General features: G+C 38.6%; 4 protein-coding genes and 1 non-coding gene across 5 annotated transcripts; 2 read left to right on the plus strand and 3 right to left on the minus strand.

Moving 5' to 3' along the window:
* Positions 1–2,953: 2,953 nt before the first annotated feature.
* Positions 2,954–24,556, plus strand: pxdc1b (PX domain containing 1b). The gene is made up of 5 exons (XM_066676857.1): positions 2,954–3,683; positions 15,302–15,393; positions 16,102–16,219; positions 16,455–16,566; positions 19,834–24,556. The coding sequence occupies exons 1-5, from the start codon at positions 3,428–3,430 to the stop codon at positions 19,958–19,960; spliced, it is 705 nt and encodes a 234-aa protein (XP_066532954.1). The 5' UTR covers positions 2,954–3,427; the 3' UTR covers positions 19,961–24,556.
* On the minus strand, positions 19,215–19,346 carry LOC136670773 (U8 small nucleolar RNA). Its single transcript, XR_010795654.1, has one exon. It is a non-coding gene; the product is annotated as a U8 small nucleolar RNA (small nucleolar RNA).
* Positions 24,557–26,720: 2,164 nt separating the features above from the next.
* On the plus strand, positions 26,721–90,626 carry acad11 (acyl-CoA dehydrogenase family, member 11). Its single transcript, XM_066678065.1, has 20 exons — positions 26,721–26,847; positions 26,974–27,073; positions 29,614–29,739; positions 30,358–30,519; positions 32,221–32,385; positions 33,029–33,170; positions 33,750–33,871; positions 34,312–34,418; positions 35,384–35,498; positions 36,686–36,763; positions 37,957–38,095; positions 40,083–40,190; positions 42,270–42,368; positions 80,865–80,934; positions 83,771–83,856; positions 84,590–84,661; positions 85,110–85,264; positions 87,450–87,566; positions 88,816–88,925; positions 89,966–90,626. Exons 1-20 carry the CDS (start codon positions 26,723–26,725, stop codon positions 90,078–90,080), a joined length of 2,313 nt encoding a protein of 770 aa, XP_066534162.1. The 5' UTR covers positions 26,721–26,722; the 3' UTR covers positions 90,081–90,626.
* Positions 58,243–70,971, minus strand: ackr4b (atypical chemokine receptor 4b). Its single transcript, XM_066677865.1, has 2 exons — positions 70,830–70,971; positions 58,243–60,937 (listed from the first exon to the last, which is right to left on the minus strand). Exon 2 carries the CDS (start codon positions 60,929–60,931, stop codon positions 59,774–59,776), a length of 1,158 nt encoding a protein of 385 aa, XP_066533962.1. The 5' UTR covers positions 60,932–60,937; positions 70,830–70,971; the 3' UTR covers positions 58,243–59,773.
* A 2,151-nt stretch (positions 90,627–92,777) lies between the features above and the next one.
* si:dkey-12l12.1 (uncharacterized) lies at positions 92,778–101,178 on the minus strand. The gene is made up of 6 exons (XM_066644315.1): positions 101,062–101,178; positions 99,577–99,695; positions 97,097–97,207; positions 95,986–96,096; positions 95,054–95,110; positions 92,778–93,738 (listed from the first exon to the last, which is right to left on the minus strand). The coding sequence occupies exons 2-6, from the start codon at positions 99,691–99,693 to the stop codon at positions 93,670–93,672; spliced, it is 465 nt and encodes a 154-aa protein (XP_066500412.1). The 5' UTR covers positions 99,694–99,695; positions 101,062–101,178; the 3' UTR covers positions 92,778–93,669.
* Positions 101,179–124,605: the final 23,427 nt, after the last annotated feature.

Below are 124,605 nucleotides of genomic sequence, written 5' to 3' on the forward strand. Positions count from 1 at the left end.
TTTGTTTGGGTTTTTCACAGTTATATTTGAGCTTTTCTCCCTTTGATATCCAGAAAACTACCTGGTTTCTTGAAAATTGTTTAGTCTTGACCTTAGATACAGGAATGCTATCTCAATATAGGGCTGGATAATTCAGTATCAATATATTACAATAGAAATTTTTTAATAACAATGATATGAGTTCCATACACATTTTCCATATGTTAATATATATTATTTACAGCATCTGTCACTGACTGACAGTCATTACAGGGTGCTGTCATCAGTTCAGCGCACTCAGTTTTAAACTTAGTTTAAAAATATTAATATCGACAAAGCCAAGAGGTTTTTGTTTGATGGTGATGCCTTGTTGCAGTTGCAGTTCTTGGCAGTTGTTCTGTAATTTTTTATTATTGTTTATATTGATATCTGAATTATATTGTATTGCACATGAGCCTAAGGACACTGTGCCCAGAGTCAAACATGGGTGTAAAGTTGGGTTAATGTTAATGTGCAGTAGTCATCATATCAGAAGAAACATCTGATGTCCATCCATTTCTGTAAATGTGATTCACTTTTTTAACTCATCAATTGAATGGACTTCTAGGATGATGCTGCTGTTTCATGCTTCGTACTGAGTCTCAGGGAAACTGGAAATCTGTAAATGTATAAGTTAGATGGGCATTTCCCTGGGGCTTTTAGAAAGCTACTTTCTGAATGTATTCAGTAATAGCTGTTGAGCCATGTAATGTGGAAACATAATCCTGTGGATGACACAGTCTTTGTAGCTTCTCCATTCTGATGTTTTCAGTTTTCAGATCAGCGCAACTGAAAGGCCTTGTTTACAAATGAAAATTCAAGTGAGGGGCTTCCCAACAACATGCTTCATTCTCATTTTAGTTTCTTTACTTTCATGCCGACCCCTCTCTACTGCATCAGAACTGGACCATGGTGTAATGGAAGAAGGTGGCCTGATCTAATGAATCATGTCTTACATCAGTTGGCTGTGTGGGTACAGTGGAGACCTACACAATAATACCTACACATTATTAGGCAGGTGGGTGTAGTGTTATGGCTATTTAATGTATAGTTTACAGCACATAGCAACAGATCTACTTTCTGCCAGTCCTAAAGAGCTCTTTTTATTTGAAAAGAAGCAGCTCAAACATCTGCAGAATCCGAGTGTATAATCTCTGTAGTGAATTTCTGAGCAGTGTGTCATAGAGACATACAGTGATGGCTATGAATAATGTTCACTTCCTGGCTCCCAGTGAACACTGCTCTATATTGTGCGCAGTTTTCACTCTGATCACTGGGAAAGGAGAACAGCATTCAGATCATATAATAATGATCTGATAATAATACTTATACTTAATAATTACTTATTATTAATGCAAAAATGGTATCCCTTACTTGTACAGTTAACAGCGACTGTGTCCAGTGATAAAGGACTAGATGATGACCAATGATGACAAAATGTCCAACAACAGATGAGGGCTGAACACCTGTGTAGTTGTGTCTAACAGTGGCCAGGGAGTGGGCACAAGGTGTAAAAACTCCAGCAGCACTGCTGTATCTGATCCACTCATCCCCACTAATGCCATCTGCATTAGAGTTTGTCACTTATATCCATGACCTACAATGTCTAGGACTGTTGTGGTCAGTTTAAAGCCCCTTGTGAATGACTGCATTCTGTAAGTATGAGCCTTGGCTTCTCGTCAGTCATTATTAACTATGACAGACTGCAATAAGATCTTCTGACAGTGACCATCCAAATGCTTTTGACTGGTAATAACAGCTTGAGGTCTCACTGGACAGTCCCAGTTCTTAGAATCTTCAAAACAAAGAGGTTTGTTCTAAAAGGACTGACATTTTTCTTTTAACCACTAGAAAACAAGACCCAGACACTTGTAGACACTTATTCAGTTACCTCAAGTTGACCTCAATGTTTTTTTGCATTTTATGTTGAAGCAGCAGTAACTTGGAAAGGGAAAAGTGGGGGTGTTTGGTTTAGCTGCAGTGATTTGATTTCCACCAGAAGGGTGTTTAAGGAGTTCCACTGAAATTTTCAAGTAACTATGTACTTAAATGGGAAATATTCTACGCCTTTTTCCACATTTAGCCTCTTAACATCAATGATCAATTTAACATCAATGACCAGTGTCATACCTGTTGAAAATGAGCCTCTGCTTACTTTCAAACATGAGTAGTTCAGGGGTTAGGCACGAGGAGCAGAAAAGCTGGCATTTAGTCACATTGTCTTTGCTCTATATCTCATTTTTCACCATATTTAATCAGTGAACTCATTGTTTGTTATGATATTTTTTTAAACCTGTTCTTTGCACTCTCACAGTACTGTGATTGGAGAGACACAGACAGGTCACACACACACTAAAAATAATTTTTCCCCTTTCACACTGTGGGTTGGTAAGCACTCAATTTAATTTGCTGTTTTATTAATGTGGTAAAGTAGAAACTATTTCTGGAGGGATTTTAAAATGTAAATGTGAAGATAATCTACACGCCTGTGAATATTCATGATTTACTATATAAATACAATCTCTACAATGTGGCAGTTCACAGCGGATGTGCGCTGCTCTTCGGGAGCTTTCACATTCCTAACATAGCGGTACAGGGGCGGGCGGAGTTTTGTTCACCCGTTTAGCGACAAGCCACGCCCACTGTGCTGTGATTCGCTGTAGGTACCGCCACCTGCCATACGATTGGCTGCTGGGTTAGATCATACAGTCAAGCAGTCTATAACTGTTCCTGAAGAGTTACGTATTTATTTATTTAAGACATTGTTTGTTGTTGTTGTTGCTTTTTTGTTTGTTATTACATTTCCTACCCCTATTGGAGTCTTGGCGAGTGCGTATTCAGAGCCAATTTCAGCGCAGGAGGCAGGGCTTGCCTGAATACGGGCGGATTTAAAAATAACGTCTCAGAGTTAGCGTTAACAGGGAGCGAGAAGACGCGAGAGGAGGGAGCAGATGAGTTTATACTGTGGTTTTATAAAACTGAAGAAAAGCTTCTGTCATTAATAGTCTGTCTGGTAACTAGAAGAATTTGAGCTACGACCCAAAGCAGCTACCGGAGCTGAAGAAGCCGAAGAAGCGCGACCACAGCTGGGGATTTAACTTTTCTTGACAGTTGTGTATCTTCGGAGGAATATTAAGCAGCTGACACTGTCTTTAAGCAAAAGACGGGGCGTTTTTAACTTTGAGAACAGGTTCCGACACTCACTGCCATTTATAAAACGGCTGTTCTAGCAGTAGCAGCACTTAATGTGTTACGCTCCCGGTTTTGACAGTCAACGCCTCGGCGAGTCTGTGAGGTTCTCTTCAGGCCTTCGGCGAGTAGAGACTAACGGCTTTTCCCCCTTCTCCCCGTCTCCTGACGGATAGTTCTGTGTGAGTCTGGAAACAATGCTGGACTGAGGGAATCCATTATGGCTTCGGCGGTGTTTGAAGGAACTTCTCTGGTGAACATGTTCGTGAAGGACTGCTGGGTGAACGGAGTCCGGAGACTCATCATCAGCGGCTCGGGAGATGAAGAGGAGTTCTTCGAGCTCAGGACGGAGTGGTCGGACAGAAATGTTTTGTACTTACACCGGAGCTACTCGGACCTAGGACGACTCTTTAAAAGACTGCTGGAGTGTTTTCCAGAAGACCGGCGAGATTTGTCCAAGTCGACTTTTCTAGAAGGTTTGTACGTTATAAACAAGCTGCGAGGAGTTGAACGATACCACTTTTTATTTCGCGATACTGATACTAGTATTGAAACATTTAGTATTGACCGACAGTAAGCCGATATTTTCTTTGTATAACTTTATTTGCCTTCAACCATCTGCAAGTATATTAACTTTACAAAAAAAAAAAAAAGTATATATATATATTCAAAATTAGTTATTTTAAATTTTAAGCGTTCACTGCTACTTCACCAAAATGTCTAAAATAATGTTTAAAACCCCCTCCTGTCATCTATTAAATCTTGTTTATTTCCCAGAACATTTTAAACATATTTCCCAGAAAAAAATCAAAAGCTTTAAAAGTGCTACCCTTATCCACCCACTCCTCTGCTGCTCGCCTGTAGCTCGAAAGCTGGGATTTGCTGTTTCTCTGAATTTGCCTTTTTGAGGCTGTATTTGGAACACTGCAGTTTCAAAACAAAAAGATCAGCCATGGTTTTGAATGTTTTTTTTCTTCTCATGATACATCATTTCACAGCACTACACAGGCAAGTATACAAGGTAAAAACCTGACTTCCACTGCAGGGGCCGTTATCAGTTTTGTGTGACTGCTGATTTTATCTTATGCTGGCCATGTTTACAGAATCTCAGTTCTTGTTTTGAAACAGCTTCATCAGCCACATTTTGAAGTCAGATGGAGTTTGGACAAGTTTATCAGAATCACTTCTGTGACACACATATGACTGTCCTTTTGTGGACCAAGGTTCAAGTGATTTGCTTAATAATTCACTGAGCTGTCCACGCTGACACATAGCAGCTATCGTGTAGCTTCCAGCCTTTTAAACTGGTGATTCATTGACTGTATTCTTGTGAAATAATGAGCCTTTTCTGGACAGCATTCTCATATTCAGACAGTTCCTCTGCTGCTTTTCCAGAGTTAGCTTAGGAAATGTAGGTATAGGACAACCTTAAATTGGCAGAGAATTAGAGGATTTTAATAAAAACTCAAGGCAAGTACTGGTAGTATAATTTTTGAAACATGCACTGTTGTGCACATTTGTAAATCCAGCTGAAGACCACAAGTGCATCAGTTGTGTATTTTCTAAGCTGTTGATTCAGAGTGACTTTTATAGAGTTTAGACTTCAACCAACTTCAAATTGCCCATTCAAAAATGGTAAAACATATACTATAAAAATATCACATTTGCATAGTGCTGCATAAATCTTATAGTAGTTGTACTTCTTGTCTGGATACTATTGATAGGATTTGGATACTATTGATAGGATATTGATTTGGAACAGGAAAAATATCTGATGACTAAGCATCACTAAGTATCAATACCAGATGTTTGGGATAAAGAAACCCAAATTGTTTCCCTCTGGTGCATGGTAGTGTACCCTCAGTGTTGTAGTAGGACCTGAGTGATGTAGTGCAGTGTTTTGCAGTTGGTTAGAGGCCTTCCTGTACTGCCCAGTTCAGTCCTATCATGCACAAATGTTTAACCTTCAGCCAGTAATGAGGCTTCTCAGCACTCAAGAGGATGTTAAACTTAGTCGTGCAAGGGATTCTCTGGGGCTGGACTTGGCAAATACCACTAACAGTTCCAGATGCTAAAGATAAAGACACACAATTTATACCATGACTTGTCTCTCATCTTCTATCACAGGGTGTTTTGGGTTCACCAGCTTTTCTGCTCCCATTAAAAACTGAAGTTCACACGTGCCCTCTACAGACAAAGCTAATAACACCCACATAATACACAGACATTTATGCTCAAGCCAGCAAATGAACATATACACATAATTAAATATATAGGGATAAAGCCTAACATTGGCCACAATATTTTTTAAACACATGTAACACATAATCTCTTAACCAAGTTCTACCTCCGTGTTATTGTAAAATATAGTCTATCTCTAACAGCTGGCCTCTAAATGACTACCTAAGAAATTGATAGCTCCAACTGCAGTAACCAACAGAATGGTCTCATGGCTGCAACGTTTACATTCACATAAAAGAAATCCCTGATCTTTTAGACAAACATTAAGCATGAAGTCACACTCACTGCAGTGCATTGTCAAACACTAATAATGTTAAATACATCATAAATCAGACTGTTGTCTTTTCTATAACCATTACTGCAACAAATAAATTTAAAAAATCATATGTATTGTGCAGGTTACAATCTTTACAGTGTAGTCAGAGCTAATCCCATCACACAGGTGATATTAGTTTTTCCCATGCATCTTATAACACACATGTACTTCATAACCACTGAATGAATAGCTGCGTGTATTGGAAGTAATAAAATACTGGCAGTGTGAGAGCCATCAGGGTTGTCAAATTTCTATTGGTGTCATGTAGCATTATGAACGCTACTCCATCTACGTTACCTATGAATACTAACAGTAAAGTAAACACAGAATGATGTGGTAGAAACAAATATTTCCGGAATTTGTTTTAAAAACATTTTAGCACAATTCCTGTTGAAGATTTTAAGACTCCATTTCTTCACAGCAGGCCTTTTTCGTTGCAAAGAGAAGGCGACTTTGGTGCGTGTCTGTGTAATTAAGCTGTATGAAACATCATGATTATACAGCTACTCTTCGTTGGGATGGTATACTTTCAGCCTCCTTACTGCTCCAGGCTGCCATCGTTGTGCCACCAGCCACCATCCAGACACCACAGTTTTGTCGTCAATGGATTGGTGTCTGGCATGCAGCTTGAGGATGGCAGGAAGCCCAACTCGTGCCACATTTATAATCAGCCCTCTCTCGCATTGCTACTTCTCGCTATTGTCTGTGGGCAATGAAGCAGAGCGTGTTGTGGAAACTATATTCCAAAACAGCCTTTCTGCTTGATCTTCATCTCTCCCACATGGGAATAAACATCCACGTTGTTTGAAAACCCTGCTGCTAAAACAATGCACGATGGAAAAAAAAAAAGAAAACACAAGTGGGATATTACTCTCTCCCACCCTTATTCATCTTCGCTCTTGTTATCTTTCACTCCCTCTGTATTTTCATTCATCATGTGGCTCTCTGGTGGAGGTTTAGAGATACGATTAGATTTTGAGCTCTTCAGAGAATGAATTGTGTGCTTTCTATACATGTCACCTCTGTTAAGTTTCCTGCTGTATTATATAAAAGTCTGTAAATATAATTTGCTTCTTGCCTCTTACCCCCACGTTTAATATCCTGCCCAGCTCAATATTTAGTTTGCACTTCTCTAATTGCCATTGAGATGCAAGCTGGCGCTTAAGTGTTTGGGCTCTAAATTTACCTCCCTGGCTCCAGCTTCTCTCCACTGCCCATTCCAAAGGGTTGTTTTGTTACTCAGAGTCACCAAGGCAACAAGAGATATGGGCAGTGCTACTCTGGCCTGTATCATTGTTGATGGAATAGTGAAATAAATAGGAAAAACTTTATGCTAAATTCAGCTCATCGTAGCCTTTTAGACCACCCCCAAGTCTCATACAATAAAGGGGGCCAGTGTTAGTGGCATGTGAGTGGGTTGACATGAGAAACATGAAAAGCCTTGGCGAACTAAAGCATTCTGAACACAGTATAGCCATGTTTAGGACTTTTTTTCTTCTGTATTTCTTAGAAATAGTAGATATATATGACATGGCCAGTTTTGCTAAGTGCTCTAACCACCATCAATAACAGACTTATTACTTTTATAGTTATTATCCTAAGGCTTACTATTCAATAACTACTATTAAATATTTACTACCTTCTACATACATTCCCATATTCAATTTTGCATGTTGTGGACACTCTCATCCAGAACAGCTTACAAATGTATTCATGATAATGAGATTGAAGAATGTAGTGTTAGGACCCTAACTGGTGTAGCAAAGAGTTAGACATTTTCTAATCAATATGAATCAATGAATTTTCCTAAATCCACAAAAGATGTGTCCTATAATCATATCAAGCATCTGCATAAAGGAATGATTGTCCTCAAAAACCCACATAGCCTGTTTAAATCTGTGATTCTCAACCTGTTCTCAGAAAAAAGTATATTCTAATATATCTTTGAGATGTACTCTTTCATAGATTAAAATCTGTGACTGATTTTACAGTAAGTGTAGCGGCTTAGCCAAACGATAAGACCAGCAGCTTGGTTCACTACCTATTAAACGTGAGGAGATTATGTGATACATGATAATGTGATTCCATTTGCTGCTGTATCAGCTCTTATTTTTCTGAAAAAGGCTTTGCACGTGATACTGAAACATTGCTTTGAACACAAACATTAGTAAAATCAGGTAATGTTGTGCATCACAAATGCCACTCCAGCTTCATTCATTGGTTGTCTGTAACCACTTATTCAGTTCAGGGTCGCGGTGGTATAAACCTTATGCACAGTTGAAAATATTTTAGCAATGAAGGGACTTGTATCAAAGTAGTAGTATCAAACACTCAGGAAGATGTGTCTAAAAACCTTTGGACATACACTATATTGCCAAATGTATTCACTCACCCGTTCAAATCATTGAATTCAGCTGTTCCAATAACTTCCTTGGCCACAGGTGTATACAACCAATCACCTAGGCTTGCAGACAGCTCCAACAAACATTTGTGGTGTCATCCTCAGGAGGTCAGTGAATTACACTGTGTACCGTTATAGGATGCCACCTGTGCTAATACAGTTGTGAAATTTCCTTGTTTCTTCATATTCCACAGTCAAATGTCAGTGGTGTTATAACAAAGTGGAAGAGATTGGGAATGACAGTAACAAACTGGTAGACCATGTAACATGACAGAGAGGGGTCAGCGGATACTGAGGCACATGGTGTATATATGTCTCCAACTTTCTGCAGAATCAATTGCTACAGATTCATACAGACTATAGCTCAGATTAGCTCAAGAACAGTGCGTAGAGAGCATCACAGAATGGGTTTCCATGGCGGAGTAGCTACATCACCAAACACAATGCAATAAGCCTTACATCACCAAACACAATGCAAAGTGTCGGATGCAGTGGTGTAAAGCATGCTGCCTCTAGACTCTAGAGCAGGGGTGTCCAACTCCAGTCCTGGAGGGCCGGTATCCAGCAAATGTTGGTTATACCTCTGCTCACACACACCTGAGTCAACTCATCTGTTAATTGCCAGGTTTAAGGGGTGTGTTTTAGCAGAGTAATCACCAAACTTTGCTGGATACCTGCCCTCCAGGACTGGAGTTGGGCACCCCTGCTCTAGAGCAATGGAGACGTGTTTTCTGGAGTGAGGAATCACGCTGCTCCATCTGGCAATCCAGTGGATGAATCTGGGTTTGGCAGTTGCCAGGAGAATGGTATTTGTCTGACTGCATTGTGCCAAGCGTAAAGCTTGGTGGAGGGGAGATTATGGTGTTGGGTTGTTTTTCAGGAGTTGAGCTCAGCCCCTTAGTTTAAGTGAAAGGAACTCTTAATGCTTCAGCATATCAAGACATTTTGGACAATTGCATGCTTCCAAGTTTGTGGTAGATGTTTGAGGATGGCTCTTTCCTTTTCCAACACGAGTGCACACCAGTGCACAAAGCAAGGTCCATAAATACTTGGAGTGGAAGAACTTGACCAGCCTGCATAGAGCCCTGAACTCAACCTGACAGAACACCTTTGAGAAATTAGAGTGGAGACTGCGAGCCAGGCCTTATTTTCGAAGATCAGTTATCACAACATCACAAATGTGATACCTGGAAGAACGGTCAAAATTCCCATAAACACACTCTGCAGAGGGTGAGCCGACATCATATTAAACTCTATAGATTAATAATGGGATGTTGCTCACGTTCATAAGTGAATACTTTTGGCAAAATACTGTATCTATGTGTACTTTTTACATACAGCCTTGTTTGTTATTTTGGACACTTCTGAGAAAAAAAAACAGTTAAGGCATTTTAAGATGGCTGTAGAGCTAGTTGTTGACTTGAATGTTTGTTTGGGATTGCTCAAGAGAGAAAAGATATTTACACTTGTCATGCAACACAGACAAAAACAGATATCCTGGATCAGGTGGCAGAGAGTCTTAGTGTAGGCCACATCATGATGAGACATATCATTTCAGCAATACTTTAACAGTGTTGTGAAAAAGCAGATTCTTATCAGTGCTGTCTGTTTTAGCATACTCCATTATCTGAGATGGTTATTGTCAAGTCATTTGACTGTTGATCTTGCACAGTGACTGGGTGAAATAGTAAACAGAGGTCATGTTAAACCCTGCAAGGGAATTGCATTTAGAGTCCCTTAATTTTTGACTTTGAAAACATACTCACACAGATGCATAAGCACTGCTTAAAGCCTTCTTACAAGGAAGGCCATAAGCCCACAGGAAGTGGACACAGGAAATCAACATTTCCACAGGACATCCTCTCAGGAAGTACATTGTTGGATGCCAGTGAGGAATGTAGCCCACAGCTGGACTATGTGGTATCAGTTGTCATTTTTATAAGCTTACTTTCAAACCTACATAAACTGCTTTAGCGTGAGTTCAGGTCACAAATGGAGAATGACTGACAGACACATCCTGTCATGATTTGCTGTGTTCTGTGTATATCCCAAACATTCAATGGAGGCATCATCTGTTTTGTGTAAACCAGTCCTAACCCTGCCTGGTTTATACTTCTGTGGAATTACATACTTTAAAGTAACATGAACATGTGCTTTAGGGGCAGCATCCAAACTGTATCCCGCATCTACAATGTATAAAATGGAGCAACAAAGAATAAAGTCTTGCACTCCATTGTACAGAATGAATGGAATGAGGAGAATACTTGCAAGAAAAAAAAAACAAGATATAATTCGTAACTGAGAACCACTTTTGGGAATATTACACCATTGGGATCAATCTTGTTTGGATCTCGTGATTGTGGATACCAGACACCCAATCAACATTTATTTTACACCCAGCTCAGAAAAGCTGCACAGTGCGTAGTTGAAGTTCTGGAGGGTTGCATGTCAGCATGTGTACGAGCCTCTGCATGCTTACACGTGATCCGTAGTTTAGCTGGATCTATGCAGAAATATAACTACACATAAAATAAATGTGAACTGTACACTGGAAAACGTATGGTAAAATACTGGCCTAAACTTTCACCGTAAATTATACAGTGGCAACGCTTTACCATAGGAAAAAAATATAGTTTTGCCATATAGTTAACATTCATTTATTCATTCATTCATTCATTATCTGTAACCGCTTATCCAGTTCAGGGTCACGGTGGGTCCAGAGCCATGAATACTGAAATACTATAACAAATGGAAAAATGAGGCACAGCCATATTGCAAATAACCATTTATACAGCCGTTAAAAGGGTGTAGCACAGAAAGAATGAAGATAAGAGGCAGTATTTGGGCTTACTGATGAGATTTGAGGGTGACACACTCCAGCACTCGAACACGGACGGTGAACTCCTCTGACCAACATACATCTTGTCACACAAAACACCAAACCTGAACACACACAAACACATATAGTAGTCCCCCTACAAGGCCACTCCACTACAAAAACACCCCAGACACAAAGAAAAAACTTAAACACCGAATAACAGAAAAGTGGGAGCTGCTAGCCATGCTGAGAGCTTCCCCCATGAGTCCCAGCTCTTCAGACTCCTTGATCTTTGGAACAGCACGTATTTTACTGTTATAGAAACTGCAGAATTTACAATCATAGTATGACAGGGTATTTTTTCACTGTAAAATTTACAGACAGGACAAGACAAGAGAAAAATTGGCCTTGGTGGTTAAGTTGGACCTCTTTATTTCCCATCACTCAGACAGAGCAAAGCTAGCCAATTAGCTAAAAAACAGAAACTTATTGAGCATAGGGTGACCAGACGTCCTCTTTTACTTGAACATGTCCTCTTTTTTAGACTTAAAAAAATGTCCGTGCGGAATTTCACAAACGTCCGGAATTTTGTTTTTTGTTCTTTACATAGAACTTCGAGAAGCTTTGTAAAGGACCTAAAAGCACACACAGGTTCAGCTAAGCATTCAACGGCAGCGTTCAGCTACGCATTCACCCCCCCCCCCCCCCCCAGGACGTGTCCTCTTTTTCTGCATCTCAGATCTGGTCACCCTAATTGAGCAGGAATACTAGTTTATTTACTAGTTGTAATTATAAGTATACTCTAAATATTACCCAGCTGCAGCATATGGTAAATATTAACTTAATGCAGAAAAATGTTAAGTCAGTTTAGCTTCATCTGCATATGGCCTAATTTATATTTTGCTTCAGTAAATATTGTAGTAAGATTAAATACAAAAATGTTGTAATTAGTGATTTCTAATCCTAGTAGCTATGCAGCGAAATGAATGAGGAATTGGAACATGAGCCTATACAGGATTTAAGTGGATGAGAACAGTAACATTTGCTCTCCATTCTTAGGACTTTTTTTTTTTTTTTTTAAACTCTTGACTGAAAACATCAGATTCAACTCGAGAGCTGGGTAATTAGTCAGGAGTTTCAGGTGTGCCCTAAGCAAAAACCACTACAGTGCTGTACACTGGCCCAGAGCTGGGACTGGAAAACACTTCAATTAAGGAGCTGCCTTTTGGTCTTCAATATCCCTCAGCATCTTGACCATAAGCCTCTGATTTACGCAGGCCCTCAGTGCTGAGAGCAGACAATACCCCAGTTGGACATTTCCTGTCAACTAGTTAAACTGTTCTGTGTTTGCGTAAAAAAATAAAAAAATAGAAAAACAAAAACGTTGCATTCTTGACAATAATCTTAAACTGGGGAGTTTTAAAATATTTACCACAATCCAGTCGGGGATGGAAGAATCCCCAAGAACCAGCAGTGATTTAACCAGCTAATCTTTGCTGCCTTGCGGGATGATGTCATCAGCTTGGGTCAGCAGTAATGAAGAGCTGTTACATCAGGGCCGAGCCTGGCGTGCTCTGACACAGTATGAAGAGGCGGCTGTGTGGTCTCTATTGTGTGTATGAGTTAATGTGAGTCTGACTTTGTCACTTTGGTCATTCACATCATCATCATCGTCGTCGTCATGGGAAGAATGAAGTGTGTCTGAGTGGGTGGAGTTCACCTGAATAGACTATAACATAATCTGGGGTTTTTTTCTGTCTGTATGATTTCCTGTGAGGTCCAGAGACTTCTCTACTTTTAGACCATGAGAAAACTATCTGGAATTAAAAAAAACCACCACCCCTTTCCTGTTAATGTCTTGAAATGTTCGTCTTAGCTGGCCCTTTTTCTTTTGGTCTTTGGCCCAGACCTTCAAGTTACAGGCCTCTTGTTTAGAGTTTGAATCTGCCAGAGTTTTAGTGTAGAGTTAGCTGCGTGCTTTGTGTTGTACAGATATAAAACCTTTCATAAAACTAATACAAATTAAAACAAACTTAATAAGTTTCATTTTATGAGTGAATGATCAATGAATTAGGAACACCTACATACATTTGTTCTCCAATTCATCATTTCCAGCAGCGATGCTGTGTCTGATCCACTCACACCAGCGCAACACACAATAACACACCACCACCATCACGTCAGTGTCACTGCAGTGCTGAGACTGACCCACCAGTAAAAGCATACCTGCCCTGTGGTGGTCCTGACCATTCAAGAGCAGGGTAAAATGGGGATAAAAAAGAACGCAGAGAAAGAGATGGACTACAAAGTGCTCCTGTATGGTCAGTGGACAGCTGAGTGTAGATAAAAAGTACGTGTTCCTAATCAGACATTCAGTCTTATTTACAAAACTGAAGTCCTGTAAGTGGTAAATTAATTGTTTGACGCATAGACGCTAAACACTTAACAGATTGTCAATTTGTAATCGTCCATCCATCCATTATCTGTAACCGCTTATCCAATTTAGGGTCGCGGGGGGTCCAGAGCCTACCTGGAATCATCGGGCGCAAGGCAGGAATACACCCTGGAGGGGACGCCAGTCCTTCACAGGGCAACACAGACACACACACACATTCACATTCACTCACACCTACGGACACTTTCGAGTCGCCAATCCACCTGCAACGTGTGTTTTTGGACTGTGGGAGGAAACCGGAGCACCCGGAGGAAACCCACGCGGACACGGGGAGAACACACCAACTCCTCACAGACAGTCACCCGGAGCGGGAATCGAACCCACAACCTCCAGGCCCCTGGAGCTGTGTGACACTACCTGCTGCGCCACCGTGCCGCCCCAATTTGTAATCGTCTTTTTTAAAATGCCATAGCGTAGGCCAAAGGGGATAAAGGCCACCAGTATTGGGCCTCTGTACATTTGGTATTAGTTGCAGCGATATATGAAATGTACTCATTCAGCATATTTACCTAACCCCACTTATGGATGTCAACTATCACATTTTTACATAAACATTCCAACATTTAGTCTAGAACCTTCTCAGAAGATTAGAAACTGTCACTGCTGCAAAAGGGGACAAACTAACATTTAATTCCTTAATTTTAGAAGGATTATTGTTGAGCAGGTGTCCACAAACTCCTTTATATGTAGCATGTAGTGTAACATATTTGTAACAGAAAAGTAGCTGTTACTGCAGCATTAGGAACATTTCTACAAATTTCATTCATCCTCTGTAAATGTTTCATCATGTTCAGGGTCACAGTGGGTCCCGAGCCTCCATAGAGCCATTGGTGAACAAAGTTCACCATCCCACACTCAAAAAGTTACTCCCACACTCACCTGTGGACAGTTTTTATAACCACTCAATTTTGCCTGTTTTTTGGATTGTCGGAGGAAACAGAACACACCAACACAGAACAGACAGTGACCCAAAGCATGCAGGCAGGGTACCCAACTAAAAATAGGTGCCAAGTTAACTGGCACTATGGCGACCCCTAATGGGAGCAGCCGAAAATAAAAATAACAGATTTGCTACAGATATTCAATCAGAGAGTAATTTATATATTCAAATAGTTCTTTGACTTGTTTTCAGAACATATAAATGGGAATAGCACTTCAGACAACATGTGAATAGCACTTGCTTGAGCTCCTCAAGGTCATCTGCAGTGCCTAGCTTCACTTAACACTGTTTTTGCCAAGTTTTTAGAACTACTGAATCATATATTATCTTGCTTCTGACACCCCTGTGTGCTGCAGAATGTCAGCTGGAGGATTTTTTTTTAAATGTGCACTGTTTTGAATAGAACACAGATAACGTTTACCATTGTTTGAATAGAAAGGTTAGCATTGTCAGCTGGTGGTCAGCTTTTTGCTAACATTTGAGCTAGCCTTTACTGCGACTACAGAGAATGTCTGGAGTCTGCCCAGTTGCTTTTGTATGTGTTTCTATGGGTGCTTAGATAAGACTGCTTTATGTGCAAAAAGGTCACAGCTATTTGTGAGGGTTTTCCAGAGATATGGTTAAAATAACCTAATGTAAAAAATGTGGTTGATATTATGCAGCCGGATCCATGAGTATGAGCTGCAGAAGGCGTTATAAAATTAGTCTAGACTCTGTGCATAATTTGTGAAACGGTACTTGGCCTGTGGAACTGTATAAGTAAATCCACATGTTATATTGTTCAATACTGAAGCCCTTGGTGTATGTTTGTGATAAATACACCCTGCTTAAAATCCTTGCTGACCATATCATGATGGAGATGTTGTTAAGTCTCAGGCTACTATGAGTTCTGTTATAATTGTTTTTCTCTACTACGTCCACAGGTCTTGTGAAGATTAAAGAAGCAAAAGACATAGAGGTCAAGTTAAACGAGGTGGAAAAGCTGCTAAAGAACACCATCAACATGCCATGGAAGGTGAGGGTTTACTACACCTGATGCCAATACTAATATGCTGTACACATTCACGGTTCAAAATACACTAAAATGCTGTGGACTCTGGCTTATAAATCAAGGGTAATTAGCGTTTCTCTACTTTTCTGAAAAGGCCTTACACAGGATGTGGGAACATTGCTGTAGGAGTTCAATGGCATTCAGCCATGAAAGCATTAGTCAGCTCAATTACTTATGTTATATGAATAACGAAAGCCACTCCAACTCATTGTAAGATGGTGATAAAGTTCTATTACTCAGAGAGTGCAGTTCAACTACTCAAGAGGCCAATGCTTAGGGGCTGTAAACTCCACTGGCCAACACTTGGTATTGATCATATGTCCTTTAATTTGTGTGCACCTGCTCATTTCTACTGACTCTTTTCTGTTGAGATTATACACACAGTGTATCTACAGATGTATGTCTGTGACCTCAACAGCTGCACTTTAAAACAGCGGAATTCACAAATGATAAATTAGAGGTGTCTACAAATGTTTGTTTATAAAATATATGTGCTGTATGTTCAATTGGAAAACACGTCATGTTCTGGGATTATTAGCACTTACTTGTTGACCCCAATTGTAGTCATAAGTAGCTGTAAGTAGCATATGTTTTATTTATTTATTTTTGCTTCCAGTAATATAAATTTGCCAGCTAGAAAATGCCTGTGGCTAATGCTAATATGCTGTTTAGTTTTCCAGGTCAGAAGTTGTCTTAACATTCTTTGAACGTTCACCACTTGATCAAGTGCTGAGAAATGACAACATCCACAAGATACAGCCATGTTTTCAGAGCCCAGTCAAGATTTCAGGTATGCACAGACTTTAGGTAACGCAGGGAGAGAGTGAACCTACAATTTATTTTATAGCCAGATACTTCAGCAATTCATCTGGAATTTTTTGTCAATTAGTTTTTTCTTTAAAGCTGTTCTGAAACAATGCATTCATTAATTAATGGTCCAAAAAGCATTTACACAATCAGTTAAGAACAAATGCTATAAGCTCATTACACTTGTTTATTTATTTATTTATGTTTTTTTTTTTCAGAGATAATGAGGTCTAATGGGTTCTGTCTGGCAAACACAGAGACCATTGTATTTGATGAGAATGTTCCACTGGATAAAGAGAGACCCTCCTCTACAGACTCAGCCGAGCATTCGTGAGTTCCTTTTTTAAAAGCTTGAGTTTAGTTTTAAAATGCGTATTCTATCAAAGCTGCATTCGCTTTGCTTTTTTTTGTGTGTTTTCAAAAGAGCGTTAGACTCTTAAAACATTAAGAAAAAAACAATTTCTGACACTGTTGCCAACGTGAGGATGTCCAATTAAAACCAGATTATTTTCAATTTTGCAGACATTTTTAAATACTCTAGAATACTAAGTGTTAGGTTTGGTCAATAACTTGGGGCACTACATTACAGAACGTAATGGGAACAAAACCCACACAACTCCATCATGGTTAAATTTCAAAAGCATATGAAATGAATATCAATCAATTTTTTTTATCATGTGTTAAATACTAAAACACAAAATAATACTGTTCTATGAGAAGAATGGATGAAAAATAAGAAAAATAAAAGGTAATCAACAAAAACAAAACAGCAAAGAATTCTGGGTATCTCCTACTCCTCCTCCTCAACACCACTAAAACACTTTGCTTTCTTTTTCTTGAATTTAATTAATGTATCTATTAAGTTGTGTCAGGAAATAAAATTTACCTTAATATAAAGGAAAATATAATTTAAATGTAAAGTATATACTGCATATAAAACATGTTTCTGTTAAAATGATAGGTAAGCTGAATCCACAACTTCTAGATTACGGTTTTCAGACACATACAGAAAACAAGAAAACTGAAAGATAAGGATCATGTAACAATATATATTTTTCCATCCAAGATTTGACCAAGAGGAAAATTCCTTGAAAAAAAGGTTCATCACACACAGGAAGTACCTTTGACCAGCACTTCCTTCCCTGGGTGTGAGAAGGAAACTCAGGAATGAAATTCAAAACCCACCCTCGCAGAGCCTTTTAATAATGACATTTCACACACAGACAGACCACACACAATGAGTGGGTTTTTTTTTTCACTAACATTAATCCATGTAAATTTCAGAAAGTCAGTGATAGTTATGCACAGTTAAGTTATTAATTCATTCAGGTGCTGCTTGTAATCTAGAAGACAATGATTAATTAAAGGGCCCTACAAATACACACATAGTACCATATACATTTTTCTATTAACAAAAATGTATTTCGGGTTTGGTTTGTTATCTGTCCTAAATAATAGCAATGTAAAATTCCACATAAAATGCAGCTTTTTATACATTGCTTCAAAGTTCATAACAAAATGAACAGACAAAACCAGTGAGATTTCTTGTTTCACTGATTCAGAATGTTATAAACTTTTCTTCCACATTCTCTCATGATCCATGTTCCTAGGGTGATTTGACCAGAATTACAGTCACAAAGTCCTTTCTTGGTCTCTTAAATCAAACCTGATAATTAAATATGCTATTATTTATTATATTATAAGAATGGGTTTACTTCATACTTGATATTGTATACAGAATCAGAAAGTCAGGGTAAACTACATATCCACAGTGTGTTTTGAAAATACCACCAACATTAAATTAGCTCAAACCTGGAACAACCTAAATATCAGTTTCATAAATGTAATAATTTTATTTGGGGTTTTCAAATATTAGCCCAAATAGACAAAAGGAAACACAGAACATACCCTTTGTTTTATTTCAGGATTCAGTATTGATAGTAGACTTCAGAACACAGTAAGAAAATCTGCTATGGCTTTCCTTAACTAAGAATTTTTGAGCAACCAAAAAGTTAAGTAGCATATAAACCTTCTTAAACACTTTTTTCACAGATCTGCATTTTTAAAAATGAAAACATTAAATTAAATCTCTTAAGACATCCATGGTAAGCAGTTAGTGGATCAATCTGTATGATAAAGAATCAGAGAGGATTCATCAAGGTACTATATTTCCCAGATAAATGTGAATCCTAATCACACAATCAGTGAATCCGATCATCATATTCTTCATTATTGATACCTCATTATTGTAGCATACACTTACTTCATCTGGATTTCACCCTGGAAGCTACTAAATGGTACATTTTACTTTGAATAAATTTGCATAAGCAGCAGAGTGTAGTATTTTGTTGAATGTTTAGAACTTCTTTGTTTGGCCAGCCTTTTATTTAGCACGGAAAACAAGCTTATGTCCTTAGTTTTTTTTTTTTTTTTTTTTTTTTTTTTTTTTTTTTTTTTTTTTTTTTTTTTTTTTTTTTAAATTATGTTATTCTAAGTGTTCTACTAAAAATCCATACAACTTCTAATCAATGCCTATTTCTCCTGTAGATAATTTTAATAATAACACAGACATTTTACTAGGACTGTTGCAAATATTTTATTTGGTATGGACATCACACAGCTTCAAAATGGCTACAGTGACAGTGAGTTTGTTTTAGTATGTGACAGGCAAGATGGTAAAAATATTCTTCTTAAACAAAATTAATTTAAAATGAACATTTATGTGTAGAATAAGATTAAATTATATTTCATAATGACAGCTGCTGAAAATCAGACACAAGTTAGAGTTATGTTTGTGATAAATCATCTTTAAAGGGTAATTAACTTCATGGAATATTCATGTGAATCCTTTTATTTTTAAATCTGAAAATTAACTCACACTGTTTTCATTTCAATGAGTATAAAAATTTTAAAGTTTTGTATAGCACTTGCAAGAACACTCTCAGCAATCATCTTTAAAAATACTTCATAAAAAAAAAATCAGAAAGGATTCATCAAAGTGTTGTTGTTCTTTGACAAATGCAGATGTAATCACACATTCATTGAACCTATTCATCATGTTCTGTAGCCTTATTTCTAAGGCAACAGGCAAGGATGTACCTCACTGATGTAACCCAATGCTCCTTCATTGTACAGATTTAACAAATGCACATGCATTTTGGATTATGGTAAAGTGAAAGAGATATATGTTAACAATGTGTTGAAAATGGCAACAATTATTATTGTATACACATCAAATTAATTGTAACTTGAAATTCCTAAGTGGTGAATTTTACAGATTAAATTGTGTCTTGGGGCTCTGCATATATTAACATAAATTAGCATAAAGATACAGAGCAATCCTATTGGTGGACTTCACACTTGTGTGAGACTTAATTAAAACAGATTTTTTTCGCATGGAGGATTTTACTAAACCTAGTGATATGTGAATCAATGGCAATTAATCAATAACAATTTCTCCAACAGATCTCATAGAAATGTATTGCCAATTAATCAATAACAATTTACAGAGCTAACACTGGAATGAGTGATTGTCATGGAAAAATCAAAATATTTCTTGCTCCTGTTCAACTAATCTTTTATTTTCTACCCCTACAGGTACGAGGACGATGGGAAGGAGTGTCTATCTGTGGAACAGGACCTCAGTGATGATGATACAGAGGCTTACGTGACCAATCTTTCCTACTACCACTTGGTGCCCTTTGAAACAGACATCTTGGAATGAAGGGAAACATTCCTCACATGTGTGCAGATGCTAACAGGAGATATTTAAACCTCCACTGGGGCTGATGGCTGGGCATGGAGACTTGTGAGCCTAGCTGCTAAAAATGGCTAATAGAGATAGCGGTGTTTAGACAGAGGTCTTCATTTAGTCAGTACAAGCTCAGCAGATTTCTGCTGTTTGTGGGTCGGCTATTCTCTCCCGTGCCTCTGGAGCTGATCTAACAGGTGCCTTGGTCCTAAGCCTGGACTTCATCAAGATATTATCTGCTAGGGCAAAGGAGACACAGTTATAAATGAACACATCAATTGTAATCATGAACAACAACAGGACCAGAGCAAACTCAGAAAAACTTTTATTTGAAATTTAATTAAATGTGAATCCACTGAATGGAATTTAAAATTCTGTGATATATTGCTGCACATTTGTTGGCTGATTTCAGCTAGCAATGTAGGATTTGCCGTTTAGAAATAGAATTTAAACAATGAACATTCAGATAGTTCTCAAAGTCCTTTGATATGAATATGTTTGTCAGTTGTAGAAAGAGCGGTTTTATGGGAGGCAACTTGTGAAGTTTCAGAAGTTAATAATCAGTAAAAATGAATGTGGTGATTTGCTAGGTCAAAACGTAACCTAAGACCTCAGTATTATAAATAATCAACAGGTAGCGTCGCAACAGGTAGCTGTCGCACAGCTCTAGGGTTCTGGGGTTGTGGGTTCAAGCCCTGCTCCAAGTGGCCGTCTGTGAGAAGCCTGGTGTATTCTCCCTACGTCCATGTAGGTTGCCTCTGGGTGCTCCGGCTTCCTCCCACGGTCCCAAAACAAAAGTAGGTAGATGAGTTGGCTATTCAAAAAGTGTCAATAGGTGCGAGTATGTCAGTGGATGTGTAAGTGTGTGTGTGTTGCCCTGCAACGGACTGCACCCCCACCCCATGCCTTGTGCCCAGTGATTCTGGGTAGGCTCCAGACACACCACAACCCTAAACTGGATAAGTGGATACAGACAATGAATTAATTGAATAAGACAAATACATGATGACACATTGTCACTGGGGAAAAAAAAAACTTGGAAGATGATGTGGGCACAATGGTGATAAATCACCATTCTCGTTTGGGGAAAGTTGTTTCAAGAGTTTAACAGCTTCTGTGTAGTTGTTTTCCCCTTTCAGTTTCAGCTAGAAAAAAATATGATGACATTTATCCATCTGGTGCTTGGTGAAAGGGCGGCCAATTGAACTAGTTCCCCTAGTTCCACATTTAAATGGTGCTGTATTTAAATATAATTTCAGAGCTCTTGGCTTGGACTTGTCGTAGCTTTTGAAAGGCCTGGCCTCTACTAGAGTAGGAGTTGAAGTTGAAGTCAGTGTTGAAAATCTATATTTAATCATATAGTCATTATTTTAAAGTGACTGCACTGTGCAGGGTGTCTTCTGCAAGGAAGCAGTTGGAGGTCATTACCGATGAAAAGCTGTCATCTGTTCCGTTTCCACAGATATGGGGGCTGGGAATCTTGACAAGAAGACCATTATCCAGACTGTTTACAATAGATTTTTTTCAAGCAACATCAGCATTATTACTTCAATGCTACGTTAGGTATTTGTTGTTTACAGAGCAAAACATCTGTCTAGATTTTGTCTACAGTGTATTGTACTTGTTTATAATCTTTATTGTTACCTAAATGTCGACAACCTTAATTTGGTTGGAGAAGGAAGGTAGTAATTTGAGTAAATGTAGGGCAACAAGGAGAGATGTAAGATACACTCTAGTTCAAAACATTTGAAATCACTTGGCAACTTAAAAGCTTTTATTATTTTATTCAGTGATAAACCTTATAGGCTGGTGGATCATAAACTGCATATTATATCCAATAGATTTACATGTTCTACTAGGGTGACCAGACGTCCTCTTTTACCCGGACATGTCCTCTCTTTTAGACTTAAAAAAATGTCCGGGCGGAATTTCACAAACGTCCGGGATTTTGTTTTTCTAGAACTTACATAGAACTTCGAGAAGCGTTTCTTTCACAAACTAGTCCCGCCCTCCCCTACTCCGATTGGTTCGCTTGAGTGAGAAGGGGCGTGGTAAAGTAGCCTAAAATCTTCTGATTGGACGGACTGACTGTAGCGCTACCGTTATTGGTCGATAACCTTCTCTGTAAACATTTAATTGGTTAGTCTGCACGTCAGTAGTCCTTGTTTACGTCAGGCAAAGCTCATGTACCCACCCTCATCTCGAGCAGCTATGCCGAAACGTAAATGTAAGTTCTCGGGTGAATTAAAAAAGAAATTCCCATGTTTTGTGTAGCAAATAAAGGTGTAAAGGACCTAAAAGCACACATAGGTTCAGCTAAGCATACAACGGCAGCAAGGGGCGACCCCCCCCACCGAGACGTGACCTCATTTTCCCCATCTCAGATCTGGTCACCATAGTTGTACATATTATTTGATGTACTGGGGAGTAGCAACAAAGTATTTAATAATACATTTTGGTGTCTTTTCAAGTATTATTTTTACTTTATCAAGTAAAAACAGTAGATCTACAGGTTGCTAAGTTTGGAATTGTATGTTAGATTTCATACTTCTACTAAATGTGTCAAATTTAATTGTACGCCACTCAAGACAAGACCATTTGCCAAATATTTAAATTAGATTAGATTTGTACAGTCTTTACAAGTTGTAGGACGATCCAGAATGTATTCTGACAAGAGTGATTGAAAAGAAGCTAAGCTTTTCCCCTGCTCACATGAATGGTAATGGCCTAAATATTCACTTGGCACAAGGCTCCTTGCTTCTACACAAACACACACTTGCCCCATCCTACTTCCAATCTATTTTGTAATGCAGTCATGCTCACACTGCCGGCCGTGAGAAAGTTCCGCTCTTTCACAGCCATGCTGTGAAACTATTTTTCTGCCTTTTTCTCAGCACTGTCTCCTTGTCAGAGTTGAAAGCATACAATTAAGGAATAACACGGGACACGTCCGTTTACACGAAGGAGTTTAATATTTGTATTTTTCTTTGGAATGTCAAAATGAGAACTCCATTTACCAACTGAATGGAAACTGACTTCCAAGGGTAGCCAATCGATGCTGGATCACATTGAATGGGCTTTTATCTCCACTGCTTTATTATTCATGATCCCAGCAGGCTCGGGCATCTGCTAATCATGTCTAGAAGGGAGCCAAACATTCCTATGTGGCTCTTGGGTCCTGTTCCAAGCCCCATAAACAGTGTGCTTTCTCATTTTCTTCCATTGCACAGCTGACACTGCAATTTGAGGGTGGAAAAAAAGAGCTTCCCTTAAACTGTATTTGCTTAAACTGAGTGATCAGCTGAAACAAAGACAAGAAAAGCACATTTTAGTACGGTGCTGGAGTTTGGCCACAGCAGTATTTAATCTAAGCACTCAAGTCAGATTAGAAAACCTTACTTGGACACTTTCTAGATTTAAGTACCCTCTGGAGGCTTTTGGGCCTAGATAAAACTTGCATTTTTGCTTCGGTCTGTCTAGCGCTTACTGACTACAGTGATAATAAGGAAAGGAGTTCGTTAAAGGGGATGTTCGTCATTAAAATCTGCAAAGTCACTCATGGTGCTTGTGAGCTGAACTGTTTTACTGTAAAGACATTTCTCTTTTTTGTGTGTGTGTGGTGGGTTTTGGAACTGAAAAGAGAACTCACATGCCTTCTGAGTTTATATATCGTCACTGTCCAAAGACAAAAACCTGTATGTCCAAAATAGTAACTTTATTGAAGAAAACAACCTTCTTAACTTTAAACGGAAGTCAAAGTAATTTTGGAGCCTTTCTGTTAAATACTTTACACAATGTGAAGGACAGCTGTTGGGTTCAAATGATGTAAAAAATGGAGATACATGTTCTTTTAACAGTGACCATGTATAATGTTGATTATGGTGTACAAGTTGTATATATAAAATATAAAAAAAGCACCTCTCACAGTACACAAAAAGCAGTGGCTGCATCTCATATGCCTTGCACTCCTCATGCTCATGCAAACGTGTGTGAAACAACCAGGATGTACAGTGTGTCTGCGTGCATGAACTCGTGGGAAAAATGTATGGTTGTCTGTGTGGGCCTTGGCCCGGTTTGCAGGCCCACCTGTGCCTATGCCTCTGGTGCAGCACTTTTACAGGCATTAAACTCTTAAGACGTCTGGTTCCGATCACCATCAATGTGAACACTTCTAATCCTTTCATATCAAATCATTCTGAATGAATCTGTGTATATCTTAATGATGTAATAATACAGATAGAGGGAAGAGTCTGTGAAATGCCTTTAATTAGAATTTTAAGAGAAGACCAAAGCTTTGAGATGATCATGTAGCGTTTTTATTCCATTTTTATTTAACATATTTATTTTTCTAAGTGTAATTATGAATAGGTTAAACATTGGCCATAATTATAATTCCATGCTGTGTGACTGGTTGTGAGCCTATGCAATTAGGAGCTGCAATGCAGTGCCTTTTTTTTTTTTTTTTTTTTTTTTTTGAGTGGATGTCCAAAAGCATAGGATTACAACTCATCAGTACTAATTATAATAATGCTTACTTACTTGTCTTATGCATTTAATGTTCAATTTGAATACCATGCCATTAAATCTTAAAAAAAAAGTCTTATTATTGTCTTATTTCTGATTATCATTACTAATTTAATGTAATTTCAGTTTCATGTAGGTTTTGTTCTTCCAGAACAAAAATAGCTTGATATCATATTTATTTAATGTAGAGCAAAAACCCTAGGTTCATGTCTACCGTGTTTCCCCGATAGTAAGACACCCCCGATAGTAAGACGCAGTGTGGGTTTTAGGGGGGTCGGCTAATGTAAGACGTACCCCGAAAGTAAGACATAGTAAACTGTACGTTGGAAAAATATAAGCCATAGTACCGGTACCTTTTGCTGCATTAACTGCGGGATGCGGAATGATCTGGAGCGGAATGAGCGGAGGGATGTGGAGGCCGCGGGAGCAGCAGTAATGTTTTCCGTGGTCCAACACCCAGCCTCAGTGCCCTCGTGCAGCCGCTGGTGGCCGCTCTGATTGGCATGGCCATGGAATAAATCTGTTTTATCTTCCAGTATAACATATTCAAACTGTTCGTTCTTACCGTTTTTCATTGTTTTACATGTTATACATGGAAATACCGTCATGATACAGTTGTAACAAGACATTCTTGGCACTTGCTTTTATAAAACTGTTTTATGGTGAATACCATACTGTTCAGGTTGTTAATAAATGTTAATTTTATGGTTAAAACAAAAATCGACATTTTTTACCAATATAAGACATACCCCGAAAGTAAGACATAGTGGGACTTTCGGGGGTAAAAAGAATGTAAGACACTGTCTTACTTTCGGGGAAACACGGTATTACTACTGTGTTTGGATCAGTAAAATATGTGCAACAGTCCCACCCTGTGGACATTATTGCCTATCACGCCACCAACAGCTTCACCGAAAGTAACCTTCATCCTGTTCATGACTGGGTCCAGAACCTACATGGAATCATTTAGCGCAAGGCAGGAACACACTCTGGACTAGGTGTTTGCATAGTCACTCCACCTACCAACATGTGTCTTTGGAGCTCAGACAAAGGGAAACACACCAAACTCCCCACAGACAGTGACCAGAGGCGAGAATTGATCACAAACCCCAGAACCCTGCAGCTGTGTAGCAGTGAACTACTTGCAGCCCCACTATGTTAAAGGAATACACTATGTTAAAGTATGTGTGTGTGGTGGGGGGGGGGGGGGACTGACCAATTAAATGTTTACACAGAAGGTTAGCGACCAATAACGGTAGCTGTACAGTCAGGCCGTCCAGTCAGAAGATTTTAGGCTACTTCACCACGCCCCCTTCTCACTCAAGTGAACCAATCGGAGTAGGGGAGGGCGGGACTAGTTCGTGAACGAAGCGCTTCTCGAATTTCTATGTAAGCTCTAGAAAAACAAAATCCCGGACGTTTGTGCAATTCCGGACATTTTTTTAAGTGTAAAATAGAGGACATGTCCGGGTAAAAGAGGACGTCTGGTCACTCTAGTTAAAGGAAGCCTACATAACATTTCCCCCTAATATTACAGCTTCAGAATTGTTGTGAGGCTTCACTGAACTCTGTCATTGTTACTCTGAGCCCCTCCACATAGATTTCAGTACAGTGCTGTATAAGGCGTAGGTTCAACACAGAAGTATAATAGGGAAGTCCCATGAAGCAAAAAAAAAAAAAAAAAAAAAAAAAAAAAAATTTCTAGTGTTTCTTTAATCCAAATACAATAAATGCATATAATAATGTTAACCAACATTAGTTTCAGCCCCATCCCAGCTACCAGTGGAAATAATATTGTAATTGTTGTAAAAATGATCTCTATAATTACAGAGTGTAGGGCCTCATACTGTAGCATGTACCTAGATGAACACAGTTACTGACACACTACTAAAAACCAATCTTTCCCATGTATGCCGTGTTGTGAGAGGCAGGGAATCTCATGCCTGCAGACTCTCCTCTGCCATATGGTGAGCCCCCAACAGTGTCACACCTCCCAACACATTGCTGTGTTTGATCCCCTGCTACTAGCGAAACACATTACCCAAATAATACCTGCTCTTGTTCTGGAAGTTGGTCCTGATCACAGGGGATAACCGAATATACAGAGCAACAGACGGACTACAGATCCGAGTGGGACTTTTAATTTGAAATATTTCCGCGTAGTCGTAGAACTCCTGCAGGAAAGTTCATTTCTTCATTGTGGTCGCAGCTATGGAGGAAGAGACCACTCCAGTTCGACAGCAGCATGCTTTTAACGTTCAGAAATTACAACAATATCTGACAAACAGACTCCGTAGTGTTTCACAAGACTCTGCCCTCTCCGTGCGCCAGTACAGGTAATGAGACTCATGAATATGCATGAGCTCTGTCGCCTTCTCATTGAAAAAGTTATTAAATTATTACACGCATTCCCGACTTTAAACTTTAACCTAAATCTGTTTTTTGCCTCACTGTTTTTGTAGTGCTGGACAGTCCAATCCCACCTTTTTCCTCCACACTGGTGATACGAGTTATGTGCTCAGGAAGCAACCCCCTGGCCCTTTACTGCCCGGAGCACACAAGGTTAACTGCTTTCACTGTTGTCATTTAGTTAACGTTAATGTTGTTTTTTTTTCGTTTAAAGATTTAAGGTTGTGGTACGGAGTTAAGCCTTGAGCAGCTCGGACTAAACCCCATTATGTGCTCTGTGTGACAGGCTAGTGTTTGGACTTTGGTACACAGCTGCACAGTTGTCAAACACTAGTATGTTGAAGTGCCACTAGAGGGCGCCGTCGTCTAAGACAACGTTTACTATTATAACCCATTATAAACGACATGCCCCGCCCCCATCCGGTCACCGGTCAACGGTCAAACCCCCAAACACTCATCACTGCTCATCAAAATCATTTAGAAATAATTTCGAAGAAAAGAATCTCCTAAATTATTAAAAGTGACCTAGAATTGACACATTCACATTTATTCAGTATGTCATTACTGTCCAAAGAATGAATTTATCTCTTACATAGTAACCTTAAAGGGAAAGAAGAACAATTTTTTAACATTCAGAGGAATTCAGTGTAAAAACATTTTTACTCAAAGTACCTTTGGAGCGTTTCTATTGGTCCATTCATCCTCACAATATGAAAGATAGCTGCTGTGTTCAAGTGATGTAGTAAATTACAGTCTGCAGAGATGTTTTGGACAGAGACAATATGCAGACACATTAATATTTTTCTCCACTAGTTGTTGATGCTTCTCTGTAATGTTCTGTTGTGTTTCTGCTTTGACCTATAATAATGTAATAGTATTATAATAATACAATATTCATGTATTCTGGATGGCTGATTTCATTCAGAATTAAATAACAAAAGGGTAAATAGGTGCTTACTGACGAACCACTTTATTATGATCTCAATTTTATTATAAGGTGGGGTCCTTTTAGCCTGCAGTTTTCATGCTGATATAATCACATCACGTCATTGGGTGAATCTGCAGTCACATGTTTATGCTTTACATCCCCCTTTATCAGAAGATTGGATTCGAATCTAATGAAAGTGGAGAATGTTGAATTACAGTGAACATGGATCTATTCTGAGATGTATATTATATGCTTTGTGACAAAATGCATTTTTATGGTGTAAGTGACTGTTAGAAAGTGAATAGATTGTGGCGTGCACCTGGACTACAACGCTGAGATAATCTCTGGCCTTCAACTGTAGCTCAGCTGGTGTTAAGAACCCAATGCGTGCCATGGAAGCATTCCACAACTTATTACTCCATCGTCACCCGTCTGAATCGTTAACACAAGGCAGGTTAGGTGGATCCAGACTGGGTGATGTATTTCATCATTAGACGTGGGCCTGTTTCCATTATAGCTTCAGGCGCCTTGGTTTCTTCGCTTATAGAAGTGAATCTTGGTCTTCCGCAGTTGCCTTTAGGTTGGTTACTTTTCTGAAAATTACTTTGTAAAAAGGGTTTTTCAGTAACCATGTTTGAACTAGTCTAGACATTGTCCTATGACCTCTATCATCTGGGTGATGTTTGTTCCTTGCAACATTCTGTGTAATATCTAGGAACACCAACATGATTAGCAGTGGACTCTACCCTGAATGCTCACTGGATTAGGAACACCTACCTTGCAGCTACACACACTGTCCATTTTATCGGCTCCACTGATCACACAGGAGCTCTTTGTAGTTCTACAGTTACAGACTGTATTCCACCTGTTTATCTGCATACTTTCTTATCACCATTTCACCCTTTTCTTTAATGTCAAGACCACCACAGAGCAGGTATGATTTAGGTCTCGGATCATTCCCAGTGCTGCAGTGACACCGACGTTGTGGTGGTGTGTGTGTATTATGCTAATATGAGTGGATCAGACACAGCAATGCTGCCAGAGTTTTTAAACACTACCTGTCCACTCTGTTTGACACACCTGCCTTCACAGCAAATTCACCCATGTTAAATCAACACTATTAGTGTAATAATTAAGTTAACACTAATAGTGTTGATTTAACACTGGATAATTTGCTGTGTTGTTGGTCAACCTTGTAGATGTAAAATCAGAGACAGTAGCTCATATATTGCTGCACATTTGTGTTGTTAATCACAGGATGCTGCCCACAGGGCACTGTTGGATGGATGTGTTTGTTTGGTGGACTATTCTCAGTCCCACAATGACCCTGAAGGCTTTAAAAACTCCAGCAGCACTGCTGTGTCTGATCCACTCGCACCAGCACAACAAACAATAACAACGGACCACCACGCCAGTTTCACTGCAGCGCAGAGAATGATCCAGCACCCAAATCATACCTGCTCTGTGCTGGTCCTGTGGAGGGTCCTGACCATTTAAAGAGCAGGGTGAAATGGGGATAAGAAAGTATGCAGAGAAACAGGTGGACTACAGTCTGTAATTGTAGACCTACAAAGTGCTCCTGTATGGTCAGTGGAGCTAATAAAATGGACAATGTGTGTAGATACAAGGTAAGTGTTCCTAATACAGTGAACATTCAGTGTAGATTACTGATATATAATATGGTATATAGGTCTAATAAATAGGCAAATACAAAATCGGTGCATCATAATACTGTTTATTTGTGTGTGTGTGTTTGTGTTAACAGGTGAATAGAGAATATACTGTACAGAAGGCCCTACACTCTTCAGGTTTCCCTGTTCCTCAGCCTCTGCTCTATTGCTCAGACACAGATGTCATTGGCACTGAGTTCTACATCATGGAGCATGTAAAGGTCAGAGCTGTAGGCCCTAAGATTATTATCCTGAAGTTTAATAGCAGACATGTTACAACAGTACTTCTCAGTGTAGTGCCTGTAGACCTTATGCTTTACACATTTTTCCTCACACAGAGTGGGTCCTAACACTTGTTCTGGAGTACACGTTTCTGTACATATAAAAATGTGTTTTTTTTCTGATTTTTCTGTATGTAAATCATCATTATAAAGATTAATAGAACACTATGTAATATTATGCCCCTAAAACTATAGCTTCACTGACCTGTAATAGGGAGAATAGAGCCTCTGTCATTGCTGTTCTGGGCTCAGCACAGCAGAAACTGCACTGTGTATCTTGCGGAGGAGGGTAGGAAACCAACAACCCAACTGATTTCAGTAGAGCGTTTGAAAAAATTTAATTACACTATGGAAAGCCCCAGGAGCAAAAAACAAAAAACAAAAACAACAACAACAACAACAACAAAAAAACGCAGTATCTTGCCGTGTTCCTTTAATGCATGTTGTCTGATTGGCTCTGCATATGTTTCTCAGTAGATTTATAAAAACCACACTGTTTTTCAAAACAAAATAGAAAATCACAGTTTGGGTGTGTGTGTTTGTGTTTGTTTAAAACAGGGGCGTATATTCCGGGACCCAAAGTTTCCAGGCCTGAGTGCATCAGAGCGAAGTGCTTTGTATGTGGCTGCAGTTGAGACGTTAGCCAGGCTTCATTCTGTCAACATCTCCACGCTCGGCCTCCTGGGATACGGTAGAGGAGCGGGCTACTCCAAGAGACAAGTGCGCAGACGGTTTATTTAGTGTAAAAAATCTTTCAGGAACTGAGTCAAGCCTCAGCTTTTACAAGCTGTCAGACAAACAGAGTGTGAAATTCCAATCCTGGGCTTTGTGAGCTCAGACATGGGATGTGATGATGTGCTTGACTGAATGTGCTTGTTCCTTAGAAACTCCAGTTAAGTATAAAGATGTGTTTTGTGTGTGGCAAAAACGTTACACGCAATACAAATAATCTTGCAAGGAAAACAGTCTGACTAGCAGATGTTTGGGCTTTCAACTTCCAGATTTTTCTCCTGATTGTAGGAGCATGGATTAGAAGGGTTAGTGGGTAATTGTTAAAACCCTAACCATGCGCCTGGAATCCAGCAGAAGGTTATTCAATGGTTTTTGTTCACGGACAAGATCACATGGCCCTAAGGGACAAATGTGATATTACAAATTAGTGGGGATTTCAGAGAAATATATATTTATATTAATTATTTTTAATTAGCCAGATAAATGATGTCAAGGCTTAAGTTATTCAACTTTACTGAGAAATCCTGTTTTTAAAACAACACTATGTCATATTTTATCTTAAATCTTAGACTGTTTGATGTAAATCATTCAGAGGAATTTGACCTCAGGTGTCAGAAGCTGAGAATTTAGATAAAGTTAGCAGTACTGATGTACACAAACATTGTAAGTTTTTTAAAGGCTAAGCACCAGCTATATGAAAGTGTCAAACAAATAAATACAGTATAATTTGAGTTCCTAACTTGTGTTTATTGATAGTCAGAAAACATGTTATTTCTTACTAATTTAAGGAATAAGGTTTAAAAGACCGTTGGCGCCCCCCCAACGGTGTTCGGAAACTCTAATAGGCGTCTTGCATGTGACGTAGATGGTGGACAACAACTCTAGAAGCTGCACTTAATTTAATGCAAAATGACGAAAAGGTGTGTTGTTTTTGGCTGCAATAATTCAATGTACAGTGGGACATCTGTGCACAAATGGCCCAAAGATCCAAAAATATCCAGAAAATGAACTAAATTTGTCAACTTTAAACGGGCACTTTGGAAAGGACCATCCGCTCACTCCGTTATCTGTAGCTCATTTCACTGGCGCTTTTCCAAAAATATGGGCATGTAAGGACACCAACGAAAGGTGTTCAAGAGCCTCTGTAACATGGAGGTAAACAGGGTAAGGACACTTACTCCGCCTGTTTTAGTCGGTGTTAGTTAACGTTAGCTTGACTTGCTAAACTCGGTGGCTCAGATTATACTAGGCTTCGGATGCTAGTTGCATTACGGAGGTTTATAGTGTCGGAATATCATCGGAATCTGAAGAATCAGCACTAGAAAATTCGCATTCCAAGTCAGTCATAACGGTGTTTTACCGCGGCGTTGTTCAGCTGTTGTCCACCAGTGACGTCACGGTTGCGTTCAAGAATTTCCGTAGCGAGCTCGGGTTTTTCCGTCAATTTAATAAAATTGTCAGTTTTAAAGCAAATTAAGCTTCTATTTTCATTTTAATTCATACTTATATATGTCAGTAACTAAAATAATGTAAAATATTCATTGAGGTTCATTAAGTGGTGCTTAGCCTTTAAAACCATTCTGATGCATGTGGCTTGGCCCCTGGTTCTTGTTTGAATAGCACTTTTTATTCAGAATAATTCTAAAATAAAAATAAGAATTTAAATATATTTTTTGTCCTTTTATTTAGGTGTCCACCTGGACAAAGCAGTACAGAGCCTCGGCTCACCGACGCATTCCAGCAATGGATGAGCTTTCTGATTGGTTGAGCAACAACCTGCCGTTAAACGATAATGAAGTGGCTCTTGTTCATGGTGATTTTCGAATTGACAACTTGATATTCCACCCAACAGAGGTAGTACACAGTGATGAAACTGCTGTATGTGGACAAGTTATAATCTATTATTTGCCTTTTAGTAACATGATTGTGATGTTTGCTTGTTTCAATACAGAGAGTATTCTATGGAGAAGTATAGTTATAAGGATCTATGAGGATGTGATTCAGATCATGTAAAGTTCTTAAATTCAAAGTTGAACAAGTCCAAAATATGGTGCTGTGTGTAATATTATTCTTTGTTTTATAGACTTTTCTGGTCTTCCTGTTTATTTAAAAATGTGTAATATATCTATTTAAATTTGGATACGATGCCTGTCCAGAAGTTTGAAGCAGTTGATCTAAATCAAAGAGTAAAAGTAGCTGTTGCTTTATTTATTCCAAACGTGCACTTGGTTCTTACAGCAGCATCACTGTGACTCCTGCAGATTTTTATGTTGAAAGACTAGGTGAAAGGCTTATTCCAGCAGGTTTCAGTTTCAATCAGAATGCCCCTTAAACCTCTGCACCAGTGTCTGGTTTTGATTCATTAGCTACAGTTACAGTGCGTTCGTGTTCGATTCATGTTCCCTCAACACACTGTTTCAATGTTATGCTCTATTTATTGTTGTTGTTGTGGTTATTATTTTTTTAGTTGTTTTTAGTATGTGTGTTGTTTGCGCAGGCACGAGTACTAGCTGTACTGGATTGGGAACTCTCTACAACAGGTCAGCCATTTGCGGACTTGGCTTATTTTCTCATGCCCCACCACTGCCCCTCCCATTTTGGAGTCATCAGCACTCTGGGGGGACTCACAGGGATAGAGGGTAACTCCTTTATAGTTCTGTTTATTTAACCTGTTTAAATCTATCTTTTAAAGTTTCATTATATATTTAGTGTATTATTTGCTCATAAACTAGTAGAAATTTACACTGATGTTTCAGATTTGTGACGCTTTTGAATGAATTCTGAAAAATAATGTAATGAGGAAAAAATTGGAAATTTTTTAATTGGAAAGTTCAGTCTGTTCTATAGAACAAAAATGTTGACAGTTTAATAAAAAGAGTAAATATGAAAGGAAATTTTGAAAAATTAGGACATTATTAGTTAAAAATACTATTTTTCATTATTATGATTTTATATCCAACACACCGTCCTCTATAACAGCAAACTTCTGATTAACTAAAGTGAATTCCATTAGCTAAAACAGCAGTTTCAATGATTTTTCTGATTTTTATTCCCACTAAAATGATTTATGTCTGTTGTGAGTAATTGCAAATCTTGTTAATTATTTTTTCAGATTTGTACAAAAGTGGCCTACATTTTGGTGCGTCCACGCTTCAGACCCTGGTTCAGGTGTCTGTTTTAGTGCCGTATACAATTCCTATTTGTGCATGTTTCTGCAGGCATCCCTCCTCCGGAAGACTTGATCTCTATCTACTGTCACTGCCGTGGGATCCCGCCTTCTCTTCCTCATCAGAATTTCTTTATTGCCCTTGCCATGTTTAAAATGGCCTGCATTGCACAGGTAATCACTCCAGATCCTATGGGTTGGCACTGATTATGCTCAGGGCATATTATCTCTATTAACAGCTGCTCTGGTTTCTGTCTGATAAAATCCAATGAAGGCACAAAAACACACACACAGATGCATGCACAAGCATGCGTGAGCACACACACACACACACACACACACACAAACTTACACACACAGAAAACATAAAAAACCACACATGATTGGCATCTCTGCCAGTATATTTCTTGGTGCATCCCTTTTCCGTAAACCTGTATTTGGAAAAGGATGCTGCAAATCAGAATTGTTTAGGGATGCGTTTTCCAAGACATCTTTAAAAAATGCCCAGATCTTTGTCACAAATGAGGCATTTAGCACTTCTTCTGAAAATCAGTGTTTAAGTTTTCTGAAATGCACTTCTGCTCAGTCTCTCTGCTCTCTGTTTGTTTTTGTAGGGGATCTATGCTAGGTTTTTGCTGGGGAACGCCAGTGCTCCGGATGCTGCTCAGTATGGAGAGATTGTTGAGCCTTTAGCCCAGCTGGCTTTAAAAATCGCTACAAGGTCACACTCAAAGGTTTTATCTTACACACGGAGGATATTTCACAAAGCAAAGTGTCTCTATGTTAGATCTGTTCAGTCATCGTTATTGGACAATGCTCACTTTGGGTTTAAAATTTTCCAGCTCCGAGGAGTAATCATGCATTGTGAAATATCTTCCAGCAGAGAGATAATATACCTGCAGCCCAAATATATTTCAAGATAGAAAGGCATTTTGTCTATCTTTGTTTCCTTTTTAATCATGCAACATTAGGGTGATCAGATCTGAGATGGTGAAAAAGAGGACACGTCTCGGGGGGTGATGAGCTCTCGCCCCTCGCTGCCGTTGTATGCTTAGCATACACCTTTATTTGCTACACAAAACATGGGAATTTCTTTTTTAATTCATCCGAGAACTTAGATTTACGTTTCGGCATAGCTGCTCCAGATGAGGGTAGGTACATGAGCTTTGCCTGACGTAAACAAGGACTACAGACGTGCAGACTGACCAATTAAATGTTTACAGAGAAGGTTATCGACCAATAACGGTAGCTCTACAGTCAGACCGTCCAATCAGAAGATTTTAGGCTACTTAACCACACCCCTTTCTCACTCAAGCGAACCAATCGGAGTAGGGGAGGGTGGGACTAGTTCGTGAATTAAACGCTTCTCGAAGTTCTATGTAAGCTCTAGAAAAACAACATCCCGGACGTTTGTGAAATTCCGCCCGGACATTTTTTTTTAACTCTAAAAAAGAGTACATATTCGGGTAAAAGAGGACGTCTGGTCACCCTATGCAACATGCTTTTTCCATTTTGTAGACAACCAATTTAGTGGTAGGAGAATTTATAGGAACAAATACAATGCTATGCACAAGGCACTCATAATCATATTCCTTTAATTATCACTCCCTTAGTCATGTTCATAAAGCATTCCTGATATGGAAATGCATCCTAAAAAACTCCTATGTATGTGTTTTTTTTATGCAGCTCTTCATTGGCCCTTTCAGTTCCAGACAGGTTGTTTCTTCAGTCACCTCAAGGTCATGTTGTGCTCCAGCAGGTAAAAGAGTTCATGAGAGACCACATCCTGCCCGCTCAACAGGTTAGTCCACGGGGCATCTCCATAGCAACTTGACATGCTGAAAGTATTGCAATCGTTACTGAAGCATTGCTGTTAAACTTGCATCACATAGAGAGAAAGACAGGACCTACAGTGTTGCGAATTCATATCAGTGCCAACCAACCCCCATTCCTCTCCACTCCACCTTGATTTTAGGAAAGTGCTGTAAAAGTGAATTCTTATCTCTCTTTATTTATTTAATTGTTTATTAATGTATTCATTTAATTTAAGGTTTAGTTACACATATAAAGCCCCATTCTAGGCACCAAAAGATGCTTTGCAATCAACACTGCACAGAACGCCACTTCATTCAACACAAAATCAGCATACACACACTGCGTGTATTGTTGTTTTAACCTCCATAAATAATAAAAATGGTTTAAAAGACCAGCCTGGTTAGGAAAATACAATGTAGAAAATGCAAACATTCAGACTCATTTTTTACAACATTATTAATTCCATGTTTGCCTTCAGTTAAATAAGAATAAAGTGGTAGTTTGACCAAAGTTCTCCCTGAAATAAATGCAGTTGTTTAACCAAGATGGAGGTGGACTGTCCAGATTGTTCAGTTCTTCACTGGAGCTTGTGGACTAATGCCTTTAATAAATACCATGGTGCTAATTAGTGGAAGTAACTTTTCTGTCAGCTACATTATCCTTGTAGCCCTTGATGTTTATCTGTATAAAAAAACAAAAGAAAAATGTTTAAATATGTTTAATATTATTTTGATATGTTAGATGTAAAAGACCCAACTTGTATTTGTCTTTTGTAATTCTATTCAGTGTAATTATACTGTTTATAATTTAGTGGTTTATATGATAGCTAGATTTGTGCAAAACTAAAGTAAGCAAGCTTCAGGCACTTAACATGTCTTGGTTAATTAACTACATTATTAAGTTGTGTAAGTAGTGCTGTTTTGTCAAATTCCATTTCATTCAGTCTGTGCACATTCTGGACAACTGAATCTCACCAGGCACTGTACCAAATTTGTTTTTTTATTCATTCGGATGTTTGAACTGCCTTCATTTTCCTTTGCCCCTGGCACAGTATACTTTGGCTTCCTGAATTACTATCCATTCAGGAAGGGCTTTGGCTATGGCTGTTTCCAGAATGCTGCAGTCTAGAGGCCTTACGGCTCAGTCACAAAGAATGTGCTCTCTTTGTTTCAGCAAATAAAGGAGTATTATGCTAAACACCCTGATGGCCCTCAGAGATGGCAGACACCTCCTGTGCTGGAACAGTTAAAGGTAAATGCGCACACAGACACATTTCTGTTAATACAGCCACAAAGTGTGTGTGTGTGTGTGTGTATATGGGTCAGTCACATTATTATGACCTCCTTGTTTCTACACTCATTGTCCATTTTATCAGCTCCAGTGCCTATACAGGAGCATGTTGTTTTCCATATGACTACCACAGATCAGGTATGATTAGCCTGGGGGATCTTTCTCAGTGCAGCAGTGACGTGGTGGTGCGGTGCTAAAGTGTGCTGGTACGAGTGGATCAGACACAGCATCATTAACTATAACTACATTGTCCAATTTGTAGATGTAAAATCAGAGTCAGTAGCTCATCTGTTGCTGCAGTTGGTCAGATTCTAGGTCTTGCTCTGTGTTGGTCCTAGGGTGTGTTGACTAGTGAAGAACAAGGTGAAAGGGGGCTAACCAGGTATGCAGAGCAAGAGACTGACTACAGCGTGTAACTGTTGAACCATAAAGTTCACCTGGGCGGCATGGGGGTGCAACAGGTAGTGTCACTGTCACACTGACTGTCTGTGAGGAGTTTGGTTTGTTCTTCCTGTGTCTTCGTGGGTTTCCTCCCACGATCCAAAAACACAAGTTGGTAGGTGGATAGGTGACTCAAAAAGAGTCCATAGGTGTGAATGTGTGAGTGTGTCACCCTGTGAAGGACTAGAGCCCCCTCCAGGGTGTGTTCATGCCTTGCACCCTGTGACTCCAGCAAGTATACAGTCTGTTTTTGAAGTTGATGTTGAAAGCATGAAAAAAGCATACAGATCTGGAAAATTTGACAAAGCACAAAGATGGTCATGATGGTTTGGTCTGATCTTCAACCAAACAACAGGACTTGTGCAGTATTCCTGGTATGCAGTGGTTAGTAGATCCTACCAAAGAAGGACAACCATTGACATGTGCATGGACGCCCAAGGCTATATGATGCCTGAGAGGAGAGACAGGCTCACCAGGTCTAATCCCAAAGAAATGTGGGATTACTTTGTAGCGCAAACAGTTAAAAGAATCAATGCAGGCTTTGAAATAATGTTCTTAGACCACACAGTGTGTTTTGGCATGGTGTGTATGTGGCTGTGTGTTTAGTTGGCACCTTAACCCTATACACAAATCAGTGAGACATGTGTGCCTATGAAACTGTCACCCGTTCACTGACTCCTCAGTGTATAGTAAGATTCTGTGTCTTTGTGAAGGCAAAAGCTCGTGCTGCAGGACTGTGGAATCTGTTCTTGCCTGCGGTCAGTGGACTGTCTCAGGTTGACTACTCCTACATTGCTGAGGAAACTGGACGATGTGCCTTTGCTCCAGAGGTCTTCAACTGTCAAGCTCCAGGTCTGTGACTACAAACACTTGAATGGAAATAAATCCAACTTACGAGTTATATTTCCAGTATTAGAAATATTATGTGTTTTCAAAACAAAGCAAAATCTCTGATCCTAATAAAGACATTGACTGTAAGAACTTAAGGTCAAGTATTTGTATAGTACTTTTTGCAACCTGTCGGTGGCACACAGCAGCTTTAAAGTTATTGAGAATTAAAACAATATTTAAATAAATAACCCCATGTGAGCAAGCCAAAGCCAACAGTGGCAAGGGAAAACTCTCTCCTCGGGTGGAACCAAGACTCATAACAGGGACCCAACAGATTATAAACAAAACTGAAAAATAGTTTGCCGGTTTTATTCATAATGTTATTAACTTTTCATTGTCATTCAAGATTATTGTTTTGGACAACTTCAGGCGGAAATATTCTTGTTCACAATGGAGCACAAAGGCCAGTTTAGACAATTTAGTATAAAGAGACTGTGTTTGAGGGCGGCACGGTGGCGCACCAGGTAGTGTCACACAGCTCCAGGAACCTGGAGGTTGTGGGTTCGATTCCCGCTCCGGGTGACTATCTGTGAGTTGTTGGTGTGTTCTCCCCGTGTCTGCGTGGGTTTCCTCCGGGTGCTCCGGTTTCCTCCCACAGTCCAAAAACACACGTTGCAGGTGGATTGGCGACTCGAAAGTGTCCGTAGGTGTGAGTGTGTGTGTGTCTGTGTTGCCCTGTGAAGGACTGGCGTCCCCTCCAGGGTGTATTCCCGCCTTGCGCCCGATGATTCCAGGTAGGCTCTGGACCCCCCGCGACCCTAAATTGGATAAGCGGTTACAGATAATGGATGGATGGAGACTGTGTTTGATTATAATCCATAGGATCCATGTTATTTTTATTCAAACTGATGTTTCCACTGTAGTGCAGAAATATAATTGCACAGGGATGACTTCTTATAGTTTCATCTTGTGGCATAACTGTATGAAGTTTATAACCCCACAAGCCTACTCTTGACATTGTGAACGCTGACCTTATACTCATTTGTGACTGCTGCAGAGCATCCCAGTCAGTGGGCCATGACTTACGTGGGGATTTAATAAACTTAGCTGAGGTAATTAAACATCGGTGTCAACAATGGTTATGTCTTAAAGTAAAAAAAAACAACACATTTTAAACTTTTAAAAGAGTGAATGATAAGTAGTATCATAATAAACATCTTTCTAAACTCTGGTGGTGCTCAGAACATTTTACTGCCGATCTGTACCAAAAATTAAAAGCAGAAGCAACTGGAACCAATCAGTAGCATGCTGGAACCCATCATTTTCAATTTCTTTCAATTTTATGGTACTGAGGAAAGGCAGCTGTCTGTATTGAAAATGGGATCCCCATGATCTAATTCTTTGTATTCAGTTTTGTGAATACTGTTAAACCCAAGCCAAACACTTATCAAAAGATTAACTAGTACAATTGATGGTAAAGGGCAGCGCGGTGGTGCAGCAGGTAGTGTCGCAGTCACACAGCTCCAGGGACCTGGAGGTTGTGGGTTTGATTCCCACTCCGGGTGACTGTCTGTGAGGAGTGTGGTGTGTTCTCCCTGTGTCTGCGTGGGTTTGCGTGGGTTTCCTCTGGGTGCTCCGGTTTCCTCCCACAGTCCAAAAACACACGTTGGTAGGTGGATTGGCGGCTCAAAAGTGTCCGTAGGGGTGTGTCTGTGTGTGTGTGTTGCCCTGTGAAGGACTGGCGCCCCCTCCAGGGTGCATTCCCGCCTTGCGCCCAATGATTCCAGGTAGGCTCTGGACCCACCGCGACCCTGAACTGGATAAGCGGTTACTGATAATGAATGAATTGATGATATATAGTTCTTCAGATCTGTTGTATAATGCTTTTGTATGATAATAGCTGATGCTAGGTTGTTTTTAATAGTGTTTACATGGAGCAGTAGGTTTGGGTGCTGTGCTCAGTGAATGTTTGACTGACAGTGGTGTTGCTATGGCAACTGTGCTGCAGACTCAGGGAATATGGAGGTGTTGCATTTATATGGATCCGAAGAACAGAAGAAGAAGTGGCTGGAGCCTTTACTGAGTGCTGAGATACGATCCTGCTTCTGTATGACAGGTAATGCACAAGCATTCAAATTCTCAGACATACATGGCCTTGATACTGTGGGTAGTGCAGTACAGCATGATGTGTATACTGTTCTTAACTGAGAAGTTCTTAACTTTACAGAAGAAAATGTTTGAAATAATTTTTCATATTATAATTTATTTTACGTTCTTTGGATTATATTGTTTTTTTTATCTCAACTGAGAGACAAGTTGGAATTCTAGCAATAAAATCAATTATAGAAAAGGATATTTGGTAGTACATCATTATAGGTGTCTGTTCATAAGGCTACATTTTTTTAATGGAATAGTTTTTTTTATTTATTTATTTTTTTTAATTAAAGATATAATTAAAGATTTAGTTTATGTAGGGATTTGTGAGTTGTTATGAAAGGCCAACACTAAAATACCACATTAACACAGACCTAAAATACTAAGTTGCTGAGTGGCTGCACAATAAATTTGACATTTTTTATTTAAGTTCAAGCTCAGGTTTTGTTTGTTGTTGTTTTTTTTTTATCTCAGTGGCTGATAATTATTTCCAGCAAATGCTTTAAAACATTTAAGCTCCAAATATTAACTAAGCTGGGATCTGGCTCAGAGTATTTACACTGTAAGAATTTGTCCCCAGATCAAATCTATTTGATGACTCTTGGTGCTTGTTCACAAAGCATTCTTTGTCTACATATTATGTCAATAACACATGCGCCTGTTTGAGGTCTAGCCCTCTTCCAGCACATCTGATCCACCTAATCAGGTCAACAGAAGCATCTGGATTTTGGAGGCAGATGTTTTGGATTAAGGTTGGAACTTACCTCTGTAGGGGGTTAGATATGCACTAAGTGTAGTCATGATTTTAGTGCTTCTGGTCTTTATAAACCTCCTCTACAAACACAAATGTGATTTCAAATAAATATTTTAGAGTTCCTTGTTTAACCTAATTCCTTCATTTGTTTAAAGTAGCTATTAGCTATAGAGGTAAATGGAGGACACACGGTGTTGAAGAGTCAGATATTACTTTGGGCTGATGAGGCTTTTGGGCAGAATTTTCTTTTAAATATATCTCTTTTTTTCCCCTGATGGTGAAAGTTCATATTTAAATTCTGTAAATTCGTCTCCTGAAGAAACATTTTAACTAAAGGATTCAGCAAATTTAAAGTACACAATACTGACAATAGTTCTGTGTGCACAGCTTAAACAGTCTAAAATAAAATGGGATACTTTGTATCAGTTGCACAAGAGTTCTGTTCCCCGTGCCAAAAGTAAGACATTGGCTAGAGGATTGTAAAGCCCTTCAGTATTGAGTTATGGAGAAGACGCTTTTCTGGAGTGTTGGAGCACATTCCAGGTGCTGGAGTATCCACTACAAAATGTCCAATATCAGTACCCGATTTCAGATGAAGATTCTTGTGGCTTTGTTAAAGATGCATTATTTGTCATAGGATCATATCCACTAAATATTACATTTAAAAATGTAGATGTGTTTTTCCACCACATTTGATTCCTAGAAAGGTTGGTTAGAAGTTCCTAATACCCACCCATAAACAAACACTCCACCCTCTGTCCTTTTCTCTGACTGTGCCCCATGAGTAAGGGGTGGATTTCTGTTTAGGAGACAATGTGTGTGGGGAGACTGATGCTGAACAAATGAACAGAAGAGAGCAGCTGATGGGAGAGGCAAAGGGAAAGAGAATGAGTCATTTCCTCCCCATTCTGCTGCCTGCCAGGTGGTGACGTGTGTGTGTGTGTGTGTCTGTGTATGGTTAATGAAAATACATCAAGTTTTCTATCATTGGATATATACAGATATATAAAGATTGTGTCTAATTCTTCCAGAGCTCTGTTGCATTAATGTAAGATGTTGTTCCTTTGTGTATGTGTGTGTGTGTGTGAGTAATTATTACCAGGATTATTAAAAAATATATACATTTAAAAAAAACAACACTGCTTGTAGGTTGATTTTGATTAGCGTTTCTGTATTTTGTGTGAGCATGAGCATATGATTATAAACAACTATCCAGTAGCTTGTCTGTTGTTTCTCTGTCATTCCCCTTGTCATCACTCCATGTGCCCTGTTCTCTTTCTCCTTCAGAGCCAGATGTTGCCTCCAGTGATGCCACCAACATGGAGTGCACGCTACAGAAGGACAAAGACCACTACGTCATCAACGGCAAGAAGTGGTGGAGTAGTGGTGAGTGTTTATATTCATGTTTGTATCGTTAATCAGATTATTGGAACAAGGGGCACATTTTGTAGGTTTTGAGCGCTTGAATATGTTAAATATTTTTGAAAAGTATACTTACTTCATGCCAAAGGAAAACATGCTTGCCTATTGCTTTGGCTAAGCTTTGGTTAGAGGATTAAAATTACCCTCTACCATGGGGCTGTAGGGCAGTGGAACAGCATTCTTCTGTCATGAGCACCATTTAATATCTTTGGGATCAAGTGAGTTCAAGTGGTTTGTGATCCAAAGCTAGTCCTCCAACATCAGTACAATACCTCACAAGTGCTTTCATACCCGAATTCCTTCAAGTCATCCTGTCTAGTACCAGAAGCGTAGATGTTGTTACTGCAGCAAATGGAGGCACCTACCTATTAATATCTTTCATTTCAGAGGAAATTTACGATGAGCAAATGTCTTCTTTTGGCCATATGTTACATGGTATGAGTTGTAGGAGCGAACCTGCAGATAGTCTGACTCAAAGGCATAACCAGTTAAAATCTTGATTTCAGTTTGGTGCGGGACATTGGACATGCATTTGTAAAACTACATAGCTACAGCTTCAGTAGGAGGACTGCAGCTGCTCACACTAATGTCCATTCTATGAAAGGCTGTACACTTCATATTTGCTAAATTTGGTCTGGAGCATGTCTTCCTGCTGCTAGGAATTTGTTTACAGGTTGAAATCTGAATTATTTGTCTGAATGACTTGAATGGATATGGAATTCAGTCACTGAGTAAACAGACATGTCACGCAGAGGGGTTTGGTGTAAAATGGTTCATCGTAGAGACTCAGATCTCTTCTAGTGATGGTGATAGGAACCAGGGGTCGTCATGTCTTCAAAACAAATACAGCCATTTCATTTAATCTCCAAAACCACCAGTGTCTTTTGAGTGTTGCCTGTGTTTTAGATATGGACCTAGAAAGTACATTTCAAAATGAATTCACTTTTCATCTAAGTAACGTTTTCAAAGTACACAAGCCACTGGGACACGATTCCAGATTCTCACCACTTTTGGAGGCATGGTGCCACTGCTGTTATAATTACTTAGAAATTGGAGTGACACGTCAACTTCAGTGGGTTTATTTCCTCATTGACTGTTTTGAGATACGAAAATGTCTCTGAGTGTATTTTTGAATAATTCCTGAGACTTAGTGCTGTATAATCGCAAGTAAGATTATCTCCTCCATGGCCGTGTGTGGCTGTTGATCCTCTAAAGCAAAGGAATGTGACTGGAGTTTCGTTTTTGTTTTTAACAACTTTGTGTGAAAAACATTGAGTTGTTGACTATTCATTCTGAGGATGTCATATCATGTTTAATGGGAATTTTTTTGCCAATCTGACATTTGTACCTGGTCAGATACCAAATATAGCAAATACTGAATACAGAAAAGGACAAACATTACTTGTAAAGGCATACCATCATTGAGTGCAGTCAGTTCATGCCCAGCTTTGGAGTTGAGCAGGCCCAGACGAGGGGGATTTAATATATTATGTGTAACTAAGATTATCCAATAGCTTCTTTGTACTTCTTCCAGCCCTGTTTTCAAATGAACCCCCTTAATCCGAGGACAGTCAAAACGGCATGCCCAACCCTGACCAGAGATATAACTCCAGTAATTATACCAAACCAAAATATAAGGTGTTATAGAAATGATTGGTTTTAAGTAAAGGAGTAATGTTTGTGGTAAGTCCTTGAAAATATCCTGACTTTCGGGAATTTTACTTTTTTCATGCCCCCCCCCAACCCCCGTTCCTCTGTCCCTCTTTGGGAACATCTGGTCCTAACAAGGAAATGCAACACACACTCACATATATACAATAGCTTCATATTTGTCTTTCTACTCCTTTGTGGTGCAGATGGCTTCCCAGTTATAACAAACCGAGTAAACAGAAACATTTTAATGCAGATGAAACTAAACAGCAGTTATTACTTTTAGATACAGATCATTCTGAATTCAGTAGTGACAGCTAGTCTTTTTACTTAAAAATCTACTAAGCTTTAAAATGAGCTCTTTAATTAAAGCATTTAAACGTAAATGAAAAAAAAAACAGGCTATTTTGGTCAAACTACTCAATCAGTTTGTCCTGGAGGGAGAGATACAATAGAATAGTGGCCTCATAGATATCAGAGGCCAGTTCCTATTGCAAATCAAGCTGGAAACAGCCCATAATTAACTTTTTGTGAGGCCACAAAAAGTGTTTCAGTGCTCCAATAGTATAGTAATAGACCAAACTGCTAGTACAATACAAAAATCAGTTTAACAGTACTATAAAATGTACTGTTAAAAAGTTTATAAAATGATCAAGCCAAATTAATCCCCAGTGTATTACACCTTAAACAAGCAGTGTACTGAACTTGCACATAGCAAAGCTACAAATCATCTAATCTAAGAATCATCTGGTTTTACCAATTTGTTTCCCTTTAATGCTAAAGATATATATATCATCAGGGTGAATAACCCCATAAAGCATTCTGTTTGACAGTATCCCAATGATGTCTTGAATGACTTTAAAACAAAGCTCTTTAAATTGTTTACCCAAACCAGCACTGCACAATCTGTAGACAATAAACACAGGCCCTTCACTAGAGGAGATACAAAGCGGCTCACGACGGGTGGCAAAGCCGAAACAGATCCCATGCCTAAAGTTGCTTTTTCGGAATGGGCTGAGGATGTGGAGCCACAAGGAGAGAGGAGAAACTCTGTGACATCTCTTCTCCCACAGTATAATGGGACTTGGGAAATATCGCATCTGTGTGTTTACTCACTCGTTGCTCATTAGGGCTGTGCACATCACTTGTTGTTGTTAACATGATATTGGCCTTTGCAGGGCTGTTATCACAAAAGGAGTACAATGTGCAGATGAGCCCTCTAACCAGCCATAAGGTTGTTTATTGTCGATGGAGATCATCTTCATCCTGCCCAAACACAAGCTTTCTCTGGTGAACGTTCTGAGGTTGTTTTGATGAAGGCATTAAAGGGATTTAGCAAGTATAAATATTTATGTATAATAAAGGCCAGTCTTTAATATATATTCATATATATATATGAAAATGTAAAGCAGGCCAATCTCTAACCCTTTCAGTGTTACCTTAAAATAACACTAGGAAAGATTTATTATTTTTGCTCCTGGGCTTCCTCTACATTTGTGGGGGAGGTGGGTGTAGTTTCCAACTCTGCTCCAAAAAGTTACATAGGGCAGTTTCTGCACTGCCGAGCCCAGTATCAGTGACCTGCAATTTTAAGGTATAAATACTGCATAGTGTTCCTTTAAGTCCTTGTAAATTTTGTTGGGAATTAAGGCCCAAGCTTTGTTATAAGAATTACAGCTACACTATATGATTATATGTGCCTTCTTGTTGCTGAAACTTACTTCATTTAAGACAGGGCTGTTTTTCGTATCAAGTGTGTACTCCCTCTCTACAAAAATTATGTAAAAGGCTGGCAGTACGAGTGGACTCCCTGTTTTAGTAATCTGTTAGTTTTCATTTTGTTGAGTGAAAAGCTGGAGATGGCTCCTTACTCCTCAGCTTCTAATTTCAGTTTTTCATTGCAGCTTCAATGGAACAACAGTTCCAACAACCATTTATTACACATCTCAGACTTCCTTAAATAGGGAAACTTTGCAAATGCTTCACCATTAAATCTAGAATGGAACATTTGAATAAGGAGCTGCTGAATAAGAAGCCAACTTCACAGTGACCCTGTACTCCAGGTTTAAAAATAGTTTAAGGCAGTATTTGGCCGATAAAACTGCCAGACTTAAAGACAACATGGACAATTGTGGAGAATTGTTCTCACAGCAAAACAACTAAGAAACGAACCTAGCATGTAGGTGGCTGAAGTCTGTATGTGTCTGTACGTATTTATTCACTGTTTGAATTAACACAGAATCTCATTTGTAACCCACGAGAATGATGATAATCCACTTGCAGGCTGGCAACAATTTCACTTGGAAGTGTACTGACGTGAGGAGTGGTTGTACCTACAAAGCCGTTGTACTAATTAAAGTGGGCAGTGAATATGTGGCAATGTGTTGTATTTTTCTCTTTCTCATTTCTTCCTCTGCAAGACAGACTGGGGACAGGCTTTCTTTTTCATTGTGTTATGATTTCTTGTGAAGTCCTCATTCCTAGTTTCATCTGCTTTGAGCGATGAGTAACCTTCATACTGCCCTTTTCTTATTTTCTTTTAACTGTCGTCTTCCTCCTCCATCTCTTTTCACTTTTGTTTTCAGTTTGACTTCATGCATAGTCTGGAAAACAAGACAACTCATTTTTTAACAGTTGATTCATCTGAATTACGCCGATGTGTGGGACATGTTTTGTAGCAGCTGGACCATATAGTGGCTTTGCTTGTTGTGGAACATTGTCTCAGTAATCACTACAGGGATTGATAACATCATCCTGATGTATTTAATATGCCCTTGCCAATGGCAACGCTCTGCTCTTTTTTTCTGTGATATTTGTAGATGTTACGGAAGTTTTCTCCTCATCTTTGTTCCTGGCTATTCACTTTGGATCCTTCTGCTTTGTGGTTTGAGGCCTCCAGCCTGTTTTTTTATGCAAAAGGAAGACCAAAGACCCCTTGTCTATTTTTGGCATGAAACCCTGATATCTATGTACAAACCTTTGGGACACATTCAGGCCCTTACCACTAGTGCTTACTTTTCAGGAGAAAATGGTACTGGGAAATGGCAGATTTATACGTAACTTTTGTTTTTTAAAAAAGTATTTGAGGAGTTATTTTTTTTACAAGTCTTTTGATGTTATTTGAATGATGGGACAGTTCTACTGTAGAACAGTGTTGAAATTAAAAATGTAATGGCAGTTCTTAACAAGAAACAATCCAACAACTGACCTTTCCTATCAACCGTTTTCTTGCCCATTTTCCATAATGTACTAAAAACATTTAATTGCATCAAATGTAAAAACTCTACATCATGCAGTGTCAAAAATCACTTGTATTAGTTTGAAATCAGAGATGAAATTTTTGATCTTGAGAAATGCTCATTAACATTTTTGTGTGACATCAAAGGTATTACAGTTGCTCCCAAATGTTTACACACATTTCCAACTGTTTTATCTAAATTCCACAAATCTCTTGCAAATTGAAACTCAATATTCAAAACCATGTGCTATCTTCCCAGAACTGATTCCTTCCACCAAAACAATAAACACAGCTTTCATTTCCTTATCTCTTACAGAGCATCAAAGAAAATCTGATTCAAAATTCAAAACACTGAATGTGTTCCTGTATGTTTTGGCTTCGTGAGGCCATGTTACATATTTAAATACATAGTTGTATGGAGAACTTTCCTTTTGAAGTGTAGGGTTTATTGTCCCAAAATTGCATTTACAGTGAGAATTGTATATCGTAATTTCTTTTTTAAAATACATGTACATCTGAACTGAAAAAAGCAACATGCAATGAAGCAGATCACTTTGCATTCCCACTCAGATCCTGATCGGACCAGAGGGCCTTATCCATATTGGCTGCAATATGCTCCCTGGCGAAGCAGCAAGGGAAAATACTCTTTGTACTCTTCCAGTGCCTGGAGTAGTGCCACATGCTCATGGGGTCTATGTGTGTTTCCTTTCCACCACTGTGCTGAAATGAAATTCTCTGTCAGATTTAGAATTGAGGAATATTGTGGATGGTATAGCACTACATGATCCTGTAATGATCCATGGTCAAGCTGCCCAGTGGAAACTTTATCCTAACATTATCCCAAACGGCAACGTGGGTGGGCTGCTGTGGTTCCTTTTCCTGTGGGAGGATGAGAGTATTTTCTTTTAGTTGTGGTTGCACATTGTGATGTATGACCCCATGCTGACTGATAGTAACATTTCTGCCACATTGCCCAGGGTCATTCCCAAGTGCACTTTTGCCCTGGCTGTTCCTCCCCTGTCTCCTGGTCTCCTGCAGGTTGAACCCTGCCTCATCAGTGAAGATGGAATGCGATATACCTGTTTCATTCTCAGCTGGTGTTGACTCAAGGCTCAGTTGATTGTGGACATGCTGACCTGGTCAGTGCTTGTAAAATGGACATTTTCTTCCAAGACTTTCTCTGATTTCCAAAGGGTCATGGCATTATTTTCCAAAAACATGTTGACAATGTTTTCTCTTGCTGCTCTGTGCATTCCTTGCTTCGGCCATCTGTCTGTTCAAGTATATACATGGATTTTAGAATACATTTTTACTGTGTAGCTACCTACATCTAAGACAAATTGTTAAGCCATAGGGTACATTTCCATGAGCACTATAGATGTCCACAGAAACCATAAAGATACACTATATTTTAATTACTGTGGTGAGTACTGTAAAACTACTGGACTGTTTTTGCACTTTGCTCTCTCACTTCATTCATGTTTAGGCCACGATAGATTAAATGGTCCAACAAAGTTGCATGTAGTTTATTTGAAATATTTAATCGACTTCATTTTACTCTTCACCTTTGTCAGCCTCCATATTTGCCTCTACATATTCTCACGTTTTCTTGCTGCTCCATTTTCTTTCCTAACACCTGCAAAAGTCACTTAAGGCCTTTTGGTTTACTTTGACAAATGACTGAAAAGTTCTGCCAATTGAGTCTGCACAGGTGCAACATGAGTGAGACTAATTGCTATTCAGGGTGGTGCGTTTTGAAGGCCAGTGTTTCTAGGTGACCCAAATATGCCAGATGATGTCATTTGTGTTCAGAGATTTGCAAAATGTTTAAAGATTGTTTTTTTGAATGATATTTGCATGAGGACACAGAGTTGTGCTTCAAGTTTATCAGTTTGGAGTCATGTTGTTGATTCATGAGGGAGTAGCAATCTCTACTGTTCTTTCAGTAACAAGAGCATTAGGCCCCATTTACAGAAACAGAGATTTTCCTCCCTATGTTTTTGAAAATATCTAGAAATTTTTTTAAATATAACAGAAAACATTTTCTCCCCATGCCTGCGTTGATTTACTCCGGGGGCTTCGGTTTCCTCCAACAGTCCAAAAAAAACATGGAGGGTAGGTGAATTGGCTTCTCTAATAAAAATGCCCTGGTGTGTATGTGAATGAATGTCTGTTTGTGTGAGTAAATGTGTGTGTGTGTGTGTGTGTGCCCAGCTATGGATTGGCACTCTATCCTGGATGAAATCCTAGTGCACGATGCAGTCCTCCAGGTGGATGGTCAATCCTGGTCAAGAGTATGCTGTGCACGTTTGGCTGCCGCTGCTCGCCAATGTGTGTGTGGATTGAGCGTTCTGAGCAGTGTGGATTGTAAAGCGTGTCTAGAAAGGTGCTATATAAGTGTAAAGATAGATAGATAGATATTATCATGCCAGTTCAGTGGAGAGTCACAGTACTTCTTTAATAGGGACATCAAAACACCACAAAGTATGAGAGGAACAGAGGTTTAATTCAAAATCACTTCATACACTCTATGTAGTGCACAATGCAAGTAATAAAATTATTGAATCTAGTCCTTAATAATGCATTATATATTTCTAATACAAAATTATTTATATTTATTCATATGTGGGAATCTGAAATCTATGCTATCTGCATGTGTACATTGTAGATTTATGACATATGTTATTCCCTATATAGGGTATGAGGAGGTGCACTGTGTGACATCAGCGTTTTTCCCTCATCCACACAAGAACACTGACTAAGGCATTTTCAAATATTTCCACTTTGGAGAATGTTTTATAAAACCCACATTTTCACTGACATAAAAAAAATCATTTTTGTGTGGATGGGAGGCAAAATGCAGACAAAAACCTTAAAAATATCCATATCCATGTGGACAGGGTCTTGATTTTGTGTGATGTTTGGTGATAGGTTTGGGTAAAAAAGAACACACACTACAAAGATCCCCTGCTCCACAGCTCCAGCCATCACCTGACATTGAGCATTGTTAACACAGCTATTTTTTTCATCAGTGAGCTGTCACTGTGGGGGTAGCCATGGCCTTGAGGTTAGAGAATCGAGCTTGAGGCCGGAGGTCACCAGTTCAATTCCTGGGACCGGCAAGGGATAATTAATTCATGGCTGAATTGCCCTTGAGCAAGGCACCTAACCCCCCCCCCCCCTGCTCAGTGGGCGCAGAGGTAGTTGGCAGCCCCCTGCTCCGGTTGTGTGTGTGAAGAATTGCTCACAAGTGTGTGTGTGTGTTTGTTCACAATCAATGATTGAAGTAATTTCCCTAAGGGGATCAATAAAGGTGTTCCTTCCTCTTCTTTCTTACTTCTTTCTTCTTCATATTCTGTTTTATCTTGAGCTTGTTAATTGCTCTGTAATTTCATTGAAGCATTTAAATCCTGAACCTAACTTACTGGACTTGGGTCCACATGTAGTTCAGCGCTAAATACAAAGCTAAAGTTTTGGATGCATATTATGGGTTCATCAAGGCAATGCTCTACCTGTGCCTGCTCTTGCATCTGGTCCTCAGTGTGTTATGCAAATAAAATTTCACGACATGCCTATCATGAAGCTCTTGTAGATGATTTAGGTTCCTCGTTAGTGCTCACATTCCCATGAGTCTAGCAGAATTAAAACCTTCAGAGTTGTTTACTGCACAAAACCTCAGGATCACATTTTGTTATCTCATAAATCCCACGTCTGATCCCCGTGGACATAAGATTTGAAATCAAATCCAGCTTAACAGATGTCACGCACCCTGTTGTTTACGGGTGGTCGCTGATGCTGGTGAGTAGATAGTGTCTGATATGTATCAGGGGATTCTCTCTACGACCCCTCGCTTTCCCTTTCTGGAATGAATTTTCTTCACATCTTCTTCTGTCTTTCTTTAGTCTGGATGGCTCCTCAAGGCCTGTCATCTACATCCACGCCAGCAGTGATCTTCGTTTCTGAAAGCGGTCGAATGGAATGGGATTTGTCGATGCTTTCTGTGTCTTATTAGAGTTAGTGATGTCCTCTGTGTGTTCTCATGTAGTGATGTACACTTTTGTTAGATCTGAGAAGTGCTTACTTGGGATTGACGTTTCTAAATTGATTTTGGGTGGAAGAAGTTCAAGTATGAGTGGGTTAGATGTAAAAGAACAGGAATATGTCCCAGGTTAACTAGCAGTATGACCCTCTGTGGTGGGTAGAAGGCAGTGTATGGGTGCATTATTTTTGTGTGTGAGATCTGGGCAGTAGCTTAGAAGCAACAATAAAGCGGGGTTACTCTATATGATTTTTACTTCAGTTTTAGTGGCTGTTATTACTCGGCCCCTCCTTTTAGCTCTGCTCTGTAGGGGGCAGAGCAACCATTGCCAATCATAGCATCTATTTTGTATTTGTTTTATTATTTATAGTGAAGCTCTATGTTTAATAATTGTTCTAATTCTTTACATCTGCTGTTTATATGTATGCACAAAATTTTCTGCTTTTTAGATTTGTGGTAGTTTTATTTGTTACATTACTTCATACAAAATCAGAATCTTAAAGTTACTGTTTTTTAAAAAAATAACCAAATATTTATAAATGATTTATTGTTTCAAGAATATTGTTGTCCCAAAAATACCCTGAAATATTGTGATATTTTAACGCTGTATCGCTATTATAGCAGCCTTACTTGTGAGCAGCACAGTTTGAATGTGTTCATATTTTGTTTCTGACCCTCAGGTAGTATGCATTGAGATTAGATCTGTGTGTGGGTTTTTTTTTGTGTGTGAGGGTGTGTTTATCTATTAATATCATGTCCCCTTTTCATCAAAGATTAATAAGCAAGAATACATATTCAAGAATATCAACCTCAACCATTTATACAAGCAATAATAATAATAATATAAAAATAAAACAATAAAAGCATAGAACATATCCATAATCTGTTCACATGTCTTCACATGTTTTACATCTACACTCTGTGTTTTGTTTAAACATATTTTTGTTCGTTTTTATTTGTATTGTGTTGTTATAACTTGTTTTTATTTAATGAACTGATACTGACCAAAAAGCAACAACAAAAGAAACAAAAATAAAATGTGGTCGGCAGGGGAACAGTGCCCTTAATCCTTGACCCTAAACTCAACTTATGAGCACAGCCTTTGGCTCAGAAGTCTCATTTGGCTTAGCACTAATACAACTGCATGAAGAAGGGTGTGCTTTAGGTCAGTGGTGTGTCAAAGATTGTTTTGTGCTTGTTTTTACACTACTTTGAAAAAGGGCCAGTGTGACTGTCTCAGCCATATATCATGTAGCTCTGACCTCATCTTGATTCCATCCTCTCATTGTAGTTTGGAAAGTGCAGGGCATGAAGAGTAAACCTCCTGTGTTTCTATTGAAAGATGATGATTCTTTTGCAATGATCAGAATTTTTCTGTGGGATATTGCACTCTGCTGCGAACATGCAGCAGGTATTGTTGTAATCGTGTAAGGTCAAAGTGTAGCATTATATTTGTTCTTTTATAATCTGAATACGGTGAAAGTGAACATTATTATTAGATTAAACTAGTCCCCTTTAGTTCTTTGTCAATTCATTTTTTAAGGTTTTTTTTTTTTTTTTTAGATAAATATCAGCAGAAATTTTGTTGGCCACAATATCTTACTATATGCAAGACCATTTGAGCCAGGAGTGTTGCAATTAACCTCTGTAGTATTTCCTGCAGGAGCAGTGTTGAGGACCATTGCTCTTGAGTGCATTAAAGTGGTTTCATTTATTAGACACAGGGGATTCAACTGTGGGCCATTAGTCAAGGGTGATTTTGTGTTATAGTGGTTAGATCAAGTGAACATGTCAAGCTTGCACAAGGAAATAAGGGTAATTCAGTTAATGTGAGTTGAACTGCTGCCCTTATTGTTTTTTTTTTTTTTTCCTTTCATTGCATTCCCAGCTAGTGAGATGACAGACTGTTACTGAGTCTGTTTTATCTGGTTTTCTAGGAGGGATTCCGTTAGCATTACACTAATGGATGTGCTGAGCTAATCTGTGACTGTGGATAAACATGGACATGTAGCAGCATGGTCTTTGAACCCCTGCTGTAGACTGTCAGGATGATTGGTGATTTGTGATTGTATGTTGATCAGTGGGTGTTATAATATGCATGTTTATGTGTGATTGTGTGTTTGTACAGTACTGTGTGCAAAAGTCTTACAAACTTGATTTTACACAATGAACTTTTAATCTCAAATAATACTGGGCTGCCTTAGGGAGAGATTTGGAAAGAGTTATTATAGAAATGACCACATTTACATAAAAAATGTACCCTATTAATTTCATTTGTTTTTATTGTGATATTTGTTTGTTTTTCTGATCCAGTTTAACTCTTGTTCCCAAAACTGGTGTCCAGTATTATGTGTGGTTATCATTCAATACCTAGTTTTGGTTAATCCATATTTTATAATGTGAAATTAAGTGTCGTGATGATTAAAAATAAATCCATACAATCAAAGGAAAAAAAAAAAAAAAAAAAAAAAAAAAATATATATATATATATATATATATATATATATATATATATATATATATAAAAACTTGTATATTTACAGTATTTAAGTATTTATAAATAATTAAATAATTTGGCTGAATAAGACTTTTACACTTTAATCAATGAATATATATATATATACACACAAAAACATTTTTAAATACAGAAGCATATAGTTTACTGTGATTTGTATTAAACTGATTCTCTATGATTCCCCTCCCTCAGTTGAGGTTGCTACGCTGACTTTTTGAGCTCTTCTTCAAAGCGTCAATCCTTCTAAACAAATGCATCATTGTAGTATGCTTCCCCTTGCCACTGATGATTTTATTCTTTTCTGCTGGCCTCACATCCTCCTGTTTTGCTTCTCTCATGGAATTTACAAATTCTAGGAAAGCCACAGAAATGCGCACACAACCAGCTGTCCTCTTACCCTCTTTACTGTGATGCCTTTATTGTTCCTGTTTTTCTTTCATGTCTTTTTAAACATTTTAAACTCTCCAGTGACTCAGTTTCCTTCCATGACTCCCAATGCAGCATCTGAATGAGATCTGAAGACCCTCAGCATTGACCCCTCACAGTTACTCTCATCCCGCACTTGCAAGCAATCACTTCCAGACCACTGTTCTTTATCATGACATCAGAACAACCCCATAATGAATCTTTTAGTATGGCTTCACTTACGGGCTGAGCCTTAAAGCTATTTTTTTCCCCTCCTTAGCTTCCCCAATAAAAAAATTACTTTCAAAATACAAATAACATCTATCACTGGGAGTAAAACTGAATATGGCTTAATTTGAAGAATATTTGTATGGGTCTAATATATTTGTAAAAATAGATATTATACTGTGATCTTTGTTAAAGATGTGTACCTCATTTCATCTCATGAATCAGCTCAATAATTTGGAAATTACTTCTGTCCTTAATGGTTGCCCTGAATTAAAGTACATTAGATAAGATTAATTAGTTTTCCTCCTGGGCTCCCCCTACATTTACAAAGTGTAATTCACATATAAAGCACTGTCCTGGGAAAGGGGAGGAAGTAGGGTTGGTTTCCTACTCCCTTCTACAAAAGTTACATAGTGAAGATTCTTAACATAAAATGGTGTGTATATTTAAATTAGCTGATTATTTAAAATAATAATAATAATAACAAACTCTTTAATCACATAATTTCTTCAGCTCAGTGTCTAGTAAACTATATGGACTTAAAAATGACCAGACCTTGTTAGTCAGTGGTGTATTATTAACCAGAGTTAGAGCTAGAACAATTATAAATATTAAAAAAGCATGGTGATTATCTACACATGCTATTGTACTAATGTGTAGCTCACAGTTAATAAAAGGACCAGGCCATTTGAGGGAGCCCTTTCTGAAACCTGAATGGTGAGCTTTGTCACTTTTCCTTTGAGCCCCAGTTTCCTTTTGTTATATAAAGTTCTCATTTTTCAGAATGAAGGCTGAAGTAAGGTCTGAATCGTCCTCTGGCACTTGCAATAGAAATATAATAATGATGTGACCCAGAAAAGTGGTGTCCGATTGGAGGGTTTTGTTCTCTAAAGTAGGTTGGTTTCTTCTCACTTTGACAAGTTACTGACCTTCTTTTTTTGACCTGAGATTTGGTGAACAGTCAGAATGTCAAATATCTAGTTTTACACATGCTGTGAATTTAATACACAAAGAAAGACAGAAAATATACATTTGATTTGAACTGAAAAGAATTTGGGTTTCAACCTGAGGTGGTAAAAATAACTGACAGGAACAATTAGCTGGGTAAAGGTATAATTTAAATTGTGAAGATGTGAGGAGGCAGGAAGGTGCTCAGTGATGCGACAGAAGGGTTTAAAAATAAATAAATGAATAAATTAATTAAAGTCAAGGCCAAATTGTTGAACTGGATACATGATAGGGTGTGGTTGGGGTGCGGGATCAGGGCCAGAATGGGCATAGCAGCAGGAACATCCTATGCATGGGTGGGAGACAGAAGAAATTAAACAGAAAGGAGAGGAAAGTCAAAAGGGGTTAGTAGGGTCATGGAATAACAGAGGAAAAATCACTCGGCAGAAGAAAAGTGATCCAAAGGTCACTCAAGAGTACACAGCATCAGACAGGCAACAGAAATGAGGAAGATGGAAAAATTAGAGTTTACAACAGGGTGGACAACCTGCGGCTCATTATTTCTGGTCACAGACTTATAAAAAAAATAAATTTACTATGACTTATCACAAAAGTGATTTAAAATCGCATTTCTTAAGTTCATAAGCTCAGACTGCTCACTGAATACCCCAGATTAATATTCTAATGCCACATGTTTCTACATATCTATTAATCAGTTTTGGCAGCAAAAATTATTGATCAATTATGCATGCTAATGAACCAGCCTATGCCACTATTCCTATCAGTTTATTAGGAAGTATTTTGAGCAGAAAGAATAACAAAGCAAAACAGCTAAATAATTTCTAAAAAGGCTAACCATTGCCAAAAAAAAATCACACTCATTTTTTGTATCAGTGGAACATTTTTTATTCTCCATTAAAAACAAAACCAATGAGTCCAGCTTGACCTGCTCAACGTTCATTAAAGTATAACAGCGGTAACACCCCCCCACCCCCAAATCCAGTAAACTTAACCAGACCCCTTCAAGAACAATAAACCTCCTTAATATCTATCAATACTGAACAAACTAACCACTACATTCAGTTCTCTTAATTTAGTCATACATACACAAGCAGTCCACCAGTCAAAATTTTGTAATGCCTTATGTGTTAAATATGTACAAGCTTGTTATTAATATTATTATAATTGATGATTTTATTTGTGTGTTTTCTTTATTGATCTATCTATCTATATATATATATATATATATATATAAACAGGGGGGGAAAGGGCAGAGTAGAGATGTCATAGTGACACAGCCACAGATGCCAGAACACAAACAAGCACATACAAACCATGTTTTATTTGTTGTGTTACTGTGAAAGCTTTAGACTGAGTCATTCCAACCCACACATCTTACCAACATTTTCCCCACTTACGGCCATGACACTGGAAGCCGGCACTGCAGGGGCAGTTTAAGCTGGTTGGAGGTGAGTTTCTGGCTTTATTTCCACTGAAAAATGTTAGTCATCAGACATGGAAATTGTTGGATGTCAACCAGGTTTGGCCAAAATCCCTTAGTTCCAAACAGCCCAGGCTCTTTATTTTTTCCATATTGGCAGCACTAACAACAACTCCCAACTCTTATCTCCTAAAACTTTTTGTTTGATTCATTGGTTGATAGCAGAAAAACACATATTTTTAGGATTGTTTAAGGGTTCAAATGGGGTCAGATTCCATTTGCATGTTCTAATGAAATCTAAAGGAGTTCCACAAGAATCTGGAATGCTACAATGGCTGCCATTCAGCTAAATCCTAAGTTGTATTATTCCTTAATAGAATAATAGTTGTAATGTTTGTGGAGGGCAAACCAGGGTTTTTGTTTTTTTTGGGGGGGCTATATTCATACTGCTGAATGGAAAATGATTCTTTGGGCATTTGAGCATGCTTGAGCAATCCAGGAAAGGCAGCAGTCTGAGTAGTACGTGTACTTAATCACAGCTCAGTATGGGCAAATGGACGTCACTAAAGGCACAGACTGTCAATGACAAAGAAAACAGAAGAAAGAAAGACAATACTGGCAAGGGTTAAATTACACATCTCTTTTTTTCAGATGATTCCGTGTCATCGGGGTATGTAGCTGGATAAACCTGAAATACCAAACCAACTGATCAAAGGTTTGGGGTTATGTTTATGAGCAGATTCTTCTCAGTTGGAATGGTTTCCTATTTCAGAATTCTTATCTGTGGCACATTGGTGCTGGAGGGAGTGTCGCTGCCACACAACTCCAGGATCTCAGGGTCCCGGGGGTCAGTCCCTGCCTTGGATGAGTTTGGTGTGTTCTCTCAGTGTCTTTGTTTCCTCCCACGGGCTGAAAATGTTAAACATGTTAGGTGGTTTGTCTGTGTGAAAACACCTACAGGTGTGAGTGTGGCACACAGTCGAGCGAACTCTGGACCCACTATGACACCAATTATGCACAATCCAATATGCACCAATATGCACAAATATCAACAGCTACTGACATGTTGGCCTCTTTCAAATCGATATTAATCCATTAATTCTTTCATTCATACGTCAATTATACATTGTCTGCAACAGTTCCGTGTCGCGGTGGATATGGTGCATACCTGGAATTACTTGGCATATGGCAGGAACACACCCTTGGGCCACGTGCCGGTCCATCACGGGGCATCAAACACACACACAGAGTGTGGTTGAATTGAGTGGTCTAATTGGGGGTCTTTGTGGCTGTAAGAGGAGGGGATCAGCTCTCTGGGATCCTTCGATTAATGGGGAAACATCATAACGACTTTGATAATTTATTGAAGGGGTGGGTTATGGTCATAATACAGGAATCCAGCTCATTATGCCTAAAGATGCAGGAAGTCAACATGAATTTACTTTAGTAGAATAGTTGCTTTATTCTGTTTACTTTCAAGTTTGTAAGAAATATGGCCCATTAGTTTTATTGCTCGTAGAGGAAGTCATGTTCCCTTCTCAATTTGGACCATCTTTCCAACAATGAGAATTTGTCTGATTATCGCTCAAAGCAGTGCATTATATTAGAATCATATGCCAGTGCCCTTATTTTGCCAAGTTTGTATGTGTGTGGAAAAATATGAAAATCCAATGTATACAGCAGTCTTACACAATACTTTAGTTGAAAGTCAGAAGTCTTGTTTTTTTAACAAATAAAATTTTAATATTTTTATACATATATATATATAAAAAGATCTCTCATCATCTAGTGCTGTGCAAAAGTCAGGGACCACCCTTCATACCTATTTAAGTTCACGTCATTCATTTAGTGTCATTAAAAATAAATAAATAAATAAACAATTATTTCCCGTTTTATACATTGTTTGATATTAAAAATCATTTTCTCTTTTTACTGTCTCCTCCCTGTGCCTGTGTTACAGGTTCCATTCTGTCTTCTCACAATTCGAGCAATCCCACACACACATTGTGGGATTTAAGTCTGAGCTCTGTTCCAACCAATCCAAGTTTTTTCAGAGAACACCAGAAGCTTCTGTGATATGAAAGCATTTATTTTTAGTAACAACTTCTTGACCACAGCACATCCTTCCAGACCCACATTGCTTTGTTTTCTTATCACAGCAGAAGGCAGAAATGAGGGTTTAATTGTTTTATTTCTCTCCCAGATCTGAAGCTAGAATGGAGCTTGAGTTTTCTCTACAAGTTGAGAATTGTAAGTACTCTTTATCTGATGATGCAAACCTGGTGGGCTGTCAGTCCTTGCACAGAAGTCCTTTTTCTCCCTTTGACTTTCTCTTTCTATATAAAAGTACATAATTTTGTATCTAATGTCCTCAGAAACATATCCTGAAAAATGTATAACTTAATAGCCATATATTTAATAAATTCAAAATTAAATAAACGAAGGCTGATATTTGACTTTTGCATTGCACTCTGTACTGTACACTTTTTTTTTTTTTTACATATGATCAGATAAATAATCAATCAGTTTTATTTTTATTTTTTAAAAGCAAATGCTGTATGTGTGCCCACATTTCAGTAGGCGATGCTCAAATCTACTAAACCTGCATAGTTTGTTTCATATTACTTACTGGATAATATATAAATGTAAACTAAATAGTAAGTCTGACAATTAAGCTCACAGACTCATCCGAACATCCCTTTTTACATCTGCTATATTTTAATACTTACAAACAAGACTATACAGCTACATGTAAGAAGATTATAAGCCTTGGCTTGTGGACATACCAAGTACTGTGAGGTGACTAAATATTAAATGTGCGGTTTAAGAAATGACTTTTTTCTTGTAATATGACCCAATGCATGCTTTAATAGCTGTCCATCAGTTAGTAAGAAGGTGCAAGTTTTTATATAGTGAAGGTACTGGTGTCCTTCTCTTCTGACTCAGAGTTTGCGTTAGTTTGCGATTGTTGTCTGAGTGAGATCTCCACTGTAGGTTGTTCGGTGCTTTGCCGATAGCGCCTTCCAGTCTGTCCAAAGCGTTTAGCAATCTTCAGCACATGCTCTTTGAAGGAAGACCCGATAAAGATGTACAGAATGGGATTCAGGCAGCAATGAGTGAGGGCAAGGCTCTCGGTCACCTGATTGGCCCGGTCTAGTCTTTTGCTTACCTCACAATCTGTCACAACAACAAAGATTACATCCATAGCCTTTATGAATTTGACAATGTTATAGGGCAGCTGGGTCAAGAGAAACACCCCGACTACAGCAATGAGCACCCGAAAAGCCTTCCACCGTCTGCCTCCTCTCACCCCGGAAGTTGCCGCCTGGCTCAGGGCCATTCCAACTCTGCAGTAACAGAACATCATCACCATGATCGGCAGTAAGAAGCTTAGAGACATTTCCAGAAGCTCCAGTGTGGCTTTTACTGCTTTTGCCATGCTAGGTGTATCAAAAGCAACCCTGCAAGCTTTGCGGTTGCTTGTCGCATATTGCTTGACCGTTGCCAGGACCATGTCTGGCAAGCCAAAAATGCAAGCAGCCATCCAGACTAGCAGACACAGCAACACTCTTTTTCTGCGTGTATTAACTCTGGATTGGCCGTGGGTAATGGTGGACCCCTGAGTTAGTGCACGGTAGCGGTCCACACTAATGCAGGCAAGCAGCAGCATGCTGCAGCTGAAGTTGGTAGTGTAGAGGGCCGAGGTTATCTTGCAGGCAGCCACGCCAATCTCCCAGCCATTGACGGCATCTGCGGCCCAGAAAGGCAAGGTGAAGAGGAGGAGGAGGTCAGCAAATGCCAGGTTGAGAATGAAGACATCAGTCATGGTTCTCAAGCGCTTCTGGGACATGTAGACAAAGATCACCATGGAGTTCCCAGCCAGGCCCACGACAAGCGCTAAGGTGTACACCACAGGCAGGAATATCCCACCGAAGGAGCGAACATCCTGCTTGTCGCATACGGTGTGTAAGTCTTTGTAGTCGTCCTCGTCATAGTAGCTATGGTTGGAACTGATATTGTAATGGTCATGGTCTTCAAAGTCATAATCATGGTGTGACTCCATTGTGGCCTGAAAGAAAGAAAAGTCGTATTAGAGTGGTTTGAACTTAGTGACTTTGTAACTTTCTCTAGTTCAGGACTGTATATTGCATGTGTTGTGTATGCGAAGCCTAGGTCACCTCAAAAAGATCACATTCATATGAGGGCAAAGACCTTTATGTAGTGCTTGGCGATATGAGAACAAATATATATCACAATTAATTTTACCTCGATTACAATTAGGATTGAAGGATTATTTGATTTTTATTTTTTGCCTTATAGCTCACAGAGAAGTATTAAAGCTGGGTTAATTTTTTCTAATGTTGACAGGAGCTTGTCGTCTTCACTAAACTCAAAACACGTCCAAATGACAGAGACAGCATTTTGCTTTTGGTGAAAGCTGTTCGAGCTGCTCGGTTTAGGTTCTCCTCATTGTAGCGTCCATGTGGCAGATTGGATGGGGCAGAATAACATGACTGTATGTGTGGTAGTAAAAAAATTCTAGTCAATTGATATAGAAAAGATTATGTAGATTAGAAGTTTTAAATGTCGATTTCAAAAAATTTTCTATTAACTCCCCAGGCCTGTTTGTGATTTATTTATAGCAGTAGTTCTTAATGTGAGGCCTCTGGGAACATACCTTTCTTTTTGTAGCTCGTGATAGTCAATGGTTTGTAATTAGTAGATTATTCTCACTTCAAAAGAAATTTAGATGTTTTAAAACAGCAAGCAGAGATATGCATGAATCGGAACACCAACCCCAAGAAACATACAGACATTATTTAGTTTGGGATGCAATTCTTGGTATGAAACTAACAAGAATCTTGGATTTTTTTTAACGAAAATTATTCATACCCATTGCTGCATGTACTGTCTTTGTCCAATTTTGCATCTGTGCTTTTTTTTAAAAAAAATATAATTATCTAAATAAATGAGACCTTAAAATTAATTTATTTTTTTGCTGTTTTGAAAGTTAAGAATGGGTCTAGATTTGGGTATGTAGTTTCAGACGGAAAATGGAAAAAAGGCCTGCACTTATAAGAGGTTAAGAATGCAAAATGCAAATATATGTGCATTTGTGAGCACCCCCCCCCCCACCACCATTGATGTATAATATAGTACTTCTGTTTGCTTTTAAAATAGTTTTAATGCTAGCCCCAGTGCTGCCTGCTTCTATGTTTTCCATATAGCCCAGTTCTAGTGGTCTGTGCTTAGTGAACCCAGTGGTAGAAGTAGTTCTTTTTTAATACTTCTACTTATAGAAGATCTAGAGTTGTGATTATTACGACTTGTAGGAGAACGTATATTATTATTACTTTGGTTTTTCATATTTAACATTAACCATTCATAAAATTGTAAAAACACAGCAATGCTTTGGAAATCCATACATTTGGCATAATTTTGTTCCAGCTAACCGGATTTTGTCCACTTAATAATAGGCTACAGGGGAGTCTGAGGATTGCCGTCTGTTTCAGGCAATGTGCAGTATTATAGATCCCATGTGCTTCACTGATTGAAATAACTAAAAACTATTTTTAAAACATTTTCTTTGATGTCATACGCCATAAAGTTGCGGAGAACATTGCCTCATTAATATTTGATCTTTACTTTTCTGAAGGAATATATCTTGTTTTAGCTTAAAAAGAAGCTTGGCCTTAGCTTTAGGCCAGAAATCTGTTCAGTTTAATAAGCGTTATTGTAGCAATCACTGCAATAATAGGGTTTGTATGTTATCTAAACAAGTGTGGGCACCTCAGTAAGAAGAATACGAACACATCTGTGTGCAATAAAAGTCAGCCAAACATGAATGGACCGCACTTGGAATAAAAAGCCATGCAGATGACAAGACTGTCCCACTTTTTCATTTATGATTTGCACTGTTTTTTGTGGGTTTTTTTATTTTTTTATATATTTATTTAATTATTTTTAATCAAAGGCTCTGGTTATTTGTGTTTCTCTCTTCAGCTTATTGCGCACTGTAGGGTGCATCGTATATTTGTTGGCTACAAAGAAGATCGTATGATTTAATGACTAATTTTGGAGCCATAGGGTGTAGTGAAAACATTTGTTTTCCACTTGGAGGCAGGTTCCTTGTCAGCTTGGAGAGGAACTGAAGGAGCCTTTGTTATAGTAGGGTAAAGAATGCTTGATCTTGGGTGAACATGTTTGTAATGAGTGCCCCAAGAGTGAATTGGATCCGTAGCGTCATACTTGTCACAGCTGCAGGATTTGATGATGATAACATATGCTGAGGATAACCTTTCCAGTTTGAGATGATAGAACAGATTTTTCAGTTCTGTGCTCAGGTTTGTTGGTATACCACCTTACATTTTATCCCCAACTTTTTTTTATTGATTGTGCCCATATATTTGGAGTATTTGGGTATTTGGAGTGCCTACCAAATCACAAATTTAATAAACTCTACTAATTTTCCTCTCGTTCCTTACATAAAGTGCAGGCTCATTAAAGTAATACCACACCCAGTCTCCATCCACAGCTTGAGAACTTTGTCCAAGGGTGTCATTTTCTTTTTCCTTGCCATTGTCAGGCCTGCTCCAGAGACCATCTGAGCTCATAAATTCTCCATTGGCTCCCAGCTTCACTGGACAAATGTCCCGAGTGTATATTTTTGATGGCAGTCGCAGCTACATTCCACAACATTTTTATTTTTCTCAGGGTTCACTCTCAACAATTGATCATGGTAGAGCAAAATTCTATACTCGTTCACACAACTGGCAGAAAAAGGGGGAAGTAGGTATGTTTACAGCCCTCTATCATTGGCTAAGTTTTGTTTACATTACTATGGCAACGCACACAGTCTTGAGACAGAGAAGCTGCATTTTTTAGCTTTCTAATTTGAATTTTCATCTTTAGGGTTAACTGGCTTTGATTTCTGTAATCGAGATACAAGCGCATTCCAAGATATATAACATAATGGCACATGCAAGGATAAACAGGATTATACAGCCATACATGTACAAACCCACCGAAGATGAACTCAAAAACAATTCACTCATCGAAATGACTGAGCTCTGGAGCCAGCGTGGACAACAAATGAATGCTGGTTTTACTCAGTTTAAGGCTCATACAAGTAGCAGCGTACACACTCGATTTACTTATTGTGAGCCTCAAAACAAATGCAGGTTTCATTCAGTGTGTGCCTCAGAACATTAGCCATTTTACGAATGCCCATTCTACGTAGAGGAGAGCAATACTGGTGAATAACAATTATTATAGACTTTAGGAAGATATTCATAAGATATTATATATACACCCTTCATTGTGGACCATGAGGAGCCAGATAAACGTAATTAGAAAGAAAACACAGATTTAGTTTCCTAGGGACTTTAAGAAGTATGAATATGTAGAATCAGAAATTTCCCGGCCATTGCCTCCCTCAACTAAGCAGCATTTCTGAGTCGCAGCTTTGTGAATCCCATTTTCTCATGCCCTTTAAACTAGTTCTCAGACTTTAATATAAAGCCCTCTTTGAGTGTAGTGAGTGCCACTTGTGGGGAGGTGTTTTGTTTTTGGTTTTTTTTCTCTTTCCCCCCTCACAGTTTTTAGGGATTCTCAGTTCCACACACACCAATGCTGTTGGACAGCTCAACACACTTGGAGGAGAACCAAATTATGGTACATCAGTTAAAAGATTTTCCCATCTTGCAAACCACTGCTGTGTTGAACACTTACCTGGATCAAATTATTATTGAATAATCTGGATTAGATTCTGTAGTTCCAGAAAAATCTACTGTATAACCATAGGATGCTAAACCTCTGCTCATGATTCTACTTGATGCCAGATTATATTTAAGTTATATCTATGACTATTTGTTTTACTCTTCTGGTTTCTGTTTTGCAGACAGTTCCAATTTCTTTGCAGGCAATTCTTACGTAATCAGTGCTCAGTTAGAAGGAAAATCTGTCAGGTTGATGAATGTGTGGCTTTGTTTTGAAAGGACACACTACGTATCAGGGGAAGCGTGCTTAAGTAACTTTATAAGAATGTGTGTCAGGCACCTGACCTCAGCTGATGCCCACATTTATCTGTGTGTTGTGTCTGTACTGTCGCACATTTTGTTACATTAACATTCCACTACGGAAGATAACACATTACTGAAGCATTTTGTATCTGTCCATCAAGGTCAAACCTCAGTCAACGGTACAAAAGATGTTCCTCAGTTCTGATGAATGTCTAAATATCTGTCTTAAATCTCTTGTCCTTAAAAGGCACAGTCTGCATTTTTCATTTCTTTTTTCCCCTGAGGACACATGACATTTTTATACTTTTTAGATTTATGCGCCAAAATCTGGATTTTCCATTAATGTCTTATTCCACCCTCTATTTCTTCCTTCAAAATAAAATGGGCTGTTATTGTAACTAGGCCTTTACATGAGCGGTTAAAATGATATGAGCTAGCTTCATCGCCAGTGTAATAACTCTACAGGATATACGTCCAATATAATAACCTATACAGAAAGATATCATTCTTTAATTTAATGTGGTTTGCTTCCTTTTTATTTCCCCATTAAATCTGGACTGTATGTATTACCCCCCTTATATTTATGTAAAATTACATACTTTTAAAAGAGCAACTGTTGTGCTTGTAGAAAATAAAACACCTGTAAAATTAGAAATCCATGCAGCTTGATATGACAATATGTAAATGACCTCACTCTCATGACTGGCTGTTCTCATTTTTTTTTTTTTTTAAACACTTATAGCTGATGACATTGACCACCTTGCTAATGCTTTCCCTTCGCTGATAAATTTCTCCTTTTTATGGTCAATATGTACCCCTGAACATGAATAGTTATATTGAGGTATCAATTGCTATATTTAAATGCATACAACTTCCCAGTTTCTGCAGTGCTGAGCTCAGAGTAGCAAAGACTGTATATTTATTTTCCCTATTACAGGTCAGTGAAGCATCACAATGAAGTTGTACATTTAAGTTAAAAATATTACATAGTGTTCCTTTGAACACATACCACATAGCCCATCCAATTTTTCTTCTGAAAGGGAGGGTCTTCAGCAGTTTTGATTCAACTCCACAGTGAAAGCTTAACAATGTGTTGGATCATTTGATGTTATCATTTGATGATATTCAGCCCCAAGAGAATTTATAAAATCAGATAATAATGATAAATTATTAGTCCTGGATCAAACACAGCGATTCACAAAAGTATTGGATGTCAAAAGTGTTGTATATAGCTTCCCTAAAGCATCACTTTCTCTTGGCAATGCTTTCCTGAGGTGTAAATGTACAGTTACCACGTGCTCAGTTGAACACATAATTGAACACATGCTTGAAAAGTGTCCTTTCACATTTTTGTGTCCACTTATGTTTATCATAAAGTTTGTGGAATGCCAGTTAATTGGTCCCCATCCCCCCTTTTTTCCCTCTTTCTCTCTTTTCCCTCTCTCTCTCTCTCCAGTTCACACAAACACACCTCTCTTTTGCTCTCACATATCTATTAAATTAAAATTTTCCATTCTTTTCTGGAGTATGTTTTGCAGCGCTTATGACATTTTGTACCTGTCCAGCTGCAGCTGCTGTGTACGGAGTCTTCAGTCTCAAAAAACTGGATAAGCTATGTATGTGCCTATGTATATATGAGACAGATGTGAAAAGCAGCTGTTTTTCTCATTTAGATAGGACGACAGCCACATATGACAAGTCGAGATAGCTTTGGAACTATCAGCGGAGCTACGTTTATGTGTAGTTTTATTTCACCAGCTTAACTTCTTATAGCCTTTAATGTTTCGCTGCTACATTTTGTCTCTTAACAGGTTTATTTTACAGTGTTTAAGATAATTCAGAGTACTTGGTCTAATTACAAATTCCTAAACAAAGTTTGTCACTCAGTCAGCTATGCGTGTGACAAATGATAGGAAAACTAGTGATTAACTGGAAGTTAAATGAAATGTGCAATTATTTGTCATTGAACAAGGTACAACAAAATGTGTCTTCCATATTTAACCCATCTGTGGCAGTTAACACACACACACTAGTGCACTAGGGGCTGTGAACACACACCCAGAGCAATGGGCAGCTATGCCCAGCGCCGGATTTGGATTGAGGATCCCCCAGACATGGATTGAGGGAAGAGGACAGTGCTGTTCTTTCACTCCCACTGCTTCCAACCTTTCAGTCCTAAGCCCTCTGCTCTAACCATTAGGTTACGGCTGCCCACAGATGTTTCAGTTGTAACTACCGTACATTTAAATTATTTTGCACTTTATTTTTAAATGCATTTATTCTCTTACCTCAACTATTTAATACTTATAGCTCATTGAAACACTGGCCATGCCACTGGCAGGATGGAAATCTACTGGCAGGATATCCTTTTTTTAAATGTATTTTTTTTTTTTTTCATGATTTAAATATTCCAAAAGTAGATGCAGTGAGTTTCAGGGCAAGTTCAGAGTGTGGACTGGAGTGGTTAGAGCTTATGGATTGTTTAATCAGCATAGTGATAAATGCTGCAGGACATTTATCATATACATATTCATGTGGGGGGTTTTTTTAACCAAAAAAAAAAAAATTAAAATCTAAGCAGTTTCAGCTTTGATCTACTGTGTCCATTACATATCAAATAAATCAGCGGGATATTTTTATGTGCATCTTGTAACATGGAATATTTCATACAATTGGACTTTCTCAAGAAATTGTATAAATAAGCTTTTTTTATATATATATATATTTTCCATTTACTAAGGAAAAAAAACAGTGCACACTTAACATCAATATATAATGTTTTTTAAATGCACATTGCTGTCTTAAAGCAAACAGAATGACTATTCATTTATGTCATGTGTGTGTGTGTGTGTGTGTGTGTGTGTGTGTGTGTGTGTGTGTGTGTGTGTGTGTGTGTGTGAAGCTTTGAGACATTCAAGCTCCACTATTGATTCAGATAAGAAAAGATCTGATTTTATTACAGCTCTTTATCTATGAGAAGATAACTGAGCACTTTTGATCTTTGTAGCTGTTAAAAACTGTTAAAGCTTATTTATACTTCTGCACTGATCCATGCATGGAAGGGAATCATGGGTAAGCATAGCACTGGCTCAGAGAGGCACTGACCACCCGTCTAGAATCTCAACCACACATTGTGTAGCTCTTTGGAGCTGTGTGTTAAAGAAACGCTGATTGGCAAACCAGCAGCATTAGCAACCCAAAATGCACTAGAACGTAATGAATCTACATGTAACTGAGGATTGGATGAATGTAGAAGATGAATGATGTAATATTTTTTGGAAGTCTTTATATTTTCCAGTATTCTCTTGCTTTCAATCATTCTGTAGAATGGAGTGAAAGACTTTGTTTATTTGTTGCTATTTTAATATACATTCGGATTTTGATGCAGCTCTTTATTTTTAATTTGAATGTGGCTTGACACCTGTGCAAACATCTACAAATTACCAGAAACATCTACAACCCAGAAACATTCATGTTAATTTTCCCACAAGTATAAATAATAATACTAAGCAAATGAATCAGACAAAAAAATGTTCACAGCAGTGTAGAATTACTGACTATCTACATTGTTCATTTACACCAGCAATGGTTGTGCAGTATTAGTTCTCAGTTGTTATTGTGTAATCTGTTATTAAAGCATTGAATTCCTTATAAAAGCCCTGTTACACCATTTTAATTCAGTAAGTAGCGTTTATCACTCTGCAAACTATGAACACAACACTCTCCACTCACACACAAATAAGGGTTGCATGTTTGTTGACACGGAAATACTTAAAAAAAAAATAAATAAAAAAAAAAAAAAAAAAAAAAAAAAAGTTGTATTCAGAAACTCCTTGTGACTTGACTGGCCGTACCTGTGACTGCATCTGCAGAAAGCTCATATCTTTATTTTGAACTTTAGCTTTAGATCATCTAGTCAACGTGCTTGTGGATCATGTCAGAATGTAAACACTGTAATCTCCCTGCCTTTAAATGAATTCAAATTTTTCTAAAAATTCAAATAGTCTAGCATTCACACAGAAAATTCACTCTTAAATTTGCTCACCTGCTTTGGGATAGGTTTCAGGACTTTGGCCTTAATTAAAGCTTTATTTATTTGTTTGTTTGTTTATTTATTTGCTTGCTTGCTTGCTTGCTTGTTTGTTGGCTGACCCTCCTTGCGTTTTAGGTAATGTTCATGTTAAAACCTCATGTTTGTTTAATACGAGGTTTGGTCTAAATATTGAGTTAGACTTTGAATATAGACACAAAGTCATTTGAACTGCTTAAAGGTGTTGAGTGTTGGCTTAGGAAGCTTTACAGTAATACATTTTGGTAACAGTTATTGATTTAGTCAATATACATCCTATAAAGGGAATAGCACTCACATTAAATACAGCTGACACTGAATATATATTTAGTAATACACCAGAAGAATGGCTGTATGTTTCAGAGAGTACGTTCATATGCAGATGTTCTTTTGAAGAAAAGCTGTTAAAATGTAGTAGACTCTCATCTTACCATCTCTATCAAAACTGTCAGCCCTGGACCTTCTCATGTGTTAAGTTATATATTCATTAATTCATTGATATATTTATTTATTTTTATTGCCATCAACAAGTATTCACACGTGATATTGTTTCAATCAGAGAATATTGTTGCTTTTTATATACTAGCTTAATGCAGTAGAGCAAATAAACAGTAGGATGTGGATGCTACACAGTGGAACACAATTCAAAAGGTTTTACAGACATTTAAAAACTGTGCTGCGTTCCAGATTAGTTTGAAAAAATTCTTGAAAATTCTGTGAGATGAGACACTTTTTTGTGTAAAGCATTTATTGAAAGATAGGAATTTATGTTCCTATGGGTTTTTTCCCCTAGATTCCTGTGGGAAATATTTAAGTTCACACAGGGTTAGTGTTTAATTTGTTATAGTTAGTGTAGCAGAGCAAATACAGTGTAGAATGTTGTCCCTGTCACTGCTATTGCTGTAAATGAACTGAAAACACTGAGTAGCGTTTACATTCAGACTTAGAGAGACACCATTATTAATTATTATTATAAACTTGAATTTGTAAAATAAATGCACAAAAACAAAAAACATTTTCTGTAAAGTAAATTAAAAAAATACATGCATTAATAAAATAAAGCAAAAATAGATATTAGTGTAAGCGTGTTTACTATCAGCCCTCAAGTTATGATTTAAGAGATAATTAGTGTCAAATGCATGATTACCACTCCTGTACATTTCTGGACACTTTCTTGTGAAATATTCTCACCGTTACTTAAACAATAACTTCAACTCATGTTTGTAAAGACAAAAAAAAATCAAATATAGCAAATATAGTGGTTTGGTAGTTTTCTGCTGTTAAACTGTTTAAAAGGACAATATTTTGACAATATTTTGGTCTCTATTTTCAGCAGAGAGGCATGAATACTGGCATCATAACAAAAATGTAGGCTTTGACATTATTCACGAGGAATGCTTGTCGCAGGTTTGACGTTAGTATTTACTTTATTTACTTAGCATTGTTTTTGTTTTGTTTTTGATATGTTAATAGCTTATCACAACAGTAACAAATCTCCATGTTTTCTGTTTTCCATTTTTAAAGGACTTAGAAAAGTCCAGCTATTATTCACATTATTCACAATAGAAATACTCAGAAAGTGCCTTGAATTGAATGGTTTTGCTTTAATTTTTGCTTAAAATTTAGAACGTTTTGCCTTCCCCTGTGAAGTTAACATTTAGCTCATTGGAAAATTGTATTTAACAGCAACAGTTTTCACATTTAAAACATTTGTTCCCAAACTTATGAACGAGAGTGTACAGATCAACAAGCACAGTGACACTGCGAAAGCACTTTGACCTGCGGCTACTGTGACTGCCTGGTAATGTAAGCAGTTCAGATAAGGTTCAGTGCTGTACATTAATGTGAGGAGTGTATGGAGTTTATCTTACCTTTTGTCACAGTGTGTGTAAATGTGTGAGTCTTGTCTAGAGAAGCTCTATCACTGAGATTCTCAGTCCAGCACTCCCAGGCTTCAGAGAGAAACACTCCTCTGTGTGGAGGAATGAGGAGCTTCTGCCTCACTGAGAGATGCCTAAGTATGTGTGTGTGTGTGCGTGTCAGCACGTGGGAAAGAGAGAGCAAGTGAGCGAGTGCGCAGGGTTCCCCACCTCTCGCTACAGATTATACTGCCTCCTGTTTATTCCTTCCCTCTCTTTCAGTTTTTGTTCCACTTCTGTATGATGTAAGATCTCTCTGTGAATGTGAATATGATTCGTTCTTTATATGTAATATTCATAAAGGTGTATCAGAGCGGAGTTGGTGAATGAACAGTAGCTGGATTTCAGTCTATGGAGCTTTATACAGGGCAGTGTATTGAGCCAAGTCTACCTCGCTCGCTCATGCGCTCTCTCTCTCTCTCTCTCTCTCTCTCTCTCTTCTAAATAGTTATTTTTTTACTTCTTTCTTGCTTCATCTGTCTCTGTCCATTTCTTTCTCTCTCTCTCTCTCTCTCTCTCTCTCTCTCTCTCTCTCTCTCTCTCACTCTCTTTCTCTCAGCCTGAGTCACAGGACTGAATCCTTTTTATGTGCCTTTGTCACACACCACACCCTTGTAATGATTTCTAAACATGGAACTTCAACCCACAGAATATTAAAACACTGTCATGTATGAACAAGTGGTCAAAAGGAGGTAAGGAGGTGCACGTGTCTTGCACTTAATTTTAGAAACTGTTACTTAAAAACTGTTGGTGGAACTCCTTTTAAGCTTAAGGTCAAGCATAGTTTAAAGGATACGTTATGAAACATTTTTCAATGCGTTACAAAGTTCATGTGGTATCTAGAGCCTCCAACAAACAAAATGTGAAATAAAACAACCAAACTATCCTTTTTTAATTAATTAATTAATTTATTTATTTTCATCACAAGTATTAAACTTAGTGGGATAGAATGGGCCATTCTGACTTTATGCAGCATCTTATATAGAGTTGAGAGATTTTAGATCTCTCCTGGCTTCTTGTCCTTGTCCCTCCAATCACAGCACTGAACCCGTTTATGTGAGAGTGCAAAGACGAGGTTAAATGGAGCAAAACAAACACATCATGCAAGAAGAAATAAGAGTACTGATTACGTGTGGTGAAAACAAGGACAGAGAAGAAAGTGAACAAAGTGAAAATTGCTAAAAATCTGAGCTTTTCACTCTCGCATTGAACTCAGTTAAAAACAAGTCATTCTGAACAGGGCTGTTTATACAGGGAGAGAATGTTGCTGTGCTGTTAGATCCTTGTGGTATTTGACCATACATGCAATTTTGATGATGTTTAAGATCCCATAATTGTGATAACTGTTGGAAAATAATGTCCCAAGTGTACTGTATATCAAACAGCATGTATATCCTCTCTTTAAATTGGGTCTAACAGAAAATGTTTTCCTGAAGATGTATTTTGTAGCTGTTAAGTTTAATGTGAAAAACAATATGAGCGTCTACAAAGCATCAAGTTTGGAATCTGAAAATGAAGCGTTGCCATTTAGCATTCACCAGATTCACCAGATTTACAGTCCATTCAAAGCTGGTGACATTGGAAAATATGTAGAGAAACTTTCCACGTCCAACCACTGTGACTTTAATGAAAGTATGGCATGACTGTGTGAGGTAGTCACCATGGCTACAGGATAACCCACAAATAACATTGAAAACCACTCAGAATTGCCTACTTCCTATGTTTGCTTTAATTTCCACTGAAAATCTCACAGTTAAACAACTTTCATTTTTCATGTCATATTCTAGTCCAATCCTATTCTTTTTTTAACCCAATATTCTCCACAATTCATTCATTGATTTCCAACAAGATTTACCTAAACACACCATGTTACCAGCTTTTGTGCGTGACCACAAGCATATGTCTCCTCCAGTTGATGCAAAGCCAACTACCACACCTTGTCACCCAAGGACACTTAGCATTCTTGGAGGGAAAAAAATAAGCACTAAATGTCCACATCTGCCCAGCCAAGAAATGCTTGTGCTATCTAGCAATGCAATGAATGATAGGGGGAGATCCTGCCCACTCAGAGGAAATGAAACCAATTATGCGTATATGGATGGCTTTTTAAATTATACCTTGGATGGCTGAAGCCTGGTGTAGCAACGTATCGAACACAAAAAGCAAGGGGATAAAAAAAACAAAATGCCAAAAAAATTATTACCAGGAGCCTCCAGCTAAGTATTTCCACAAATATGAGTTTCAGTTCCAGAGGTCTGAAGAATCTAACCTTTACTCCCTCCTCACATTCCTAAAGGAATACCCTCTTTCTTCTCTAGAGTCCAATGACACAGATACAGCAGCAGAGGCTTCTTTTGCTGTGTGCAAAAATGATTTTAGAGTGTGGTTCACAGTAGACCTGTCCAGCTGAGAAACAGAGCAGAAAGAGAGCAGTGGAAAAAGGTAAAATTGAACATGGATCGAGCTGCCCTGCCCATAAAACAGACAGAATTTTCCCAGTTCTAAATGTATATTGACTGGCTCAAAGGTACACGGACACAACAAATATATAGCAATATTTTCTTTATTTGTACGGGAAATAGCCGCATGTGGCTTGTGAGCTATGGATTGGCCACCCCTAGATGAAGCATTCTGTAGATCTAACCGATCATCCCCAGATGATGGGTCTGAAGCTTACACCACCAGGTTCGATCTCCAGGAATACTGGAGGTGCAGTGCAATTTTCATTTTTAATTTGATTGATTTCATACACATTTTCCTGGACATCATATATGTATTACAATGTTTAATTACACAATAATCCCCTCCCCTATATGCGGCAGAGATAATAGTGGCTTCCAAGGGTTAACGTTGCATTTCAACTCTTCAACTCTACCAGTGTCATGATTACATACGTGCCAAGTGGCATTGGAGATTTTCTTACTGGTTTTTCCATGTATGGTAAGATGATGAAATATTAAACTTGTGCATTTACTGTAAACTCTCCTGTTTCCAGGACTTGGACAAAAATCCTGAAACTTTGATGGTTTTTCTGATTGAAGCTGATTTCCTCTGTTGTGTGTAATTCCTGAGTGCACCTTGTCTGCAATAATCCGGTCATTAGTGTGTATTGAAAGGCCCAGTGCCAGGATCTGTTTGTGTTTTTGGAATGCAACGTACCCTTAGGCATCTGGCTGTTTTGTGCATTTGTTGTTTTTTTTTTGGTGGCATAGCAGGCATGATGGGGCTTGCTTTTAGAATCACACCCTTGGAACTACACAAATGTGTGTGTTTGTGGGTTTTCATTGGAATGGCTAGTTATGTAAGTACTGTTACCAAAACACATGCTAACACAGTTATACCCAGGAAAGCCACAGGTCTTTCCAGAATTGAGGGAAGCTTTCTGATTGTGGGTGTGTGTGGGTGTGTTTGGGTGCATGAAGGTTGTGTTTTGCAGTGAATACAGTATGTAAACCGTATATTAAATTATACTGTACAAAGCTTTAAATACTGTGTGTGTGTGGGTACAATACATCTGCTACAATTTGTGGCCTAAAAAATAAATAAATAATAAATAAATAAAAATAACAGCTGAACTAAATTTTTTTATGATGGTGCTAAGAGGAAAGTATCAAAGCCTTGTTCATACTGGCAGCTCAGATCATATTCCAGTTACATTTGTAGGATGTTACAAATCTGGAACATGTTTCTGTAGACTTATTTTGACTAGTCAAAGCAGAAGTAACGTATCATTTGGGCACTCTCAGCATTCTCAGGCCTGCATTGTTACCATGGCAATCAATGTGGCTACAACAGCGATTGGAACTGCAGTCTGACCCTAAAATTCAGATTGGGTAAACTGCAGTGTGAACAGTCTGAAAATCAGAATTTAGAAACAAACCTGTTTTTTCATGCGGTGCAAACAAAGCCTAAGTGACTTTGAAAGGTAGTTATTTACTGGAAGAAGAGCAGGAGCTGCATCCTAAAATAGCTATCCCAAACAGTGTCTCAATAGGAACGGTGACTAAAGAGACAACTGTGTTTAGATCTGTTTGAAAGTTAAAAAAACAGGGCTGGAAATTGTAGTTGAAAGTGCACATATAATGATGGCGATGCTTGAGCTTTAGTAAAAACAAATGTGAAGAAAATCACAGCTAGATCTGGGCGATATGGTCAAAACGTTTATAACATTTTGATGAAATGTTTTTATTAATCAATTTGAAAATGTATCACGATATAAAATTTTCAAATGTTACAGTAAAAGGGATGTTTTTTAAAAAATGCAAACCAAATACACCAGCTTCATTTCCATACAATATATACAATATTTTTTATTATCAGAATATAAAATACATGCACACTGTACGTGCGGATTACTGAAATCCACAAGGAAATAATTTACATCCTGGAACGATGTCAATTATTTTGATTAAATTCCCCAGGGTGGAGCAGCAGGTAGTGTCGCAGTCACACAGCTCCAGGGGCCTGGAGGTTGTGGGTTTGATTCCCGCTCCGGGTGACTGTCTATGAGGAGTTGGTGTGTTCTCCCAGTGTCCGCGTGGGTTTCCTCCGGGTGCTCCGGTTTCCTCCGGGTGCTCCGGTTTCCTCCCACAGTCAAAAAACACACGTTGGTAGGTGGATTGGCGACTCAAAAGTGTCCGTAGGTGTGAGTGAATGTATGTGTGTTGCCCTGTGAAGGACTGGAGCCCCCTCCAGGGTGTATTCCCGCCTTGTGCCCAATGATTCCAGGTAGGCTCTGGACCCACCGCGACCATGAACTGGATACGCACTTACAGATAATGAATGAATTAATTAATAAATTCCCCAGACAATAATAAATTCTAAATATTTACTTTAAATTAACATTTTATTACCATCAAATATTTATCGTATGTGTCTTTTGTGATGAAAACATTGGAAGGGCATTTCCGCCTCAGGAATTTAAAGAAGTAGAAAAAAGTTATATTATGAAGATAAATATAAAACACTCCCAATACAAAACTGAACTGTTAATGTTTTGCACTGAACCCATTAGAAGCCGTGTAACAGTGGGGAAAGTAGAATGCCAGTCCTGTTGCAATAAATGTCTTGAATGCTTGCTGTCAAGAGAAGCTGCCTGACCTGGGGTGTCAAGTCAATAAAAAAAGAAAATCAAGAGCCAGGAAAACAACATTGTTCAATAGTGTGCTGCATGGCTGCTTCTGTTGGTGGTGTTTACAGGGAATAGAAACAAACATTTATTGAATTCTATCAAAGCTCATAGTTGTTATCGAGCAAAAATGTATTGTGAAACAAATCAATGGCAATAGGAACCACCTGTTCATTAAATTACAGAGGATGTCCATGCTCTAAGCCTGTTAGTCAGTAAGAACAGCCAACTAGACACAACTAGAGTTTAATAATTGATATTACTGTATGGTGCCAAACCCTCTCATTAAATTGACCTCTGCACATGTAGAAGTTAAGTTGTGCAAAAACAATAGGCCCTTGAGGTGTGGAAAACTCATTAATCAAGTGCGTTAAGAAAAATGATTGAAAGATTTGAATCAAAATCACTTAAGTAAATTTGAAAATAGTGTTTGATACGCGCTGATTATAAGTGTAGCAGTCAGTCAATCAGTCAGATTGAGTTTGTCCTCTGTTGCATCATTGTAATCATGGTGTGTGTTTGCTGTGTGCATCCCTGCTGAGCAAACCAATACACAGCTGCTTTTCATAACACACGCTCATAAAGGATGTGTTAATTAACAACACACTTTTTGGATTATCAGTATTTGAACACATGTTTTGTCTGATCTGAGTATCTCTGTGAAATATTGTCTCCCACTTAACTCCCATTTAACTGAAAGCTGACGCTCATGATTTTAACCTAAAAACACTTTTTTATTAAATGTTGAGGTTGTGTCCTCCCCATTTGCTAGATCTAGAGTCTTATTTATGCTGAAATCAGTCTGTGTTTATGAAGCACTAGTGTCAGTAAATTGGTAAACCAGGTCTCGGTCTGGTATTCTAGGCTTTCTCTCTCTCTGCTCATAGCAGAGGCATCTGGAGTTGTTTAGACACCTTAAATGATAAATATATATATGATATATTGTACCTTCTATGGTACAGTGGGAACTGATGCACCTCTAGATTATGAAAAATGCTGGCTTTTGTCCTTCACAGACTGCAGTTTCTCCAAATTTCCTCTATATTTCCATTGTACTGTTTATGGAAGAGGGGCGGCACGGTGATGCAGCAGGTAGTGTCGCAGTCACACAGCTCCAGGGACCTGGAGGTTGTGGGTTCGATTCCTGCTCCGGGTGACTGTCTGTGAGGAGTTGGTGTGTTCTCCCCGTGTCTGCATGGGTTTCCTCCCACAGTCCAAAAACACACGTTGGTAGGTGGATTGGTGACTCAAAAGTGTCCGAAGGTGTGAATGTGTGAGTGTATTTGTTGCCCTGTGAAGGACTGGCGCCCCCTCCAGGGTGTATTCCTGCCTTGCGCCCAATGATTCCAGGTAGGCTCTGGACCCACCGCGACCCTGAACTGGATAAGTGCTTACAGATAATGAAAGAATGTTTATGGAAGATGGTGATGGACCTACATTATTGGCAATCTTCAATAAAGATGAACTATTTGAAAATCCTCTCAATGTTCTCAATGCTCTTTGCTTCCAAAGATTGAGCCTTTAATGAATACTCCATTTCACTGTATTTTAGAGGGAAACAAGGTGAAACTTTTTTTAAACTTGCCATCTTTTTTTATTCATTATTATTTAGTTTCAGGCAATACATCTATTTTATTGTATTTTACAAAATGTTCCACTTTTTCTGGGAAGGTGGTTTTAACTTGAAATATATTCCGTCATACGTATGTGAGAGTGCCGAGTTAAGTTTGCGAGAAGGACAGGGTGTGTGCATGTGCATTCCTCTCATATTTGACAGCAGATGTGTGTAAATCCGTGGTGAGTTCATCTAACGCTGTTGTTGAGTTCTGGAAAATTTTTCTTTTTTCCAATGACCTGCTACGTACACAGAAAGATAGACAGGCAGACACACACACACACACACACATACACACACACACTGAGAAAGAGAAAGTGAGATCTCTTTCTAGAAATGAATACATGTGCAATTATATATTCACCACAGTAATTTATTCACTAAATTGTTGTAATTATACCATAATTACAATGTTTTGGAGAATCATAAAAGGTGTTTAATCCAAACAGAATTCACACTGGAGCTGGGTTCCCTGACCTCTCTACAATATGCTCACAAATATTGTTTCTAACTACTGTTTTGAAATATCACATTCAGTCTAATGAGAATTTGTATTCAACATCTTTTTCAAGATCACATAACAAATTAAATCTGTCTCTCTGTGGATTTCTGTCTGTCAATATTGTTCAGAGTCTAACATTATCCTCTGTTTAATTGAAAAGGGTTTCTTGAGTTTATTTAAAGTTTGTCCTCACAGCCATAGCCAAGAGATCTGAAGTGGACGCTTTGCCCATGTGACAGTGTTTATCTGTATAGGAAACTCCTTTGGCATGTCACACAGATGTTTGGGAAATTATCCTTAACGCACAAACTCGCAGCGTGAACCTGCTTTTGGTTTGGCTGCGTCTAATCGGTCTTGTTGATCTAATGTGTGGATTTTACTGGTTAGTGGGTGGAATGATAAACAGGAAAAGACAGGAAGAAGCTTGGGCACTTTTTCCCATCCCTAGGACTTCACTATGAATGTTATGAATGCCTGTTATGAATGCATCCTTTGTTTTTGCATGTATTTATTTTGTCCATCTGAGTGTCTCACTGGAAATCCCTTCTGAGAAGCTGACATCACTACCTTTTAACTAATTTAAACCTCCTGCCAGAAGAGTTACAGCAAATGTACGGTAAACTGCGAATACTACATTCGCACTGTAAAACTGGAGCTTAAAGCATGCTATTAAGGAGTTTTTTTTTATCATTGTATGAATATTTTTTGTTGGATGCACTGTTTTTGTTTTTCCACTTAATTCAAAACTGTTTTATTGTTCAAATGTTTAGTTTAATTCAATGATATGAATTTAAAACAGTTCTGTTAAATCACATACTTTACAGCATTGAGAAATGCTCAAATGCATTGAGGAATTTAACTTGTGAAGAGCAGTGTGTACAACATGGTTGTGATGCTGGGTGCTGTGAGCATCCTGACACACTCATGTATTTGATAATTGCAGCATATTGCAATATACTTAATGTGATATTCTATTAGTTATATTATATATATATATATATATATATATATATATATATATATATATATATATGGTCTGTGTATGTGCCTATACATGCTTGTTTAAATATGTACCTGTGAGTTTGTGTGTCTGAGATGACGAGTCTGTTAGGTTACGTGTGTCTGTGCATGTGCTGGACTGTATTCGTGCACTAGTGCACATTATCCACTTTCTACAGCTGTTGTTAGTGTTTAGACTGAGAAAGAGCTCCCTCTAGAGGGCAAATCACAAACATTACACACGTATATGAGATTTCTCTTTTATCCCGCTACCTTAAAGCCTTTAAAAGCTGGATTCACCTGTCTATATATCCTTGTTAATGTCTGAGCACTAATGACAGATTATCATGTTGATGTCATATGCTCTGAGTATGTGGTTATTGCTCTTATTCAACCACAGACCAGCAGCGTATTTTACCACATTTACTGAGTGAATAAATATAGGTTGAATAGAATTGTGTTAAACTTTAGGAAGCATTTTATAAACTTCAATTTATAATATAATTTGATATAAGTTTATTTTCTAGTAATTTTAAAAAGGCCTTGTGAAACTGAAACAAATTAAAACGCTTCAATGTCACATAAACCTTGGACCATAGCAAATAAACTTAGTGAAAAAAAAAAACAAATTCAAATGTGAGGCTTGAGGAAACAGTTCAAACAAACCTCAAACGAATTATAACAGCCAGCTTCAGCTTTATCCACAGTGAAGTGATGTAACATTCGACTGAAACAGTGATTTGTAAATAAAACTGAAACAGATGCTAATTGGCAATAAAGCATCAAATGGAACAAGACAGAAATAGACCTCATGTTCAGTGCTTAGATTTAAAGCAGCATGTGTGAGTAAGAGGTGGTGACTCAGATTTACTGAGTGTGTGTGCGTGTGTATGCTGTGTATTCTTAAAGGCAGTTATGCAAATTGTAACATTCACTCTTCAACTGATACTGATACTCCACACTTCCTGTAGTAACAGATACATAAACAGCAGCTATATTCCACAGCGTTACTTGCAGGAATAAATCGTGAGTGGCACAGTATCAGTGAGGGTAGTTACAGCAATATGCAAAGTTTTTCTAAAATACTGTGTGTTAATGTCCCTCGCATAAAGAGCAGATTATTTCTCCACGTTTATTTGTAAATGTTAATATTACTTTATTACTGCGAAGTACTCAGAAGCCATTGTTATTTTTTCAATTTTAGTCCAGATTGCCATACTTTTTACTTTAATGACCTGTAATAGGGAGAATAGACTCTGACATTTGGTACTTTGGACTCAGCACTGTAGAAAGTGCACTGTGGAACTTTTGGAGATTGTCAATAAGGCCCTCCCCCCAATAACCACTGATTTCAGGACAATGTTCTGAAAGTGAGTCACATAGTGTTGCTTTAAAACTTCCATTTTTGGAAAATGTAATAAATTAAAATGCAATAAATACTTAGACATTTGAGGGTACATTTTAGTTAGATTTCTGTTGAATGTATTTTCTGCTTAATATATATTCAAAAATTTTTTATCATTATTTTTTAATTTACACTGAAAATACAAATGAAAAAAAAGGCTGTTTTAACTTGACAAGGTTGGCTTCTAACTGCACAATACTGTACAAGTGCTGTACATGACAAATGTAGGTTATGTGCCCTTTAAGTCATTCAAACAAACACAGAACATCTTAGTTTCCGAGTAAATTATAAATTCATCAACAGATTTTTTTTGTTTGTTTGTTTGTTTTTCTCTCTAGGAGCAGGCAATCCAATGTGCAAGATCGCTGTGGTGATGTGCAAGAGCAAAACACCCAACCCAAACAACAGGTATTAATCTGATTTACCTCATTAACACTGTACTCCCTATATGATTTACTGTTAAAAGTGTGTGGGTGTCTGTGTTTGTATCTGTGTGTGTGTGTGTGTGTGTGTGTGTGTGTGTGTGTGTGTGTGTGAGTGTATCGTGGCACAGTGTTTAGGAGGAAGTGAAGGGTTGGCACTGGATTTCTGTAATGTGCTATGGTTAACAGAAAATTGTGTGTATGTTAGCATCAAGCTAATTTGACCCAGCCTGGCAGATCCAGAAAGAAATTCCACTCGGATTCCTCTTTATGGGACAGGGAAAGGAAACAGTCACAGACAAACACAAATGGAGCCTCCAGCTGAGCGCAGAAGCTGTGGTCAGTTTAGAGGTCGGACTGTCTGCATTCCTTTCACTCAACCGGCTCTAAACACAGTTCCAGTCTTTAGCCCTGACCTGTTGTGGACTTCGAGGCGAGAGTCTTATTTTAATGTGGTTAGTGCCATCCTAAAGTTCAGGAGTGTTTAGGAGTCCAAGACAGTAAAGAACTGGTTTGCTCTCTCGGTGTGGATACGTTGGCCCTTCCTCTTCCACATCATTCAGTGCCATTCACTCCAATGAATGTTTAAGAACTGAATTGGGTGATATTTTGGCTCAAATGTAATAAATGTATTAATGAATGGATAAAAAAATGAAAAGCTAAATGATACTTCTTTCAAAAAATAATGCCTCTTTTGTGTAGAATAGTGTGGTGGTTTGATTTTGTTTGATGGGGGTTGTGTTGCTCATGGTACAGAGATCCTAATATCCTTCGTGCTGTTTTATGACCACTACTGTGAACGATCTTAAACACCACATACATCCTTTGCTTTGTAGACATTTTTATTCAGACTGACATACGGTTCTAACCATTTTCAGATGTAGATGAATGTAGTTTGCAAGGCATAATACCCACTTACCCATTTGAAAATGAGCACTACAGTTACTCACATCACTACACTGACCAATGGCTTGTTGTGGTTCTGGTATATGTAAAAATATCTTTTTTCTATGAATAGCATGTTCAGCAGTAGATGAGCTTTACTTGGTTCTTTAAGGTATACGCCTGGCTTGAAGCTCGTCCTACATGACAAATCATTAGTTGGGTTTATATCTTGATTTAAATTTTTATGTATGCTGATTCCCAGCTTTAGAGATCGATCTGAATTCATAGAAAGGGCGAATTTTTAGTTTTCCAGCCAAGCTCTGGAGAGATCTGTTAGGATCACAAATGTAGTGTTGTATTTTTCCTAGTTGAACCCCACCCAGGCTGAATTTACAAAATGGCTTCTGTTTCAGACCATTGATAGATAACGGTGTTGGTGTAAAACGAGCCAAGGGAAAATAATACAGAGTGTAATTATAAGGAAGGCGTGATCTAAGGCAGAACAGAAAAGCAAAGCAAAAATATTTGTATGCCGTGTAGCAGGCCAGTGGTCAGGGAGCTTGGCAAAAATTGTAATCACATTTCACAGTCACTGCATTCTTGTGCAAAGCAGCTAAAGCCAAGGTTAATCCAAAGACTACCGGTATTTAAGCAAAGTATAGCGTAAGAACAAAAGAGTTAGAGGCATATAAACATGGAGGATATTTGGACAGGCGTTAACCCTTTGAAACCTTGAGAATGCAGTTTCAAGATGTTTCAATGAGTGCAGAGACAATATTTTCTTAATAAATGAATTTGAAAATCGACAGGTATTATAACGAGTTCCTTGGCTTTAAGATACATAATGGGGGCTCCTGAGAATTGCAACTGAGCTGGAATTTGAGTATCAGAATTGGATGTTTTCCTCAAAGTGTGTTCCAATGCAATCAACTGAAAAATATGAATATAATTGAAATATTTTATAATGTATTTTATATATATATAAAAACAAATAAACAAACAAAACAATAAAATGTCTAGAGAAAAATAGTTTCCTTCTTTTCCTTGCTCTTACAGAGAGGAGTTAAACTCATCAGTTAAAATTGTATCTGAATTCAAAAATGTTATCTTAAAATACTTTAAGATTAATGTGCTATGCGACAAAAGAGTGTGTGAAAGTATGTTTAAGGTGTGTTGATTGATTTGTGTGTGGGTGTGGATGAGGGTGTGAGTGGGAGAGAGTGCTGTACTTTAAACATCAGATTCAATAACATCTCCACCCAGCAACGTAACCCACAGTCTTCTAACAGATAACACACACCTTATTACTGTTCTTCTGTCAACTGCAGCTATGCTATGTTTTTAAATTAAATCTTTTCTCTTTAATGTTCTCTGTTTCTTTGACACACCACTAAAGAAAAGATAGGTCGTCATAGGATTGTTTATTGAATTAGGCATTGATGCTTTCTAATTCATCCAGAGAGCAGACAAGGGTTCAGTTCCCAGCTTGGGAACACCACACTGTGTCAGTGAGTTGCATGTTCCTTTAGCAAGGCCCTTAACATTATTTTAGCGCAACATTTAAAAAATAAATAATTAGACTACAAACCTCTCAAAAAAAAAAAAAAAAAAATAAGTGACCATACAACAGATTGTGCTTGCACATGCATGCGCAGAACATGCACAAACACACACACACACACACACAGAGAAATGCTGAGAAATAATGGAAGACGAGCTAAGGAGAGAGTGTATATTATATTTCGAATATATTATTTTCTGGGAACTTTTGTTATGTTATTTGATGGGAGGTGATCAAAATGTATATAAAATCAATTATGTACTCACTGTTTATATATTTTTTTGTGTGTTTCACGCATGATAATTAAGAGAGGTCTGTGTTCAAGTGCATTTTTTTCTGTATGTTGATATTTAGTGCTCTTGTGTGCTTGGTACAGGCATGGTCAGCACAGTATGATTCTGGTTCCTATGGACACGCCTGGAGTGCAGAAGATCCGAGCGCTCACTGTGTTTGGAGATGACGGTGAAATTTTTATTTTTTTTGTAAAGTCTCATAAAATGTCCATAACTTTAGAGGTATTATAGCTTCAGACAATGTCTAAAGCCTGGGTAGAACTCGTTCATAATAGTTAAACAACCACAAACATTAAACATGAATAAATATAACATTAAAAAGGACCACAGGCATAAAATGGCATTAACCCATATTTCACTTGAAATTGTTTATGTTGCTGTGCATTTGTTATTTTTAGATGCATGTCCTGAATCTGCAGCTGGCATGTAATCCACATGTGTAGAAGGCTACAGTTTATTTTTTACAAGGTGGCACATTAGCTGTCGAAAAGAATACTTATGCTTCTGAACAGTAGTACTATGTGTGACTGATTCCCTGTGTCCTGGTTATTTAGAAAAATATATAATGAAATATTTAAAAACTATTTAAAAACATAAAATTAGACTTTAAAAAGAGTGTAGAAATCCAGTAGTTTTTTTCCATTCTGCCATAAACTCAGGATTTGGCTGAGACTTTAGGCATCTCCCAGGGATTGAACTGCTGTTCTGTTTTCATAAGTTTAACACTTTCAGCCTGCTTCTCTTCTACCAATTGACCTCTATATTGACAGTTATCTCCTTATAGTGGCATGAATTTTCCAGGAATCCCCTGGATGTGTGTATTACACAGTGTCTATATGTGTGTGCTAAAGTACTCAGTTGAGTGTGAGTTGTTTATCTCCCTGTTTGTTTCATCTTCACAGACGCTAACCATGGTGGCCATTTTGAGATTTACTTTGACAACGTGCGCGTTCCTGCTTCCAACATAATTCTAGGTGAAATATACACACTTTCATACACACAGAAAGTAAAAAGTAATGAAATATTATGGAGTGTTCGCCCCATGTCCACATGGATTTCATCTGGGTGCTCCCCAGATGAAATGATGGTTTCGTCCCAGAGTCCAAAAACACACATCTGTAGGTGAATTGGCTACTCAAAAAGTGTCCATAGGTGTGAGTGTGTGTCTCCCTGCAAATGACTGGGGCCATCCTGTAGGTATCCTACAGATATATGTATGTTTTTTCTTTATATTTTATTTTATTTGAATGTAAATACATTTATATTTTATTTTATTGGCGTTTTAAAGGAAACCTTTAAGTTGTGGAGTAATATCATTATATTACTATCATTTTGTTCATGTATAAACTACCAGGTTGTTTTTATGTTACAGAAAACATTTTTTTAAACATGCTTTTTAGTCATTTTCTTTTTATCTTACAGGTGAAGGTCGAGGTTTTGAGATAGCTCAGGGTCGACTAGGTCCTGGACGCCTGCATCACTGCATGAGAGCTGTGGGACTGGCTGAACACGCTCTGGAGCTGCTCTGCCAAAGATCTGCCATCAGACAAACCTTTGGGAAGAGACTGTACCAACATGTAAGTGATTATTACGCTTCAGAACAACAGTGATATTAGGATCTTTTTCCTCACAGATTTAGATGGCTAACAACTGTCCACACTAGCTGCAAAACATGGCAAAGTCTGACAAAGACATAAAATATGCCTTTATTAATCAAAGGGGGCAATAGAAATGCTGATTTCAATGTGTAAACTGTAGCATAGGCTAATGTACTGTTGCTGCTGAATTTCTGTAAAATTCTGTAAACATCATTAAAATGGCCATATCTAAATATGTAAATTAATTATTTAGTAAATCAGTACTGCATTCGAAGAATTAACTTCAATTGCTTAGCAACCATTGGTCAGCAAAATGATACAAGAATGGTAAATGGTGCCTTACTGGATGTAACAATACAAGTAAAATATCTTCAAGTCAGATAGAATAGTCAGAACTAACTGTATATTATTAAAAAACAACAGACTCATAAGAAGGCCGCTGTGGTGTATTTCATCATTGTTTTTCCAAAGTGACCTAATTGTTTCTTTTTTAAACAGAAATAAGACACCTCTCATACATAATGATAATGCAGTTTGTCATTCAGCTGAATCCACTAATAACAACATTAGCCAAATACAGCAACAGCCTCAGCCAACTACAATAGTTGGTGTCAAGCTCTTGACCTCTTCAGTTATAGCCAAGATGTCAGACCACTGACACCCATTTATTCCCACACACTCTCGTCTTTGGTTTGGCTCTATGTGCAGTGTTCCTGACTCATGCTGTTGAACCAAGACCTCAGTCTGCCTCCAAATCCCAATATATAGTAACCACCTTTACTTATTTTCTTAAGAAATTTCAAGTATTTAGGGGCCATATGGTCCCGATTGGTGCAGTTACAGCTTCTAGTCTTCTAGAAAGGCTTTACACTTGTTGTTGGAACATTGATGTGAGGAACTGATTGCATTCATCCACATTTAAAGTGAGTAAGGTCAGATACAGATAATGGATGAGTAGATCTGGATCACAAATGCCATCCCAGCTGTATTGGGTGGAGTTCCATCACTCCAGAGGACAGTTGCACTATGCAGAATTATGAGACAAGAGGGTTTTTGTTTTAACCCTTCCAGCCTACACATGGCTATGACGATGTAGATCACAGCCAACTGCTTCAGAGCATGTCATTTAAAGTTAATAAACATTTGAACTTCATAACTATTGATAATTATCAACTCTTTTAAATAATGGTGGAGGGTTGTACTGAAAAACTCTTTGCTCTGTGACACAGACCAGTGTTGGATGAAGCTTAATTCTGACCGAGGGAAGAGAAGAAAGTGTTTGAGGAAAGTTTATACTGTGAGATTAAAGAGCTGCTCTTGTTCTCAGTCTAGGAGTATGTCTCTGTAGACACGGCCTATAAATATGAACTGACAACACACTGTAGGATGCCGGAAAGATGTGAAAAGAAATAGGAGAGATTTCTTTTTGCCTTAACACTGAAAGTACACACACACACACACACACACACACACACAAGCAAATACTTATTGAGTGGACTGACCCACTTTGAAGTCACAGTAGAGTTATAGTGAAGTTTTCCTTAGACTATACTGTTATGACTCTATTACATTTGTATTCAGTTGAATTTTAGTTTACGTTTCAAAGATAATTACCCGATATTGTAGTCATTTGATTAAGCATACATTTGTGTGTGTGTGTGTTTGTGTGTGTGTTTAAACCTAGAAATAAAAATCAGAACGTTTTTGAATTTTCAAAGATTAACAACAAACACATTTATGATGAAGTATTTTCAGTGTTTGGCATTATTTCTAGGTCACATCAAGCCCTTTGTAGGACAAAGTCTATTATTTTAGCCTTAGATATCTTGGTTGAAGCTAGTGTTCAGAAACAGAGATTTGATCCACTCATCAGAGGCTGTACACAAAGCTTTGGACTTCATACAGCTCAAGTGCAAACAGCCATTAAAGGAGAAGAGGAGCTAAATAAATACTAAGAAAGTTTACCATGTAATTATTTGTAATATTTGGTTGTTAATGTAATTTGTAATATTTATTCGGTATGTATTTCAGAAAGGAATGCAAAATGGAAGGTTGTGGAATATGATGTAGATTGTCATATTCATGTTTTGCTTAGATTTTTATTTGTTAGATTTTATTGCTTTTGCTTATGTAAATTATTGGTGTGTTTATGTTTTGGTTATAGGAAGTGGTGGCCCACTGGATAGCGGAATGTCGCATTGCTATTGAACAGACACGCCTCCTAGCTCTACACGCAGCTTATACATTGGACACAAAGGGGAACAAGGCAGCGAGGAAACAGGTAAAATATTCAGTGACACACACACACACACATTGGTATTCACTTTATATTTTATTTTATTTTTTTATAAAAGGTTGGGGACAAGTGCCGGTCAAAAAATGCATATGTACACGTGAAGGCCCAGTCATATACACAAATACACACAGAGATGCACATAATGAACACAGATACACAAATCAGCCAAATTGAGCTCAGGGATTAACACTAAAAATACACACACATTCACACACACAGAGTTTGGAGTGAAGTTCTGGTCAGTGGAAGTCATTTCCTGGAATAAGTGCTTACAGCCCTGCTGACCTGATGTGAGGTCACACTCTGGTGGACCACTGCAGCTAAAAGAGATATTATAATAGGACGGCTGTGTTTCAGACCTCTGTTCTCCCACTACCCTGTCCTCACAAACACACACACTCCTCACATTCCTCACTGTGTTTCATTACCGGTCCAGCAGGGGGCATTTACCCACAATGCTGTGTCCCTGGGGTGGTGATTATGCTTGGCCGTGTTGTCTTGCTGGCTGTAGTCACGGCAACACAGCGTCGGGCGTGTGCAGTGGAGAGCTTGTGAGCACTGATCCCATTAACACTGATATCCTGCTGTGTTCCTGCACTGAACACACACCTTTGAGCTGCTTACTGAAACCATGCTGTTTCACACAAAAGACACACTGCTCAAACACACCACCCACTGGGGTATATACACAAACTTTTCCTCTTGCACACTCTTGCACATGCATACACTCTTAAAAACACTGTATACTGTACAATAAAAAGCAAGACCCCTATTGTCCATATTCTGTACATTTGTATATTTAAGTTTGTTATAACTTTATATAAGATTATATATTTTTGTTCCTGGATCCCCCTAATGTTGCAAAGTGTAATTCACTTCTACTGCACTTGAAATCAAGGGGGAGGGGCAAGGGAATGGTTTCCTACCCTCCTCAAAATTTACCTAGTACAGTTTGGAGGCTGGAGTAGCAGCAACTGGCTCTATTCTCCGGATAACATTTCTTTGACAATGATTTTTAAAGCTGTAATATTAAGGTCCCCCTCCAGGGTGTGGTCCCGCCTTGCGCCCTGTGATTCCAGGTAGGCTCTGGCCCCTCAACTGGATAAACGGTTACAGATAATGTATGAATGAATGAATAATTTTAAGGTAAAACTTTTATCTAGTGTGCCTTTAAAGCCTTTGGGTTATTTTCATTGCCGTGCCAGACTGAGTAATGTGTGTTTCCATTACCTAGATCGGGATGATAAAAGTTGTAGCCGGCAGGATGGCGAGTAAGGTTGTGGACTGCGCCATTCAGGTCCATGGGGGAGCAGGAGTGTCTGAAGACTTTCCCCTTACTCACATGTGAGTTCTTTTTCTTAATAGTTTGGTACATGTTCATGAGATATTTGTGCTATTAATTAGTATGTGTGACAAGTTGGAAAAGTGATTATGGTGACATCTGCAACTGAGAGAAGCAGTGTCCATCCATACACACACACACACACACACATACACACACATATGTGGTCAGATGGGCCTCCTGCACCAATAACCAAGAGAATGGAACAGTTACTTTATCAACTTTTCATATACTTTATGGGCATTTCCTTAATATTATTTGCTGACCTCAATATTACCCATTGTGTTTAATGGTATGTTTGTTTACATAAAAATGAACCTCACCAATAATTAAATCCCTCTGTTTTGTTCTCTGGTTTTCTCTGGTGCCTCTGTTCTGAGCCACAATGTCTCTGTTTAAAAAAAGTGGTTTTGTTTTATTTATGTTTGACTTATTTAGGATATTTAAACATATTTCATATTTCAATACCAATGTCTGAATATATTGTATTATTATTCCATTATGTTATAAATGAATCCCTGGTATAAACATGAAGGCAATACTATCGTGTATATCACCATTATTTCTTTGACAATATATCAATCACAAAAGATGGTGAAACCTTAGTGAATGGAGAAAACTACATAGTCAGAGAACTCAGAAAATATATGACTTTTAGTAGACAATCCTAGATTGGCTTACAATTATAAACTTGTTATGAGAAAAGGAGAATTTACTGTTAGGATCATTCCCAAGGTGTAAAAATGTGTGTTGAATACAGCAGGATATCAAAACCTAGTCTAATACCTAGAGGGCAGTGATGTTACCCACTACACTGCTCCAAATTATACAATATTTCTCTATCATCCACTAATGGGCCTGCTTCAATAATATTTTTGCCATGTAGATGGACAATAAACTACACAATCAGGCTTATATATACACAACACATTTGAATTTTGGGTCTATGTTTTTCTGCAGCTGTCTAGTTCTGTGTGTTCATGTTCTTGTGTGTGTGTGTGTAAAGGCACAGTGGAGGTTAAAGTTGTGTGATTGTGTTCAGGTATGCATATGCACGGACCCTGCGTTTAGCTGATGGACCTGATGAAGTGCACCTCTCCTCCATCGCCCAAATGGAGCTGAGAGACCAACTCAGACGGAACACTGCTAAACTCTAAACCAAGCTGACCCCAGTGTTTCCAACTGGACATCAACTCGTCCACCACCCTCTCAACAATGATAGAGTAGTGTTTAATTATCCAGGTAATACATGCGATCAATTCTTACTGTCACTGGTGCAAACAAACTGGCAGTCAGTTCAATATATTAAAAGTCTCCAAACGATGAATTATTGGGCAATATCTTTCCTTTATTTATCATGATATGGAACTCTTGATATTCTATTGATTTTTGTCATGAGCTCTGAGTGCTCACAGTACCCTGTATGTCATTTTGACATATGACCGTTTAACTAAAATTAATGCACAAATCAATGCAGCAATTTCTATAATTAGGAAATATCTCAAACCCTAAATCAGCCTGTAATGGAAAAGCCCACAATATTGACTCAAACTGTGTGAAGACTAAGACATTTAATCTAGTAAAGCCAAACCTTCAGCAGCATTTAATTCCCTATCGATCATTTAGTTCTAGTGAGATGAGACATTTTGAATGGATTCTGCAATAAAATCTTTTTCTACATTTGCATACAGACATGATCCTTACTGCCTTAACAAATTACTTATAAAATCTGTGTAAATAAAAGCATTAAATTTGATAACCACGAGTCTTGTTTCACACACATCCTCATTAACCGTAATGTGTAAAACAGAGCTCTCCTTTCATACTTTTTCATTTCAAGTCACAAAGATCATTGAACAGAAGCTATTCATTTTTAATATTTCTGAAGATATAGTCATATTATAATAATCACAATAAATTAATGTGTAGCATATTCACAAAAGTATGTTAATGATCATAGAAAAGCAGAACAATAAAAAAAGAAAATCTGTGACTCAAACATAGGAGCAGCTGGTGTTCACAAATGGACTGCCTCCTCAGCCCAGACTGTACCGTCACTGAATGTTTTTTGAGATGACTTGGATTTTGAAAAAGTGCAGATCAGATACAGCAGTGCTGCTCGAGTTTTTAAGGCCCTCAGTGTCACTGCTGGACTGAGAATTGTCCAGCATCCAAAAATATCCAGGCAAGAGCGTCCTATAGGTGGCATCCTGTGTCCACTGGTGAAGGACTTGAGGATGAACAACACAAACTTTGCAACAACAGATGAGCTACTGTCTCTGACTTTAGCTCGGACCAACGAGGTAGGTGTGTATAACCGAGTGGACAGTGATTGGACACCGTATATAAAACTTGAGCAGAGCTGCTGTGTCTGATCCAATTTTATCAGCACAACACACTAACACACCACCACCACATCAGTGTCACTCATGAGTGTTCCTAATCCAGTGATCATTCAGTGTATAAAGTGTGTGTATCATCCTCCCAGCTTTTGTATGTCGTTTGTACATATGTTTAACCTTCATAAGATCATATGAGTAGATGTATGCCGAGTACTTCAGCAGATCTTTGTGTAGGATTAGAGGTGTGTGTGTGTGTCTGTATGTGTATGAATGAAAGTGCAAGTAGCTCATGTTTATATATTTAGCTGAAGCAAGACCTTAAGTGAATGGATGCTGTGGCCAAAATATCATACACACGCGCACACACACACTCCCACACACACTTAGTGGATGAAAAATAAATGAGGCCATGTGGAGCTGCAGAAGCATTTAAGGTTACAGTGGTTCTTCTCTGATTTGTCATTTCTGATCTCATCACTGGCACTTTGGTCTGGCAAAGCCCAGCATGTTCCACGTCCTCTTTTCACCATGTCTCTCTTTATCTCTCTGAAAGATAGTGGTGTATATGACAGTGGGCACAAATCTAAAGGGCTGTCTTTGTCGTTTCTACTAGAAGTGTGTGCAAAAGGTCCCAGAGAATCATTTGTCAGAGTAGCAAAACATGTTATACTTTGCAGGATGTTTTAGATTCTAGTAGAGTTCTGCCACTTTACCCAGCAATACACTGCACAGTATGTAACACCCACTGTACTGGGCTTTGTAGGTCTTAAGTCAAAGAGGTAAATGTGCTGTTTTATTTAAATAAAAGCAAGTGCGTCGCCACTTGTCATTTTCAACAACAGGTAAACAGCATTGATTCTTTGCCAAAAGCATGTACTAACATAACATAGATTACATCTTTGGTAAACTGGCAAACCTTATAGACTTATTATCTGTTGCATTTGGTGTGAAATTATCTTTAGCCCTGAAATGTACTAAGTACAAGAACATTCATTCAAATGATCAAACACACAGTTATTCTGAACCAATACCTATGCTTTCTTGTGTTAGTGTGGTGGTTAAAGCAACACTATATAATATTTCTACCTTAAAATTACAGTTTCAAACTCGTTCTGATGCTTCATTGACGTGTAATAAGGAGAAAAGACATTCTCTCGTTGCTGCTCTAGGCTCAGACTATTTAATATTTGGCGGATGGTAGGAAACCAGCCCAAATTCCCCTCCCCGTTGATTTCTGGACAGTCCTGTAAAAGTAAATTACACTCTGAAACTGTAGGGAGAGTGCAACCTTACCTTGTGTTCCTTTAATCCTGCAACCTCTGTAAATGAAATCTGTTGTTATTCAGCCACCACTATGCTTCCCTACGAGGGACTTGTCTACCTGCTTCTCTGCCCTGACACTCCCTCTTGTTTGTGTTTGTGGTTATTGCAGGAGTTCTAGGCTTGGATTGGTAAGAACTCTATTCAAAAAAGTTTAAAAGACAACTTTAATATCAGAAATCTTTACTGCAGTGGCCTTAAAGTGGTCCAAATACAAAGTTAAACTCTTTATTTAATGCAAAAGAAATGTACATAGTACCTGTAAATATACCTGATGAAGCACTGTGTATAGATTTATCTCCTTGTATTATATTAGAAAAAAACAATAATTTTTTATATTAGCTTCATAAAAAAGTGTAATATAAAATATCAGATCTCAGTTACATATAAATGACTTTAAAAGCTTGAGGCTTGGCGTGTTCTCCGTGCAGCCCACTTTTATAATGTGTCATTCCATATAGCACCGATGGTAAAATTGAACTGTGGGTCATCATTCATAAGCCCACAAACCTACGTAAACAATAAATAAAAGCAGATTCCATCAGCTCATAGTTGTCATGAAGCTGCTTTAGACTTCTAAAGACTGCTTTAGAAAGTGAATGTTTTAACCATAGAAAGTGTTAATGACAACTGACTCTTATTGGAAAAAGCCTTTACAGATGCTTATGAAAATTGGTCGTGATTAGACTTATAATGGTGTCATTTAGCCTTTTGAATGATGACCTTCAGTAAATTTGTATGAAACGTAGAAGCTATTTTCTACCAGAAATGCCTTATGCATATAGTTTGCATATATTCTGCACTATACATGATGTTGCTAAAGACAGATATAAGGATAAATGTATAATTGGTCCATTCCAGTGTCCTTGCTGTGAAATTATGAAACTTTGACAGATTCATAAAATTTGAGCGACAAATAAGCGGCAATGAAATTAGCAGATACTGAACCTCAATTTCCGCTTCCCTCTGTCTTAAAAACCCTTATAATAACTTGTAAATGTAAAAAAAGCCTTCAGCACGCCAGCTTCTAATTGTGAATGGAGTGGGTGTCTTTGTTTTGACTCGTTCCCCTGCACGTCCATTCTCATGAGCAGACCACAGTCTTTGTGCTCTTCTTCTTGGCTGCATTTCGCCTGGACCTCAGCTTCACTGTCTGAAACAAAACAGATGTAACATTACACTTTCTTTCAATCAGCGAAACATAATTCTCTAAAAGAAAATTACTGAGGGCGGTGTTTATAGGTTTATTTAGTAAGAGAGCACTCAAATATCCACTCAAATGCACACGGTCCTGACCTTTGACAAACTAGGTGAAAGGGGACTACAGACTGTAAGTGTAGAACCACAAAGGGTTCCTGTATGGTCAGTGGGGTTGAGAGTATGGATTGAGTATGGAATGTAAGTTGTTGTAATATTCAGTATTCACACATAGACACACTTTAATGATAAAGCAGTGGTACTCTATAGTCATACTTATGGTACTGTAGTCCAGGCACAGACCTTTAGACCTTAAAACTGTTTATAACTGACCAATAACAAAACGTTTGAGAGAGGAAATAACTCCTCACAATCTGTCTATATTTTATAGGATCTCAGAAACAACAGTGGCATAAGCAGTCAATTTGTGACTTCAGTTCATCTGCTTATCTGTGCTAATACTAAAACTAAAGCTTCAAAATGTTTCTGTGCAAAGAAAAGTCAACAGTGAAAGCTCCTTCTTTTACAATGAAACACCTGCATTCATTTGCCCGTTTGACCTCAGTGGACAATGAAAATTTGGTAACAGTACCTCTAAAATAGTTTGAATACTCCTGTCAAGTAGAGTTATGTTAATTCTGTAACTGTAAATATACTGTGTATATTTCTGAATTACTTTTAAAATCATTAAGTTACTTAATGCAGTGTTGAACAAACTGATACTTGGTTCAGAGAAAAAGATGGAAATCCCAACTGACTGCACTAAAGCAGATGGGAACCTCAAACCTCAGACATCTATAAAGAAACTCCTTGTATAGTAATGATCCCAAACATTCCAACCACCTGTGAAGGAATACTTGGCTGAAACATAACGAACAATGCTGGAATGGTGTGTTTTACAGTTGGCGTTATTTGATTTCATTGTTTGTTTGATTTCATTATTTGATTTCATTTGATTGTTAAATAATGCACCAAACCACAACAAAAACAATTATGGCACAAATGTCCAGAGCTAATGCATGTGTTAACTCATGTTATGTGTATGTGCTAATGAATTTTAAAAGTTGTGTTGTATGATTATGACTAGGTTTTCTTAATAACCTTTTGGTTAAAGGTTACACCTACGGCTCTGGTTACTTCATAATTATGGTCAGATTTACAGTCATATAGGCTTTGCCTCAGGATTAAGGCTTGTTTAGTGAAGCCATCATTTAGACCAGTGATTAGTCTGTAAATATAGTGATCTGCTGGTGACTCATTAGTTTCCGTACCTTTAATGGAGGCATATGTGGGACGGCAGCTCCAGTGTGTCTTCGAGCTCGCACGACCTGTAAGAGAAAGATGAGGAAAACCTTTACGATCCCGGGGTCTGTTTTTTCAGAATGGTTCCGAATCTGTTTCGCTTTAACTGCAGTTTCATAAACAAAATATTTCTGTATTTTAGAATCCATTTTGAGAATTGTATTCATAAATAAACACTATTAACTTTTCATAGTCTTCCACATACTCTTGGTAAGTCCAAAAAGCTTCTCGCTTGCAGTTGATCCCCTTTTGCCATGAGAGCAGCATCTAATCAGTCATTGGCTACTGGACCGGTGTTTGAAACAGGCCCCACCCACAGAATAAAATCTACAGACACCCCGCTACATCAGCACCAGTGAGTTTTGCCTCCCCTCAGAAAAGAGTGAACAACACTTAAACACAGGTGTTCTGCCTGTCCCTGTTTTTGAAATACAGCTAGTAATAACACAGGCACAGTTAAGCCTTACAATGTTTTTGAAGGTGTGGATATGAAAGCTGCTGACTGTCACAGAGGGGCAAAACTCATTGGTGCTGAGGTAGCAAGGCCTTTAGATTTAATTCTCTGAACATGTTATTAATTCAGTGTGTTAGTCACTTTTTAAATAGAAACTGATTGACTAGACCCTGCCCTCATGTCAAGCAATAAATAAAACAAATAATACATTAAATATTTGTTTGGTTTTTGGTCTTTTGGACTTCAAATGCCTTTCACATTGGAAATGCAAGATAAGAAAAATATTGAAAATCATTAAACCATTTTTAATCAGTCAAAGCTCAGGGAACGTTTCTTCTGAGCTGAGCATTCACAGCAAACGAGGTCAAAATAAAACCTTGTCTTTAGCATCACGGCTCTTTCTCAAAGAAGGTGATATTAATGCAGGGAGTTGCCCCAGATAAGCACCTGCAGTGGGACTCCGGGGTTGTGTCTGAGCAGCGAGTAAGTTCCGACTCGTGATTTGCGAGGCCCCTGTTTCTTCTTATTGCTGTTCAGGTGACGGCGGGATCGGTCAGTCTGCAACACAGGAGACAACACTGTATCTTTACCATGAGAAGAGATGTGTTTAAGTCAAAGATTTCTAAATAAAAATGCATCTATTTTTTGTGAATAAGTCTCTACATTACTTTCACACGGACAGAAGGAATAAAACATGCAGAACATATACAGTAGAGTGCAGTAAGTCGGGAGCCATAATTAATTTATTAAATTTATTGTCAAAGCAGACAGTTCATTTCATTTTTTCTGCAAAAATTACACAGGTGATTAATCAATGTTTTACAACAGCTTTCATACTTTTTTTTCTTTTTCTTTTTTTTTTTTTTCTAAAGCAATAGGGAAAGGACGCATTTCCACTTCTCCAAAGTTCAGTCTTTGAAGCTTGTTTGACTTCCTGCGTCTCATGAATCACGTTATGCCAATCAAAGTCATTACATTCCAAGCCTCTGTTCTTTCATCTGCAACTGTTCTTCCCTTTTGTCTAATTATATTTCTTAATAAAGCCTTGTAGACAGCTACACATCCTTTCAGGCCCATTATTTTGTGTTAACGGTAGAAAAATGAACATGAGATTTGAAAGAACATTGGAAGTTGATTCTTCTCTTGTCGCTCAAAGATGAAATTGCACATGGAAGCATTGATTATCTGATGTCCTGTAAGGTCTTGTATGGTTGTTAGGAGTCACATTCTCTACATGTACTCCATATTCCTCAAGTGGATCATCTGTATCTCATCTCAAATATTTTCTGAAATATCAGTACCTTAATATTTTTACTTAATGAGAGCAAACAAAGGGTGGGCCTCATTTTGCAGGCTATATTTTGTGTAAACTTGTTCAAATGTTTTGCAAATCATTATACGTATCTCAATAGAAAAATAAGATTCACTTTCTCTCGTTTAAGTTTTGTTTCTCTCCTGAAGATCTCTGTGCTGGCTGATATCTGAGGTTTGTATTGGTACAGGGGTTAAGCAGTCTCTAGCCTTTTGCTTTTTTCATTTCACACACACTTTCACACACCTGGATAAGAGTGTTGGGAAAGCCCTTGGCTGAAAATGTTCCTGGTAGATGGGCTTGGCCATGGTGACTTCCTCTTTCTCTCTCTGGGTCAGTCTGCCTCTGGACCCTTATCTGAAATGAACACAAAGGGTATAAATACACTCTTAATTTTTCCCATTCTGTTCATGCTATATCTATTACCCCATATTTACTTATACACATGACACTAGCCAGCTCTTCTGATATATTATAGAAAATCAGCCAAAATATTAAATGGCCCTCTTTGATTCTACAGTCATTGCCAGCTCTTCCGACCATATGGGTGCCCTTTGTAGTTCCATACAATATACCCTGGTCCATCTGTACTCCAGTAGCACCGCTGTATCTGATCCACTCCTGACACACATTAACAATACCACCGTCATGCCAGTGTCACAGCAGCACTGAGTATTATCCACCACCCTAAGAATACCTGCTCTGTGGTGGTTGTGTTTCAGTGACCATTTATATACAGGGTGAAAGGGGGCTAACAAAATATGCAGAGCTCTCTCTGATCTCCTCCACAGCATCTTCATCCCCTTCAAGTCTATGATGCCCGATGCTTTACTTTTAGGAACCAATGACAAGGGTTTCTTTAACAAGACTGTACTCTCTGTGCTCATTAAAACTCTAATGAACTATTAAAAGGGATGCCATTACTTAAACATGCAACATTATTACCTCTTCACGTTATACTACAGACACTGTGCACTTTAGTGGTTTTAAGATGGAATAAAAAAGAAAGGTTTCAGACCCAGACTGGCTACAAAAATAAGTTACTTGTGTAATTGGTGTTCATTTCCAATCTGTACTAGTAAATAACCCTTCATAACCGTGGGCCACATTCCTAACAGTTAAAGTGGAGAAATTAACAGTTGTTCAACTGATGAAATTACTTTGCCCCTAAGGGTGAGCCCTGAGGCACACCAAGTATGTGTGTGGGTGGGTGGGTGCATGAGTGTGTGTGTTAATTTTGGTTATGAGGAACAGAATGAGAATGGGGAGGGGGACTTTAACACTAAACAAGAGTGGAAAGTCAAACAGCGCAATGGCTCATGGAAATGCCACGGAAAGTTGGAGTCCTTTTTCTTCCCTTTAGGGTATTTTTGGTAACCAGGCTGGTAGAGCCTCAGACGCCACAACAGCAGGACAGAAAGCAAAGAGCTAATTCACATCTGCCCATGTGGTTAAGGCGCTCCACAGCACATGTGTTTGATGCATGCACAGCTGCCTTTAATGTCTGAATATGCCTCTAACACCTCATGCTTTTTCTATTTGTCCCACTTTGCTGCAATGCTCTGACGCAGGAACGGAATAACTGAACGTCCCATAGACCACTAGCTCCCACAACAACAAATGCTCACAATTCCAAATGTTTGACAAAACCTTGGATTTTGATGTTTCTTTCTTTTGATGTAATCTGAAAATGCCAGGTGCAGTTTAAATATCTTGATGTACAGACCAACAGAAAGGCTTAAATGATTAGGAATAAAGTGTTATTACATTAAATATCTTGTTTTCCTTAAAACCATTTGCTTCCTACCAATGGTGGCATGCTGCTTTCATATTGCCATAGTTGCACATTATTTCTTTCTGTAGATGTAAACATACTGTAACTACCTCTTTAAAACAGTGTTCTTAACCGTAAACATTCCTAAAATATTTGTGGCTCGAGTTTATGGCTCTAAACGTAGTCATTTGTATTTGGTCTAAAGCATTGCGCTATGAGAAGCTGTTAAAGCTCATCATTCACAGCTGTTTATAGTGCCATCCCTAGGAATATCACTAATGAGAAATAAGTGTGGTATCCGTTTTATTTCTGCATTTTTATATACAGTAATGTATGTGACAAATCATCTATGCTCCGTTGGTTTCCATAGTTCGGTTTCCTAACACTGCTATGTTCCACATAATCCTGGCAACAAACGCACTCCACTGTATTACAGAAAGTGTCTAACTTGAAATTACAATGGGTAAATATCTCTTTAAAACCTTTCTTTGATACTTTCAAGTCCCTGCTCAAAGTCTACATTTTAATCAGCTACATTTCAGTCAGTAATATTTAGTCACTTGTACCTTGTAGTCACACTATTGACTTTGATCCTCTAGAATTTTATTTCAGACTAAGACTGCATCTAAAATAAAGTACAGAGCCTTCATCTCCTGTGCTGGTAGATGCTGGATGTTCTGAGATGTTCAGCTGCAGTTCTAGAAGTTACTAAGTACTCTTTGGAGCTACTATTTTTGTAATTTTAACAATGTTTGGCATATTACTGTCATAGCAATTACTAGATATAACCACTAAAAATGAAAGTTTAAGGGGATAAAACAGTCAGGCAGTACGTCTAGAAACAGCACCCTGGGAGGTTCCCAGGTCCACAGCTCAGCTTGAAACAAGTTTGTCGATAAGTAGTACGGGTTTATAAAAAAGCAGGTTTGTAAACAGATGTCAAAGACATTACCTTGACCTTGCTGACCTCGCCATGAGCACAGTCTCTCCCTCCATCTGCGCAGTCAAGAGCATGAGTAAGCAGGTAGCCCTGCAGGCACAGCAGACAGACCCACAGCGCTGTAGCCATGGCTGTGAGACAGAGAGAGAGAGAGAGAGAGAGAGAGAGAGAGAGGGTGTGTGAGATGGGGAAAGTGTGTAGGAGACTGTCAGATCGGCACTTTTCTGCGTGTGTTTTTATACTGTCGGCTGTAATGGAGTCCAGATGGAGGACAAGGAGGAGAGGCCATGCAAAACACACTCCCATACAGACTTGAAGGCACACATAGAGTTCATATACAATATAATATATAAAAAAGAATATATTCAGTATTGCCACTGTGATAACAAAACATTATATCTCCAAAATGTTAACTTTATAGGAACATTTTAAAACAAATTTCACAAATTACTGAGCAACAGATACCTTGCAGTTCCATTTCCAGTTTAAATATTAAGTCTTTATGTGTCAGTGATGTAGAGCTCTGGTGGGTTGTCTCAGGGGTGGTCTGTATTGTCCTGCGAAAACTTCTCTTACATTTGCAAATTTGGCTTCTTTACTCAGTAATAGCTTCTTGACTGTGATACATCCTTTATCTGGGAATTTGGAAAATTGGCTTTCCTTAATTAAATGGATTATGTTATAATGAATCTCCTGAATAACTTGCACCTATTAGCCATTTTGATTAGCGTATAGATGTATAGATTCCACACCGGTACAAGTCCCCACAATGTAAAGTTAAAAAAACAAAAAAAGGTTTTGTTTGACAAAATCAGACAAACACACAGAGAGTGATTATAACACACATCTTAGCTCATAGACAGTGCACCCTCCACTTTCTTACACACACACTCTCACACACTCTGACCTTACTCATTCTCCTCCATTGCAGATATATTATAGCACTGAATGCCTAGAATGCCCCTCAGACACACACTTGTACGCAGTCCATTTTCTGATGTAGATTGCATGAAATTGGCACTGTTCAAGGAGCTGTGGTGTAGAACAAAGCTGTGATTATAACTGTCCTGCCCCTTATGTCCTCTCCACAGAATGTCTCTAAAAAATTTTCTGAAAGGTTTCTATGGTTTTGGAGGAGCTGCCCTCCAGCTGCAAGCTGAAGCCACATAATAGTCACATTCCAGCGTTATGGGGACATTGCGGGGGTTGCTTTGAAGTTGCCTGTGCTATTATTTTGAGGGCGTGCAATGAAGACATGTTTGAAACAATTAAGGCAAATTCATCCAAGCAGCGGTGATGTCCAAAAAAATGGCGGAAAGTTTACATACACCTGCTCATGCAACAAATTTTCTGGGTATTTATAAGCATTTTGAATCATATTTGTTCTGGGAAATGTAGGAACATTTCTGTTAGGATATGATTCCATTCAGTTATGAGAGGGTTAGTAAAGACAGGTACTGATTTTGGATGAGTATTGGATAACAAAAAACACTCCACCTCATCCCAAGTCCTGTATTTGAATAGATGAATCACTCCAGAGAAATCGCCTGATAAATGTCCAAAGATTTTTGCATATGCAGCGTAGAGGTCCTTGAGACTGTGGCAAAACTAACTTGCAGCAGCAGTGCCAGCTAAGCAAGCTGCAGACTCTCAGACCTCCCCCTCTCTCTTTCCCCTTCTTGTTTGTCTGTCGCTCTCTCTGCATTTTAAGTCCACAGCTGGACTCTAATACAAAGATGCCCTGTCCCGTTAATTCCAAAGCTGAGAAGGACTGGCTGGAAAGAGCTGGAGTTGCAATATTGACGCTTTGGAGAAGACATTTCATCGCTCATAAGAGGCTGTCTGTGTCCCGAAGGCAGACCATTAATCTAAAAGTTGTCCTCTCAGCACTTCCCTGCACTGGCATCAGACTGATCTCCCAACTGCTGACTCTGTGAGTCGCACTGTACAGTTAGAGCCCTCACACACACTTCACACACTTCACACCTTTACTGCTGCCACATTTCCTGCCACTTGTGCTGAAAGAATCTACTGCTTTTTAAAAGAATATAGCATTTGAATCTGAGGCCTTTCTAATGAAGGCAAGGTTCAGGCTAATAGAGATAACAGACTAGCACACTACTGCTATTACTACAACAACTACAATTGCTGTTGTTCCACTGCATGGCATCAGCTCGACTCGGCTCGGCACAACTCGCTTTTCCCTGGTCACATTCCACTAGCACAGCTCTCCCACAAAATGTAGCCATGAAGTAACAAAACCCTGTTTTTAACTAGAACCGCAGACCTTAAAAAAATTATGTATTCACATGTTGTTTTGTTGTTTTGAACTGAACATGGCTCCACACCTTTTTTCTCACAGATCTGCAGAGTGTTCCTTGTTGCAGATCCAGCTCTCACTGGAGTTCTTCATCAGCCACCAATCCAAGGAGTGTTTGAACCTCTTCAATACATCACTGAGTAATATTCTGAGCAGCGTTTGTGAGTCTGATCACAACAAATGAAGATTGCTTCTGTAGCTTAGAGATTTTACAAGCGGCTACTTTGTGCTGGAGGTCTGTATTTCACCATGTAAGCAATTCTCTTGGGCCAATCTACGCTCTGCAAAGTTTACACTTCACATTTAGTACATACTCGACCATGCGGGGTCGAGCAGGGACTAAAAAAGTATCCGGTTCCAGGGACCAGGTACCAGATTTGCCTAATGGAAAAGCAAAAGAGCCGAGCTGAGTTGAGTCGATTAGGGACCATACAGTGGAAAAGCACCATGTGATTACTACTGCTGCCAGTTTTATTACTACTACTGCAGCATCTAATCCAACTACAACTACTTCTAATACAGTTATTGCTTCTATGATTATGTAACACTTCGCACTAAGGATACATATATTAATGTATCTAAACAGACTTAATAAATAATAAGACAGCAATAAGCAATACCAAAGGATTAAGTGAAATCAGTATTAATAGCTATTAATCAATAAGTAATTAAGAATGATGGGTGGCACGGTGGTGCAGCAGGTAGTGTCGCAGTCACACAACTCCAGGGACCTGGAGGTTGTGTGTTCGATACCTGCTCCGGGTGACTGTCTGTGAGGAGTTGGTGTGTTCTCCCCATGTTGGCGTGGTTTCCTCCGGGTGCACCGGTTTCCTCCCACAGTCCAAAAACGCATGTTGGTAGGTGGATTGGCGACTCAAAATTGTCCGTAGGTGTGAGTGTGTGTGTGTCTGTGTTGCCCTGTGAAGAACTGGCGCCCCCTCCAGGGTGTATTCCTGCCTTGTGCCCAATGATTCCAGGTAGGCTCTGGACCCACCGCGACCCTGAACTGGATAATCGGTTACAGATAATGAATGAATGAATGAATAATTAAGAATGATTAAGTAATTTTATAAAATCCTAAAAGAATGCTAGTTAAGTCTTTTGTTTCTCATCAATACTTAATTATTAACTGTGACATTACAGTTTATTACTGTCTTAAGAATTGTGAATTCATCCTTATCATCTTCTTTGCTCCTTATCCATATCAGGGTCACGGTGGTATTGTGAATTATGTACCCTTATTGTAGTGTCACCAGTACTTCTACTACTATTACTACATGTTATCTGCTGTGAACTATTTCTACTACAACAGCTACTAATACAACTAATATTACTACTACTGCTATGTTTACTATTACTACTAATCCAATGTCTGCCAGAGGAATTTAACTGGCTCTTGAGCAGTAACACACAAGCCTAAGATCAACATGCCCAATGCCAAATGTGTTATGGAGGGGTATAAAGGCCTGCAACATTTGGCGATGTTGTTTACAATGATAAGCTCCATTCAATACCTCTATGATGAGTTGGAGTGGCTTTTATAATCTCACACTATCTTTTTGTTTTTTTGGGGGGGTTTTTTGGGGATACATGACATAATTAAAGTGTAAGTGGCTTAATGTAATAAAATCATAACCGAAATTTTCCAACATGTATTGTAAATCCTTCCCAGAAAAGTAGAAGCTCTAGCTCATCCCTAAAATATTGGATAATAACCTATCACCCCAGATTTTAAGTTCCACTGCTCCACAGGCTCATGCTGTGAGGTTTTAAAATCACAATATGTGACATTTGGAATTATGCATGATGACATTGGGCTACATACAGCTGCATAACAGAAAAACTGGAATATTTTTTGTATTTCATAGTGTGTGTGTGTGGTGTTGGTACGAGTGTATCTGGCTCAACAGTGTTGTTGGGATTTTACTCTCAGTACTGGGTTGAAAATGGTCCCTTACCCAAAAATATTTAACCAAAAGCACTCTGTGGTCAGAAAGTTACTACTGATGAAGGACTAGAAGACAGCTAATGCAGAACAGATGGCACATGATTGTGGATAGTACACATATATTCTAATAATTACAGGGGACAAAAATTGTGATAATTATTAGAGCATGTTTAAGCAGTTCCAAGGCTGCTGTTGGTCATTTTTACTCTTGCTACAGTTGTTTAAAAATGTTGTATTTTTTAAGTTTTTCTGTTCAAGAAATTACATTTTTTTGCATCATCAAAATATATATAGAGGGAGTTACTGCGCTGCCCACTAATATCCAGTGTGCCAACACTCCAAGAGCCTATGCCCAGCTTGTACCCATATGGCCCATGTTCAACTCAAGTGGGCCCCAATAGACAATGCATGTTGGAAAAGTACACACTTAAATGTTCAAAATTTTGCTGCACTCACAAGAAACTTAATGCATTCAGAATCCATTACACTGGTTGTGATAGTAACCAGGTGTCACTAGCTTTTCCCTAGAAGTTGCAACATTGCTGTGAGAATTTGATTGCATTCATCCATGAGAGCTTTAGGGAAGATAGGAGGATGTTGGGTGCTCCATTAACCTAGAGAATTTAACTCCATTTACTTAATTACTCAATCTACTCTCCTTCATGGTCCAGTGCTGAAACTACGCTAGTCAACTCTTGGCATTGAGCATGGAGACTTTAGATACCGTAGCTTCCCCAGAGCATCCCATTCCTCAATGTTTTTATGGAAATTGTACAAGCTGTAGAAACAACATCCAAAATATGAGCACCTTAATTGTAGTTCCACAAACTTTTAAAAATATGAATAAAGTATTGAACTCTCCAACTTGGTCTTAATCTAGAAGAATTTAATGGTAGAGGGGAAAAAACAGGAACTCTTATAGCCACCACAAGGAAGAGTCATATTTCTGCAATTGCTTACCTCACTCAAATAAAATGACATATATTTGAATCCTGCCCCTTTCCCCAGATGTCTATCTGCCCATAATTGCCTGGAAATGGAGGGGCACTGACGGTTAAATGCAATTCACTGAAGGGTTGTGTCCTGTACGATTGCTGAAACGGAGTGAATCACGCCACGCAAAACTTTCCTGAACATTCCAGGGCTAATTCTGGGGAGGTAGAGTGCAGATTTCAGCCTTGTTTGGGTGAGCTGTGCTGTATCTTCCTCTTCAATTCTAGCTGAAGTGTGTCTGCCTCGGAATGATTCACACAGCCACAAACTAGCAAGAAGAACAGCACACACACACACACACACACGCACACCCGGAATATCTCAGAGAGTGAATGTACACATATGATTCAGGCCAGTCTTTAAGCTGTTGACTAAGGATGCGTGCGTTTTGGAGGATTTCCTTCAAAAATGCAGCTTTGTTTTTTTTTTTAATTACTGTGACTTGGTTCAGCTACCACTGAAATCAGTTTAAATCATTGTTACGTTTTATAAACTGTATGTCCAAAAAAAAAGGTATAAACAGTGTAAATGTACATTTAAAGGTACCACAGTAGTTTTTTGTAGGTACATTATATTCTCTTCTCAAGAATGAAAGGGACTATTTTTAAGCTTTCATTATATAACTGTGCAAAATAATTGGAGTTCTATAATACAAATTTTGGGAGTAGCGCCATGACGAAAGTCCTCCAATCAGCCCTAAATATCCTCTCGTTATTTCCGCATCTGACAAACTGTCTCCACCTTTTATCTTGCTTTCATCAATCCACCAGGGGGGCTCGGCTTTACACACATTCCCAAGATGCCCTGAACTTCCAAAAAATGTATCTGAGTTCACCTCCCCATTTCAGCTTTCACATGCATCGTCTGTACTAGTTAAAAGAATATAAGTCCTGGAGATATTTGGCGTACACAATCAACAAAATCCGCAATTATTATAGAAAATGTTACGATTGTGTGGTAAGTTTTTTTTTTTTTTTTTTCCACTTTTTGAATTAACACAGAAACTAACCACAGAAACTAAACTAAAACACTTTTGGTTAGTGTTTACCTTAATGCATTTAGCGATCTCGGGAAATCTGTGTCAGCCCCATCTAGAGCAATATTTAATAGTAGTCAATATTACCAACCTATAGAGCAGGAACAGAGCAATATCCTCATCTTGGTTCATGCTTTTAAAAGTTTCGGAGATCTGTTTGTTGTCTAAAAACCTCCAGATGCTGTTTCTCTGCCATGAGCAGAGAGGGAAATCCTAGCATAGCAGTACGAGACCCTGACACTAGGGTTTCGAGCATGCAAACTGCAGACAAATGGTGAGGAAACATACTCAGAATTTTATAAAAAAAGTGTTTTTTTTAATGAACATTTTGAAAGTCACCTTTAATGTAACAATAGCACCTGTGTTGTACATTGGTTACTGTCACTCATCTCCTCAGCCAGTGAGCCGGGCGGCTGTAAAGGACAGTGAAAAATGAGAGTCATTTCTGTGGCCTGTGCTTTTGTTGGATTGTGAACCATAAATGAGCCCTAGTCTTACAACACAAAGGCAAACACGCTTTATGACATATAACCCAGAGCATGCAATTTGCCATTGTTTAATTCACTTTTTTAAGGAGGCTGCAGAGTCACTATCAATCTACTTGACAAGAACTTGTGGCTCGTGTTGTATCCATATTGAATTTCTAGCTCATTTCTTCCAGTCAGTTGGGAGAATGGAGGAATATGAATTATTTGTGTCATGTAGCTGCTACAGGCTTCTGGACTGAGAAATTAGGGTAATTTGCATTAAGATGGCATGAAAGTTGGGCAGCATGGTGGTGCTGCAGTTAATGTCGCTGACACACAGCTCTGGGTCCTGGGGTCCATTCTCATCTGAGTTCATCGAGTTCTCTCCATGTCAGTGTGGGTTTCCTTTAGGTGAGGTGAAACACACATTTGCAGGTGGGTGGTCTGTGCAAAAGTATCCACAGGTGTGTGTGTGTGTGTATATATGTGTGTGACTGACTAGGTAAGTATGTGATGCCCTGTTAAGGACTGGTGCCTTGTCCAGGGTTTCGGGATATAGTTCCACTGTTCCACAGCCCACATTTTGCAGCTTTATATATATCTAGCCAACACATGACATTGGATATTGTGAACTTAGGCTCACTGTCAGTTGTTCCACAGCATTCTATGTTGTTCATGCTTTTCTATAGAAATCAGTCAAGCTGTGAACATATTGGTGCAAACTGGGTGCACCTTAAAGCAGCTGAATTTCTCAAATGTAATAAGTGTCTACATATGTTTAGTAATTCAGTACACATTAGCTGACATTGTTCATGGCCAGCACATAGTGTGGAGTTAGTAGATTCCTAGTAGTGCACTGAATTGATCTGATTTAAATAAGATGAAGTTCTACATGGAAGTGAGTGACAGTTCCATTGTGAGTTTGTTTTAGTTTGATTACGCAGATAAGTAGGGATGAATACATTGCTAACCTCTTTTGGAAAACAGTTTGGAAACTAACTGGCCATGTATTTTGTCAAGAAAAAGTTGTGTGGGCTTTCGCACCTATGTTTGTTGTAAAATGTGTAAGGCTCTGCACTCTTTCTGTGGTTTGGTATAGAAGCCTTTAAGAGATGAATAGCTGTGGTCTGGTGCAGATTGAATTGGGCAGGATGTGGTTTACAGTGCAGTTTTAGAGTGAATGGGAAGGAAAAAAATTACATAAATCAGTTACTTTGCAATATCCGTGTCTATGTGTGCGTATGTTAGCCACTGTAATGTGAAATGAGTTTTTTAACCTATTGAAGGTTAAATGACCCTTGCTAGGCTTGATTTTGTTTGTGTGTCTGTGTGAGCGAAAGACAAAGAGAGGGGAAGAGAGTGTTTGTATATATGTGTGCTGTTATGTACCAGGTTTCAGTTACATTGTGTGTATGAAAATATGTTGACAACTCACATTGTGGGGACTTTTTAAAGTGAAGACATGTAGGGCTAGGGTTAAGTTAATGCTTATAGTAGTTATAGTTACGATTATGGATATTTTAAATATTCACAAAATGGACATTTTCTACTGGTCCATTCACGTCGCAGTTTTGACAGTGTACAGGACTGCAGTTGATTGTCAATTATGTCACAAAATTGAAATACAAAACAAAAACTAAAAAAAAAGAGATACTCTGTTTTGTCCCATCAGTAATGAGTGTATATCAGATCTCTCTCTCTCTCTCTCTCTCTCTGTATTTCTTTTCACTATAGACTGCTGTTAAAAAAGGATGATCAGTGGATACATAGATAATGCTAAACAAGCGCCTATCAGATAAACTTAATCCTAAACGTTGCATTCATTCTGTTCAAAACTGACAGGTAGAAAAACTCTTTCTGACACAGTCCTGATTATTGGACTGATTTCATGTGCCATATTGTTAAAAAATATTACCGGTTAGTTCCAGATTACCTGTAAATAGAGACTTGCATAATTTGATTGACAGCTCATTTTCCAGTTTATTAAATTCCTCCAAGCTGTCTTTGAGATAAAGGATTGCATTATATTTCTGATAGAATTCCAAAAGATAATCCCAAAGTTCATATTGGGTTTTATGCCATTATCTGCATGAAGTCTTTCTGTTAGGAGCACGTACAATTAACCTTTAAACTAATTTAATTGTTCCAGATATTTGGTGACATTATCATAAACGTTGCCTTATTATGCCATATTACCTGGCAAGGACGATACAAAGCCAAGCAAGTAATAATTACAAAAGAATAATTAGAACATTCATTTTCTATAAAGGATACAAGCTACTAAAAAAACAAAAAACAGTTAAGGCTACACAATCATTCAGATCCCTTAATTCCAGCTTGGAGATAGGTATAACCACAGAACAGTGATTATAAAGTGGTGCGAAGCGATCTCAAGGCTGAATGGTTTTATCTTGATTAAAATCAATGCATGCAATTATCTCATCATGAGTCTAAATATAGGATAACTGCAGGACACAAAGCTTAGCTGATTTGTTCAAATTAAAATGGCAAAACCACCATGGAATGAATGTTAATATTTATCTGTCACACCAATCGCCGTACAGACCACCACAAATCCCACGCTTTGTTTCCTTTTGTTGAGTGGGATGGTCACAGAATGAACTGCTGGCCTTGTTGCTGTAGCAAACAAAGACACACACACACACACACACACACACACACACACACACACACACACACCACACACACACATACACACATACACACACACACTGGAGCATACAATGTGAAGGACAACTTCTGTTTTCAAATGATGTAGTTAAGTAGAAGTCAGTAAAATGGAAATACATGTTTTTCTTTAGACAGCAATGAAATACACATGTGGTGTGTGTGTGTTTGTGTGTATGAATATGTATATTTTTTTGTGTTGAATGTGATTTGATGTTTTTTAAGCGGACCGATATGACTTCGGCTAACTGTCTTCTAATAACAGCTCTGACCATCTACTGACAAAAGCTTGTGAGAAAGTTTAATGGGATGGGGATGTCCTGGAGATCTAGTTTAGAAGCACAGAAGAGAAGAGAAGGTTTGACGGGAGAGAGAGCCCAGGCTCTAGCAGATCAATCAGAGGATGAAAATATTTGACGACAGAGAGATTATGAACGTGTGGGAGACAGGAGGAAGAAATGAACTAAATGCCAAGGAAATGAGCAGGCTACAGAAGCAGATGGCTGCTGTGGAGTGATAGAAAGACAGAGAAAAATAGATGAGAGTTCAGACAGTGAATCAGCAGGACGGCCTTTTGTTGCTGCAGGGAATAGCTCAGGCTTTCAGCTTTCCTACAGTCTCTAAAGGCCTGTCTACTGCTTTCCATGATGCATAGCTAACCAAAATGCCACTGATCTCCTCTCTGGAGCTTCGGAATAATGGTTAAAAATGAGAGAAAAACAGGTTGAGTCAAGCTATGAGGTAGTGGTGTGTGTGTATGTGTATGTGAGACAGTAAGTGAGAGAGGAATAGTCACATACCTTTGCACAAACATATTTCTCTTTCCATCCTCTCCATGAAGCATCCTGCCTTTCGTTGCCATGACAGCAGTGCCACTTATTATGGAGTGACAAAATTAAGGAAGTGATAGAGATGTTTGGCTGCTCACACAATACGTTTCAATATATAACACAATAGAACTTCATGACCCTTTACTTAGATGCATTACACTGTCCTGCACTGGGGATGTATTTTATTGGGCACACCAATGCCTAGAGCCTTAAAACCAGCCTTAAATCAAGATGATACACGGTGTTATACTGATTCCATGTTGACCTATGGACTTGAGTGTGCATTTAATGCACTATGGTTTTGAGGGTATGCTTTATCTGCAGTTCTTCATGCTTGGTTGGGTGTGGGGTGGGTGTACAATGTAAGGGTAGAGTAGGATGATGGCAAACAACAAAACTAGAGTCTCAGAGTTTTTCAGTAATAAAAAATGGGAGGGGTTCTGTGTGGGGGTTTCCTCCCACAATCCAAAAACACACATTGGTAGGTGGATTTGGCGACTTAAGTGTCCGTAGGTGTGAGTGAATGTGTGAGTGTGTGTGTGTGTTGCCCTGTGAAGGACTGGTGCCCAGTGATTCTGGGTAGGCTCCGGACTCACCGTGACTCTGAACAGGATAAGCAGATACACACAAGGAATGAATTAACTTAAAAAATTCATTATCTTATCAAATGTACACACAATATCCAGAGAAATCTCTATTTGACCCAAACACATATTGGCTGGCTATAGTCTTTTGCCACTGAATAAAAAGTAGACACAATTATTTAGTAGAAATCACTGCACGGGCAAAGAAACAATCCTAAATCCATTGCCTATGAACCCAATTCATTGCTGCATCCACAAATGCAAGTTAAAACTCTACATGAATAGAAACTGGATCCAGAAATACTACAGTTTATTTGGGCCCAAGCTTATTTAAGATGGACTAAAGTAGAATGGAGAATTGTTCTGTGGTCCAACAAATCAAAATTTGAAATACTTTTAGGAAATTATGGATGCCAGGCTAAAGAGGAGAGGAAGCATCTGACTTGTTATAAGCCCACAGTTCAAAAGACAGCAACTGTGATGGTATGGGAGTGCATTACTGCACGTCTGTGAAGACACCGTCAATGCTGAATGATATATACAGGTTTGGACCAACATGCTGTTAACCAGACTGTGTCTTTTTCTAGGAAGTTCTTGCTTATGGGCGGCACGGTGGTGCAGCAGGTAGTGTCGCAGTCACACAGCTCCAGGGGCCTGGAGGTTGTGGGTTCGATTCCCGCTCTGGGTGACTGTCTGTGAGGAGTTGGTGTGTTCTCCCCGTGTCCGCGTGGGTTTCCTCCGGGTGCTCCGGTTTCCTCCCACAGTCCAAAAACACACGTTGCAGGTGGATTGGCGACTCGAAAGTGTCCGTAGGTGTGAATGTGTGTGTGTCTGTGTTGCCCTGTGAAGGACTGGCGTCCCCTCCAGGGTGTATTCCCGCCTTGCGCCCGATGATTCCAGGTAGTCTCTGGACCCCCCGCGACCCTAAATTGGATAAGCGGTTACAGATAATGGATGGATGGATAGTTCTTGCTTATTTCTTTAAGACAATGTCAATCCATATTCTGTATGTATTATAACAGATTAAAGTGGAGAGTAGCAAATGATGAGGAAACATCCTCAGAATTTTATAAAATGTGTTTTTGGTTGCAATTGTGAATGTCACCCTTAAGTAAGAAATCTTGCTTCAGGAGACTGGATTTGGGTTTAGAATGATTTCCTAAGCAGTGTCACACACAGAAATAGTCTGCAAGTAATCCAAGTTAATTCAGTGTTCCAACCAAAAATCTAGATCAGTGTCTTTACATTTTTTTCCTATTGTTACTGCATTTTCTGTAAGGCTTTGTCCAAAAGGCAATACACACAATGCCAGAAGCCACATTAGTGGCAATTTCAGATTTCTTAACATGGTGCATAATAGTTATATATGGAAACAGAACCAATGCCTCCCAATGTCTTTCTATTCATTATTTTAAATCAGACCAGTTTGGTGCAATAATGAATATTTCTGGACATTTCTGGCCTGTCCGTGCTCACTGGGTTGTTTGGCCTTGGTTGAACAGCTTGCCACCCGAGGAAAGAGGACTCCATGCAGCTCGGTGCTTGACTCTGATCTCCACCACATAGGTGCCTGGCCCGTGGGAAAGCTTTAATGAGCACCATGCATTCCAGCTCTGGGTGATGGACCTCACAATGTTTTACATTTTTGACATTTAAAAAAAAAATTGTCTCTTAAAATCTCATGTTAAAATCTCATGATGGAAACATCAGTAGAAATGCCCCTAAAGGACTTGGGCTAAAAATGTTCATTTCCTTCCATTTAAAGCTAATAATGACACTAGTTTTGCACGTTTGAGGTTTTCATCCAACAACGAGTATCCCCCTGATTATTTTTGTTAAAACCTCCACATTAACATTCTTAAACCTTGACGTTACATTTGTCTCTTTCGAGATGTTTACATGGGCTTTGACACTTCCCATGCTTCAGTGGGAATCTGGTGTATTTTCTCTGCTGTACTGGTTCTGTATGTCTGGGTGCAGTGGAGAGTAGCAGGCAGCTGTTAAAGGCTTGTTGTTGAGTGGTTTTGGCGCTGAGCATGAGAATACATACTGTGTCCATCTCCCAGTGGTCAGCAGACTCTCCACACTGACCTCTCTCTCTCTCTGTGTAGCACATGCTTCACTTATTGTCCAGCTCCTTTCCTGTCTGAACAATCAGCTGTATTTATTTGATGGGAAGTCTTGAATATTTTTGCTCTTCCTAAAATAGCAAGAAAAAGCCCCTTGCTTAAAAAGCCACGCTTATTTAATTTCGGTGTGTATTTCATCTAGAATGTTCAACCGCTTATCCTGTTCAGGATCATGGAGGGTCCGGAGATTACCCGGAATCACTGGGCACAAGGTGGGAATACACACTGGAGGGGGCGCACATTCACTCACACACTCTCACCTATGGACACTTTTGAGTAGCAAATCCGCCTACCAATGTGTGTTTTTGGACCATAGGAGGAAACCCAAGTGGACACTGGGAGAACACACCAAACTTCTCACAGACACTACCTGCTGTGGCAGCATGCCACCACAGCTAGAATGTAGCAATTTAGAAATGGTAAAAGATCATCCTTGTGCTGATCCTTAATTTGAAAAGGATACAAAAAAAAAAAAACACATTCAAATAGCATAAGAGATTTTCTAGAAATTTAAACAATGGTTACATCCTTCTCCCTGCCTGCATTTCTCAGCTGAAACCCCACTGAAGTTTGTTCCAATGTGATGGATTCTATACCCATAGTAATTTGAAGGATGCTTTGGTTACAAAAAAAGTAATTGTGTATATGTGACACTGAGGAAAAAAAATACACTAAACTTGGTGGAAACTGAAGTCTCTAGATCAGAATTTGAGTTAAAACTTGTTGATGATTTTGTATTGGTTCAGCGCTTTAATGAAACTGTTTATCTATTTACATAAAGATGTTTAATTTAATTTTTTATATGCACGACAGCCTCCAGAATTAGTCTTTACTGTATAATCACCACTCTGCTTCATTTCATTTGAGAGATCTGTCAGCTCCTGAGGCTGTAGCCTAAAGTTTGTGAGTCAACACAACACCATTTAGCATCATAAAATCTGCAAGCCTAAATCAGATTTAAGTGGAGGGAGGGCATTCACATTGTGTTTACTTGTTGTTATAATAATGATGGCCCTCCCAAGTATTGCATAATGTTAATTTCAGCAATAATTAACAATAATTGTGTACTAAGACGTGCATCCGTATATTAAAAGAACGCACATTCACTTTCAAATTTACTTTCCAATGTACTTTAACCGTATATGACTATTGCATAAGTATGTATAAGACTGCCAAGTGTTCCTGCCAAGTTGTTCCTGCACTATTTATGGCAATATTATTCTGCTGTGTAGAAGAGAATCAGGATGAATGTGTTTATTAATTAGAACACAGTAACATTCAGGGTCTGTTTTGCTCGCCTCTCCACCTGTCCTTGGCAAACTGCTCAGAGTTTTCAATGAGAATTCAAAGAGTTCTATAGCAGCATCTGTTTTATTTATTCTCCTGCTTTCATTAGCTGCACCTATTTAATACTGTATTTGAAGGCTATAGAGGCTGTAACCTTTATATGGATATACAATATCAGACATGGGATTTTTCCTGATACTGATTTAAGAGACTGAACAGTTTTAATAATGTATTATAACATAAATAATGTATTGTTGTTGTTGTTATAAGACACAATAGGATGCACCTGTGAGTCTAAAAGATCACAGGTGTGGGGCATGGCTATGGAAGACATAAGGGAACATGACACAAAACCTAAACTTGAGAACATCTTTTGAGTCTTACTAACACATATAACTTCATAATTACGTTTAAACTATAGAAATATGGCACAAATGTACTTTTATTATATGAATTATTATTTCTCTAAAGCAGAAATAAGCAGAGCTGGCTGGTCGTGTAATATTAATGAGTGAGGATTTAGTGCTTTAGCTGGAATTTCCTGATGATTTTACTGTGCTCCACTCAGCTCTTTAATGGCCCCGAACGCTGGACGGCTACTGGACTGAAGTGTTCCCCAGTCTCAGGAAATGAAGTGTCAAAGTAACAGGCAAAAGCACAAAGGCTCTCTGTCAGCTGTATTATGCTTAGCCAGCTCTAGTCTCCTACTGTAATGCATTTCCAAACGATGGCTAAATCCAAAGAAGATGGCAAATGGAAGAAAGAAAGAAAACACTTAGGAAGAGAACCCATACTGTATTATACCTCCATTATATCTACACACATTAAGCAGTATAGATCCACAGTACACCTTTAATTGAGCAGTTAGTCATCAAAAAGTGCAAGGTGTCTGTGTGGGTTTTGCTTTCCTCTGGCTGCTCTGGTTTCCCCCAACAATCCAAAAACACATTTGTTGATTGACTGTGAATTTGTCCACGGGTGTGAATGGGTGAGTGGGTGAATCCCTGCAGTGTACTGGTGCTCTATTTAGAGTGTGTTCCTACACTGTGCCCAGTTAATCTGCTTTCTGTATACATCTAGAGAATTAGATGTAATGCCAAATTAAACACTGATGTATCCCACAAACCATTACAACAGCTGATATTGCTGTATCTTTCTGTAATTTTCTCTCAATAAATAGTAAGAGGCCCTGTCCCAAATTATCATTATTAGTTTTATTTAATAAAGATCACATAGGAGCTTAGACCTGGAACTCCTAATAGGTGTTTGCAGCAGGTAGTATTTACAGGACCAGAACGTCTGGAAAGTGATAATGAATTTAGAATTATCCAGAATTGATTTACAGATGCTGTAAATTCCTGGCGAGGGAATGTTTTTCTCTTTGATTTATTGGGGCAGTATTTACCAGCTTGTAAACTCAGAGTATGGGAAACAGTGAGTCTACCTCCTTAAAGTGCCCTGTATCATTTGGCACGGACAGTTAAAGTACTCACAGAGACGCACAGAGCGCGACTCATGGTTGTGAGTCACGATTTGTTTAGTGTTTGTTTTGGACACTGAATGTTTTTCATTTTGTCAAAATGCCATTTTTATACCTGCTTAGTCATACTTGCCCCTTCCTCCCTGTGTGTGTGTGTGTGTGTGTGTGTGTATGTGTGTGTGTGATTCCACCCCCTCACTCTTATATACAAGTATTTATACACACAGCTGATTAACATGAACTAAGTGAAAACTACTGGAATAGAATAAAAAAAAAAAAACATATTTAGCCAAGAAATTGGCCTAAGCTTTGTGGGTGACCTAGTATTTTAAAAACTCAATGTCAAAACAACACAGTCAGTCACTGGGGGCTGTCCACAGGACGTTTTTGGCTAAATATATTTGGACTTTTCCCAGTTCAGCCATGAGAAGTAATGTTGGTGCAATATGTCAAAATATTAAGAAATGCAAAAATGTATTTTCTGTTGTTTTCTCTGTTTTCTATTGGGACGGTTGACTCTGTTTAGTTTCCACCCCTCTATTCCACACTTGGCCTTACTCTCATGGCCAGATGCTGCAGTGTTCCATTTAATTTATTCATTAGCTAATGAGCAGGGACGTCTGGATATTTCTGGACATGTACTGTGTGTCTGCATCTGTCTTTGCAGAGCGCTTGTGCATTGCAGGGTATGTTAGCATTGATCAGATTAATTGAAAGATTTGATGGTCGCTCTGTGGACTGGGTCATAGACTTGAATATTTGTTGGGGGTTTTTTTCCAGTTGCCCCACCTTTCTTACCCAAGTCCTCTTTCGTTTTCATCAGTGCTCCCTGAAGCATTATATGGCCATCTGTTTTTGAACATCTGTTGGCCCAAAAAAAAAAACCCAAAAAATGTTTATTTATTTATTTATTAATTAATAAATGGGAATGATTTACCCTTTGAGAACCACTGCTCTAGTTGACTCTTAGCCCTGAGCATGGCTCGTGTGTGGCTTGTCTGTGTAAAATGCATAAGCTTGTGTCAGCAATCGGTGCACTTTAAGTAGTGGGAATAATTAATTAGAAGAGTTGTCTACAGTTCATTGGAAATATTGTAATTCCTTCAGCATACTTTAGTGCAACAACTAACCTTTCCTTTGATGGATTAAACTCTAAAAATGCTGCAGTCAGAGATGTAGGTCTCACGTGTTTGTTCTACACGTCACGCTAAGTCAGCACTTTAAATTGTGTAGCCTTCTACACACTACTTTAGCAGCTGCTTGTTTTGTAGTTTCTCTAAACTGTAAACTAGTTTAAACCGAGGTTTGTTGCAAGGGGGTTCATTCTACAAGAAATCTCTCTTCTAACAGACAACCACTCGCAGATACACACACCAGTAATGTAACAAAGAACCACATGCAAATGCAAAGTGGCCTTATTCATAGTATTAGCACTCTGTACATTTTCTTTATGGTTTGAAGGGCAGCATGCTGTGTATCTGTGTTAACTCACTGTTCATTTAAATGTAATAACGTAAGGCATAATAGAATTTTTCTCTGAATTAAATGTATTATAATGACACCATGGGGAAATATAAATATATAAATGACAATATGTCACTTTAAATTTTTATCAGTAATTGTTTTTGGATATTCTTTTTGTTAAACACACACAGCTTCAGGGTCTCAGACATGTGCTTGCTGGCACTCAAAAGATATTTGCCCTTCTCTTTAGTGGGCACACTGGCCAGTAACTAACTGATAAATGGGTCCATTGGCCTGGTGTTCCCTGGATCCCTGGCATAAACAAAGCCCACTTGATTAACACCAGCCGCTTAGTCAGATTTGCCCAAGAACTTGAGCAGAGCTCTGCTTGTGATGGTTGTTTCCTCAATACCACGTTGGCAGTGGGTGTAACCACAGACCAACCGGGCTGCTGGCAGACAGACTGATGAAAGAGGAGGAGGAACACTGCTGTCAGCCCAGCACGAGTCTGGTGGACCTGCTGATTGCTCGCTGAGTCAGCTAGGCTTTCCTTGTGGCCACTTTTGATGTGTGTTTTGAAGTGCTGCTACTACTTTAGTCATTTGTTTAATTATTTATTTATTTTTTTTACTTTGAATGAACTGAAGGGGGGAAATATAGGTGGGTACTTGTAAATATTAATATGTTATATTACCAATACAATGTTGTTTATTGGGAAAAACTGCTAATAAAAGTCTTTTCAATATTTGTATTGAAGATAAAGTTGAGTGCTCGAGGTTGCACTGGGTTATTCTTGTTGAAGTAACCCAATAGCATACCTTGAACCTGTTTTAGCTAAATTACCTTGGTTGGACAAGGAGCTTTTGTGGGTCTATGGTGAGGATATATGTAGTGTCGCTTCCACACACACAGCTCCAGGATCTGTGGGTCTTGGGTGACTGTCAGTGATTCTGTCTGTGGGTCTCTTCTGGGTGCTTTAGTTTCCACTTACAGTCCAAAAACGTGCTTCTATGTGGATGGGCTGTGTGAAATTGTCTACAGGTGAAAGTGTGTGAATAACATACAGTAACATAAACATGCATTTATGTTCATGCAGTTGGCTGTCCTCCTGAATTTGGAGTCAGTTCCTCCTTAAGTTAAGTAATTTGGTGCATCTTTTAACGGCATGTTTAAGTAAGAATCTGGCTGTTCATGGTCGAAGTATAATCCACTGTTTAAATTCACAAATTCATTTGTAACTTGAGCAGTTGGGTTTTGCAGCACACTGATGATGAGTGTACCTTCATGGAACCACATGGTCTTTCAAATATGGAGTCACTTTCATCTTAAGTAATGTAACTGTAACAGCAAATGTGATACCCATTTATGAAGCAGGAATAGAGCTTTATCCTCCCTTTTTATGCTTTTTATTGTTTTTATACTCTCAACCATGCAGACACCTCCAGATGACCTTTCTTGAGACATTCAGAATGAGACACTTAGTTTGTCATTTACTGAGCAAGGGTTGCATACAAACATTCATTTGTTCATTCATTCATTATCTGTAAGTGCTTATCCAGTTCAGGGTCGCGGTGGTTTCAGAGCCTACCTGGAATCATTGGGGGCAAGGCAGGAAAACACCCTGGAGAGGGCGTCAGTCCTTCACAGGGCAACACACACACAAACATTCACTCACACACTGTTTTTGGACTGTGGGAACGAAACCAGAGCACCCGGAGGAAACCCACGCGGACACGGGGAGAACACACCAACTCCTTACAGACAGTCACCCGGAGAGGGAATCGAACCCACAACCTCCAGGTCCCTGGAGCTGTGTGACTGCGACACTACTACACAGACCACCAGCCGCCCTGCATAAAAACACTAGAAATGTATCCAGAGCATAAACAGACCAAAAAAGGTAGCAAAGTAATTTGATAAAAAGTCTATTAGAGTAAAATTGTGAACACTGATGTTAATAGCCTTTATTTAAAAAGAAATGTTGGATGAAAAGTGGTCCACAGATGTGTAGCTGCATAGTATGCAATCTAATAAGTAGTCAACATAATACACGCTTCTTTATGACCATGTCTGTCTTTGTAAGTTTGTATATATTTAAACATTTCAGACAGCAGAACTAGAGGGAATGTTTAAAAAGCATCACATCGCTCAGAAACCGGTTCAAGGACAATCTTCAAAAGAGAGCTGGTGGAGAACATGTGGCTGAGGAAGAGAGATGGAGGATAAGGATCAAATGAGAGAGTTGCTGAGGGAATGAAAGAGAAACAGGAGGAGTGGTGATGAAAGAAAACCAGAGTGGGGGAACACTGAGGAAGGTGAAATTGCCCCAGGGCAGATGTCCAGAAGCCCACAACCTTGCAGCTGGTTCCACTCTCACTCTGCTGAGAGCGCTGAGGTTAGACCGGAGTGAAGATGTGGTCTGGGTGTAAACCGATTTGTTTCCATAGTTACGTTAGTACAGGACCAAATGTCCCCATGAGAACAATTTGGATATCAGCACTAGCTCAGAGAGACTCAGGTGAACCTACTAGAGTGCCATCATTCACCCGTCTCCTTCTGTCTGTGTTAAGCTGTATATCATGGGGGAAATAAAATTTGTAATTACTGTCATATTTACTTTGAGAACAGTTTAGTTTGCTTTGAGACCATTGAATGTACTTTAGGAGACAAAAAAAAGGTTTTCAGTTTTTTTTTATTTTTTTATTTTTAGGGGGCGGCACGGTGGCGTAGCAGGTAGGTGTCGCAGTCACACAGCTCCAGGGGCCTGGAGATTGTGGGTTCAATTCCCGCTCCGGGTGACTGTCTGTGAGGAGCTGGTGTGTTCTCCCCGTGTCCGCGTGGGTTGCCTCCGGGTGCTCCGGTTTCCTCCCACAATCCAAAAACACACGTTGGTAGGTGGATTGGTGACTCAAAAGTGTCCGTAGGTGTGAGTGAATGTGTGAGTGTGTGTTGCCCTGTGAAGGACTGACGCCCCCTCCAGGGTGTATTCCCAGCTTGCACCCAATGATTCCAGGTAGGCTCTGGACCCACCGCGACCCTGATTTGGAAAAGCGGTTACAGATAATGAATGAATGAATTAATTAATTTTTGTGCAAAATTTGCTATTCAAAAAAAAAAAAGTTATTAGGTGTACAATAGTTTAAAAGCATTTTTGTATAATGTGTGCATTGATGTGAAGCATTGAAAATGACAAATGTATTTTTATTATTAAAACAAAAACCCTATGGTGTATTAATATTATTTTTTATTTTTGTAAAACACCAACCAATACATGAGTGTATATTTTTTTTTTTTTGCTTTCAATCTTAAGTGAAATTCATTTTAAACTCTGTAACTCATATAAAACTGCAGTTTCTTATCAAACAAAACAAAGTGGCAAATCACTTTTACAGTGGAAATATTACAAGTGACATGCATAGCATATTTTCATTTTCCTTACTACCCCTCGCACACACACACAGAGGTAAGGGGTGCACACACACATTAGAAACCCCCCCCCCACACACACACACACACACACACATTAGAAACCACAGGATTTAGTAAACTAACGAGGTGGCTTTGGTTATCCATCTAATGTACAGTAGTCAGAGGAAATGCTTGGTTTTTAATCATGTGGCGGGTTTGTGACTGAAACGCTACCAGTGTGAATGGAAAAAGAATTCTCAATGAAAGCCAGTTTTAGACTTTGCTAAGACACTTTCAAAAATAGGAGTGATCATGAGTGAGGTAACAGCTATCAGGTGTGTGAAATTTGGCATACACACACAAATTGCAGATTCACACATTGAACACGTCTTGTGTCAAGCTGACTGCCCTTTAGGTCCCTTTATTACGTGTGTGGCGTGTTAGGAAAATGAAACACCGAAATGTGAAAGTGATGCAGGAAAGAACAATCTGGAAGTATTTATTTACACTGATAAAATGTAAGAGATCGCAGGTGCTGCACTTAGGAGTCATCTTCATACCTTTTGGATTGTGTGGTGTCTTTTGATGTTTGAACAAAGCTTTTCACAAACAGAACAGTACGGTGTACCTTCTAAGGAGTAACATGCTACTGTTCATGGGCCAAGAATTTGGGTGGCCTATGACCAATCCCTGTTGTTGCTATTCCCGGGGCAGTTGTCAGGGGGCAGTGTTGGTCGTGGTGTTTCCCAGCACTAATAATACTAATTTAATCTTGTATGAATCAGTGTTATATTGCTCTGATTTTAGTGACTGCACTGCTTCTGTTGAAAAATAATAATTAAATAAACGGGGATACTAGGAAGTGTCCTTTAGCTCAAGAAAACCATACAAATACATTTGCGTCCTCAGTTCTTTATCATAATAATCCCTTTATTATAATAATCTCTGTAGAAAGACCCACTTAAGCACAGTGGTTTTGGCTGGTTCAGATAATGTAAATGGAGGGATCACTTGGTCCCTGTGGAGCATGATGAAAGTAGAGGGGTCTAGGGCTATCTGTCCAACTGAGAGCTACTTTCTCCAAAGTGCTTATAGCGGGGCACTCTGTTTTTCTAGCTCCACATGCCATTCAGCTTTTCTGCACACAGTAATATTTGTGCAAATGTCATTTTCGAACCACAGTGCCAAATCACATTTCCAAACGCCACTAAATGTGCATATCAAGGTCCCGTTCCTCATTGTATTGATCTCTTTGCATTGTGTCTCTGTGTACATTATCAGTATTAGTAATACATGTCCAGATGGGTAGACTCTGGTAATTTATGGTGCACCCATCATGGACACGTCAATCTCCACAGAAAAGCAGGACATAAGGTCATTGTGCCTAATGCAAATAATCTTCTAGATGCCCACTCTCCTTCAGATAAGAAGGAACTGCTCCCACAGTAAAAAAATAAACCACTTATTATGAGCATAGATTTGGAGAGTCACAAATCACACACACTTGAATTTTGGTTAGACGTTGTATTTCACACAAAACTTCATCTTCTTAGTGAACAAAACAAAGACACGAGGAATTATTTCATTTCATCATTTTCCTACTTGTGCCTCCCGCCACCCACCTGCATTAGCTACATGCCACCCTCAGGGGGCCCGCTACCCACTTTGCGAACCACTGATTTAAACTGACTTAAGCTAGTAATCCACCTTGATGTGCTTTTTGTGGGCTTGTTTCATTAATACAAAGCCCTCTTGTAGGTAAGTCTTTTGTTTTTAAATCTGAAGTTTTTCTTTGAAATCTGAATGCCTGTGTTCATGCTCTTCAAACGGAAGGCATTGTTGCACAGATTTTCTCAGGCGACTAAGTATTCGCAGTGTGTGGTCTCTGTTCTGTCAAGGGCCCTGGTGTTTTTTCACTCTATGGCCTATTTTTATCACCAGAGGCCCCAAGCAATCAACCCCTGTTGACCAGAAAGGTGTTTTGATCAGACAAAATTGTGATGGGGTAAGCCTGCCATTTCTTGAAGCAAAAGCACAGCATGCTACTCTTAGCATTCAGGGCATGAATGTTATTTGCTATAATCCCTGAACATGGTGTTGGAACCTCTACAACCGAACCCATTTTACAGAAGAATGAGCTGAAGCGTATGAGAGTAAAAATGGTCATAGACCAGCCAACACATTTTCTGAAACTATTAGGTAGTTTGTCCCACTTTTCTGCCATGAGAGCTTCTACTCCTCTGGGAGCATTGTACACTAGATGTTGGGACATTTCGGTGAGGGTGTGATGGTGTTTAGTCACCAGAGCATTAATACTGTCAGGTAGCAATGTTGAATGATGTAGTTTTGCATTACAAATTCCACTTCAGCTCATCTCAGTGGTATCAGATAGTGTTCTTATACTCCAGGGAATGCAATTTTATGGACATTTATAATTAAACATGTCAACAAATGATCCACTAAGTAGCTGGATTCATAATTATAAAGTGAGGCTACAAACATTGGGACATTAGGGTAATTATAATTGCTACACCAGCAAATACGTTTTCCAGAACATTGAGCAAATGTCATTCACCCTAAGGAGAAATAGCCACAAGCAACTATGATTTGCAACACACTCCCCCTCTTTAACACCACTATGTACACGGGACACTCAGTGTTATTTAGCAGCTCTAAAACAAGCCATGCTACAATTGCTTATTAAATTGAATGGGATTCTTGCCAGTGTTCTATAAAGCCTGCTGAACCCTGCAACAGAGCATACTGTGGAACAGCAGGCCAAAAAGGTGATACTAGATACTTGTCAAGATAAATTTGGTTGTAGTTCTCAGTGCATTCACTTCAAGAAAGCAAGACTGCATTTCACTGTACCAGTCACAGCTCTGCTTAGCCTGTTAGCTTTTGGGTGTGAGATGGTGTCACGAGATTAGAGTAGTGTATGAAAGGCCGATTTGCTGCATTTGTACAAGATTTTACTTGATAAGGATGAGGATAAGTCCTAATTAATAATGTAATTTCCCATTTTGAAGTAGGTTTTGACTTGGGCATTCTGTGGAAGGCAAAAACAAAAACTGACTTCAGCTCAATAGACCATTTCAAAAACTTATAAAAGGTAGCAGGGTCAGTCCTTTTAAATTGTTAGCATTCTATTATATTGGAATGGGAAACAGCACAGAAGCTAAAGGGAAACCCCAGGGTCTATACAGGCCTTTGGGCAGGTCTAATAATTTCTGTGTAATAAAACAACAATACATGTCTGTAATATTATTTCTTATATTTAGTACTTTTTTCCAGTAATATATAAAAAAAACACTGTTATGGCACTTTTCTAATACATGGTACCTATATTACACTACTAGACCCTACTTTGATTGTTTTGCTTTTCCATTAAGTACATGTGGTAGCTTTTTTTAGTGCCTGCTTGCTTGTGGTTGCTTGTAGGGACTACTTTTGATGCGTAAACCTTGCAGAGTCCTGATTGGATACCATGACAGAGTGCATACGTCCAGCAACAACTATCTTTTTGTAAAATCTTCAAGCTACAGTAGAGACCATTTTTGTTTTTAACTGAATCACTATGGAATCTCGTAAAATTGTGGATTTTTTTAAGAGGTATAACCCTTCCATGGATGGTGCCTGATTTGGGTGCGGGGGCTGTTTTAGTAAACCAGGTTCCAGGTACCAAAAACTGAGTAGAGTCACGTAGAGTCAAGTGTAGGTTGCATGCAATGGAAAAGCAATATTAGTTCATGCAAACATTATTCAGTTAAATCTTCAAAAGGTAGCAGTGGCAGATTTCACAGATTTTGGAGGAAGCATGTGCTAGTCTATGTTAGCATCATGTGATTGGAGAGATGTAACTACTTTGTAGACTTCGAAATTACTAAAAATTGGTTGTGGGCAGTGCAACAAGTGATATTGATACCACACATCTTCAGGGTCTCTGGGTCCTGGGTCTCACGGGTTACTGCCTGAGGAGTTTGGTGTGTTCTCCTTGTGTCACGTATTGATAGGTGATATCCCTTTGTGAAATGAGTGAATGAGTGTGGAGATGGCCTGCTATAAAGGGAACTCAAATATAAATTTTCAGAGGTTTTACAGCATCTCTACAAACTCTTTTTGGTGCCTTACATGTTTAATAATGTAGGCTGAATAAAAATTTTCTCATTTAACTTACACCCACCACCACATGTTCAGGTTCAGCTGTTGCTCTGAACTAATTAAAGTACCTATAAATCCCTCTGCACACCTGTATTAAGTGGTGTACTGGAGGTTCATAGTATTTAAAAGGGTTTTCCATAGTAATATATTTTCTCCTACTCAGAGTACATAGACCATGAAGGGCACAGCAGAGGTCTGCGTTCAAATCAATTTATCAGGTGTCAAAACACTTTGAAAATCGCTGGA

Source organism: Hoplias malabaricus, chromosome 1 (genome assembly GCF_029633855.1).
Source record: "Hoplias malabaricus isolate fHopMal1 chromosome 1, fHopMal1.hap1, whole genome shotgun sequence".
In the NCBI taxonomy this organism is placed as follows: domain Eukaryota; kingdom Metazoa; phylum Chordata; class Actinopteri; order Characiformes; family Erythrinidae; genus Hoplias; species Hoplias malabaricus.

Excerpts from the sequence above, each read along its gene's own strand:
- ackr4b (XM_066677865.1), bottom strand. The coding sequence starts at position 60,931 with ATGGAGTCACACCATGATTATGACTTTGAAGACCATGACCATTACAAT.
- pxdc1b (XM_066676857.1), top strand. The coding sequence starts at position 3,428 with ATGGCTTCGGCGGTGTTTGAAGGAACTTCTCTGGTGAACATGTTCGTG. Across the intron at positions 16,220-16,454 it reads GAGCCCAGTCAAGATTTCAG|AGATAATGAGGTCTAATGGG; the intron begins GTATGCACAGAC and ends TTTTTTTTTCAG. Across the intron at positions 16,567-19,833 it reads ACAGACTCAGCCGAGCATTC|GTACGAGGACGATGGGAAGG; the intron begins GTGAGTTCCTTT and ends CTACCCCTACAG.
- acad11 (XM_066678065.1), top strand. The coding sequence starts at position 26,723 with ATGGAGGAAGAGACCACTCCAGTTCGACAGCAGCATGCTTTTAACGTT. Across the intron at positions 33,171-33,749 it reads GGGACTCACAGGGATAGAGG|GCATCCCTCCTCCGGAAGAC; the intron begins GTAACTCCTTTA and ends ATGTTTCTGCAG. Across the intron at positions 83,857-84,589 it reads CACTGTGTTTGGAGATGACG|ACGCTAACCATGGTGGCCAT; the intron begins GTGAAATTTTTA and ends TCATCTTCACAG.
- si:dkey-12l12.1 (XM_066644315.1), bottom strand. The coding sequence starts at position 99,693 with ATGGCTACAGCGCTGTGGGTCTGTCTGCTGTGCCTGCAGGGCTACCTG. Across the intron at positions 97,208-99,576 it reads GCGAGGTCAGCAAGGTCAAG|ATAAGGGTCCAGAGGCAGAC; the intron begins GTAATGTCTTTG and ends TGTTCATTTCAG. Across the intron at positions 95,111-95,985 it reads ACCCCGGAGTCCCACTGCAG|GTCGTGCGAGCTCGAAGACA; the intron begins GTGCTTATCTGG and ends TTTCTCTTACAG.